This window comes from Corticium candelabrum, chromosome 5 (genome assembly GCF_963422355.1).
Source record: "Corticium candelabrum chromosome 5, ooCorCand1.1, whole genome shotgun sequence".
NCBI lineage: Eukaryota > Metazoa > Porifera > Homoscleromorpha > Homosclerophorida > Plakinidae > Corticium > Corticium candelabrum.
The window spans coordinates 6,801,607-6,919,676 of NC_085089.1; the positions used below are offsets into that span (position 1 = coordinate 6,801,607).

A 118,070-nucleotide genomic window follows, 5' to 3' on the forward strand; every position below is an offset into this window, starting at 1 on the left:
ATGCCAGCCAAGATCAGGTAGTTAGGCAATTAGTACTGACAGCTGAAACTTGTTGTGTAATTATGTAACACCAGTAACTGGTGATAAATTCTCAATCACCTTCAGTGTAAGTGGAAAAGTGTCGGGATTTACCATCAGATTAACCTTGACATAGTGTCACCCCAGTCTACTAAGAACTTGCCACACCATTGTTGCTGCCCCACCCTAACGCTACATATTTTAGTAAGTATTTTACTTTGGTAACTCCACGCATGCCCACTTATTCCTACCCGTGGGTATTTCCCAAAGTAAAGCGCCACTTCCGGTTAAATACTTCCGGCATTGATTACCTAACAACGCGCTTGACAACATCAACATGATACTCTCACCTACAACAGTCGGCTCGAGGTCGACAAAGACAGCCCTGGGAACGTGTTTCCCAGCTCCCGTTTCCGAGAAGAAAGTGTTGAACGAGTCGTCTCCCCCGCCGATCGTCTTGTCCGACGGCATTTGACCGTCCGGCTGAATTCCGTGCTCGAGACAGTAGAGTTCCCAGCACGCGTTGCCCATTTGAACGCCAGCTTGACCAACATGAACAGAGATGCACTCACGCTACAAAATAACACCAAGCAACAATCTACGAATTCGACAGGCGGCACGTGCGGCTTCGTAGAAACCGCCGATGTGAATCTGTTACCATTTTTGTTGCTTCTCGGATGAATCAAGACGAGAAATAAAGTAGTCTACAGACGATGCACACAACGACTGCAACGGTCGGCGCCTCGTATTCAAGTGGCTCTAGCCCGTATTTCCCGTATCTCGTTTGCATGGTGCCGGAAGTTGTCAGCAGCGCGCGTTACCTCACGGAAAGTTGTACAGTACTGTGCACGTGATACGCACACATGTGTAACGTGTACTTATAGTACTGTGGTGTACCTTACTACATGATGTATATGTATACGCCAAATGCGGTTAATGCAAGCTCTCAGGTGGTCTGAACTGCTTCTGTTAATTAATTATCAATATATGTAGATATTAATTTAGTCCTAAAAATGAGTCCAATAATAGCCTAGCTACTAGTCTAATAATGTAGTCCCAGACACGTATTTGCTAGAAGTACAATCCTGTTATGCAATTATTGATCTCCACTGATTTGAAGTAGACACTAGATCCTAGAGCTGTTTTGTATTAGTCAGAATGCTAATACAGTATGACATATGTTTGTGCTATTCTTGAATCTTCCAGTGTGAAAATATAGAAATACCTATGGCCACGTAGCTGATATGAGTGAACAACTGATAGACGTCTGTACTGTACTGTACTGTCAATAGCTACTAACACTCAATTAGTAGCATATCAGAACCATTAGGTTCAAGTTGGTCTACACACGTATACTAATATAGCTACATGCTTAAAATTCCCTCATCAAACACAGGACAATCATCAGACATTGGCAACATTAGAATCTGATATTGTGAGTGCATGATCATGACAGCAACAGTGGCAATACAAGCAAGTCTGCATGTATACAAGAGAGGAGATTCCAACACACATTTGAGTATTGAGACGCAAAGCCCTAAAAACTGACCACTCACGCTGTTGGTGTTCTAACTGCAATAGCATTTACGTACACTAATGCAACACAGCACAATAAATCAAGATGTTTTCAATTAGCAAATTCAAAGCAACTGAAACAGTAACTGTCCAAGCAGATGTCAAGACCAACACAACTTAGTATTCTTCTCCTTCTTCTCCACCCTCTTCATCAACAGAATCAGTGCCGACTTCTTCATAATCTTTCTCTAAAGCTGCAAGATCTTCACGAGCTTCAGAGAATTCTCCTTCTTCCATTCCTTCCCCCACATACCAGTGAACGAAGGCACGTTTGGCGTACATCAGATCAAATTTGTGATCCAGACGAGCCCAAGCTTCCGCAATGGCAGTTGTGTTGGATAACATGCAAACGGCACGCTGCACTTTGGCTAGATCACCACCGGGAACGACAGTAGGAGGCTGGTAGTTGATGCCGACTTTGAATCCGGTTGGACACCAGTCCACAAACTGGATGGTGCGCTTTGTCTTGATCGTAGCGATGGCTGCATTTACGTCTTTTGGTACCACATCTCCACGATACAGCAGACAGCAAGCCATGTACTTGCCATGACGAGGATCACATTTGACCATCTGATTGGCAGGCTCAAAGCAAGAGTTGGTGATCTCTGCCACACTCAGTTGCTCGTGATATGCTTTCTCAGCCGAGATCACTGGAGCATAGGTGACCAATGGAAAATGAATACGAGGATAGGGAACCAAATTGGTCTGGAACTCGGTCAGATCAACATTGAGTGCTCCATCAAATCGCAGAGATGCAGTAATAGATGACACAATCTGTCCAATCAACCGATTGAGATTAGTGTAGGTGGGTCGTTCGATATCAAGATTACGACGACAAATATCATAAATAGCTTCATTGTCGACCATGAATGCACAGTCAGAATGTTCCAGAGTCGTGTGAGTTGTTAAAATCGAGTTGTATGGCTCGACCACGGCTGTACTGATCTGTGGAGCAGGATAAATGGCAAACTCCAGTTTGGACTTCTTGCCATAGTCAACTGAGAGACGTTCCATGAGAAGAGAAGTGAAACCAGAGCCCGTACCACCACCAAATGAATGAAAAATAAGGAAACCCTGTAGTCCAGTGCATTGATCAGCCTAGACAGAACACAATACATGTAATTGAAGTGGCCAAAAATATGACAGTAACAATATTAAAGGGCTACTGCAGTGCAAAATCAAAAAAAAAGTTTTTGAGCTAAATTAAAAGATCTACATATGTGTACTTTAGAAAATATAAAATTTAGATATTTTGCGAATGTAAACTGAGAGAATGAGAGCACTTGAAAGTTACTTCCGCTTTCCCATTTCCGGAATGGAACGGATTAGCACGTTGACGACATTGGAGGCACCCTATCCATTGTTGTGATACTCGAGTATGCTGCTGCGTTGTGTTGCAGCAGGCTGCAACAACTCTAGTCAGTCTGGATTTAGCGTAGTTCGGTTTTCAAAAAACCAACAGCTTCATAATAGTTGGGAAAAACAAGTTCGACGAAGAAGAGACGGCCGGGAAGGTCCCAAAGAGCAAATGGAGTTTACAGCTGTCACTTCGAAGAACGCAGTTTTGCGATTTCGTGGCAACACACACACACACACACACACACACACACACACACACACACACACACACACACACACACACACACACTTGCATAATTTCGCAGTAACCGTAATCACACCTACAGACATCCCACAGCTGTCGGCAGCTTCTGCTGCTGCACGTGTTAGATGGTCGTTCACCGTGTTCATCAACATCGGCAAATGAGGGCAATTCATTATTAGATAAACTGTCAGCGAGTGGCTCGAACATATAGGGTTCCACAGATCCAAAGTCTTCTGTTGCATCTTCAGATGACGATGTCAACAGACTGACAGATTGCTCTCCCGCGTGCTCCAGCACTTCGCTCAACGAAGAATCCAAAAATGACAAGATCGTTCCAACGTGCTGTTTCTGAACCACTTGCCATACTAAGTAGTAGGTATGATGGTGTTACTGTGCCTCCACTGAGATCAGTGTGCTAACACCGCCCCATTCTGGAAATAGTATTGCGGAAGTAGCTTTCGACTGCTCTCATTCTCTCAAAATGCATGCTAAAAATCTAATTTTATTTCTTCACTTTCAATTTAACTCAAAAAAATAATTTTTGATTTTTGAACTGCAGTAGCCCTTGAAGATACTTACCAATTTCCTAATCCTATCCAACACTATGTCAATCAGCTCCTTGCCAACAGTGTAGTGACCACGAGCATAATTGTTAGCTGCATCCTCCTTCCCAGAGATCAACTGCTCAGGATGAAAGAGTTGACGATACGTTCCTGTTCGAACTTCATCTGCAACACAAATTCACACACCCAAAAATCCCAACTGATAGATTGTATTCCAGATGAGAAAACAAACACAGCTTTCATGTTACTTACTCAGATTAGATGCAAATACCAAACAACATTCTCTACTATACAAACATGCAAACAACATTCTCTAGTGTACTCTCTTCACTGGCAGAACCATTAAACTTGCATACAACCCCAACACTATCATAGCTGAGAAATGCCACACAACCTATCACCCCAAGTGTGAAACATTCCACATCACCTGACAAGTCACCCGCCATCTACCTCACAACTGCAAATTCTACCACTAAAACGCTCCGCAACCGGAAACGCTACTAATAACCGACTTCCGGTTCACTTCCGAATTTCAAACACTCACCCACAACGGTCGGCTCGAGATCGACGAAAACAGCCCTGGGAACGTGTTTCCCAGCTCCCGTTTCAGAGAAGAAAGTATTGAACGAGTCGTCACCCCCGCCAATCGTCTTGTCTGACGGCATTTGACCGTCCGGCTGAATTCCGTGCTCGAGACAGTAGAGTTCCCAGCACGCGTTGCCCATTTGAACGCCAGCTTGACCGATGTGGACTGAAATGCACTCACGCTACACAATTTCAAACAAAAATCTAGGTTTACTACAGTAGCGCAAAAGAAAGAAAATTCTAGAAACACTTGCTTCATGCACTAGAGCTACGAACTAGCGTCAATTTTTTGGTTCGTTGGCTAGACGCCTGTTAGACCTACCATTGTTGTTGCAAGTTCGTACAGTTTAGTACAGCAAATTCAGGAAGACCTGTCGACACGCGGGCGACCGCTAATCGTTTTCTAAGACCCGGATATAGTGAGATCTACTACCTAGGGAGCCACTCTTTCATTGAAACTATTGACTTTAATTAACACTAACTAGTTGTACGGTGTCCGTAGGTGCCTCGCGTTCGTGAGTAACACGTCCAACGGAGTTTTCAGACCGTCTACTGAAACGCCAAGTGCTAGCTACGTCTAGCTAGCCACAACACGTATTTGTTGAAACCCTAGCTGTCATGAAACATGCAAACTTCCTAAAGTCGTCGTTTTGCGATCGTGATCAAGACAATTGAAATGTACAGTCTAGGTATGCACTCAGTTCCGTTGTAACGACAGTGGTATGGTATTTACTGACATAGAAATCGATATCAGCAAACATTGACTATCAACAGTGTTAGATGCAGCACAGTGTAGTAAAGGATTGATCAAACTGTAAGCATGGGACGTGTGAATAGTTGACTATAGGTGGCATTCAACTCCTGAAGGTGTTTCTTGGTTATCGTACCCACAGTGCCTAGCTACAATACAAAAGGATGGGGCAACGGAACTTCATGAAGCATTTTCTTCGCCGTTTGGTCACTTGCACGAATCGTTCTTAGACTCATGTGTGGTCGGACACGGAAACGATTTTTTAATTAAGGTAGGTCCTATCATGAAATGTGGTCATGGGGAGGAGAAATTTGAGATTTGTGTACACACACACGCACGCACGCACGCACACACACACACGCGCACACACACACACACACACACACACACACACACACACACACACACACACACACATATACCAAAAGCTCGATGGAGAGCCATATAGGACCACGCCCATTTCTGTTGTGCGACCCGGATTAGAAGTCTAGCTACGCTCGGCAATTAAATTAAATTAGAAACTATTGACTTCATTTACAGTTATCAGTCGGCTTTCAAGTGTACGAGTTCTGCAAACTTTAGAAATGACGTAGACCTGCTTACGGTTACGGTCTACAAAGTATGTACCTACTCTCGTACTGCATACTCGAAGAAACAAACAACATCAGTGCACTCGTTTTACTCTAGCCACTATGACGGCATGCCATCCTGACAAAACTGTCGATAACGTATGGCTAGTCTCGCGCAGCCAGCTTCTCCCCCTTTTTGACTTCCGTTGGCGGGGAGACGGAAGTCAAAAGGGGGAGGGGCTGGCTGCGCGAGACACGTATGGGGGGGCTTTTCGACTCCAAACCACGAAAAACGCCGTTCCCGTTGCTAGATTGTGCTCAACGCCTCCGAGATTGCTCTCAATGTAGATGTATATGCAAATACAAGTATGACCAAAAAGTTAAGAGACAATAGGATTCCGAGGACAAAATTGCTCCATCGGGTTGACGCCACACTAAATTGCTCAGCGACATCACCTGCACGCAATCAGCAAAAACGTATACATACATTTAATATCTACTACACAGCTATTACATTGTATTTCAGAGATAACCTCGGCCTACCTTGCAAGCACTGCTAACTACGATAGCTGACAATACAACATTCATGCGCAAACTTGACAATTAGTGGATGTGTCATGTACTATACTAGATAAAAACAGAACTGCAGTGAACACTAGGGATTAAAAGATACGAGCGATAATGCTAAACAGCCTTTTCGTGAAGAGTCATATTCAACTGTTGTCTTCAGCAAACGTTAGAGTATCTGCTACAACACCTCTGGCTCCCCTCAGACTGTGTTGTGCTGTTTCTCTTGAAAATTGGGTGGCAGGAACAACGTCGTGTCTGTCCGGGTATCGAGTGTCCAGATAGTGACTGTCACTGACCATAGAAACAAACTCTTCCAGAGTGGGCGGACATCCTGGCAAACCTGCTGCTCCGAGAAAAAAGCGGAAATAGTGTTTATGTCGGTCTTCCTCCGGAATGCCGCGTTTGATATACAACAAACCTTTTAATGACTTCTCCACTGCTTCATGGCAGAGAAAGCAAACAGTAGCAAATCGTCTCTCATCGCTGTCTTCCGTGCGAAACAATGCTTCTGCTGCACTCAAATCCGCCTCTGCCTGTTGCACGAACAGAAAGCCTAAACGCTCGTTTCGAACTAAATGGCGATAGCTGGAGCAAGGTGGGGGATGGTAAGTGAAAGAAGAAGAGTTTCGGTAGCTTCTACTGTAACGTGTAGCATATGAGTCCCAATTCGAGTAGTAATTGCTGTAGGAACTACCTCCGGTGTATTGAGGTTCTCCTCTCTCCAAACGGTCAACCTCGATTTTTATAAACTTGAACACTTCCTCACCATCGCGATCATCTGTTTTATCGGGATGCCATCGTAGGTACAATCGTTTGATTGCTTTCCTCCTGTCTTCATTAGACAATTTCCATATCTCATTCAGTAGTTTTCGGACTGCATCCTTCTTGTTCTCCAGGGTTGCAGAAGCATCAATGTCGGAACTGGCATCGAGAAGGGAAGACGACTCCGTCAATACCAAGCTGCGTTCCTGTTGATGTTGAAATTCATCTTTATCTGTGAAAGCATATAATGACAGTATGCTGACTATCTTCGGTTCTTCTTCTCCTACATAAATTCCGTAACGTGTCGTCAACTCTGACCGTGCCTCATCCGGGTTGTATTCTCGATAGACAACGATGGCGTAGATAAAGCGGTTCTCTTCCACCTCGTACGCTACCCACTCGTCAATGTTGAATCTGTGATAAAAATCTGATTTGTGTAGAAGAGCTAAATGACTGGAAAGAAGTTCCATACCAGGGTAAAACTCAACGGTTTCAGTGGTGTTTAGAGCAAGGTCGTCTTCATCGACGAATGGAATATTGAGACTCTTCAAAACTTTGGGTATGGATGCCCAATATTTGCAGAGAACAATCATTATCAACGGAAATTCCAGCAATTTAGTACGCAAGAAAGACTGTAGTTCTCGTGCTATCAAACCATGAAATCTGGTATCAGCATCCGTCGTCTTTCCTTCGGCTGCACTATTTGATTCAACATAAAGCGTCACTTCTGATTCTGTTTGTTCAAGAAAACAACACTTCTGTACGCCTTCCAACTTTATCATATCTTCCCCACTTCGTGATTTAAGACATGTCCGAATTTCAGGAAGACAGCGGACACGAAAACAAGTTTGCAGCAAAGATAGACCAGTCTCTACCTCGTCTGGTATACGTCGAGTTCTAGCTTCGTAAATAAAAATGCTGCGAATTCCTGCCGCAAAAAAAGGAGCAGAAAAACGACGTTGATACATTGTAGCCAATTGCTCCTGCTCTTCTTCTTTGTTGTCAGTAACAAGAAGACAATCGGGATCTAAAACTTCCTCCGTCAAATGTGACAATTTTTGCGGTCTCAGACGGGATGGTAAGAGATCTATCGTCTCTTCTTCAAGGGATGAAAGACCGCATGTCACCAGATCAATTAAAAAGTTGTACTGGCCAAAATGAACAAGATGATTCTCCAAATGAATACGATCTAAATACACAAGATCTGCCGCAGGAAAAAGCACACCATCTCGGCTGGGCAAGTAAAGCGGGGTGAGAGCCATCTCGACAGCATCGGTTGAGAAACTGTCGTTCTGTACAGGAGACTGTTGTAGCGATGGACCCGTTACGGCGTTCAAAGTCTCAAACAGCAAACGAACAATAGAAACCATAACTGTCCAATCTGAAGCGGAATCTACTTTGTCATCTCGGTATCGTGTCTTGATAGTTTCTAAAATGCGAGCACAATGAAACGCTCTCGGTTTCTCGTCCACTCCAATACGTCTCAGCAGCAAATGGTGACATACAAAATCTCGTGGAAGTTGAAAAAGGTAAGGATAAAGCCTGTGCTCGAGAGAAAACACGACTTGTTGAGGTTTAACAAACACCTGCTTATCGGGAATGAAAATAGATGAATAAAATGAGAGAAATTCAACAACTCGGCAGCCGTCTGCAAACAGATCAGCCGATAGAGACTTCATATATCGCAAATCAGCAAACGGTGGCAGTTCCTGCAGAGGCTTGCCAGAAACAATGTTTGTAAAATGGCTGAAAATAGCAGACAAAACATTTGACAACAGCTTCACAACGTCATCATCAACTTGACATGAAGGATAAACGACAGTCTTTGCTTGTTCAACAAGAAGACGAAAGTGAATTACAACATCGTCAAGCTTCGGCTGCATGTTAATACGAAGCTCCGTTTGAAACTGTGCCCGCTGGCGTTGATTCTGTATATACTCCACATCGAGTAATGCTTGAGACGTCCAGCAAAGCATCTCGTTGTTGCGAGAGTACAATACGCCCTTACTGTAACTGGTTGCGTAACTGCTTGCTGTATTGCGCTCATAAAATGGAGCAGCTAGGTCTCTTAGTTGCTCGTTAACCTTCTTTGACGGTAGAAACCTGATCTCAGTTACAGCTGCCGTAAAATTTGGGTCACACCAAGATTTGTTCATACAGTGAATAAGGTGATATTGCATCTCCTTTGATCTTTCCTTCCAGTTCTTGTAGCCGGCAGGTTTGCGGCCTGACAAAGTCCACTTGGATGCTTCTAATTCCAGGCCCTTTGCCAATTCCAAAAATTTTAAATGCGGACACACTGTTTTCAGACCTAAACGTACAAGGAACGGTAGCCATTTATATTGTAAATCTGTTGAAAGAACAGACTCTAACGGTATGGGAGGAAATTCCTCTGATAGAAGCATTTTCCTAAACAGTGCCACACTTGGATCGTACAATTCACCAATTTTTTCAGGCCTGCCGTGTTTGTCAAAACAAGCAGTAGATTTCAATTTCTCAATCAATGTCTCACTATTCTCAAATCGCATCATTATAAACACGAGATGTACAATACGATCGTCTTGAGACATTCTAGGAAAGCATGGTAAAATGTACCGCATGTACACTTCCTCACTTGTCTTGCTGTTCAGTCCAAGTTTTTCATAAATTTTATCGAAAACGTCTTGCTGCCTGAGGAAGATACAGCGTGCTTCAGTCATCCATACTCTAGATCCACAACTGGGTAATTCTCTCGGTAGAGTGTACGCCCATTTAGACGACGCAATCTCCGTCAAAATGCCCTCCACTGTCTCAAACAAGGGCAGCCCTTTCAATCCAGCTGCATCTGACGAATTTATAGAACTATTCTGAAAGTACTTCAGAATAATGTTGACATTACCGATAGAGAGTAGTTGCGCCTGGCGACTTTTGTACAGATACTGAAGAACTTTAACAATTGAAACAGGATTGTCAATGTTAGCAAATACGTTTGAATGCGATTTCTTGCTGCTGAAACGACTAGGGAGCTCGATGTCAGCAGCTCTAAATAAAGACTCTGTCACAACGTCGTCTACTTCGACTGCTCCCAGTCCCAGCAAAACTTGACGCAAACCAGGAAACAAGTTAGAGTGCATTGGCAGAAGAACGGTGTGCGACAAAATGGGAGGAACCAACATTTTCCCACCATCTACTGAGATAATCGGTATTTTCTCTAAGGCTTTGAGGGCTACGTTGCAGTCGTATGTTTTCAAATAAGACCACAACCTTTTTATCCACTGTTTTGAAGGACCAACAGCAGAATCATTACCGACATCGCTAGAAACGCAGGTTCGGTTGCTAGCCGAGGAATCCCACCCCTTGTATTCATCGCTTACCAACCAGTCAAGAGGAAACACATCTTGCTCCGGTAGTTGACGAACAAGCTCGTCTGGGCTCAGTTCACGTAAAGCGAGATCTTCCAAATATTCCAACGTTCCGATGAGTTCTTTGTGCACAAACAGATGCGGTCCTTTGGGTAAAAGGTCACTGTAACGAGAAACATAAACAGTCCGAGACGTAGAAAACTCGCACAGTCGACAATCAGCAGTGATGAGAAGAGGAAGACCACTCAAGTAACTTGTACCTGACTTCGTATCGCACGTTGTATCAAACTCTTTGTCACACTTTGTAATAGATTCCTTAGTCTCTACCAAAACGTACTCAAGCACCAAATTTGCGGCCCTAATCGTCAAACTCGTCTTTTCTAGACTGTCACATTGAAGTCGACAACATGAACCAGCAGTCCGATAATTTCTCAAAAACAAATAGACTGCTCGAGGGCTTACAAAGTCCACATTCGCACCTTCGTTTGCTTTCAAAATGTCATAACGCAAACTGGGCGGTGACAAGACAACAGGAAACCCGATGCGCAATAGAACGACCTCAAGAGCGTAAGTATCTTGCCTGCCATCTGTGAACGGAGAAAAGTACCCAGTCAACGTACCGATATCCGTTTTCTTGCCGATTTGAAGCCACTTAACAGACGTGACTTCATCATCGCCAGATTCTACTGGAATAATGTCCTTCAGCAGTTTCTTCTGACTTTCAGATGTATCCTTCACATATTCGCAAACAGAAACGGCAGGCTGTCCAGTGTAAGCCAGAAGAGGCAAATTGTGTTCAACAATATAAATGTAGAATTCCTTAAGCAAAATTTCCAAATAGGCCAATTCGGTACGCTTACCAATATATCTGGGTAGCAAATGATAAAACCAATTTAAGCTTTCACGCAAAGAAGGTTTGCCGGTGCCACCACCACCACTGACGGTGACGTAGTCGCGAGCTTGAAGTACAAACAAAGCGTACGCTGGAACCAACACAAGTCTAATGAGCTCTTCGTTCCATTTATGCTTGACAGCCACATGCGACTGGTTTGAATCAACCCACAATCCGCGTCTCCGTGAATCGAGAGCAAAATGACCGTTAATCTGAACAGGAAGCTCCCAACACACTGGAAGAGGCAAAAAGTAGAATAAATTGCTTTGCTTAGGACGAAGGCGGCTTCTCAGAGGAGCAGCTATTCCTACGAGAGGCAGCAATGACATGCCACGACCTTCTACAGCAAACTTTGATTCGTTCCGGTGCAGTACACCGATGGACTGCTGAACTAACCATTTTCCTTCCATTGGTGCATTTTGCGTACGATCAGAGTTTTCCAATCTCTCGATCACACGAATATTGAGTTCATAAAATACATCAGCGTATTCTATTTCGGACGTTAGTCTGCTTTTATTGTCTGCAACTATCTTTGACATTTTCTGGCGTTCTTCTTCGGCCCTAGAAGAAAGATCGGCCTTCACCTCATAAGAGCTGATGACTTGAGAATTCTTAGAAATGGAAGTCAACTTGATACAACTAACGTTGCTGAGAAACAGTAACATGCTCGGTGCGCTTTGCTTGAACGTCTTCATCAGCGTCTGTACACGTTCGGTGTCAAACACGTTTTTGCTAACTTCTGAGATATCTGCCATTGCTTTTGTTCGTAACGGGAACCTAAAAAGAGTTCCACCTCCCAATGTTATTCCAACAATTGGTCTGTAGCAATCACGGATATCGCAAAATTTCTTCCAAAATGATTCGTCCGTATCAAACATTCTCCCCGGTTTCTCTTTAGTTGCTCCAAAAACGTAACGACAATGAGGATCCAACACACAAAGCGTCTTGTTGTCAGAAAGAAAAGATGGACAATCAGTCAAATGATAGACAGCATTGAAACCTATTCCATATCGCCCAGTAAGTGAAGGATCATCACCTTTACTGCCTCTTCCAAGATCCTGAATTCCTTTGATGTCTTCCTTTGTAAACGGTCGGTTGTTATAAACACAGATAGCAGGACCTTGTAATGACTCCCACTCATCAGAAAGAACACGCTGTGTCTTGTATTGTCGTTGATCGAAAATAACGTGTATTTCCGTCGCCTTGGCATCGTCAGCGTTTTGCACTAGTTCTTTCAGAATCCCTTCGTCAGCTGGATATTCGTCTAAAATGTTCTGAAGGCGCTTGGTAAGAGGCTCATGTTGACCAAATTCCATTCCAGGTATATCGCAAGCGTAACTGTCAAGCACCGTGTCTCTCACCAGTTTTACTCCAAGACGTTGTGCAGTAATTCGCGGTACACAAGAGTGCACGTACACGTGTTTTTCTATTAGATAACTATCCATCCACGGAGCATCATTGTACGCTAACCTGGAAGCTGGAATCAAACGCCCATCTTCAGATAATAGAGGGACTTCCAAGTTACCTCGAAATGTTATCAACTCGTTTTCAGTCAAACTAGCAAATTCAGGGATAATCAGCTGTTCAACATAACTAACAAGTGGTACTCTCAATCGTTCTCCATTTTCTGCTGCACAAATTTGTTGCAATGCAATAACAAAATCTAGAGGTTGAAATACCTTGTGTACCCCGGTACCTTCCAACAACCTCTTCATGTGTAAGAGTTCACTAGGAACGCTGGAAAGATAAGGTGGTGCACTTTTCCTCCACTCAAAAGCCAACTGATCAGACTTCATTGCATGATCTTCCACAACAATCCACGCCTTGCCATCAAGTGCAGTCACAATATCGCCTGCTTCATCTTCGTCGTATCTGCGCTGCAGATCTTTGTACAACATGTCAATGATTTCCATTAGAAACGATGTCTTCGTCCCAATTTCTTGAAAGGCTGCAATAACCAAGTCTAATTGCATAATCAACATTGTCAACGGAGGCGAGGAACTGAGACCTAGCAAATCAATCACGGCAGCTTGAAGAGAACTATCAATAATATATGCCTGAGAGCCAACTCCATATCTACATCTCCAAACGTAACCTTCGACAGGAGTAACAACTCTTTCATCGCAATGATCTGCGTACCACACAATTGGATAATCTCTTGGTCGGCTTTCTACCAATAGAAAAGGCGTATTTCTAAGCAACTCCAACTGATCAGTTGAACACCGCTCTGGCTTCTTACACAAACTATCAATGAGTTTTATTAGAGCTCTAATTCTCCTCTTTGCTCGTGCGTGATTGGCTTTCTCCAATGACCTCACAGTTGCACTTCTCTCTACTACGTCACTCCAAGTAAAACTCCCTGTAGATTTCATTCCCAATTTCTTTAAAGCAAGAACTAACTCATCTCTTTGACACAATTCCTCAACAGGAAATCTGCTTTCTTCTCTGTCAAATAGTTCAGCTTCATCACAATTGGGGTCAATCATATCTGATGCAGTACGTAGCATTTGTCCATCAGGACAGCATGGAAATATAGCTAAGTTGCTCAGACAGGAAATAAGATGACCAGTTGTAAGAACACGAGTCAACAAAATCTTCAACAAATCATCTCGAATCTCAAAGTTCATTTTCTGCACGTGAGGTGCAAACCATTTCAAAAGAAACTGCTCTTCCTCAACAGTCACATTTTCCATTATATTACTGTTAGCTCTGTGAAGACCATCCCACACATGTTTTGGCAATTCAACATAGCTTGGACAAACTTGTTTCATGATATGTTCTGCGTGTGGCAACATTTTCTTTACGGAATTAGATAAAATCGCACAATCGCGTAGTGAAATCCACTTGAAACCATCAGTACTCATGCTACAAACGAGTTTGTCACTTCCATTTATAACTTCCTTATAAAACTGAAAAGCTAAAGTTTCCCAAACTGCGTGAGAAAGATTCGCTTGCTTAGGCCACAAAGCGTAGTAATGGGATAAGAATTCAGGTTTGTCCCTGTAGTCTAATCGCTCAGACAAATGCTTCAATGTAGAAATGTATGACTGAACCAGACAATCATTGATCAGCTTCTCGTTCCATTCTGCTTCAACATCTGTTTTGCCTCCAATTCGTGTTTCTTCCGTTCCATGCCACCAGATACCACGACGGTTAGATAGCACAGCAAACGTACCATTTACGTGTAAAGGCAAACCCGTCTTTTCCGAGAGAGGAAGAAAACAAAATGTTTCTCCATCAATGGAATATGGTAAATAATTCTCTCGCAAAAGAACTGCAACCTGAGCAAACGGAACAAACCCTCGTTTCTGACCCCAGTGCTTGCTTGAAAACTGAAAAGCATCACCGTTGCTGCCCTGAGAGCACACCAGCCAGTTTGCAGTGTTCACTTCCTTATCTGTTAAGTCGTGCCATTTGATTTCACAATTTGATACAGAACCAGAAAGCCTTTGAAAATAACCTGTTTGCAGCTGACTGCAAGAGGACATCAGCATTTGCTGATGACTTCCGAACGACTCTGCTTCTGTTTGAGCGACAGAAAGAATTTGTTTCATCTCTGAAGGACTGACTGCGTCTGACTTCAATTCAAATACTTCAACAGATCGGACATGTTGAAGAAAGATAAGCAACTTGCCACACACCTCTTTCAAGGCTTGCAGTGATGTTTTAAGTTGGTCTTCATCATATGGTTCGTTCTTTATTTCATTTACAGCAGCTTGTTCCTTAGTTCGAAAAGGAAAACGAAACAGTGTCCCGTCAAAACTAACGCCTTCTACTAGCTTGCAGCCAAATACATCAGCATAAGGTTGAAACTGATCGGGAAATCGTTGACCAATTGGTCTTTGCACAAAATCAATTTTGATACCAGGCTGAGACGGGTTCCTAATGTGACTTCCAAGATGCCTCTTGTGAGGATCAAAAATAACCACAAATTGACGACTGACAAAACTAGGCACATCGGTCATATGATATACAGATGTGAAGCCCAAACCAAATCGCCCAATCTTTTCTAGCTTAGACTGCTTTGTGGCAGCAGCCAGTTTTGAGATATTGACAAAGTCCTCGTCAGAGAACACAGAGTCATTAAATGCCCACAAAGCAGGGCCCTGGCATTTGCTCATTTCTGGAGCAAGCAATGAAAATTTATCGTGTTCTCTCCAATCTATGAGAAACTTGACGCTCGTTGCTCCTGCGTCATCAGCATTTTGAAGCAGTTCTTTAAATATCCCAACGTCGTCCTTGTATTCCTTCAGGATGTTCTTGAGCCTTAACGTCAGGGACTCATGAGGTCCCAACTGTTCAAACGGTAGCTCTTCAGATGGAGCCAGACGATTGCTAAGAGATGGGACACCCAATTTGAAAGCGGTTTCAGAAGAGATCTGCTTGTGAATAAGGCGATACTGCGCAACTTCCAAGTCACCGCCGTGACGAAGCCATTCCGCATCGCAATACATCAAATCTGAGCAAGGGCACAATTCCAGAATATTGTCTTCCCTGTCCACAGGAACGAGAAGACGTTGCTGTAGGTTCTGTGAAAGGATTGCTTGATCTCTAGTCAACCAGTTGAGAATTGTAATTGTCAGTTCTAGATCACGTTCCATCTTCTTATGCTCCAATTTAGGCATCGCGCTATCATATAACACTTTCATTGCACTTAGAACAGACAGAATAATGTCTTCATCTTCAAAATTAGACTTCATCCCGCTCATCTGGAGAAGTTCAATACAGTTACTCAAATGACGATATTGATCAATTTTGTAAACCCATGGCTCTAACAAAACTGGAATAGCACTAGAAACAACGAGCTGTTTAGGCATTGTGAAGCCTTGTAAACCATCTAACCACACCCAGTCATCAGGTGCAGTCTTGAGGCCTTGTCTAATAACTTTTGCAAGCGAATTGCTGCTATTAAATGCAGATCCCAATGTACAGAACAGTTCTTGGAGCATTTTGTCAAACTTTGCATGACTGCTTTCTGCCACTGAATTCGCTTTCCACAACCTATGAGCTTCAGTGAGTTGTCTAATGACTGCCTCGTACACATTAGTCGAAGATGCGCATAAAAGAAGCTGAGCTACCTTTTGAGATACAGTTGATGTATGGTCTAGGATAGCCAACTGGCTTCCTACCAGCAACTGAAGTCTTCCTGAAGTTACATCATCAAAAGGTACAGCTACATTTCTGGGCAAAGCAATCGAACAAGAGCCAGTCCAAGGCATATCAATTGGGTAAAAAGAAGAGCAACATTCAATAACCGGCATCCAAGGCACATTCGCCAGTGCTTCACAACACTTCACTCGGCCGCTTTTTCTTTTACCTTCAAATTTTCTCTGCAACAGCTGTTGAGCCCATTCTTCTTTAGTCAGTAATTTCAATAGTATTTTTGCCATGGACTTACTCTTCGTTATAGCTACATGTTCAGCCAACTGACACAATTCATTTGCGGTAATATCACTCAGTTTTCGAAAACCAACATGCCGAGAAAGTAAATTACCATATCTGGTTTTCAAGGCAAAAGGGCCAGTAGGAAAAACACGCTGATCTCCATATAATTCTGAAACATAGCGTTCATTCGGATTGAAAACTGCATTAGGGGATTTTAGTTGGCCATCACCAGTTTGAATGAAAGCAAGAGAGGCCATTGTCTGACAAGCTTTAACGCTCATAAAGTGAACGTTGTCTAAAGCAAATTTGATTAGCTTCTCCTTGGCATCTGTCAAATACACTTGAAACTGACTGAAAACAAACTTCATAAAAACTTGTTCTAAAGTAAGCTGATAATAATTTGAGTTCCTAGAAAGAAACCTCAATATCTGGTTTGTCTCCAAATCAGGATTGGCAATCAGAGTTGCATTGATGATGGGTAAAGTCTCTTTGAGTTCTGCTGGAGCTATTTGATTGCAATGAGACAAGGATTCCAAGTTTTTTCCTCCCCATTCACGAAACACAGGAAGAAACTTTAAAACATTTATTTCCTCGTGAGCAGGACGACTGACTTGAACGGCTGAAGCCACAATAATGAGCAGTTCACACCTTTGTGCTTGACTCAACAAATGACACTTAGAGATAGCGTCGGAAACTCGAGAAATACACCTAAGTATCTGCACTGGCTGGCAAATGTAAGCACTCCACAGCTCACTGCAAGACACAAGGTATTTAGGTGAATTGTACAAAACTGTACAACCCAAACCTTCCAGTCCTTCTGCCAGATCTTTACTAATGCGTACATCAGAATGCCGAAGTTCAGCAAAGATTGCAGGAAGTCCGGAAACCAGCTTCATGAGCTTCTTCACCCCACTAGTTGAAGTTACTGGAACAATAAACATATACTCAAACTTTTTCAGAGAAACATTAGAGACGTTTTGATTAATCCATTTCCATAATTCTGCAATCCAGCAGTCAGTTGATCTACCTTCTATTTCTTCAGGCCTACAATTCATTGCTGAGCTCCAAGTGTTCTGTATGGGTGACAAAACTTCGGATACAAGAGATGGTACATCACTAGGTTGAATCTCCTTCAGTTGTGTACCATGTCCTGCTGCAACCTCTCTCAAGGCTTTATCAACAACAATGTCAGTCTTCTGGTGCAAAAACTTAGCATTTTGGCCAGGAAACAATGATCTTGGAGACTGCAAGGAATCAAGATATACTGGTCGTGAACTCGGATGTAAGAAGGTTGTAAACGTCCCATCAGCTAAAGGTAGCAAGCGTAAGCCAATCAAACTCTCATAAGTATATTTCTTTAGCATGTACTTCAGCAGTAGAATTTTGTCATGTGGATCCAACTTTTCATAACGATGCTTGCTTTCTCTCAGTTGTCTTCCCACCACACCAGGACAGATAACTGTACCACGAACACTATACTCTCTTTCTATTTGAGCCAAGCATGAAGCAACATTGGCAGTAGGAAATGCTACTTTATGACCAATTCTTTGCATTTCTTGTACTGCAACTAACTCATTCGGAGCCAATGCTTTTTCAACTTTGTCACAGATAAGCACACTTGTAACAGATTCCCAAGATTCTCCTAATTCACTGACACCATACAGCACTTTGTGCTCAGAAAGATATCTAAGGAGTGACTTTATTACATAGTTCAACCAGTGGTACTCAACATGGCTACTGTCAGGCCACATGGCATAAATATCTGCTACAGATACAATTCCACGATCAAGTTTAATGGCATGTTGAATCAGAGAAGCGTACGCTTGTGTTATCAGATGCTGAGCTAGCAGACAATTCCATTCTGCTTTCTCATCCTTCGCCCTGTCTTCCGCTGGCCACTTGAGACTTCTGCGATTATCAGCCACACTGAATGAGCCATGGACGTGAACAGGCAGACCAGTATTGCTGTCTGCATCATCACTGGGTGGCAATGGAAGAAAACAGAAAATCCTTCCCAAGTTTTTGCTATGCTCCGTTTTGTCACCAATTGGAACAGCAAGTCCGACCCATGGAATCTGGGCCACTTTCTCTGCCATTGAGTGAACTTGGGGATTTTTCGTGCTTATGTAATTTTCAACTAACCACCGTTGAGTGATAGGACGTCCTTTTCGTGATGTGCACATAATATCTGCCTCATAAAATTGAGCCAAAACAAATTCCTTTTTCAGTTTCCCAACTGTTGTTGCTGCTGATATATTACTCAAAAGACGTCTCCTTATCTTGATAGCATCTGTTTTTGTTGGTTCTGATAAACATACTTTAAAAACTTCATGAGCAGATGGTCTGTCTGGCAGCCACTCATATATGGATATCACTTCTACTGTCTTGAGAAATAGCAAGACAAGATGTGCATCAGCTTGAAATGACTTAAACAGGTCATGAATTCTTTGTGAATTGTACACACTAGATGAAAGATTTGGTGAAGGTTTCTGGCGTAATGGAAATCTGAATAAAGTACCATTGTACGACGATTTAGATAAGTCGCAATCAAGAACTTCAAATGGACTGAATTGATCAGTATATTTGGGCTTCCTGGCATGATCAAACGAAAAGTCTCCCAGTCTCACCTTGAAAATGCTTCTGATGAGGATCAAAGAATCCAATCTTCTTGCCACTCACAACACTAGGAAGATCTGCAAAACCAACAGATATCATTAATGAATCAACAGCCTATGTGACCACAAGAATCAAACTGCACAACTATCAACAACACGCAGATTTGTCAAAACACTAATTACTACTGTACTATTGTACTCCATGCAAACTCATAATTTAGTTGTGTAAAGTTAAACTATAACTTTACACTGCCATATCTATTAGTTTCAAAAACAATAGTCTTCTGTTACTCATTTAGTCAACTTGGCACAATTTTGCAGAAGGGACCAAATGGCCTTCCAGCCAGCCACACCTGTTTCTGACATTTGAGAAAGGCGAACCAAGTAAATATGTCTATCAAATTGAAACTCGTTTGCTTGCAAGATTAATTGACAACACCAAACACAATGCTAGACATCAGGCTAATGTGCCTAGCTATTGGGGCACAAATCATGCTACTGCAATAATATTGTAGAGTAACTCAGTCATACTAATTAGTGGTTTCTTGTTACCGTATGGACACACCTACTTTCTGACTAGTATATAGTGTACGGGCACAATAGAATCGTGGCCTTTTTGGGTTTCAACTGTTGCAAGTCGTATACTCGTTAAATTTTGGTGTCAGAAGTGAGTTCATGGCTCAGCAAGGTGCCGATCAGCCAGTTGTACAGCAACCTCAGGTTCAAGCCTATCGTCAGCCGTGCCTACCAGAACCTTTTGCTGATGGCGACATATCTACCTGGTTGCGTCGCTTTGATCTCTGCTGTTCTGCTAACCGCTGGGACGCCCACGACAAGGTCGTACGGTTGCCTACTCTGCTGCAAGGACGAGCCTCTGCAGTGTTTGAACGGCTGACCCAACAGCAAACGGATACGTACGACCACCTCATTGCCGCTCTGAAAACAGCATTTGAACCGCGTACAGAAGAACGTCGTCGCCTTGCAACGCGGCAGCTCAATAGTCGCACTCTGCAGACGGGTGAGGACCTTGATGTGTTTGTACGTGATCTAGAACATTTGCTAGACAGAGCACAGCCTGGGTTATCCGCAGAGTTGCGTCGGCAGCAGTTGATTGACCGGTTCATTGCCGGGTTACCGGAGGTCATCAGTGATCAGCTATACGTCTTAGCACCAGTGGGCCTTAACGAAACGGTGAGCAAAGCTAGAGAGCTGTGTCTCTTGCAGCGTCGCAAAGAGGACAGGCAAGGTACAAGACAAGGGAGGATAGCTGCCACAACAGGAGCACAGTCTGCTGATCAGGAATCATTAGCACAAACAATGGTGCGTTCTTTAGAAGCGTTGACCTCGCGTCTGGAACGACTGGAAGACCGCATTCAAGGTGGAGCTACTGGGAAGCAACAGTCCCGATCTCGAAAGATTAGTGGAGGATGCTTCAGATGTGGTAGTACAGGTCATTGGAAACGAGATTGTCCAGTGCCGGCTGGGAAACCTACCCACAAGGAAGCATGGAAGAAGACCAACAGTAACCCCAATAGCCTGACCAAAGAACCGCAGAAAAGTAATACTGTGGGTATTCTGACTGGTGGAGAAGCTAATCAATCATGCTCTCTCACAGTACAGGCGATTGTGGCAGGACAGATGACGCAGTGTCTGGTAGGCACTGGTGCATCTGCATCTCTGGTGCCCAGCAGGCTTTATCTGGGAAACCACGATTCATCTAGGAGTGGTGAGAATAGCCACAATTCACTGAAAGGAGTGGATGGAAATGATATCCATGTCTGTGGCAAGATGGACTTGCAAGTGGAAATTGGTCAGTGGAAGACTCATCATACATTTTTGGTAGCCAACATAGCTACAGGACCCATTCTTGGTGTAGACTTTCTTTTGAAGCACAACATTACTGTTGACTTGAGGCGAAGAAGGCTGACACTACCAGGAAGTGCAATTGGAAGGTTGACCACACCAGGAGTACAAAGCAATCATTGTTTTCTGATTCTCAACCACAGCATGCAGATTCCCACAATGACCAGACAGCTGGGAGAAGCTCACATAGTGGATGAGTATGGTAACAAGGTATGTCAAGAGGAGTGGCAATGTTAGAGCCAGACAATACTGTCATTAGCAAGACAGGTGTCATGATTGCCCACTCACTAATCAGTTTGGATCAGGATGTGGTGCCAGTGCAATTGATGGCACCTGGTGGACCAGTGCAGCTGTCACAAGGAACTGCATTAGGGCAACTGACCAGCATAGACCACAACGTCCCCATTGTAGGCGTGATTCAAGAACCAGATGCAGGAATTGACACTAGCCAAGATACAGTCCCTAGAAGTGATGTCATACCTACTAATGCATCAGTTAGTGAAAAGAACAATGAGCTAGTGCAATGAAGGAAAGCGAACGAAAACAATTGGAGGCACTGATCATCACGCATGCTAATCTGTTTGCATTCCAAGCAGGCGAAGTAGGCAGAACGAATCGTGTCCAACACAGAATCAAGACTGGGGACAGTCCCCCAATTAGACAGCACCCCAGACGACTTCCACACAGCTTGAGAGGCGTGGTCAAAGACCAAGTTCAAGAGATGCTGGAGAGGGACATTATTCGTCCATCAGCAGGTCCTTGGTCAAGTCCGATTGTTCTTGTAAAGAGAAGGGATGGCCAATTTAGATTCTGTGTAGACTACCGGAAGTTGAACGCTGTCACGACTAAAGATTCATACCCATTGCCTAGGATAGATGAGGCACTGGACAGCCTTTCAGGAGCGAAGTACTTTTCTACATTGGACTTAGCTTCTGGGTACTGGCAAGTAGAGGTGGCACCCGAGGATAGACCAAAGACGGCATTCACATCAATGCATGGGCTGTATGAATTTAATGTCATGCCTTTCGGTCTTACCAATGCGCCCAGTACTTTTCAGCGACTCATGGAAGCAGTGCTAGCTGGTTTATCATGGAAAGAATGTCTAATCTACTTGGATGACATCATAGTGTTTTCATCATCGTTCAAGGAACACATGTTGAGGCTAGAAAGGGTATTTGGGAGATTGAATGCAGCAGGTTTGAAGCTACAACCTGCTAAGTGTCACTTTGCGAGGAATTCCGTGAAGTACCTGGGACACATAGTATCTGCGAGAGGTATTCAACCAGATCCAGTAAAGCTTCAGGCAGTCAAGAATTTTCCAAGACCAACAGAAGTTAAAGAGCTGAAGGGATTCCTTGGCTTAGCGGGTTATTACCGGAGGTTCGTACCAGGATTTTCGCAGATTGCTGCCCCACTTTTTCAACTGCAGGAGAAAGGCACAGACTTCGTCTGGACTGAAGCCAGTGAAAGAGCTTTCACTGTCCTAAAAGAGAGACTGACGGAATCACCAGTCCTAGCTTTTCCACAGTTTGATAAACCGTTTCACCTAGCCACCGATGCTAGTGAGACAGGATTGGGGGCAGTGCTATCTCAAGTGATCGAGGGGAAAGAGAGAGTAGTTTCCTATGCTAGCAGGGTTTTGCGTAAAGCAGAACACAACTATTCAACAGTAGAGAAGGAAGCACTCGCAATTGTGTGGGCAGTTACAGCATTTCGTCCTTACTTGTACGGTCACAAGTTTACAGTAGCAACGGATCACTGTCCATTATCATGGCTGAAGTCAGTCAAGGAACCAACGGGACGACTGGCACGATGGATCTTGATGTTAGGGGAGTATGACATGGACGTTGTCTACCGGAGGGGCAAGGACAATACTAATGCAGATAGCTTATCGAGACGTCGACACCATGACACAGACAAAGAAGACCAGGAAATGCTATCCACTCACCACAATGAGACATCTGAATCATGTGCAGCAGTTGGATTCCTTCCCCAATGGTCAGCTGCTGACTTGCAGCACATGCAGAAAAGTGACACTGAAATAAAGGAAGTGCTTGAGCAGATGCCAGCAGGACGACCACAGTTTGCGGGAAAGTGGAAAAGTAATTCAAAGCTTAAACAGTTTGGTCGAGTGTGGCATCAGTTGAAAGTAACAGACGATGGACTACTGTACAGAATTCGGGACAGGAGAATGGCTACAGGAAGACAAACGCAAGAATTAGTAGTGGTTCCAACATCTTTAGTATCGGAGATCTTAACTCAATTGCATGACCAGAGTGGACACCTTGGATTGGAAAAGACTTTGGGAAGACTGGAGGATAGATTTTGGTGGCCAGGATACACTCAAGATATCAAAGACTGGATCAAGTGTTGTATACAGTGTAGTCAGAGGAAAAGACCACCACGTCACCCAAGAGCAGCACTACACAACATTACAGTTGGAGGTCCAATGGAAATGATCGCTATTGACTTTCTAGGTCCATTACCTCAGACAGAAAAGGAAAACAAGCATTTGCTTGTCATGGCTGATTATTACACCAAGTGGGTGGAAGCCTTTGCACTACCCAACCAGAAGGCATCAACAGTGGCACGAGTACTTGTTGATGAGGTCTTTTGCAGACTTGGAACACCAGCTATCCTCCATAGTGACCAGGGGAGAAATTTCGAGAGCAAGATACTGCAGGAGGTTTGCCAGATACTTGAGATAAAGAAAGTTAGAACTACTCCGTATCATCCCCAGAGTGATGGGTTAGTCGAGAGGGCAAATCGAACTCTGCTAGACCTGCTTGTTAAGCATGTCTCCCACAATCAGTGAGACTGGGATGTATGTCTACCTGTACTTCTGTTTTACTACAGAACATCAAAGCAATCAACGACACAAATGAGTCCATTTGAATTGATGTTAGGAAGAAGTGCACGCCTTCCTGTCGACGTTCAGACTGGAGCACCTCTTCCTGAACCAGAAGCAACAACGGATTTCGGACAACGATTGAAGGAGGACAGAGCTCTGACCAAGGAATTCGTAGAGACGCACATCGTGTCAGCACAACGTCGTCAGAAGGAGAACTACGACCAGAAGACATCTCCGCATCATCATTACACGGCAGGTGATCTAGTTTGGTTGTTTACTCCAGTTGTAAATATAGGAATGTCCAGCAAACTAGCCAAACCTTGGAAGGGTCCGTTCCGCGTATTGGCAGTGTACGACAATGGCACCATGGACGTCATTCCTGCGGAAGGTAGAAGACGACGACGGAGGCGAGTACACTATAACCGAGTGAAGCCATGTTACAGACATCCGGTACACGACAGCTGTCAGGAAGATCGAGAACAACAAGTGATGAAACCAACTGAAGAGAACGAGCAACAAGCAGAGGAGGCCAGTCCAAATATTCTACCGGCAGCAGTTCAGTACTTTGAGGAGGTAGTCGCGGAAGCCCAAGTCCCGGATGTACTAGACCAACCATTGGTCGTGGACTTACCGATTCGAAGACCTGCTAGAGAACATAATCGACCAAGATGGCTACAGGACTACGTAGTTAGTGACACGAAGTAGTGATTTTTTTGCAGTTGTGTCATTGTAACGTGAGGTCACGTTAGAATCGTAGGAGGGAGGAATGTAGAGTAACTCAGTCATACTAATTAGTGGTTTCTTGTTACCGTATGGACACACCTACTTTCTGACTAGTATATAGTGTACGGGCACAATAGAATCGTGGCCTTTTTGGGTTTCAACTGTTGCAAGTCGTATACTCGTTACAATATTATAACCACCTCATAACTCCTACACCCATCAACACCGAGTCAATCAATTATGTCATCTCTATCATCAGTCAGTAACTTTAAGCCTCATCTTTCGAGAACAGTCTGCTGCAAATGCTTCTACTACAGCTGGAATAGTCACAATAATGTCTCTGTGTATGAGTATCAGTGCCAAGCCATTCAATCTCTCCTCCCTCCTCCATTGTAGATCTGCAATAGCTCTTGAACCGTGTCAAGATAACTAAGTGGTCTCTTCTTGGCTTCACAACTTGTCAATGGCATGACCACCAGTATCCTATTGTAGAATTTCATGTATATTTGAGAACTGTCTGTCTTGCATGCAACCAAACTTGCCAGAGCTGTATTGGGAAGATCCTCTTTTGGCACGGTTGTCCAGAAAGTATGCCAGATCTAGTTCTTGTGCAAACTTTCAAGGACAAGCAGATCATCACACAAAACCTCGAAATGCTCTAGCTCTAGAAACGGTCACCAGCAAAGACGGTAATAAAAAGTGAAAGCTTTCAAAGTATGTTGGTAAATCTAGTCTCAAATCTTGGAGAAGGTAGCCTAGAAACAGAGCAGTCAAGTTTGCTCGATAGTAAGCTACAGCACTGTCTTCTAGACAGAGCATTTTGTTTATAGGTCTGTCACCCACAAAGTCGTGGCCTCTCAGGAATGACACCAACAGTCTCAGCCATATCACTCACTGTCCAGGCGACCTCTTCTCCTTCCTGCCGTAGACTCAAACGAACCTGAAGATTGACTGCACGGTTATCATTAAGACAAGATTCTGCCAGTTCACACTACGCTCTTGTAATGTGCTCAAACACAACTACAAAAGTACTGTCCTAGACAGCTCACAGACTGTCAGCACATTTTAAATTGGCTCTGCGCATGCGCCAAAATAAAAACTGACCACACCTCAAACAGGACATTTCTATTATCAAATTGACAATTATCTATTGATTGGTCACATAAATCCGCCTATGTCTTTACCAGTTCTTACTCTGAAATGTATTGCTTATTTATATAACTGATTCTTTCTCGCCTGTTATGTGGTAGATTGAATTAAATCCAATTCCAAACTTTCCAACTTTCATGGGATCGTCTTTCTTAATACTTTGATAGGGCTTCTGGATTCCCTTCCAGTCCCTGTCTTCAAAAACAGCGTTGTTCTGAGCGTACAAAGCGGGACCCTGATATTTTCGCAATGACTTCGTCACCAGAAGTTTTGTACCAAACGCATTCTCTCTTGCATCAAGCAAAAATTTCACTTCAGTGGCCTCAGCATCGTCTGCATTCTGTATCAACTCCTGAGATTATACAAACAAAGTGATACGTTATTCGATCAATACAGTACGAGCAAATATTAGTTAGCTAGCAAACCTTCAAAATCTGTCCTCCTTCAGGGTACCGTTCTAATATATCTTTCAGCAGATGAACCAGTGGCGGTACTTCTTGGCCAAATTTCTCTCCTACGGGCTCATCTAGTAGTCCAGAAGTAAACACAATACTCTACATTTTTTCGCGCCTGCACTAGACTTAGTCTCGCGTAGACAGACCCTTACCCGCTAACCGAAAGTATGACGCGGCGGAGAAAGTCTGGCTACGCGAGACTAGCTAATGCAAGACCCTAGACTCGACTTCCTCGCGCTTCTAAAGGTGTTGTTGTTACGCCAACGTATAGCAAAAAGCTATTCTATTTAAATAATTCCGCGGTACTTGCGTGTGCATGTCTAGACATGTAGTCTTCGTTTAGGATAAATCTAATAATTATTATTAAATTAATTAATGTGTGTACGTTTCTGACCTCTCTAGATTTAATTTTTTTAAATTTCTGTTGACCTGGTAGGTGCCTGCGTACATGAGTAAAGTTAGTCTGTTAGACATATATTACTACATAAATAATATGAGCTAGCTACTACCAGGGGCGTACGCAGAGGGGGTTCGAGGGGGTTCGGACGAACCCCCTCTAGGCGGTAGGTAATGGCGGAATTCGAATTAGGCAATGCCGCATGAGCGCAACTACACAGCACCATTACATATGGGGACAGCAGAAGACACAACGAGACTCCCGATTTTGGATACATTGAAATTATCTGTAAAAAATAATATAAATCTATAAAGTAGTACAGCACTTAACTTTTCGGCAACTTAGTTACGAACCCCCTCTAGAGAAATCCTGCGTACGCCCCTGACTACTATTGTCTACTAATTAGTATGGATTTTGCATGACGCACAGTCGATCTATATGACGAGTTCTAGTTCTGCACGGTTACGTACCTTCTGAATACAGCTTATAGCCTTAAGTTTCGAAATCTACCGGCCAACATTACAATCTGATGTAGTGGCTGGAGCAGGAAAATTATTGGGGGACCATGGTCCGTTTGCAGTGCATGGCCCACGGTAACATGCAAGTGAAATCTGACGTCACCCACCTAAATCTGAGTCACTCGAGCTCATTGTTTCGGTTTGTCTTCTTCCTCTTCTAGACTCTCTGAACGACAGCTACAGACGCAGCTGGAAGGTCTCTGTGTCTCCTTGTGTAGCAACGAGCACAACCTCAGACGTATCGTGCAACAGAACCCTCAAAAGCACAACTCCGCGCTCCTTAGAAGGTCTAGTTAGCAACAGTATACGCGCAGAAGGACGTACAGACAAGAGAACGCATGCGTTGCATATTACATGGTAATCGTTAGTAAAACAGGAGCCTAAGTACATGTAGGAGGGTCAACGGTCAAACAGTCGGGTTACGCCCTACAACGGAAAACGGTCACTGTTTCATCTAGACGTTGTACGTATCCACAGGATTATCAGCTGCTTGCCTATGATTACGAATCGACAGCTTTCTAGCAAACAGAAAGCATTGCTACTGCACTCAACTCAACTATCTGGCGCAAGACGTTCACGTGCACACTTGCGCATGCTAACAAACCACATTACTTTGGTGATATACGGACGTAGGGGCTTAGCGTGGCATGAGCTAGACCGGGCTATAGCCCCACATCATTTGTACGCGTGGTCATAAAAATTGTTGACTGTAGTAAATACGTATGAGGACCAAAGCTGTATGTAATATATATATATATATATATATATATATATATATATATATATATATATATATATATATATATATATATATATATAATATATATAATATATAATATATAATATATATACACCACCCTTTCTCCAGTCTAGCTGATTCTACAGTTTCAGAAGCCAATAAAAATGGGCGTGTCCATAAAATGGTCGTGCCCCGTAGCATTGTGAAGTTTCATTAGCCCCCATTTCTACACGTCACGCTACCCCTGATACGGGACATTTGTAATACCATACTAACAGCTAGCCATATACCATGTACTGGATACTAGAAATGTAGACTAGAGAATTGATTTCAGCAATCGCCATATTGTTATTGGAATGACGTACGTACCTTAGCAGCAATGTCAACCTATCAGAACTCTGTACAAGAAGCCACATATTAGTTCAAATTTGGTCTCTCTACAAGTTCCTCTAATAAATTTACTAACAGCTTATTAAGCATTTAATCTATATAGATCATCCAATTGCCCGGTTGATTTTTCAAGAATTTGATCAGAATTACAAACATAATCTCATGGCATAGATACCATTCAAATAATTATCTGACAATGCTTGCAGTAACTCGGCATTAGACAGTCCCTCATCTTGCACATGTGATCACCTCTCACCTAGCTATCTCTAGATTGACACTACATGAGCAGACAGCAAATTCATCTTTGAGAAACTGTCGGAACAACTTTTGGAGACATCTGTCGATACCTGACAGACACAGTTGGCGTCTCGAGCACACAGTAATCATTGTATACCCATCCAAATCAGGTCTGATATCTCTACTTGGATGATTTAGTTAAATGATGAGGCCAAAGGGCCCTTGGCCCTCTAGCGCGCTGTGATGACTTTAATTAACTGCAGTGAGATATATGCCAGTACAGAGTCAGTGCCGTACTGTATAGTGTGCCGACCCGTGTATAGAGACTCTGTAGTGTCAGTGTGTAGTGGCAGCTGTGTAGTGGGTGATTGCCTCGAATCTCCATAACTTGACTCGAACTGCGACAACTTGCTCCCCCTAGTGTGAGCAAATGTGCATGGCCATCAAATGACATTTGACTTACTAGAAGAGCCTGTCGATGTATACAATATTCTGAGACGCCAATTTAAGCTAGAGGTTTGAAAACACGATAATATCCGATGCATACACACTAGATGCATCTCTCTACATAATTCCACTCAATCACTGAACGGCTTACATTATTCACTTCTGGAAGGTGTCTCTGTAGACTGGCAACCCAAATACAAAAAGAACAGTTACAGTGATTCATTGCAATTATATAGTCAGCTATAGAATTGATGAAATGATCGATCAATAGAAAATGATATCTCCTCTCTTCACGCAGTCCAATCATAGCTGTCCCTTGAAGTAAATAATGTGTCTAGAGGAGACTGACAGACTTTACGCAGTTGTTTAACAAATGCACTATTAGCGAACTATCTCTCTCTGTCTGCACCAACCTGCAAGTTAATTAAGTAATACAAATTGCGAAGTCTTTAGTTAGATTCGTAATAAAAGACGGCACCACTAGTTTGGCACAGTCTAGTTGTGGTACTATTCAATTTGCTTTCAAAGTATTGGACTCCAATGTTTGGAAGCTTCCTATAGATGTATACGCCTATCCAGGCTATTACTACTACTACTACTACTATAATATACACTGCAGTGGAACTGGTAGATCAACAGAGATCGGTACTAACGTTGCAAGCCTCGTTTTCACATCAGAGACGATCATATTTAACTTAAGCGTCAAGGTATTCTCTCCAAGTGCTTAGAACGTATTCGTCATCTGTGAACATGGAAAACGTACGCGCGTAATGTGCGCCTTCCAGTCGGAAAAATTGTGACCGCGCCACTGTCAAATAGTAATATTGATTATAGAGAATAACCTATAATTAAAATTAAAGATATCAAATGCAGCAGACATACATTCAGTTTCACATTGACATGCATACATACCATGCAGTAGACCACCCAAAATACTAATTAAACAAACATACAATTACAACATATTTTAACAAAAAATACGCTGTAAAAACGCCAAACCTTGTACAGACATACGTTTTTCAATAATGAAGGTCTTCACCATATTGACATTAATCGTTGTCACCAAGAAAATTTCTGGTATCTTCTATCACTCCTCTTGCGCCATTCAAAGCATATTCCGCGTCTTGGCAAGAGTAGACGGTAGCAGGAACACGGTTTTCCCGATCTGGATAGCGAGTATCAAGGTAGTAACTGTCGCTAATCATTGAAGCATTCCACTTCAGAGTGCTCGGACATCCGGGCAAATCTCCCGCTCCAAGGAAAAAGCCAATGTTGTGCTTTATCCGACGATCCTCTGGAATGCCTCGAAATATAAACAAGAGTCCTTTCAAGGCTTTCTCTACAACCTCGTGGCAAAAGAAGCAGACGGCAGCGTACCTTCGTGAGTCGTCAGAACCGGCAGAAAACAATGCCTCCGCTGCGCCGAGATCTGCCTTTGCCTGCTCCACAAACATAAGACCTCGAATTCGATTGGGAAACAGCTGTGTCTCACTAGGACCAGAGGTGCCGCCCTGTCGACGATGACCAGAACTAGAATGACTGCTAGAGCTAGAGCTAGAATAATAGGTAGGAGGAGGTGGGAAACTGTACGACGACGACGATCGATGACGTCTGCGGTGCTGCTTAGCAAACGAGTTCCAGCTTGAGTAGTGCCTACTGTACGAGACATCATCTGACTGACTATCACCTCCTCTCTCGAAACGTTCGATCTCGTTTAGCAAAAACTTGAACACTTCTTCAGCATCAGGATCGTCCGTTTTATCGGGATGCCACTCCAAATACATTCGCCGAATTGCCCTTTTTCTGTCCAAAGCAGGAAGTTTCCATATCTCCTGCATTTGTCTCCTAACCAAATCCTTCTTGCCTTCTAATGTCGTCGGAGTATCAGCAGCTGCAGTGGAGCCACTGCTGGGTTGTGAATCATCTCTCAAGACCACACAACCTTCGGAGTCGACCTCTGTATTCCTAACGAAGGCATACAATAAAAGAACACTAACCACTACCGGTTCTTCGTCTCCCACATCAATACCGTAACGTGTCTCCAACTCCGACTCCATGTCGTCCTCGCAGCATGCTTGATAAAGAACGACGGCATAGATAAAACGGTTGCTGTCTACCTCGTACGCTACCCATTCGTCTACATTAAACCTGTACCCGAGAGGTGATTGACGGATAATCTCCAGATGGCTGGGAATAACTTCCATACCGGGACGGTAACGACGATTCTCTGTAACAGTGATTTCTTCAGGATCTTCATCATCATCATATTCGTAAGGAATGCCCAAGTCGCCGAGTATACTTGGTATTAGATGTGCATTCTCACATGATGCGATAGCAAGCAAACAACTTTCAGGAAGCTGAGTCTGGAGCAGCATTTGCAGCTCCCGCACGATCAAGACAAACAAATTGATGTGCGCCTTCCCTTTTATTGCCTTTGCCTCAACATACAAAGTTGACTCTAAACGTGATTGTTCAAGAAAACACCGTTTCCTGCTACCATTCAGCTCTAATAACTCACCTGCTACTGTTTGCAAGCAAGTCCGAATCTCTGGTAAACACTTGACATGAAATCGATTCCTGAGGATATCGAGACCGCGATGCAACGTTTCCGGAATGGTAGATTCCTTTCTGCTATTAATGTAAATACTTCGAATTCCTTTAACAAAGTAACTAGAAGTCAAATGATCCTCATACATTGCAGCTGCAGCACTCACGTCCTCCTCTTGTAAAACCACCTTATTCATACTTAAACGGCACTGAGGATCTAAAACTTCTACAGTCAACGTCGACAGTTTGCGCGGTCTTATGCTTTCAGGAAGAAGGTCAACGGTCTCTTCAGCAAGAGAAGAGAGACCACACCTTCTCAAATCTATCAGGAACTGATAGCGAAGACCTTCAACCTGTTTATCCAAATGAAACAAATCCAAATACACAAGCTCTTGTGATGATACCAGCATGTTGTCACGACTTGGCAAGAAGAGAGGCTTAAGAGCAATCTTTATGTCAACTTGAGAAAATCTAATCGGCTTTCCAGCCACAGATCTAATTTCAGATTTCAGTGTTTCAAACAACAGTTTCACAACAGGCTGCAACATGTTAGCATCTCCGGGTAACTCGTCCTCACCATAGCGGCACTGTTGTTGAATGGATTCCAAAATCCTGGCACAATGAAATGGACGTACTTCGTCTTCCACTCCAATTCGTTTCAGCAGGCGATGATATGGTGCCAAATAAGAAGGACAGCGAAAGAGATAAGGATGAAATTCATTACGAATAACAACAACACATTGATGAGGTTTAACAAACATCTGTTTGTCCTTTAGAAAGATACATTGACGTGATGTCAAGAAATCGACTACTCGTCCACAGTCAGCTGAAAGGCCTTTCGTGAAACACTTGTTGTTACGTAAATCAGCAAATGGCGAAAGCTCTGGTAAGGTGGAATCAGAGAAAATTTTACTTAGATGGCCAAATACAAAAGACAGACTGTCTACCAAACGGTTAACAATATTCTTTGGTGCCTCTTTCTCGGGCTGAATGTTTTGTTTGGCTGCGTCAATTAAGTAGCAAAAATGAGAGAGCACTGACGTAAGACTAGGAATCATTTGAATACTAAGACCACGACGAAGAACTTCTGTTCTCTGATATTGCGACCATGGTTCCTTTACCAACGCTTGAGAAGTCCAACAGAGATTTTCGTTGTCTCTAGAAAACTTTACTCCTTCACTATAACTGGTAGCGTAGTTGACTGCCTTATCGCGTTTGTAAAACGGCAAAGCCAGTTGCTCCAATTCCCTGCTAACCGTCACTACCGGAAGGAACCGAATTTCCCGGACTGTTGATATAAATTTACGATCGTTCCAAAACGTCTGCATACAGTCCGCAAGATGAGACACCATTGCAGTCGATGTTTTATTCCAAACCTCGTAGCCGTCCGGTTCTCGCCCCTCTTGTTTCCAAGTCAACGCCTCGTCCTCCAATACCACAGCAAAATCAAGAAATTCCGAAGTAGAGCACACCATCTTTAATCCTAATTTTATAAGAAATAACAACCACTTTGGTGTTTCATTGGAAGGTAGAACAGATTCAGGAGGTGTGGGAGGAAACTTCTCATTCGGTAGCATCAAAGCAAAAACTTGAACTCCAGGATGGTAAAAGTCTGAAACTCTTCTGATTTCACTTCCGTAGTCAAAGCAAGGCGTACAGCGTAAACGGACAGTGAACGGGGTTAATTTGTTCGCTTCAATAACATCGAGGTTCATCAAGAAAACTAGATGTACAACACGATCACTTTGAGACATACGATTAAAACACGGTAAAATGTAGTTTAAGTATACATCAGTTGTTGACTTGTCATGTAAACCGAGTCTTTTGTATAAATCGTCAAATAGAATCTTGCGGTGGAGAAAAATGCAAGGTGCAATTGACATCCATTTATCTCTTCCAGAGTCGGGCAAATCCAACAACGTGCACGCATTACTAACTGTTGGTACAGCCACTAGCTTCCTATCCACGGTCTCAAACAATGGCAGTTGTCGTAAGATGTTGACGGTTAATAAATCCATAGTACTGTTTTGAAAATACTTAAGAATTTTCTCTGCATCGCTGACTGACGTTACTTCCGGACAACGGCTAGTATATAAATACTGAAGTGCTTTCACTACCGAGAGAACGTTGTCAATAACTGCAAATTTTAAAACTCGCTCTAAATGATGTTCTTGAAGTTGAGAAGTAATAAACGAGTCCACATAGACAACACCAAGGTTTAGCAATGCTTGACACACGTATGCAAACGGTGATTGCGATGTCGTTGGTAATGACCAAAATACAGTGTATGACAAATAAGGCGGAACCAACATACTACCATCACCAACCGAAATGATCGGTAAAGCTTTCAAACACTCAATAGAGTTGCTCAACTTTGTGCATTTCATCAAATACGACCACAGTTTAGTGATCCACTCCTTACTTGGACCGACGTCTGGGTCCCACTTCCTGTAGTGATGACTCACTAACCAGTCAGGAGGAAATATATCTTGATCCGGCAAGTAATGAACCAAATCACTAGGACTCAGTTTCTTCCAGACGGGATCTGTAAAACTTCGTACCGTACTGCGAAGCTCACGGTGCACAAACAAGTGCCGACCTTTAGGTAAAAGACTACTGTACCCAGAAACAAATACAGTTGAAGATGTAGAAAACTGGCATAGTCGACCATCAGCAGTAACAAGAAGAGGAAGACCACTCAAGTAACTTGTATCACACTTCGCATCACTAGTCGTATCACGCTTAATTTTAATACTTGCTTTCAACACATACTCGAGCAACAATTTGACCGCTTCACAACTCTTCAAAATGGTGTCTTCTACGCTACCAAGTTGAAGCCGACAGGAAGACCCAGCCGTTTGATAATTTTTCAAAAACATATGTACTGCTTCAGGATTTACACACTCAACAATTGCATCCTTTTTTGCATTTAAAATGGCAGCATGTAGAGTAGGCGGCGACAGTACAATAGGAAATCCGCATCGCAATAGAAATACGTTAAGAGCATAGCCATCTCCATCTTCGTTATCAAAACCAGAAAAGTACGCCGTCAACATACCAGTATCTGTTTTCTTTCCAATTTCAAGCCACTCAAGTGATGCGAATTTGATATCACCAGATTCTGCTGGAAGCAGCTTCTTCATTACCTTCTGCTGCTCTTCAGTAGACTTTCTGATATATTCATGAAGAGGAACAGCTGGCTCTCCTGTGTAAGGCAATAAACGGTAATTGTGTTCGATGATGTATACGTACAATTCCTGCACGAGCAAATCCAAATACGCCAATCCACTACCCTTACCAATATTCAAAGGTAGCAAGTGATGAAACCATTCCAGATTCTTACGTAAACAGGCATGTGTGTCAATCCCTTCTTGATAAATAGTCACGAAACGGCGAGCTTCTATAAGAAATCTGGCGTACGCTGGTGCCACTACAAACTTGATGAGACATTCATTCCATCTCTGCTTGACCGACCGATGTGACTCTTTTGAATCATACCACAATGCACGTCTCGTTGAATCCAAAGCAAAATGACCGTTTATTTGAACAGGGAGCTTCCACTTCACTGGAAGAGGCAGAAAACAGAACAAGTTAGTTTGTGCAGGACGAAGACGGCGCCTTATAGGAGCAGCTATTCCTACACGAGGTAGCAAAGACATCCTACAGCCTTCTTCGACACACACTGAGTCATGACGATGCGGTATCCCTATAGAATGATGAACTAGCCATTGTCCTTCTTCAATCGGTGCATGTCCTGACATGCACACTTTCCCTAAGTCTTCAGACTCGTGTATGTCAAGTTCATAAAACGCAGTAGCGTACTCAATGTCGGCTGTTGGTTTGCACTTACTGTCTGCAACTATCTTTGACATTCTCTGACGTTCTTCTTCAGCCCTAGAAGAAAGAGTGGCCTTCACTTCATAACACTTAATGCCTAAAGAATCCTTGGAGATGGAAGTCAACTTAATACATTTAATGTTGTTGAGAAACAGTAACATGCTCGGTGCGCTTTCCTTGAACATGGTCATCAGCCCCTCTACACGTTTAGTGTCGAACACGTTTTCGCTAACTTCTGAGATATCTGCCATTTCTTTCGTTCGTAACGGAAGTCTAAACAGAGTTCCACCTTCCAATGTTATTCCATCAATGGATGTGTAGCAATCCCAGATATCACAAAACTGATTCCAAAATTTTTCGTCTGTATCAAACAACCTTCCCGGTCTCTCTTTAGTAGCTCCACGTACGTAACGACAATGAGGATCCAACACACAAAGTTTTTTGTTGTCAGAAAGAAAAGATGGACAATCAGTCAAATGATAGACAGCATTGAAACCGATTCCATATTGTCCAGTAAGTGAAGGATCATCACTTTTACTACCTCTTCCAAGATTCTGAATTCCTTCGATGTCTTTATCAGTAAACGGTCGGTTGTTGTACACACAAATGGCAGGCCCTTGTAACGACTTCCAACGATCAGAAAATACACGTGTTCTCTTGTACTGCCGTTGATCTAAGATAACGTGTATTTCCGTCGCCTTGGCATCATCAGCGTTTTGCAGTAGTTCTTTCAGAATCCCTTCGTCAGCTGGATAGCCCTCTAAAATGTTCTTAAGGCGCTTCGTAAGAGACTCATGCTGACCAAATTCTATGCCAGGTATATCACGAGCGTAACTGTCAAGCACCGTGTCTCTCACTAGTTTTACTCCAAGACGCTCTGCAGTAACTCGCGGTACACAAGAATGCACGTACACGTGTTCTCCTGTTAGCAAACTATCCATCCACGGAGCATCATTGTACGCTAACTCGGAAGCTGCAATCAAACGCCCATCTTCCGATAACAAAGGAACTTCCAAGTTACCTCGAAATATTTTCAAGTCACTCTTAGTCAAACTAGCAAACTCAGGAATAATTAGATGCTCAACATAACTAACAAGTGGTTCTCTCAGTCGTTTTCCATTTGCTGCTGCACAAATTTGCTGCAATGCAATAACGAAATGTTCAGGTTGAAATACCTTTTGCACTCCGGTATCTTCCAACAACCTCTTCATGTGTGAGAGTTCACTCGGAACGCTGGAAAGATACGGTGGTGCACTTTTCCTCCACTCAAAAGCCAACTGGTTAGACTTCATTGCATGACCTTCCACAACAATCCACGTCTTGCCATAAAGTTGAGTCACAATATCGTCTGCTTCATCTTCGTCGTATCTGCGCTGCAGATCTTTGTACAACATGTCAATGATTTCCATAAGAGATGATGTGTTCGTTCCAACTTCTTGAAAGGCTGCAATTACCAAGTCTAATTGCATAATCAACATTGACAAAGGAGGTAAGGAACTGAGACCTAGCAAATCAATCACGGCAGAAAACCTAACACCATGAAGAGAACTATCAATAATATATGCCTGAGAGCCAACTGCGTATCTAAATTTCCAAGTGTAACCTTCAACAGGAGTAACAACCCTTCGATCGCGCTGTTGATCCGCGTACCACACAATTGGGTAATCTTTTGGACAGCTTTCTACCAATAGAAAAGGCGTATTTCTAAGCAGCTCCAAGTGATCAACTGAACACTGCTCTGGTTTCTTACACAAACTATCAATAAGCTTTACTAGAGCTCCAATTCTCCGGTTCGCTTGCGTGTGACTGACTTTCTCCAATGTCTCCACAGTTGCACTTCTCTCTACTACGTTCTCCCAAGTAAAGGAACCTGTAGATTTCATTCCCAATTTTCTAAAAGCAAGAACTAACTCGTCGCTGACACACAATGATTCAACAGGAAACTTCTTTTCTTCCTCTTCAAATAGTTCAGCTTCATCACAATTGGGGTCAATCATATCTGATGCAGCGCGTAGCATTTGTCCATCAGGACAACATGGAAATATAGCTAAGTTGCTCAGACAGAAAATAAGATGATCAGTCGTAAGAACACGAGTCAACAATTTCTTCAACAAATCATCCCGAATCTCAAAGTTCATTTTCTGCACGTGAGGTGCAAACCATTTCAAAATAAACTTCTCTTCCCCAACAGTTACAGTTTCCATTATATTACTGTTAGCTTTGTGAAGACCATTCCACACATGTTTTGGCAATTCAACATAGCTTGGACAAACTTGTTTCATGATCTGTTGTGCGTGTGGCAACATTTCCCTTACAGAATTAGATAAAATCACACAATCACGTAGTGAAATCAACTTGAAGTCATCATTGCTCATGCTGGGAAAGAGCGTCTCAGTTCCGTTTACAACGTTTTTATAAAACTGAGAAACGAAAGTCGCCCAAGCTGCATGATGAAGATTCGTTTCATTGGGCCACAAAGCGTAATAATGCGATGAATCAATGTGAACTTCCTCTCTGTAGTCTAAACGGTCAGACGAATGCTTCAACAACAAGATGTACGACTCAACCAAACAATCACTGATCAAATTCTCGTTCCATTCTGCTTCAACATCTGTTTTGCCTCCAATTCGTGTTTCGTCTGTTCCGTGCCACCAGATACCACGACGATTAGATAGAACGGCAAACATACCATTTACGTGCAAAGGCAAACCCGTTCTTTCTGAGAGCGGAAGAAAACAAAACGTTTCTCCATCAACAGCACAAGGTACACCATTCTCGCTCAATTCAACGGCGACACTGGCAAACGGAACAAATCTACGCTCATGACCACCATGTTCGCGCGAAAATTGAAAAGCATCGCCTTTGCCTCCATCTGAAGAAACCAACCAGTTTGCAATACGCACCTCGTTTGTATGAAAGTTACGCCATTTGATTGCACAAGTTGACGAACAACCAGCAGTATTTTCGAAACGTCCTCGTTCTACTTGACTACATATGGACGTCAACAATTCCTGATGAGACAAAAGACTGCTAGATGCCTCTGCTCCTGCTTGGACAGACAAAATCTGTCTCATGTCTGAAGGACTGACTGCATCTGACTTCAATTCGAACACTTCAACCGACTTGACATGTTGAAGAAAAATTAGCAGCTTTCCGCACACTTCTTGCAATGCTCGCAATGACGCTTTAACTCGATCTTCATCATAGGCTTCATTCTTTATCTCATTCACAGCAGCTTGTTCGTTAGTTCGAAAAGGAAAGCGAAATAGAGTTCCATTAAACTCAGCGCAATTTACTAAGTTGCATCCAAAGACATCACCATAAGGTTGAAACTGATCAGGAAATCGCTGGCCAATGGGTCTTTGCACAAAGTCAATTTTGATACCAGGCTGAGATGGGTTTCTGATGTGATTTCCGAGATGACTCTTGTGAGGATCAAATATCACCACATATCGACGACTAACAAAACTAGGCACATCAGTTATATGATAGACAGATGTGAAACCCAATCCAAATCGTCCAATTTTTTCTAGTTTTGATTGTTTCGTAGCAGCAGCCAGCTTTGAGATATTGACGAAATCATCGTCAGAGAACACAGAGTCATTGAAAGCCCACAAGGCAGGTCCCTGGCATTTGCTCATTCCTGGAGCAAGCAATGAACTTTTAAATTGATCGTGTTGTCTCCAATCTACAAGGAACTTGACGCTCGTTGCTTCAGCATCATCAGCATTTTGAAGCAATTCTTTGAATATTCCAGCATCGTCTTTGTATTCTTTCAAAATATTCTTCAGTCTTAGAGTCAGTGACTCGTGGGGTCCCAACTGTTCGAAAGGTAGCTCCTCGGATGGGGCCAGACGATTGCTAAGAGATGGCACACCTAATTTGTACGCAGTATCAGAAGATACCTGCTTGTGAATAAGGCGATAATCTGCAACTTCTAAGTCATCACTACGACGAAGCCACTCAGCATCACAATACATCAATTCTGAGCAAGGACACAATTCTAGAACATTGTCTTCCCTGTCCACAGGAACAAGTAAGTTTTGTTGAAGGCTTCGTGGAAGGATTGGTCGATCTCTAGTCAACAAGTTGAGAATTGTAATTGTCAGTTCTAAGTCACGTTCCATCTTCTTGTGCTCCAATTGGAAAGTAGAGCTATCATAGAATGCTTTCATTGAAGGTAAAACAGACAGAATGTCTTCTTCTTCAAACTTTGATTTCATTCCACTTGTCTTGAGAAGTGTACTACAATCATTCAAATGAGAATAATGCCCAATTTCATAAAGCCATGGCTCTAGTGATCCGGGAAAGGCGCTGGAAACAGCCAATTGTTCAGGACGTATAAAACCTTGTGATCCATTCAACCACACCCAGTCAGCAGGTGCAGACTTGAGACCGTCTAAAATAACTGTTGCAAACGAACTACAGAAAGCAGATCCCAGTGTACTGAAGACTTCTTGAAGCATTCTGTCAAACTTTTCTCGCCCACTTTCTTCGATTGATTTGGTTTTCCATAGATTGTGAGCTACAATAAGTTGTTTGATTGCTGCCTCATAAACAATAGTCAAGGAAGCACACGAAAGAAAGTTGACTACACTTGGAGATATAACTGATGTATAGTCAAGGATAGCCAACTGAGTTCCAACTGCCAACTGAAGCCTTTCCGAGCTGAGGTCAACAGATGGTACAACAACACAACTAGGCAAGCAAGTTGGACTAGAGCAAGTCCACGGCATACCAAATGCAATAATAGAAGAACTGTGTTCAATGACGGGTATCCAAGCTACAGAAGCCAATGCCTGCCAACATATCGTCTGATTACTTCTATACGTTTGTAAGAGTTGTTGAGCCCAATCCTCTTTATTCAGTACTTTCAGTAGAGTTTTCGCCATGGGCTTACTCTTCTTTGCAGCAATACGTTCGGCCAAAAAATACAATTCATCTGCAGTAATATCACTCAGTTTTCGAAGACCAACATGTTGATAGAGTAAATCACCATATTTGCTGTTCAAGGCAAAAGAGCCAACAGGAAAGACACACTGATCTTCATATAACTCTGAAACATAGCGTTCATTTGGACTAAAAACTTCATTAGGAGCTCTTAGTTGATCATCACTAGTTTTAATAAAAGCAAGAGATGTCATACTCTGACAAGCATCACTGCTCATTAAGTGAATGTTGTCCAGAGCAAACATAATTAGCTTCTCTTTGACATCACTGGTATACATTTGAAACTGACTAAAAACAAACTCGTCAAAAACTTCTTCTAGAGTAAGTTGATCATAGGCACCACAAACAAACCCCATTATCTGACTTGTCTCTGAACTAGGACTTGCAATTAGAGTTGCTTGAATGGGTAGAGTCTCCTCGAGTTCTGCTGGTGCTACTTGATTGCAGGATTCTGAGGAAGACAAGGATTCAAGATTTTCCTTTCCCCATTGACGAAAAATAGGAAGAACTGTTAGAACGTTTATTTCATCATCTGAAGGATGCCTGATTCGAACAGCTGCAGCCACAACACGAAGCAGTTCATTTCTTTGTGCTTGAGTTAACACATGACACATAGAGATAAAGTTAGTTGCTCGAGAGATGCAAGTAAGTATGTGTACTGGCTGACAAACATATGTATTCCACAAGTCACTGCAAGACACAAGATACTCAGGTGAATTGTACAAAACTGTACAGCCCAAATTTTCAAGTCCTCTTGCCAAGTCTTCATTAATCCATAAATCAAAATGTGGAAGTTTAGCAAAGATTGCAGAAAACCCAGACACCAGCTTCATGAGCTTCTTCACCCCATGAGTTGAGGTAACTGGAACAATAAACAAATTCTCAAACTCCTTCAGTGAAACATTAGAGATGTTTTGATTAATCCATAACCATAATTCAGCAATCCAGTTGTCAGTTAACCTATCTCCTATTTTCTCAGGACTACAATTTACAGCTAAGCCCCCAAGCTCTTGTACTGGTGACAGCACTTCGGATACAAGAGATGGTACGTCACTAGACTGAATTGCTTTCAGTTGTGTAAACCCTGTAGCAGCAACTTTGCTCAAAGTAGCATAAACACCCTTATCAATCTTCTCATCCAAAAACTTTGCATCTTGACCAGGAAACAGTGACCTTGGACATGATGAAGATTCAAGATACACTGTTGAACAACCTGAGAGTGAGAATGTTGTAAATGTCCCATCACCTAGTGGTAGCAAACATAAGCCAACTAATCTGTCAAAATGGTAATCCCTTAGTACATATTTCAACAATTGGATTTTGTTGTGCGGTTGCATCTTTTCATAACGGTTACTTTTTCTCAGTTCATCTCTCACATAATCAGGACATATTTGCCTGCCACCCACACCATCCTCATTTTCTATTCTAGTCAAACAAGATGCAACATTGGCAGTAGGAAATGCAACTTTGTGACCAATTCTCTTCATTTCTTGTATTGCAACTGATTCATCTAAACGTAGTGATTTCTCAGCATTGTCGCTGACAAGTACACTTTCAACTGATTCCCATACACCTTCCGACACACCAAGACCATACAGTACTTTACACTGAGATAAAGAGGTCAGAAGAGGCGGTATCACATACTGTGACCAATGATACTGTACACGGTCAATGTCAGGCCACATGGCATAAATATCTGCCACAGAAACCAATGCACGATCAAGTTCAATGGAACAACGAATCAGAGAAATGTACGCTTGTGGTATGAGCTGCTGAGCTAGCAAACAATTCCATTCTGCCTTCTCATCTTTCGTTCTGTCTTTTGCTGGCCATTTGAGACTTCTGCGATTATCAGCCACACTAAATGAACCATGAACATGAACAGGTAGGCCACTATTACTATCTGCATCATCACTGGGTGGCAATGGAAGAAAACAAAAGATCCTTCCCAACTTTGTTCCATGTTCTGTTTTTTTACCAATTGGAACAGCAAGTCCCACCCATGGAATTTGTGCCAATTTACTTGCCATTGAATGAACTTGAGGGTCAGCTGTACTAATATAATTTTCAACTAACCACTCTTGAGTGACTGCATGATTTCTATGAGATGTGCATGTAATACTTACCCGAAAAGGGCTAGACAAGACAAATCCTGCTTCAAGTTTTCCTGTTGATATTTTGCCCACAATATCTTTCCTTTCTTTTCGAATAACTGTCTTTGTTACTTCTGAAAAACCGACTTTAAAAACTTCTTGAGCAGCTATCTTATCTGGTAGCCACTCATAGACAGATATCACCTCTACTGTCTTGAGAAAGAGCAAAACAAGATGAGCATCAACTTGAAATGACTGGAACAGCTCACGCATTCTTTGTAAAGTGCAAATGTTAGATGAAAGATCTGGTGATGGTGTTTGGCGCAATGGAAATCTAAATAGGGTACCATTGTACTCATTTTGCGATATGCAACAATCAAGAACTTCAAATGGTCGAAACTGATCAGCATATTCCTGCCTTCTTGCCTCCTCAAATAGAAACAGTCTCCCAGTTGTGCCTCCAAAATGCTCCTGGAGAGGATCAAAGAATGCAATCTTGTTCCCACTAACAACACTAGGAAGATCTACAAAACAATCAAATATACTCATAGCAGCAGCCCTGTGACCAAAGATGGACACACCAAAATTCCACTAACTTCTACCCTACTCTTACACTTCAGAAAGTCCTGCCTCTGTTGAATTCTCTTTACTCTTTACAGTTTAATTGGTGTATTTATGAATTACAAACTCATCATAATTTGAAAGTTAATTGCTCAATCAATAATAACTGTAACAGTCAACCTTATCACTTCTACTTCATAGAAGTGAATGCATAAATCGTTTTGCTTTGTGAATACAGAACTAAAATAGTATCAGACGTTGAAAACTTTTAATGATACAACAGTTTGGTTGTAAAGATACCTTGTTTACTAAAGTATCAATCATTAAATTTTCACTCCATCAGCTTTCAGTAGCATAATTAGTATAACCATTAAACTATAAAAATCTGAACTCCAGCAACGTAATCTAGTTGTCACAACTTCTCATAATGACAACCACTGAAAAGTGGTGTAATCTAAGCAACCTATTACTGCTATACATCATATGCACATTTCTTCTGCTTCAACATAAGTTGAGAATAGTTTCAAAATTAGAAAAGCAGCTACCCCACATCAATTTGCACCTACACAACAATGTAGGTATTGTCAAGTTACAGTAAAATTTAATTTTGACATATACCCATAACATATACTCCAATACCTCCATACAATTAGTAATGGAACTAAAGCAAAACCTACATTTAAGTTATAAAAATTTATATCATGGATTACTCTTTATAGGCTTCTTTGCCCATATTCTGAATATGGCAGTACAGTAGGACACCACTTATCCGTCGGGCATGGGACCAAAAGGGCTGAAAGGATAACTGAAAACGTCGGATAACTGACGCATTTTAAAAAGAGCGACTGCAGAATACTTGAAGAAGCTCAACATCTAATTGTACATGTAACAACTAATACAGTACAACTTCTTTGACTACGAAAACACTAACAGGAACTGGCAAGACTTAAAGTAACCACTAATCTTAGTCTGGATCAATGCTTTCGCTCTTCTTGTTGTAGTACAGTTGCTGTAGTACTGTACGCACAGGAATCGTATATCCCAGCGTGCGCACAGCCTCGCAGTTCAGACAAGCCAAGCACCATCGGATAATCTGTGCTGTCGGATAAGTGGTGTCCTACTGTTTTGGCTAGAGCAAGGCACCCAATAAGACAGTAGAGTTCCTTCTCAATATCATCCAGAAGCGTTAACTTTATCCAAAGCAATACAAAACTATTCCGATCAGCAGTACAGTGCGGGACAGCATAAATCCCCCCAATGCGCATGTCATTCGTAAACGCGCACAGTTTAAATTTGGTTTGGTCTACCTATTTCAAATTTGGTCCAGTGGTGTACAAGTTTATTTGCTACAACGAGCCAGCTTAATTTGATAAACGAAAGAGTTTCGTTCTCTCACGGCGAGAATAATGGAGACGCCTCCTCAAGTTCCCGTATTGTCCTACGAAAAATAGGAATATTGCCGTAGATGATTGAGAACTCGATGAAAGATTGTCACCATGATGTGCAAAAAAACTGCAGAAATGGATTTTCGAGATTGTTTATTAATTCTGAGTTTAACCGCAAGAGGGGCCCCACTAAGGGTCTCACTTCGCGCCCTATCGTTTTTCATGCACGCGCTATTCGAATTCAGAAGTGTACCAAACGCTATTAGACAAACAGGGTTAAATATCCACAGAAGCACATTTTTTAATTTTTCTCTAGATGCAGTGTGAATGACACTCAAAGATAGGCATGATAATAAAAATATACAATTGGTCACGTGATCTAGTTTACATAATACAAGACGCGACTGAAACATTATTTTAACATGTCTAAAGTTGTTCCGCCAATCTCTGATGGTGCCCTCATTTTTGTGTACTATCTGCGACACAACATCTGCGGCCCTTTTGACGGTCTGCGATGTCTCCCTACGGTGAAACTCGAAAAGCAACAACGACAGCATCTTTAGATCTACGATTCCCAAAGCTCTTACCCATTCATCCAGACAACTCCAAACATCATCATCGCTAAAAGACTGCACCGAATCGCTGTCCCCGTCTAGTGTTTCAGCGTCTGCCTCTGCCGTACATGCTGGTTCCGAAGGGGCCCCCTCCTCTTCAGATGGTCTAAGCTTCAGCCTTTTCTCATTCATAGCTTCAACCCTTTCTAGTTGTTTCTTTCTTTTACTCCAACGCATGGCGTCCATGATGATGGCAGTGAGGGGACTAAGAGAATACGGTATCCATGGCAATAATGTGCCATCAACCAATCGCAATGCAGCCACAGCTGTTAGACAGCCAATCAACACTCGCTAATCTAAATTCGTTATCTTGCAAACCACGTGGTCAAAACCGACGTCATTCTGTAGGGCTTCTCACGGCGATCACGTGCATATGTAAGAACGTCTATAAATACGCAGGGCGAATTTTCTAACGTGCGCTACGTTTGGGGGGATTTATGCTGTCCCGCACTGTACAAACCGTGTTTCCACTAGCATTTGAGCCAGTTTAACAACTGGTTTAATTTAATCTAATCTAGCCAGTTTAAGAATTGACCTGTTTCCACCTGCACTAAACCATATGTGTAGGAAGAAGGGGGCTGGAAGGGCACGTGGCCAAGATGTATTCAACTTTAGCCGTGTACCTGTCGAGTAACCTGCTAATATTTTTTAGGGATGACAGACATAAAACTGATAACATTGACATGACATGCATACATATGAATAATTAATAATAAATTTAGCCTTGTTTGCCAAGCCCCCCCCCCCCGGGAATATGTGTGCCCCTCAACCAAACTAGTTTCCTACGCCGCTGTAAACCAGTTATATTCTACACCTAGACCGTGTTTCCACTAGCTGTACCTTAAACTAGTTTAGCTTAAACAGTCTATAAACTAAACCTGTTCAAGAAGGCGACTGTTTCCACTAGGAACTTGCACATCCAAAACAAACTGTCTGGGACCGCCATAGTACTCCTCGAGTGAGTCTTGTTTGAAGTATTACACTGCTCTGTCACAGAATCAGAGCAACTGTTTGTTGTCACTGATTCAGCATCTACTACCAAGAATTTCCATGACGATGACCAAGGACAGTGTCTTCTCTCTGTGTGTAGCTACTAATTTCTCTCTTTTAGTTAACAACCCTTACATCTTTCAAGGCAATCCTATACCAGGAAACTAGTCAATATCTATTACCATCACAACTGCGTTGTCGGAAGCCATCTAAGCGTGCTACTGTCACGTGATAGTTAAACCTAAACCACTTTGCTAAACCTACTACAAAACGGGTTAAAGTTTCGAATATAACTGGTTTAGTGCAGGTGGAAACAAGTCAATCCTTAAACCAGTTTAGCTTAAACCACTTGTTAAACGGGGGAGGGCAGCGCTAGTGGAAACGCGCCCCTAACCCGCATTTCCTAAACCTGGTTGGTTTATCAAGTGGTTTAGGTTAACTGTCACATAAGTGACAGTAGTGTGGGTGCTTGAACATGGCATCTGACAACACCGTTTGATGGTATCTACAACTATTTGCTGATATGGGATTGTCTCGTAATGGAAGAAATTAGCAGCTATTGCATGCCATGTAGCTAGATGCTGAATTCAAAGTCTCAGTAACAACCAACTGTAGCTCTGACTGAATGTCAGAGCAGCCCAATGTATCACAGCAAGTGTCTTGCCACGTACACTGCACCATGACAAAACGGATTTGTCCAGACCTCACACAACTCGTATGCACAAGTGTATCAAGTAGAACAGTTGCCTTCTTGAACTGCTTTACTGAGTAGTTTACAAACAGTGTAACTGGTTTAAGCTTAACTAGTTTTAACATGTAGCTAGTGGGAACATGGTGGCCACTAATTGTAGCTTAACCATTTGAGTCACAAACATAATGTACACAAACACCAACTCATAATTTACTAAAGCCAAAGTACACAACTCTACTGAAATTTTCATTAGTACATTAATATACAAGAATCAAGTGTCATCCCATAATAAGCACTTGTTACTAAAAGCGATAAAACAACCCCATTGTATTGTTGTGCTGCAGTTCACATTAAGTGAGTAACCGCCGTAGCAATACTTACCTAAGTAACACCCAAAGCACGCATGTGCTAAGATTACAGTAGTGGTGCTGTAGTTAGACAGACCAAATGACAGACAGAAGGACTGACAATTAGAATGCAGGTGTTGGTGTTATTAGCGCGCCAGTCGCTGGCGTTAATTAGCAGCTCACTGTACACCTGTCAGTCTAAAAAATTTTACATGTGCGTGACGTTTCTTAATAATTCAGAGTCAGATTGGGTGTGACCTGTAGTGTGGGGTGCTGCTACTTGAGAAAAGACAAGCAGTCTTTGTATCTGTTCAGTTAAGACTTGTTTAGGTAAAAACACAAAGACATGACTCACAATATAATTATGCATGATCATGCACCAGTGGTGGATCCAGAGGAGGGCTCCAGGGGTCCAGGCCTCTTCTTTCATGACCTTGGCAGAAGTCGGAGGAAGAGGAACTGGCACTTCCAAAGTCCGTATCTAAAACTCTCCATGTCACTAACAGTAGTCTCTATCCAAATGTGTCACATATTTTGTATCTGCTTCTTGTCGGTCCTGTTACATCTTCCTCTGTTGAGTGGGCTAATTCAGCTCTAAGTTATATGAAGACAAAGCTACGAAGCACAATGCATCAAGACTAACTTAATAACCTAATTTTACCATATTGCGGTCCACAAGGATAAACAGTTAGATTACAATAAACTCATAGACCATTTTGCATTGAGTCCCCTATGTGTATATATGTTACTGACAGACTGAATGAAGTCCAGATAACGACTCAGGACTCGTCGAGGACTACTCCTGAGTAGACTGCTAGAAGCACTGTTGTCTGGTAACAGATAAGCAGTTTCATTTGAATTAAAGCACTGGATCACATACTCATCAAGTGACACCAATGCTAAAGAGTGTTTAACGTCATTAAACAGGCAGATCCAGAGACTTGCTGAAGAAGGGTCTCGACATGCGGATAGATATATTAATATTATGACATACATATGGTACTTACTGTTTTATTGCAAGTTAACACAAATTATTTTGAGCAAAGAAACTAAATGACATGATTTTATGTCACTACAGTACCATCATGCTTCTCTTGAACGTGAATTAGTTATATCAAATTAGACACTGCCTAGAAACATAATTAGGAATGAGACTGCAGTGCATGTGTTTCCTGTAATTTAGTTGGATAGCAGCTTGTTGAGAAACAGCAAATGAGCATGACGTCTGCAATTTTCACTCCTAATTATGTCTAAGCAGTACATAGGAAGAAGTCAGCAAAAGGCATTAGGCTTACTAGCTACTATGTCTCGTAGAGAACAATATTCAGTTCTTTCATTTCGTCACACCAATTCTCTAGCCAAATAACGTCACTTTTCATCTAGGGTATCAACAAGCAGCATTCATCTCGGATTCCTCCGAGCAAACGAGTCAATCACCACAGCGTAGTACCAATGGAACGTCCTTTGCATGAAACGAATAAGCAAGTCGTTGAGCTTTCTTCGCTCATAGTGCTGCGAGGCTTAGTCTTGCTATATACGCCAGGGCAGAGTTACTTCTTTCCACTGTGGCCGTATAGTCACAGGAGCCAAAAATATTTACAATAGCATGTACCCTATTCCTCAAAAGAACGCCACGGCGTTCATGTATTTAAGGTCCATGTATTTAAGAGAGGCGTTCTTTCAATGTCATTTCCATGTACACTACCACACGTCTGCATGGCCCAAGGCTGATCTTTCTTCTTCCTCCCTTTGCCTTTTTCCGTGTACCAAGATTGTCTTTGAGGCTAATTGTCTTTTTTCTCCACTCGAGGTTCATCTACATACCCTCTACTCTCATTCTGCTTGTCTGCTCCAGAAGCGCCGAGTACTGTACTACTTTGAGTTTAGAGGCAGCCTCGTATGAGAGCTTCTCTTCAGCCGTGCAATTCAGACGATTTAGGCACGTGTCAAGCATGCGCGAGGTATGTATAATGAATATCAATTACCTGTTCTGCAGCGTTTATTCAAGGGTGGTGTTCTTTCGAGGAAAACGGTATGTATGGGTAATGCTCTGCTTGGTGGCTTTTAGTATGAATATCTGATAGTTTCTTTGGCAGCTTCCTTTCACTGTTTTAGTATGTATCACTACCAAGGCTAAACTCTGCGATTGCAGACAGAAATATTATACTTCGGCAGAGCAATTGAGGGCGCTTCTGAAGGGGCATGTGCCAATTGTGCCTATTCTTGGACCCACCACTGTTAATTTAATACAAGCAGGTGTAATCTCTCCATACAGAGTTCAATTCTTTGATGATTACATATTCTTAAAGACATGGCACTATTTTATTAGGCTGAGTCTCCCCTTCTACGGAATCCTGGAAACGCTATTGATGTACCTACCTCATGTCATCAGTTAGTACAGTCAAACCTCCCTTATCCGGACACTTCGGGACCGGTAGCTGTCCGGATATTAGAATTGTCCGTAACTGAGAATTCTATTCTGCGCATGCTCAAATACGTAATAAACTTAAGTGTCATAGAACGAATTCCATGTCTTCTGCAAAACTTTTGCAGCCAACCAGAGCTAGCTTTAAAACTGGTCCATTCTTCGTCAGGATAAAGCAAAGGGAACAGGGCCAAGGCTTTCTCTTGCAATAAAGGTCCTGACACCAAGGCTCCCTTCGCTCTCTGTTGCGCAAACCACATGTAGCATGCCTCGTCGATCTTCTCAAACTGTGGCTCCTTTACAACTCGACGCTTCTTTGCAACGTCTGGAATTTCACTACCTGACACATGGTGTGAAATCTTGTCTCTCTTTTTCCAGATGTCAGCCAACGTTGACTTCGGAATGTTATAATGCTGAGAGACTAGTCGAAATGATTGCCCCTTTTCCAATTCACTAATTAACTCCAACTTCTTCTCTAGAGTAATAACTGACCGTTTCCGTGATTGCTTGGACGCCATAGAGCACGTGTTGGTCACTGCGCATGCGTTCGGTTTTAGCTCAGTGTCCGGTATACGGAGGTGTCCGTAAGTGAGAGGTCCGGATAAGGGAGGTTTGACTGTACTTGACTTACTTAGTCTACAGCCCAGGGTTTAGCATTTAGTGCTTTTTCATTATATGAGTCGACTCATTACCCAACTCAGTTTATTGTGTCAAAATGTTTAGCTTTCTCTATCTCCCTCACCTGTTATGTGATAAATTGAATTAAATCCAATTCCAAATTTGCCAACTTTCATGGGATCATCTTTCTTCACACTGTCATAAGGCCTCTGGATGCCATCCCAGTCCTCGGGTTCAAACACAGCATTGTTTTGAGCGTACAGAGCAGGACCTTGGTATTTTCCCAGTGTCTCATTCACCAGACGTTTCGAACCGTATGCATTCTCTCTTGCATCAAGCAAAAATTTCACTTCAGTGGCTCCGGCATCGTCTGCATTCTGTATCAACTCCTGAAGTCAGAGAGACCAAACGCGTTCTAATTTAAGTACGACTTGAACAAACAAATACAAACCTTCAAAATTTGTCCCCCTTCGGGATACCGTGCTAGTATGTCTTTCAGCAAAAGAGCCAGTGGCGGGACCTTCTGACCAAAATCACGTCCTACCACCTTCCCTACTCAAGACAAGACAAGTACAGTTTAGAGAGCGGCTGGTGGCTAAAGCAGCGCGCGTTTTACCGTAAACCAGAGCCGTACGCGGTGGCCAGACTGTGGTCTCGCATAGCCAGACCCGTATTACGCGCGAGACTAGAGTCGTCCGGAATATGATGGTGTCCGAGGAATGAGGCCGCGCTCTACTAGGAACGGACTCTCTAGATAGAGCATTAGTCTGAGCATTTAGATACATACAAGGCTGTCTTCGTAAAGCGCAAACAGTACAAACAACGGTACTGCATATCTAACAGTAAACATTTCTACACCCTTCTGCAAAGAGTGGTAAAGAGTGGTGTGATAGACTCGAGCCGGTCCTCGGATTGTCACGCTGAGGATTGACAAACCGGGAGAATGACGAAGGAGCAACTGGTGTGATCAAATGACCTACTCTAGATCTAACCTAGATGGAATTATTTCGAGTATCCGTAAGCCTAATTAGTCTTGAAACATGAAGCTAGCAATTACTAACATTCTACATCTAGTCAAACTATACGAATCACATAGAGACTAATACTAAACAAGCTTTTAGAACTAAAACAACATTCATGCCTGTCTGTCTGTCTGTCTGTCTGTCTGTCTCAATGTAAATATATTTTCCAGTTAAATCAAACGTTTACATTCTAGACAACCTAACACGGTCTTGAAGCATACAAAATTACACTACGCAAGATACATTTCGACATTTTTGTCTGTCTGTCTGTCTGTCTGTCTGTCAATACATATATTTCAAACATCAAACTATAATACATAATTATGCTACTCTGTCTGTCTGTCTGTCTGTCTGCCTGCCTGCTGTCCGTCCGTCCGTCTGTCTGCTACAACAAGAACTGCAAATCTCGAAATGTCTACAAATATTTACGCGTCTGCGAGTTGCAGGTGTCCACAAATTGTTGCTGTAGCCGAGAGTCTACACCACTCTAGCTAAAGATCTAGTTTTGAACTGCATGCTGTTGTGTACTCTCTAGAATTCTTCGCAGTGTTTTCATGCGTTCTAAGCACTTACGGCGTCCAAACTAAAATTTGGTCAGGCACTTTGAACGTACAGTACGTCTCCTTACTATACATGTCTGCGCACGTAAGCCCAGCATTTCTAAACAGGCACGTGAGTTACTTTGTTTGAGTAAATGTAAATATGTAATGTCCGTGCAACAAATGCACATGCGACGATGCGTTTAGCTAGAATTAGCTAAGAAGTTTCCGTAAGTGAGCACACTTGAATATGTGGTTGCGCAACGGCTTTCGTCCTAGAGTTACCCTCTCTCTTCACTAGCTAAGAAGCTTGCAATTGATAAATCTACCTAACTAGACATCCAGGAGGTTTCTGAGTGAACATTGAGTACTACCTTTAGCTGCAGGTCGCTAGACCTACAGTCTACAAATCCAATCTAGGTTAGGCATGCGCACCTACCTGCATCTACGTTAGCCATCCTGTTCTGCTCACTCTGCACTGTCTAGAGACGACACGAATCTCTAGTCGTCGCTGCTGACGTGTACGTAGCAATGAGTATACACTCACAGTTACAAAAAACGACTGCGTAGAAACGCTACATGTACACACGTATCTATACGAGGCATGCAAGTGTTGAGCAACGCATATCAATTAGTATGGTCAACGGTCACGGGTTACGCCCTGTAGCGGAAAACAGCACCCTCTCATCTAGCTAGCTAGACGCAGCACGAATTCACAAGGTTATCAGCTACTTGATAATGCACAGCTTACAAATTGCTGGTAGGCAAACAATCAAAAGACACTAACAATTTCTACTCAACTGAACTGGACACGGGTGACATGCATTGCACTCGTGCACATACTAATTAAGAATGCATAAAGATGCCGGAAAACAACTGGAGTTTAGTGATACAGGAGAGTTTCATAATTTCTATAAATACACAATACTAACTGCAATCTTGTGTGCAGACTGAGGGATGTACTAGAAACAAAAACTACAACAATGATATCAATAATTGTCATCTCACCGGAAAAGGTATCTCAACAGCAACACCTATCAATACTCTATGAGAGATTACTTATTTAGTTCAACTGTCGATCTATCTACAGGCTATTTCAACTAACAGCTTTGCCTAATCTCATCATGATTATTATCCGGGCAACTGTCTAATTTTTCAAAAAGCTCACCATCCCAATGATGGCCGATCACCTCGGTATTCGATCGTTAGTTATCCATATGGCTGCCTTGCCAACACGACCACCTCCCACATAAAAACATCAACAGTCAAACATTATTTTCCTTCATAAACGCGTCGCTGAGAACAGCTTCTGGAGACATCTACTATACCTCCAAGGCCGATATTGGCCAGACACAGCCAGCATTTCAAGCACAGTCATCCCTGTACCCATCCAATAGATGTCTGCTCACTGAACAATTCCTAGCCACTATATCTTTGTCCATATGATCATCATACTCAGACAAGTACTGAAGACCAGAAGTTGCCTAAGATGTCCTTTGACATGTGAATTCCTGTCACAGACTTTCTCAAATCACCTCTGCTAAATTAACAACACCGAATACTACACAAGTCATCAAACGAGAACTGTCCGACAATTATTAGTTTCTTTTAAAAAGATAACTATGAAACACCTGAAGAGCACAATAACAAAAGCAGTTTGCTTTTATCCACCATGATCAAACCATATACACCGGTTGCTTAATTCTAAAAGAAGACAATTAGGCAGACAACAAAGTATCACTGTCAAACAATTGATTACCAAGTGGGGATACAACAGCTGTAGAAATGAAACTCAATCCCTCATCAAAGTCAGCTCAACAGGTCAGCTATCCATCATCATCTCTTTGGCAGCATTGATAACCAAAGGTCCATTGGGATAAGCCTGAAACGACTGGAAATATTGTTGCTGTCTGTACAACTTCCATGCAGCCATACACACGAGTCACAAAATTGAGATTTAAATGGATCTGAAAATCTTAGTTGATCACATCAAACAATTCCACAGTAACAAAATAAAGCTTAGAGCCCAACAAACTAAGAACTACAATTGCCACTCTGTCAAATTATGCTATCTGAACGGTATTACTTTCAATTGCTGTAGCCAAAAAGGTTGGGTTTTCAGTAATGCCATAAAGTAAGCTCTCGAAATCAAATGTTTCTGACCATCACTACCACCAAACAAGATGACTCTGTTCGTATTCACACTGTGCAACTATCAGAGTTTGAGCAGATTGTAGAGATGGTTTAATTATAAAACCAGTGGCACAACACTGGAGACCAACAACCTGACAACCTGACACACACACACACACACACACACACACACACACACACACACACACACACACACACACACACACACACACACACACACACACACACACAGACACAGACACACACACACACACACACACCTCAAACCTTGAACCCGCCCATCGTAAAAGTAATGATGGAGGTGTCCTTGAGCAGAGCCCTGGACAAATGACTACAGCGTTTCATTAACTGTTACAGAATTGGCTATGCCTGATGAGGTCATGCCTTCTCTAGTCATTATCTCATGCAATAATATCAAATAATTTCGATTTGCAAGATTGAAATTAACTTCACCGTCACAACAATCACACACACACATACACACACACACACACACACACACACACACACACACACACACACACACACACACACACATACACACACACAAACGCGCACACACACACACACACACACACACACACACACACACACACACACACACACACACACACACACACACACACACACACATATGCACACACATACACACACACAAACACACACACACACACACACACACACACACACATATGCACACACACACACACACACACACACACACACACACACACACACACACACACACACACACACACACACACACACACACACATATGCACACACACACACACACACACACACACACACACACACACACACACACACACACACACACACACACACACACACACACACACACACACACACACACACACACACACACACACGACTTGACTACAGCTGCCAGTATCTGGCCACACAGCTCCATATATGGGGAGAGCTGAAAGTTGAGGTAGTTACTGTCTGTGCTTATGTCTCTGTATGTCCTTGAGCCACCGGAGACGTCTTCCATATGTGCAAGACAGGGGAAGTTGACTGCTGTCTTTTCTGAACAGCATTTGCCACGATGACAGTTATACCATTGGAATTGGCTACAATGGCAGCAACAGCATGTCCTGTCAGGCTCTGGTATCCGACTTGAAGTACAGTCAGTGGAGGCAAGTGATGATGACCGAATAGATGATGATGACAGTCAAAGAGAAAGAATAAGACACATCTAAACATTTATGTACTGCCAGTCCACCCCTACTTCTCAGCCACCGATGACACTTGGCACATTGCACACACACACACACACACACACACACACACACACACACACACACACACACACACACACACACACACACACACACACACACACACACACACACACACACACACACACACACACACACACACACACACACCTGGAACCTGGAATTCCACCATACCCACTATGGGCTTCGGCATCGCAGAAGTATTCGCCAAGAAGAGCGGTCATTGGCTTGTGACAGGTCAATATTCAGTGACACCAGGTATCGTTGAATGGTATCAATCCACCTGTTCTTTGGACCATGCTGAGGGCATTTCACATTATGTAACTTGCTTCTCAGCAACAACTTTTGTGGACAAGAGATGTTCATTCGTTGTAAATGTTCAAGCCACTGCAATCTTTGATGTTGAATTTGACGCTCAATTGGATCTTCCTTAGCAGATTTCAAATTGAAAGAATTTCTTATCTTGTTTAGTCTTGATACACCCAAGATAGATCTAATACAGCGCATATGAAAAGTGTTCAATCTTCGAATATCTACTTGAGTGATTGCCCAAGTCTCACAACCATACAGTAAAACTGGCATCACTAGTGACCTAAAGACTCTCAGTTTTGTGTTCTTGCTAAATCCTCGGTTTGTGAACACTCTACGTTTCCAAGAACAGAATGTCCTGCTAGCTTTCTGAATGCGTTCAACAACCTCTAAGTGACAATCCCCTGACTTAGTCACAATGCTGCCCAAATAGCAGAATTCAGAAACATTCTCCAGAACACGGCCAGCAATCGAGATGTTTGCTTCTTCAGCAACGATACTCAGGATCTTAGTTTTGTCAGTGTTGATCCGCATACCCCATTTCATACATGTATCATGGAAAGCATTCACCATCTGTTGCAACTCACTACTTGACGTACCTAGTAGGGAAAAATCATCGGCATACATGGGAGCTTTGATCTTATGTGTCCCATCAGGTTTTACACGATAATTCATGAACAGGCCACCATCTGTTCTGTAAGCAATCTCAATGCCACCACCCTCAAACTTGTCGAGAGTCTCACACATAATTCTGTCCATAAACAGACTGAACAAGACTGGAGACATCACACACCCTTGACGGACACCTGTGGTTACTTCAAACCTTGAAGAGATTTCCTCCCAATTTCGCACAACACCATCGTGCAGGTCAACAATCAATCTAACCACTTCATCTTCTGTGCGAGAATCTTTGAGAATTTTGGTGAGGGCATGTCTTGGTACAGAGTCAAATGCTTTTGAGAGGTCAATAAAACAAATATGTAAGTTTGCTCTGTGCTCTACGGCCTTCTCAATGACTTGTCAAAGTACCCAAATCTGGTCAATTGTTCCCCTCTGAGGACAAAACCGCATTGCTCTTCTAAAAGAGAAGGTTCTATCACTGGTTTCAGCCGACCTAACAGAATATTGGCAAGGACTTTCCCGGGAATACTGAGCAATGATATCCCATGATAGTCACACACACACACACACACACACACACACACACACACACACACACACACACACACACACACACACACACACACACACACACACACACACACACACACACACACACACACACACACACCACCACCACCACCACCACCACCACCACCACCACCACCACCACCACCACCACCACCACCACCACCACTATCTATCAAAGATACTTGTTTCTTTGATAGATAGCACAATCTATAAACATTGCTAAGAAGGGCTTACTGGCGATCAAAGTTGAAGGGCAACGAAAAAGTCTACATCACTTGAGATCGGCTCCAGTGCACATGTCCGAACCTAATTAGAGCAAACTGCAAGTGTCGTGGACCTGCCCATCCCGCCACGCTCCCAAAAATCTTTAGCGAAAACCCTGAAAGGGACAGTTAGAATGCAGGGTTGGTGTTAATTACCATGCCAGTTGATGTAATTATATCATATCGCTGGTGTTAATTAGCAGCCCACTGTACACCTGTCAGTCTAAAAGAATTTTTAAACGTAGCAGGGTTGTCCCAGCATACAAAAATGCAAGGGGCGGTCACTCCGCTGTGCCTTGTCTTCCACTTGGTAAAAGTCCACCATGCTTTGCTGCATGAGTAAGTAGCAATTAGCTATGAAGACCATGGATTCGTATTTTGATAAATGGAAAGTTGTTTTAGTGGTACATAAATTCGTCACTGTAGTCGTAAGTAACAGGTGAGTGTGTGTGTGTGTGTGTGTGTGTGTGTGTGTGTGTGTGTGTGTGTGTGTGTGTGTGTGCGCGCGCGCGCGCGCGCGCATGTCAAAAGAACTAGCTCAGCCAGTAATTTGTCAAACATCAATTTCCATCCTTCAACTCTAAATATCTCTAGTCAAAGAGGTTTGTGCGCTGTGCAACATATGCAGGAACATTGCTTGTCATGCACGTGACTTAACTAAAGGTATCAACTACTAGTAGAACACAACTACCAATTCGTTTCCCTGTTGTTGACGTATATGCAAGATGTTGCTTGCTAGATCTTGCTTTCGTCTACATGTTGCCAACACTATGATAATTAAGATAGAAAGAACAGGTTTGTTTTAATTTTAACCCTTTCTAGACACAGTTGTCCATAGTGTATACCAAACCGTGCAAACTTCTAGCGCTGCAAAGGAGCGTACGTACTCACAGACAAGAACACTAGGCAAACTTTTACGACTCAACATTGTTTCTAGAATGCAACTTTACTGTCTATTAGCAGTTCTTCCTCGAGTGTCTGTATTGATTGCACTAGTGATCACTAATCAGTTTTACGGTCCTGTCAATGTGTCTGACACAAGAAAAGCAGCTTTGACTTACAGCCTGCATGCTTTTAAGTATATTTGATACTGAATTAAAATGCACCAAATAATACTGTCATTTCCATCCTGCAACGCACACTGTTAGCCTAGATCTCTGGTGTTTGTCTTTCGGTTATATTCAGTAGCAAACATAGACATACAACGATTATCATGCAATAACTTCATAGACAATAAGTCCTACCAGAAGAAGAATCGTATGCTTCATCAGTTAGATTTAATGGTACCGGTAATGAAACCAACGCTCTTTCTTGTACTGGACCACTATAGAGATCGTGTTGTTTCGCTGCAATAGAGAGAACCTTGATTTAGAATATGATATGCACTAGAGTTGCAGAAATTGATCATACCTAGACAAGTCTGTAAAGTGTACAAGTGTTTAGACTTTAGTTATCGATGCAGCAGATGATAATTTTAGTTGGCGACCTAACCTTTCGTTTCCTGAGTCACAGCAAGTGAAATTGGAACATCAATACTTTTCCTGCCAACAAAAAGTCTCAAAGTCTAGAAAAGAGACAGAAACGTTGGTCACCAAAAAGACAAAAATCTGCAATTTAATTAAGACAAGACAGTACTTCCTCACTTATGAACAAGTCAATAGGTGGAAGAGCACCAATTCTAAAATCAGCTGACTCTAGGTTTGGACAATTCTCGTAACAGAGTACCAAGCATTGTGTACATTACGCCGTACCACCCAGTGCACAAACAAACTGAAGGTATATCTCAAACCTGAAACGAAAGACAATAACTGAAGATCCAGGATGAACGTCTAGTTTCCGGATCCCTTTCCTACTATCATCAGCTTCAAGTAATGCGACGATACAACCAATCATCCTAGATCAATATCTCTCAACTAAGTCTGGTTCAACGCCTGTGAGAATCAAACTAGTAAGTTTTGTCCTTACGTTGCTGTAGCATAGAGAGGATTCGTCTTCTTCCACACCAAAAAATCTACGACACATTACTACGTAATACAGACTCGCGGGGCCTCTCTAAAGCAGAATGTCGACATCGCCAACTTTGAATCGTTTCTGAATCGCTCGGCAACATTTGAAGGACTTCGTCGTCTTTTCACGGATCTGCGCCTGCTTGCTGCCTGCGCGCCTGATCGATTACCCTGAATTAGTTCAGCAACATGTTCTTGTCCTTCATTTTCCGGAGTGTCACAGAACTTTTCAAGCGTTTGCAATTGGTCCCTTCCGTGGTAGGAATTCGTTTAGCAACTTTCTTGAACGTGATCAGTTTGCTCAAACCCTAATTCAGACATTTCTTCTTGACTAACTAGTCTAGCTGCTCGTAGATGATCCAAAAGCAATGATCGATGGCTGCAACAGTCTCACCAGGTCAGCAAAATTAGGAACAACATACTTCTCCCAGTCACCTGACATTTTCTTAACAAATTATCGTTACACTGCACAGCAAAACCGTCACATTAGATATTTCCTCTCTTACTTCGTAAAATATCTACTCACCTGTAAGATATCTACTCGCCTAAACTTAGTTATTGATATCAAAGACTTCTTTGCATGCCAAAACACGTACTTCAACATACGTTCTCGGTCTGGTGATACTTCTAGTCTTTAGGCAGTCTGGTTAATATAAACTCCGTTTCGTCAATTGCTTCCTTTACGTTATTATGTATGCATTTCAATGTGTCGTGCTCAACCAGATCAGTCTGGTTTGTAAAGTCTATTACAAGTACCGAAAGCAAACCCTGCTTCACAAGTACTTAGACCATAACGGCTGTCTACAATGAAGACATGGCTTTACGAAGGATCCGAGTAGATCACAGAAGCACTGTTTTCTGTAAGTGCTGCAGGTTGTGATGACCTGGAATAATGTCCAGCCACCGTGCAATCTAGATACCTGTGTGCACTGTGCCCAAAGCTCCCAAGACCACCGGAACCACCAGTGTTCGACAATGCCACATGCGCCTTATCTCCACTCGCAAGTCGCTGTTCTTCGCCAACTTCTCAGCATGTTTCTTGCCAATGTTGCCATCAGCAGGACAGCTGATATCAATAAGAAGACAACAGCTTGTCTTCTTATTTCTGAGACAGATGTCTGGACGATTGGCTTTTATCTTCCTGGCAGTGGGGATGGTGGTATTCCACATCATAGCAATGTCATCCGTCTCCACAGCCTATCAGGATGATGCCGGTACCATCTGCTCTCCACTGAAACCCCAAAATGGCGACAAACATCCCAGTGAATGATGGAGGCCACCTGATTGTATCGATCAGTGTTGTCCGTCGGTGCAAAAGCACTACAGCCTGCCACATTGTAGTCGACTGTTTCCAGGCCTACACTGCACATGCGGCAAGTAGGACTGACATCACGTATCTATAATTAACTTAATTAATGTTGGTTAATTAATTAGCATACTAACAAGACATATACATGTAAAATAGATATCTGCATTTGACTACTTATTTGCCTGCCAGCCTGTGTGCTTTGTTTTGTGATGTGTCTATGCGTGTGTGTACATGTGCCTGTACTAGGAAGGTGACGTTCCTAACAAACAAGCTGTAAATACTAACGCTTTACAAGAAATTGACTGATAATCCGTGACGGCGTTTCCGCGAGACGACCAACGATGAGTGTACCGATCATTTGTCAGAAATATTTTACAAGAATAATCCAGTAAAACACTCGCGTGCTGTTTTCTAAATGTCTGAACAAATGCAATCAAGAAGAGGATGTAGAGTTGTAATATACATTACATGATTTCCAACATGCAGCCTATCTATTTGAAGATTTTGCGCGACCTGCGACCTAGATTACGTACCAGTTGTAAATGTGAACGGGATCACTGCACGTGTGCTTCGCCGTCTCTAGAAAATATAAATCAGGTCTTTAGCTAGTGTAGAAAATGCTACAACAAAGAATGATCTTCCTGGGTCTGAAGTACGTTCATACAAAAGACGTCAATTAACTTAACATTAAGGTTCTGCTAGTGTTGGTCAATTCGGCATGAGCCGAAACAGAAGATGAAACAGAGAAGGGAGACGTTAGAACCTAGTATCAACTGCATAAACTCTACCAGAAATTCTGCACTAAATGCGAACTGGTGTTTTAGCTAATGAAATACATAGAATAATGTTTTTAATCCGAAGTGTCATTATACCAAAAGTTGTTAGATTCGAAGAATCACATGCACGTGTCTAACATAGAAAACATAAACTGTTGTCTGACGAAACTGGACCATCAATGCTTTCTCCCTGGCAAGAGCACTTCTGGATCCGTCTCTGAATCAATACCAAGCACCGATGTGTTTCCGGTAATGGTGGCGGCGGAGTTGAGGTCTGAGAGGAAAATTCCCACAACTTGACGATCAACAACTGCGAAGAAAATTTTTGGGAAAAATTATTTGAATTTTCGTTACTCCATGCAGTGAGACGCCATCGCTGGTAAAATCGGAAGACTAGCAAAACGAACGACTACTTGATTTATCGTGGTATTAAACAATCTAAGATGATCTGCAAGTCATGTATGTAGTGGAAATTTGTTTAGGTGTATCTAGTTGTGGTTGCCGACCTTTGGTCATCATTGTGGGTGTTGCCAGGACATACTCGGAAGCAATATCACTGAACACTCAGGATTCTCTGGCGTCTGCTTAGATGTGTGGGTTCTGCAGACTGCATACAGCAGGACTATAGCATGAAACTGATTCTCAGCGAGAAACAATTTAATTTTACCAACAATGCTGCAGCTGACTTCAACGATGCATTTCTGTGCTGCACAGGAGCTAGACAGATATACTTCTTACCATCAATTAGCAAGATGGTGTAAACTGGCTGTTATGCCTCTTGTCAGCAGATTCTGTACACCATAGATAAATTGTTCAGTGGCTCGTTGTTTTAATCAATTTAATTAATTCATCACTATATGTACACTTCTCTAAAGTCTAAATACAACCTGCTATCTTTCTTTCACGTTTTTTGTATGCCAATCTCATCTTTGTTGGTGTTTCTAACTGCCCAGTTTTCCGAGACTAGACACTGTCTCATGATCAATCAGTATGCACGGCATTCGGCTCAATTTTGGCTCCCGGTAGCCCAAAATAAATTGCCCGCACAATTCTGGCTCATCTTCAAAGCTGTCTGCTCCAAAATAACGAGTACACAAGACGGAAAAAACCACTTGGGGCTTCCCAGCGATCTTGACTTGTTCTGCCCACTCTCGTCTTTGTTCGTGGTCTTTGGAAACCGGACAAGCCTCACACCTTCTTTCAGGGTATTATAGCACCCAGCTGCCACACAGCTTCTGACCATTATCGCCGTAGCATACGCTCGAATATTGCGCGTTACCTATTTCCTTTAGGTTTTGCGCTAACGCGATATCAGTTCTCACTTTTACGTCACGCCCCAAATCACTGCTAGAAACCGGATGCGATCAACCGGAAGCACATTATGGCGCAATTTTCTTATAGAAACCTTGCTATTAAAAATATAAAAATATTTTTCCCGGTATATGTACACCTTTAGAACTACCACATAAAAATTTAAAATATAATTTTCGATTTTTGCGTGTCAGTGGCCCTGTAAAACAACGCTTCCCGACAGGAATGCCTATATTAAAAGCTCACTATGGTTCATGTACTCTAATGTCCTTTCATACCTCCCCCAAACTTGCGTGTCGCTCCGCCGCTCCGTGTAAACAAGTCAATTTTAGAGTGTAGGTCGTCATACAAAACAGATCTTACCTAAGTACCCTCTCTAAACTGTATGCATGCCATACACACCGCGCGCGCACGCTTTCACGCATCTGCTATAAACAAACATTACTTAAACTGTCCCAGATGAGCGAGCAAATCAAAGCTACAGTACTCCTTTCACTTATAGCATTGTGAATAGCAAAGTTGTAATACAACATCCAAGAAATCACAGCATAAACAGAATGTAAGGACGCAAACATGCCAAAATCCAATCGAGAGCAACAACCAGCAGCATGTCTGCAGTCAAGTTCGATAGATATACGCACATTTAACACTAACGCGTCTACTCGTAACAAACACTCAAACCTGACCGACGCACTGTGTACGTATATAAGAATCACTAAAAATACTAAACTTGTAGAAACATTTGCTACTCCAAAGGTCTCCACCAGGTTCGAATTGACGCGTTACCAACGGCTAACGCATGTTCTCGTATCTTTCATTACTCCTCTGGCTCCCTCTAGAGCATGTTCCGCGTCTTGGCGAGAGTAGGCGCTAGCGGGAACACAATTTTTCGAGTCTGGATAGCGGGTGTCAACGTAGTAATTGTCGTCAACCATTACAGCATACCGTTTCAGACTACTAGGACATCCGGGTAAGTCGCCGGCTCCCAAAAAGAAGCCAATATTGTTTTTTCGCCGACGATCCGCTGGAATGCCCTGACGGATATACAGCAGTCCTTTCAAGGCTTTTTCTACCACTTCGTGGCAGAAAAAGCAAACGGCAGCGTACCTACGTGCGTCGTCGGACCACGAAGAAATCAATGTCTCCGCGACGCTGAGATCTGCCTCGGCTTGTTCCACAAACATGACACCTACATGTCTGTTAGGAGATAAATCTGTCTCACTATAACCAAAGTTGTTGAAACTCTGACGATGACTAGAGTTAGGATGATAGCTTGGAAATGTTTGGTTGCGGCTGCGTGAACGAGACGACCGGAAACGTCTGCGGTGTCTTCTGGCGTAGGAGTTCCAAGTTGGGTAGTGCGCACGATACGAACCACCCCAGAAAGGAGAGCCACCTTCAGAAGAAATATCGCCTCCTCTCTCAAGACGTTCGATTTCGTTCAACAAAAACTTGAACACCTCTTCCGCATCCGGATCGTCCGTCTTGTCAGGATGCCACTCTAGGTACATTCGTCGAATTGCCCTTTTTCTATCAGACTCGGAAAGTTTCCATATCTCTTCCAATTGTCGACGGACCAAATCCTTCTTGTCTTGCAGCGTTTGTGGAATTTCAGAATCCACAGCGGAGTCATTACTTGGTTGAGAATCGTCCCTCAAAACCATACTAACTCCGTCATTTAACTTTGTCTCTAAGACAATGGCATACAGTGAAAGCACGCTAACCACAACGGGTTCTTCTTTTCCCATATCAATGCCATAGTGAGTAAGCAGCTCCGACTCCGTCTCGTCGTCGCTGCATGCTCTATAAAGAATGACGGCATAAACAAAACGGTCGTCGTCTAGCTCGTACGCTACCCACTCGTCTATGTTGAACCTGTAACCGAGAGGTGATTGACGGAGAAGTGCAAGATGGTCGGGAATGACTTCCATACCGGGGTGAAACGAAAAACAGAGTGGACTATCTTCAAAATCTTCAAGATTACATTCGTAAGGAATGCCGACATCCGTCAGGAAGTCTGGTATTAAATGTGGATGTTGGCAAGATACAATAACGAGCAACTTCATTTCAGGGAGTTCAGTTTGAAGTAATATCTGCAGCTCAGAAACAATCAAGGCAACCAGTTTAATGCTCCCTTTCTCCATTAATGAATTTGCTTCAACATACAAAGTGGCTTCTGAACGCGATCGTTCAAGAAAGCAGCACTTCCGGCTACCCTCCAGCTTTATTACCTTGCCGTCTGTTGTACGTAAGCAAGTCCGAATCTCTGGCACACACTTAACATGAAAATGATTCTTAAGTAAATCGAGACCGCGTTCCAACGTTTCCGGAATCGTCGGCTCATTTCTGGACCAAATGTAAATACTGCGAACTCCATGAACAAAGTAGCTAGAAGTCAAATGAGCTTCATACCGGGCGGCCACAGCGCTTACGTCCTCTTCTGCGCACTCGTCTAGAACACTCAAACAGCACTCGGGATCCAAAATTTCTTCAGTCAACTGTGACAGATTGCGCAGTCTTAGTGTTTCTGGAAGAAGATCGACAGTCTCTTTAGAGAGAGACGAGAGACCACAAAGTCTAAGGTCTATCAAGAACAGAAAGGGAAGACCATCAACATGTTTCTCCAGATGAAAGAGATCCAAATATACAAGCCTTTCGGATAACGTTAGTACCATCTCACGACTTGGCAAAAAAAGCGGTTGAAGAGCCTTCTCAATGTCGACTGGAGAAATCGTCTTAAGAGACACTTCGGACTTTAGCGTCGTAAACAACAGTTTTACAAGAGGCTTCAACATCTGTACATCTCCGGGTAAGTTGACCTCACTGTCTTGATACCGTTCATGAATTGCCTCCAAAATCCTAGCACAATGAAATACCCGTACTTCTTCATCCACTCCAATTCGTTTCAGCAAATGCTCGTAAGCTACCAAATAACGAGGACAGCGAAAAAGATAAGGATGAAATGTGCTACCAGTAGAAATAACCACTTGATAAGGTTTGACAAACAACTGTTGATCAGGCAAGAAGATACATTGACTTGCAGTTAAGAGCTCGACTATGTTTCGAGCGTCAGTGTTAAGATTGTTTGTAAAACATTCACTATTACGCAGATCAGTGAAAGGCAACAGCTGTGTTCCAGAAGTGGGAATAAACTTAGCCAGATGACGGAATATCGACGACAAAATGTCTACCATACATAAAACAGTTTCCTTTCGTGTCTCTTTCTCGGGTTGAATGTTTCGTCTTACTGTCTCAATCAGACAGCTCAAATGAGTGAGCACCGATGTAACACTGGGAGCCTTTCGAATACCAAGATCTAGGCAAAGAACGTCAAAATTTTTGACATGATACACCAAACGAGGTTTGCTCACCAAAGCCTCTGCAGTCCAACAAAGTTTTTCATTGTCTAAAGTAAATTTGACTCCTTCCCTATAGCTGGTTGCGTAGTTAGATACCTTGTCACGTTTGTAGAACGGCAAAGCAAGTTCTTCCAGCTTCCTGTTAACTGCAACCGACGAAATAAACCGAATCTTGGCGACATTTGCCAAGAATTTGTCTTTCCAAAACTTCTCCATACTGTCAGCAAGATGAGCCACCATCACATCAGATTTCATCCTCCATTTCTGGTAGTTGATCGGTTCCTTTCCTGTAAATTTCCAAGTTAACGTTTCGTTCTCTAATAACTCTGCAAACTGTAAGAATTCTGCAGTAGAACAAACAGTCCTCAGTCCTAATTTGACAAGAAACTGTAACCATTGCCAGACATCCTCTAAAGAAAGAATAGACTCTGGAGGTGTAGGAGGAAACTTCTCTTTCGGTATCATCATAACAAAAACTTGAACAGAAGGATGATAAAAGTCTGCAACTTTGCTAGGTACACCTTGTAGGTCAAAGCAAGGTGTATCGCGTAAAGTTATAATAAGATCAGTATTTTTATCGCCAGATAGCTTCATCAGTGAAACAAGATGTTCTACACGAACGCTTTGAGACATAAGATAAAAGCAAGGTAAAATGTAATCAACGTAGATATCAACTGCTTCCTTTCTGTGCAAACCGATTTTGCTGTAGAGATAGTTAAGTACAATCTTGTACTTGAGGAAAGTACATGATGCTTTTGACATCCATATATCACTTCCAGCAGAGATCAAATCTATTGGCAAAGTGCACGCATCACGGTCTGTTGGTACGGACACCAGGTTACCTTCTAACGTCTCAAACAAAGGCGTCTTTCTTAGTTCATCAAAACCGAACGAGTTCATAGAGTTGATATTGCTCTGAAAATACTTGAGGATTGTCTCTGCATCAATCACTGAAGTTGCTTCACGACATCGATTATTAAACAGATATCGGACAGCTTTCACAACAGAGTCGACATTGTCAATATCTGCAAATTGTTGTACTAGTTTCTCTGATTGCTCTGATGCAAATCTGTATGTCTCTCTAATAAAATCGCCCACTTCGACAGCACCAACTTTCAACAAAGATTGACACACGTCTGTAAACGGTCTAGGCGGTTTCCTTTGCAGTGACCAAAATACAGTGTTTGACAAACAGAACGGAACCAAGAGACTACCATTGCCCGCCGAAATAATCGGTAAATCTTTCAAACACTCAATGAAGTCGCTCAAATTTGTCCCTTCCATTAAATAAGACCACAACGTACTGATCCACTTCTTATCTGGACCAACGGCTTGATTCCACTCTTTGTATTGATCACTAACCAACCAGTCAGGAGGAAACACGCCTTGAGTTGGCAAATACTCAGCCAAATCACTTGGGCTTAGTTTCTTCAAAACGGGATCTTGCAAACTTTGTAACGTACTGATGAGTTGACCATGCACAAACAGATCAAGCGACCTAGGTAACAGATCACTATAACGAGAGACAAGTACAGGCGAAGACGTTGAAAACTCTCGCAATTTCCCATCAGCAGTAACAAGAAGAGGAAGACCACTCAGATCTAGATATCTTTTCTCACAATTCGCATCACTAGTCGCGTCAGGCTCAGTCGGTTTCACCACATAATAAAGTAACAATTCCGCAGCACTGTAACTCTTCAAAATTGTTTCTTCTAGACTTCCAAGTTGAAGGAGACAGCAGGAACCAGCAGTTCCGTGACTTTTCAAAAACAGACGAACTGCTTCACAGTTCACAAACTCAACACTTGCGTCCTCCTTAGCATTCAGAATGGCACCATGCAAAAAATACGGTGAAAGGACGAGAGGAAACCCACATCGCAATAAAATTAATTCAAGTGCATAATCATATTCAGTTTTGAACATCCAACGGGAAAAGTACCCTGTCAACAAACCAACGTCCGTTTTCTTACCAATTTCAAGCCACTTGACAAACATGATTTTATCATCGTTAGCCTCTGTTGGAAAAATCTCCTTCAAACTCTTCTTCTCATCTTCAACCGCTATCGTCATATATTCACAAAAAGAATATGCAGGCTGTCCGGTGTAAGGTAGAAGAGGGCAATTGTGTTCGAAAAGGTACACGCACAATTCCTTACGTAGCAAATCCACATAGGAACCTTCAGTACAATTACCAAGATTCATGGGTAGCAAGTGATGGAACCATTCCAGATCCTTGCGCAAACATGCGTATGTGTAGGCGTCACCTTCATTCAAAGCCACGTAGTCTCGAGCTTTTAACAAAAATCGAGCGTATGCTGGAGCCAACACAAATTTAATAAGATCTTTGTTCCATTTCTGCCTAGGCGACCCAACCGAGCGTCCAGAATCAGACCACAAATCACGTCTCGTTGAATCCAAAGCAAAATGACCGTTTATCTGAACAGGAAGATTCCAGCACACCGGAAGAGGTAAAAAACAAAACAAATTTGTCTGTGAAAGTGCAAGATTCTGTCCTATAGGAGCAGCTATTCCTACACGAGGCAGCAATGCCATCCTACTGCCTTCTCCAATAGCCTTGAAGTCGTCATGATGTGGTACTCCAATGGAATGATGAACTAACCACCGGACTTCCATTGCTGCGTTTCGTTTAGAAAAAACGTGGGGATCCTTCACAGACGTGTGTATATTGATTTCGTAAAACGCAGCATCGTGGGAGATGTCGGCTGTTGCCTTATCTTTACTCTCTGCTATTACCGTCGACATTCTCCGACGTTCGTCTTCAGCCTCAGAAGAAAGATTAGCTTTTACCTCACATAACCTAGTGACTTTAGAAGTTGCAGAGATGGAAGTCATCTTGATACAAGTAACATTATTGAGAAACAGTAACATGCTCGGTGCGCTTTGCATAAACACGTCCATCATCGTCTCTACACGTTTACCGTCGCATACGTATTGACTAATAAGCGACTGTTCTGCCACTTCCTTTGTTCGTAACGGCAACCTAAACAGAGTGCCACCTTCCAATGTTATTTCATCAAATGATTTGTAGCAATCCCAAATATCACAAAACTGACTCCAAAATGTCTCATTTGTATCATACAATCTTCCAGGTTTCTCTTTAGTTGCTCCAAGAGCATAACGACAATGAGGATCCAACACACAAAATGTCTTGTTGTCAGAAAGAAAAGATGGGCAATCAGTCAAATGATAGACAGCATTGAAACCTATTCCATATTGCCCAGTAAGTGATGGATCATCACCTTTACTACCTCTCCCAAGATTCTGAATTCCTTCGATGTCTGCATCCGTAAACGGTCGATTGTTATACACACAGATGGCAGGACCTTGTAATGTCTTCCACTTATCCGTAAATATACGTTTCGTCTTGTGTTGCCTTTGATCGAAAATAATATGTATTTCAGTCGCCTTGGCATCGTCAGCGTTTTGCACAAGTTCTTTCAGTATCCCGTCGTCAGCTGGATAGCCTTCTAAAATGTTTTGAAGACGCTTGGTAAGAGGCTCACTCTGACCAAATGGCCTGCCGGGTATATCTCGAGCAAAACCGTCAAGCAATTTCTCTCTCACTAATTTTACTCCGAGCCCTTCTGCGGTGGCGCGAGGCACACACTTGTGCACGTACACGTGCATTTCTGTTAGCGCATGATCCATCCAAGGAGCATCATTGTATGCCAACCGAGAAGCTGGAATTAAACGCTCGTCTTTAGATAAGAGAGGAACCTCCAAACTTCCTCTAAATGTCTCCAACTCACTCATGTCACTAAACTCAGGAATAAAAAGCTGTTTAACGTACTTGACGAGTGACAGCGGCAACCGTTCTCCTCTCACTTTTTCATAAATTTGCTGCAATGCAACAACAAAATCTCTGGGTTGAAACGTTGTTCGCACTCCAGTAGCTTCCAGCAATTTCTTCATATATGAAAGTTCACTAGGAACCTTAGAAAGGTAAGGTGGCGCGCTTTTACTCCACTGAAAAGCCAACTGACACGACTTCATTGCGTAACCTCCAACAACAATCCACGCCTTGTCCTGCAGTGCACGCACAATCGCCTCTGCTTCGTTATCCTTGTGTCTGCGCTGCAATTCTTTATACAATTTGTCAATGGCTTTTATGAACTCCGACGAATCATGTAGATCGCTAATGAGCATATCCAATTGTTTGACCAACATTGACAAAGGAGGTAAAGACCTGATACCTAGCACAGTCCCCACTGCAGAAGAAGAAATTTGAAGAAAATCGTCAATAATAAATGCTTGAGAGCCGACTATGTATCTGCACTTCCAACTATAACCTTCTGTAGGAGTAACTAGTTTCTGATTAGGATGTTGATCCGCGTACCAGGCTATTGGGTAATCACTCGGACATCCCTCTACGAACAGAAATCGTGTATTTCTAACATGGGTCAATTGCGTATCTGAACACGTCTCCTGATTCCCACACAACTTAGTCATAAGCTTGATCAGAGCTCCGATTCTCCGCTTCGCTCGTTCATGATTATCTCTCTCTAATGATTCCACAGTTGCACTTCTCTCTACGACGTCATTCCAAGTAAAACATCCGGTAGATCTCATTCCTAATTTCCTTAAACCACCAGTTAACTCGTCTCTCTCACACAATCCCTTCACTGGAAACCTACGTTCATCTTCCTCAAATAACTCGGATTCCACACACTTGGGATCAATCATAGCTGATGCAACACGTAGCACTTGCCCATCCGGACTACAAGGAAACAAAGCTAAGCTTCTCAAACATGGAATAAGATGATCACTGATGAAGACACGGGTCAACAGAGTCTTCAACAAATCGTCCCTAATCTGAAAATCCAATTCTTGTAAGTGAGGTGCAAACCATTGTGAAACAAAATTCTCTTCATCAACAGTTAGACTTTGCATTGTCCTATAGTTTGCTTTGTGAAGACCTTCCAACACATGATTTGGCAACTCTACGTACCTTGGACAAACTTGTTTCATAATTGGCTGTGCGTGTGGCAAAACTTTCCACACAGAATTGGACAAAATCACACAATCACGCAAAGAAATCCACTTAAAACCATTATTGCTTGTGCTACAAAATATTCTCTCACTTCCTTTCACAACTTCCTCATAGAACTGATCAGCTAAAGTGTGCCAGGCAGCATGACGACGATTCGCTTGATTGGGCCACAAATTGTAATAACGAAATGAATTAACATCAGACTCCTCTCTGCATTCTAGTAACTCAGACAAAGACTTCAACATGGAGATGTAAGACTGAATCAGACAATCATTGATCAGCTTCTCGTTCCACGCTGCTTCGACATCTGTTTTGCCTCCGACTCGTGTTTCCTCTGTGCCGTGCCACCAGATACCCCGACGGTTAGATAGTACAGCAAACGTGCCATTTACGTGTAAAGACAAACCCGTTCTTTCTGAAAGAGGGAGAAAACAGAACGTTTCTCCATCTATAGCACAAGGTAGACAATCCGCCTGCAATTCAACTGCAACGCCAGCAAACGGAACAAATCCACGTTCACGACCACCATGTTTCATCGAAAATTGAAATGCATCACCTTTGCCGCCTTCTGAGCACACCAACCAGTTTGCACTATGCACCTCGTCTGTATGAAAGTTACGCCATTTGATTGCACAAGTTGACGAACAACCAGCAGTATTTTCAAAACGTCCTCGTTCTACTTGTCTACATACGGACGTCAACAATTCCTGATGAGACAAAAGACTGCTAGATGCCTCTGCTCCTGCTTGGACAGACAAAATCTGTCTCATGTCTGAAGGACTGATTGCGTCTGACTTCAATTCGAACACTTCAACCGACTTGACATGTTGAAGGAAAATTAGCAGCTTTCCGCACACTTCTTGCAATGCTCGCAATGACGCTTTAACTCGATCTTCATCATAGGCTTCATTCTTTATTTCATTCACAGCAGCTTGCTCGTTAGTCCGAAAAGGAAAACGAAATAGAGTTCCATTAAACTCAGCGCGTTCTACCAAGTTGCACCCAAAGACGTCAACATAAGGCTGAAATTGATCTTTAAAGCGCTGGCCAATGGGTCTTTGTACAAAGTCAATTTTGATACCAGGTTGAGACGGGTTTCTGATGTGATTTCCGAGATGACTCTTGTGAGGATCAAATATAACCACATATCGACGACTGACAAAACTAGGCACGTCAGTTATATGATAGACAGATGTAAAACCCAATCCAAATCGTCCAATCTTTTCTAGTTTGGACTGTTTTGTAGCAGCAGCCAACTTTGAGATATTGACGAAATCCTCGTCAGAGAACACAGAGTCGTTGAAAGCCCACAAGGCAGGTCCCTGGCATTTGCTCATTCCTGGAGCAAGCAATGAACTTCTAAATTGATCGTGTTCTCTCCAATCTACAAGAAACTTGACGCTCGTTGCTTCAGCGTCATCAGCATTTTGAAGCAATTCTTTGAATATTCCAGCGTCGTCTTTGTATTCTTTCAAAATATTCTTCAGTCTTAGAGTCAGTGACTCGTGGGGTCCCAACTGTTCGAAAGGTAGCTCTTCGGATGGAGCCAGACGATTGCTAAGAGATGGCACACCTAATTTGTAAGCAGTATCAGAAGATACCTGCTTGTGAATAAGACGATAATCTGCAACTTCTAAGTCATCACTACGACGAAGACATTCAGCATCACAATACATCAATTCTGAGCAAGGACACAATTCTAGAACATTGTCTTCCCTGTCCACGGGAACAAGCAGGTTTTGTTGCAGGTTCCGCGAAAGGATTGATCCATCTCTAGTCAACCAGTTGAGAATTGCTATTGTCAGTTCTAAGTCGCGTCCCATCTTCTTGGGCTCCACTTGGATGGTAGAACTATCATAAAACGCTTTCATTGAAGGTAAAACACACAGAATGTCTTCTTTTTCAAACTTTGATTTCATTCCACTTTTCTTGAGAAGTGTACTACAAGCATTCAAATGAGGATAATGCCCAATTTCACAAAGCCATGGCTCTAGTGGAACAGGAAAAGTGCTGGAAACAGCCAATTGTTCAGAACGTACAAAACCTTGTGATCCATTCAACCACACCCAGTCGGCGGGTGCAGACTTGAGACCGTCTAAAATAACTGTTGCAAACGAGCTACTGAAAGCACATCCCAGTGTACTGAAGACTTCTTGAAGCATTCTATCAAACTCTTCTCGCCCACTTTCTTTAATTGATTTTGCTTTCCACAGCTTGTGAGCTACAATTAGTTGTTTGATTACTGCCTCATACATGGTACTCAAAGAAGCGCATGAAAGAAACTTGACTATACTTGGAGATATAACCGATGCATAATCAAGGATAGCCAACTGAGTTCCAACTGTTAACTGAAGCCTTTCTGAGCTGAGGTCATCAGAAGGCACAACAACACGACAAGGCAAGCAAGTTGGACTAGAACTAGCCCACGGCATACCAAATGGCATAATAGAAGAACTGTGTTCAATGACTGGCATCCAGTCTACAGCAGCCAACGCCTGCCAACACGTCACCCAACCATGTCTGTATGTTTGTGCCAATAAGAGTCGCTGAGCCCAATCCTCTGTATGCAGTACTTCCAGTAGTGTTTTTCCCATCGACTTACTTTTCTTTGCAGCAATACGTTCAGCCAAAACGTACAGTTCGTTTGCACTAATATCGCTCAATTTTCGAAGACCAATACATTGATGCAGCAATTTACCATATTTGCTGTTCGTGGCAAAAGAGCCAACAGCAAAGACACACTGATCTCCATATAACTCTGAAACATGGCGCTCACTTGGGTTGAAAACTGCATTAGGAGCTTTCAGTTGACCATCACCAGTTCGAACAAAAGGAAGAGATGCTATAGTCCGACGAGCGTCACTGCTCATAATGTAAATGTTGTCCAAACAAAACTTGATTAGATTCTCTTTGGCATCCACAGAATATGTATTAAACTGATTAAACACAAACTTGATCATAACTTCTTCGAGGGTAAGCTCAAAGTAGTTGAAGTTCTTGGAAAAGTACTGTAGTATCTGCCTTGACGCCAAATTAGGGCTGGCAACCAGATTTGCAACAATGGGAAGAGTCTCCTCAAGGTTAACCGGAGCCACTTGACTGCAATGAGACAAAGATACAAGATTCTGTCCACCCCATACACGAAACACAGGAAGAGATTTTAGAACATTGATTTCAGCACGTGAAGGATGGCAAACTTGAAGAGCAGAAGAAACAACACTCAGCAGTTCACGCTTCTGCGCAAGAGCCAACGATTGGTACTTGGAAGAAGAAACGCCTGCTCGAGAGATGCATGTAAGTATTTGCACTGGCATGCAGATGTAGTTATATACATGACTGCAAGACACAAGGTAGCTAGACGGTTGGTACAAAACTGTACAACCCAAACTTTCCAATCCTTTTGCCAACTCCTTGCTAATCCGTACGTCGACACCAGGTACTTCAGCAAAAAGTGCAGGAAGAGGTGCAAGCTGCATGAGATTCTTCACCCCACTTGTTGAAGTAACTGGAACAAGGTACATGTGCTCAAACTTACTTAGTGGAATGTTGAACGTGTTTCGATTGATCCAACCCCACAATTCTTCTAGCCAGCCATCAGTTAATCTTCTATTTACAGTATGAGGTCTTGGAATCACAGCTCCACACCCATGCCTCCACACTGATGACAACACTTCTGATATGAGAGGTGGAACGTCACTACGTTGGATGTTCTTCAGTTGTGTATGACTTGTGGTAGCAACCTCTTTCAAGATGGTACAAACACCCCTATCAATATCCTGATCCAAGAACTTTCCATCTTGACCAGGAAACAATGACCTCGGACATGATGACGATTCAAGATATACTGCTGCTGAATAACCTTGATATGAGAATGATGTGAATGTCCTATCAGCTAATGGTAGTAGATGTAAGCCAACCAAACTGTTAAACCTACGATCACTCAATACATACTTCAACAGTTGGATTTTATTGCGTGGTTGCATATTCTGATAACGATTGCTTTTTTTCAGTTCAACTCTGATGACCTCAGGACATATTCGCTTGCAACTCACTCCATAGTCACTTTCTATTCTAGCTAAGCAAGATGCAACATTGGTAGCAGGAAATGTAACTTTGTGACCGATTCTCTTCATTTCTTCAATTGCAACTGATTCAGCTAGACTCAGTGTGTTTCCAGAATTGTTGCAAACTAACACATCTCCAACACGTTCCCAAAAGTTCCCTGATGCACTCTCACCATGCAATACTTTCAGCTTTGAAAGAGAGCTTAGAAGAGATGGCACAACATACAGTGACCAATGATACTGGACATGCTCGATGTCAGGCCACATGGCATAAATGTCTGTCACAGAAACAACTTCGCGATCGAGTTCAATGGCATGTTGAATCAGAGAGGTGTAAGCCAATGCTATCAACTGCTCAACTAGCAGACGATTCCATTCTGCCTTCTCATCTTTTGTTCTGTCTTCTGCTGGCCATTTGAGGCTTCTGCGATTATCAGCCACACTGAATGAACCATGAACATGTACAGGTAGACCACTATTACTATCTGCATCATCACTGGGTGGCAATGGAAGAAAACAGAAGATCCTTCCCAAGTTTTCTCCATGTTTGGTTTTGCGACCAATTGGGACAGCAAGTCCCACCCAGGGAATTTGTGCCAATTTGGCTGCCATCGAATGCACTTCAGGATTCGTTGTGCTGATGTAATTTTCAACTAACCATTGCTGAGTGATAGTAACTTGTTGCAACGTGCACGTAATACTTGCCTGGTAACATCTAGACAAAACAAATCCTGATTTCACTCTTCCATCAGCTCTAGTTGCTGCTGATATACTGCTCAAAATACTTTCCCTTTCCCTATGAACAACTGCTCTTGCTGCTTCTGACAAACACACTTTAAAAACTTCGCAAGCAGCTGGTTTGCCAGGCAGCCACTCATAGATGGATATCATTTCCACTGTCTTGAGAAACAGCAAGACAAGATGAGCATCAGCTTGAAATGACTCAAACAGATCACGAATTCTTTGTGAAGAAACGACATTGGCTGACAGATCTGGTGACGGTTCTTGACGTAAAGGGAATCTGAATAACGTACCATTGTACTCAGATTGTGACAAATCACAACCAAGAACTTTATATGGACCAAACTGTTCAGCATATTTGGGATTTCTGGCATCACTGAATGAAAATTTTCTCCCAGTTTTACCTTGAAAATGCTTCTGATGAGGATCAAAGAATCCAACAGTGTTACCACTAACAACACTAGGAAGGTCTACAAAACAAAGATGCTATTACTGAAATTTGTCAGCCACACTGTTACTACAAGTAAGTCAACACACTAAAATTCCAGGTACTTATACTTCACCTTCTCAGAATGTACACTATATTAGTGTCAAATTACACACTTGCCATCCTGAAACAATTAATCTTATCATTCTTAGTCTCGCGTAGCCAGACCCTAACCCCGCCCTCAACATTCTGGCAGAGACCATATCATTCTATGCTTGATGACAACCATCCAATGAATAACAAAAAAGCAGTTGCAAAAACCTCGTTTGCAAAATATCAGTCACAAACTTCATCACACCAGTTTCATTATCAGGAGTAGCACTAAGGCCGTGTTTCCACTAGCTACACTTTAACTAGTTTAGCTTAAACATGTTTATAAACTAAACCAGTTCAAGAAAGCGACTGTTCCCACTAAAAACTTGCACATCCTGGACGTGCAAGACAAACAGTCTTGGACCACTGTAGTATTCAGCGAGCAAAGCTCGTTTTAAAGTACTGGGCTGCTCTGTCGACGAATCAGAGCAACTGTTTCTTGCCACTGATTCAGCATCTACTACTAAGAATTTGCACGAGTGACCAAGAACACCGTCTTCTCTCTGTCTGTAGCTGCTGATTCTCTCCTTTAGTTAATGACCACTACATCTTTCAAGGCAATCCTATACCAGCAAAATAGTCAATATCATCAAAACGATGTTGTCAGAAGCCATCTAAGCAAGCGTGCTACTGTCACATGATAGTTAAACGTAAAACACTTGGCTAAACCTACTACAAACTAATAAGAAATCGGTTTAGGTTTAGAATATACTGTATTTCTTCGAATAGTGGCCACCCTCGTTTAGAAGCCGCAGCTGAAGAGATTTGTTGAAAATAAAGGTTACTCTCGAATTGAGGCCGCACTAGTCTGCAAAGTTACTCACCACGCCCTATCACTTCCTCTGGTGCTCCGCTTCAATCTCATCCTATTACATGCACACCTCTATCAATTATAACATAATATTCGTGGCATTTACAGCTAAACTACCGTGGTTGACACCTTCCAAAGTGTCCAATTATGTCAACAGAAACAAATGTGACGTTCAGGTACTAACATGTAGAGACTTAAAAATAAAGGACGCCCTCAAATACAAGCCGCCCTCGTTTAGAGGCCTCAGTTCCGTAACCTTGTTAAAATTAGAGGCCGTGGCCACAATTCGAAGAAATACGGTAACTGGTTTAGTGCAGATGGAAAGGGTCAATTCTTAAACCAGCTTAAGCACTAGTGGAAACGTGCCCTAGGTGTTAGCTTCCCATGATATGGCAACCAATGAAGAGACTGTAAGCAGCACAACAAGCTTCTGACACCACTGAACCCAACTGAATTGAATCAAAGAGCATACTAATAGAAGCTGATCTGTACAAGAATCTCCATAAGATAGTGTCAACTGTACATACTGATACAGCACATACGTACTGACAATGAGGTACTGTAAATCAACAAAATTTCATAAACATCTAACTTTTGTAAGTTTCGTAAGCAATCTCAGGTTTACTAAAGTTAACTGCTTACTGTGGTGTATTGTGTATACTGATTAGTTAGAGGCGGAGTTATGATGACATGTATGTGATAACCGTAGGGCAATCGCTTTGTTAGATCGCGTTCCGCGTTCAGAGTCAGTGTTCGGTGTGTCCATAGCAATAGAGCGTCAGTCTTCCATGGTGTAGAATTAGTGCGTGCGTGTAAGTACAAATACAGTACAATTGGCGATGAGGATGGCCACAGGAAGACATGGTAAGCTGGAAAAATTTAATGCAGGAGTTGATAACGTAGAAGATTACAAAGAGCGTTTTCTCCTGTTCTGCGCTGCGAATGGGTTGGAGGACGCAGACAAGCTGAAAGCAGTCTTCTTGACTTGCGTTGGCACTGCGACTTACACGCTCTTGAAGAATCTGGTCAGGCCAGAGAAGCCACAACACAAGTCACTGGATGAGTTGTTTAAGCTGTTAAAGAGCCATTTTCAGCCACGTATCGTTGTGATCGCGGAGAGATTCCGTTTTTATCATAGTCTTCAGACAGAAGGTGAGACGATCGCGAATTATATGACTGAACTACGCAGGCTATCGAAGCACTGCGATTTCGGAGACTACCTGGATACAGTGCTCAGGGATCAACTGGTGTGCGGATTGTATCACGAGGATGTGCAGAGAAAGATCCTTGCCAAATCAGAGCTGACCTTGACAAAGGCAGTCCACATTGCACAAGCCGCTGAAACTGCGAGAGACGAAACGCATGCTTTACGTGGGAATGCCATACGGCGACCACCTGCAAAGCAAGTCGAGACGGCGTTTAGCGTACAACGTGACACAACAGATGGCGCTTACAAGGCAATGCAATTAGACAGCAGAGAATGCTATAGATGTGGTGGGCGTGGACATCACCCTAGTACATGCAAATTCAAGTCTCAGAAGTGTCATTTCTGCAGGAGACAAGGGCATATCAGAGTATGCCGCAAACGATCTCAACAAGATGAGCTCAAGAAGGACACCGCAGCCGTACGTACCACAGCGAAAGGCAAGCCACAACCCACTCATGAAATTGATGAAGATACTGTCAGTGTGGTGTTTGCTCAATCTGGAAAGGGCGGAGTCAAGATCACACTGGAAGTAGGCGGCAGTCAGATACCGATGGAGGTGGACACAGGAGCCACAGTGACGGTAATACCCATCAGTGTATATGAGCAGTATCTGACCCATGTCCAGCTACATGCAAGTACGGTGTCAATGAAGACGTACAGCGGTGGAAGCCTCAAGGTGAAAGGAGAGGCAACTGTACCAGTGAGATACGGTGAGCAGCATGCTACTCCCAAAATTATAGTAGTAGATGTACGGGGTAAACCAACCATTCTGAGGAGAAACTGGTTAAGTAAGATCCGGCTCGATTGGGGATCTCTGTTCAGTGTTGAGGCACGCCAAATGTTTGACCCCAAGGAGAATTTTTCAAAATTATTTGGTTCCGGCGTGGGTACTGTACAAGGGCATGAGGCAAGAATTACACTGACAGCGAAGGCTAAACCGAGATTCCACAGGCCTCGACCGGTGCCACATGCTCTACAAGAAAAGGTCAATCAGAAACTACATCGCATGCAACGCGAGGGAGTAATACGACCAGTAGAGAAGAGCGGCTGGGCAACTCCAGTAGTTGTAATTCGAAAAGGGGACGGTACAGTGAGACTGTGTGGTGACTACAAGGTCACGCTAAACCCCTATTTAGATATGGGAGGTTATCCAATGCCGAACCCCAGAGTTTGTTGGCAACCTTGGCTGGAGGAAGACGATTCTCGCGAATGGATCTGAAACAGGCGTACCAGCAGATGTGTGTTGCCCCTGATAGCCAACATTATTTGACGATTAGTATCAACAAGAGTTTATTCACATTCAATCGAATGCCTTTCGGAATATGTTCAGCGCCTGGAATTTGGCAGCGAACTATGGACAACCTCTTGTCAGGAGTTCCTGGTGTCATCTGCTATTTGAACGACATATTAGTAGTTGGCGAAATGAAGAACAACATGAGCAGAGGTTGTTAGCAGTGCTGAGACGATTGGATAAGGCTGGTATGAGATTGAAACAGGAAAAATGCGAATTCAATCAGCCGCAAGTGGAATACCTGGGTCATATTATCAGTGAGCAAGGCATCTCGCCCTCGGAGACTAAGGTCCAGGCTATTAGAGATGCGCCGGAACCGACGAACGTGACAGAGCTTAAGGCTTTTCTCGGCTTACTCAATTACTATGGGCGGTTTTTGCCAAAATTTTCAGCGACCTTGCGTCCTTTGTATGCGTTATTAGGCAAGAATCGACCGTGGAAGTGGGGATCTAAGGAAAGAGATGCATTCCAAAAAGAGAAACAGAAGCTTCTGGAATCAAAATTTCTGACACATTACGACCTGCAAAGGCCAGTGGGGTAGGTGCCTGTCTGGCACACATAATGCCAGATGGCGAGGAGAGACCGATAGCCTTTGCATCCAGAACACTGTCGACAGCGGAGAAAAAGGACGCCCAACTGAAAAAGAGGCATTAGCATTGGTATACGGAGTGAAGCAATTTCACAAGTACCTAGTGGGCAGAGAATAGACAACAAGGAAGCAGATTTGTTGTCTAGATTGCCGATACCTACGCAAGTGATTGACCCAAATGAGAGAGATTTACCACGTGGACTACTGCGATCAGTTGCCAGTGACAGCAACCGAAATAGCCAGAGAAACCCAGAGAGATCCGATACTGAGAAAGGCTTATGAATATACCCGAAGTGGATGAAGAACTGCAGTGGATCCGTGTTTAGAGCATTACGCCAGACGATCCACAGAGTTGTCAATCGATAATGGATGCCTACTCTGGGGAAGTAGAGTGATTATACCAAGGGCATTACGTACGGTGGTGGCAGAAGAAATTCATGATGAACATCTTGGAGTCGTCAGGATGAAGGCTTTAGCAAGGAGCTTCATCTGGTGGCCCAATCTTGATAGAGATTTGGAAGACTTGGCTAAGAGATGTGAGAGATGTCAGAGTCAAAAAGGAAGACCAGCACGAGTCTTACCACCTCACCCATGGATCTAACCAGCGATGCCTTGGGAGAGGGTGCATGCAGACTTCGCGGAACTATCCCGAAGACAGTATTTGCTGATGATCGACGCTTTCTCGAAGTGGCTAGAAGTACACGAGTTGGGCACTCATGCCACCACAGAGCAGACCATAAATACGATGAGACGGACCTTCAGTTATCACGGCTTACCCCGGAGGTTGGTGATGGATAATGGGCCCCAATTTAGGTCACATGAATTTCAGATGTTTATGAAGGTCAATGGAATTCGACATCAGTTAACACCGCCTTATCATCCATCATCCAATGGACAGGCTGAAAGATTGGTCCAAGAACTCAAGAAAAGTTTGAAGAGTCGGCCAACCGGGAGATCCATCAGTCATCAGGTATCATCATTCTTACTGCGGTATCGAATGACACCAAACACGACAACAGGGAAGGCCCCGGCGGAGCTGATGTTGAAGAGAGAATTGCGAACTAGACTAACTTTTTACGACCTGAAGCAGGGAGCAAGATCCGAGATCTGCAGACTAATCAATATGAAGATGCTACTTTTCGAGCAAGAGACCTCGAACCAGGATCGACTGTAAGTGTCTGGAACCCGAGACAGGACAGTAGAGGGAAGTGGTTAGGTGGTACTATAGTTCAGAAACTGGGTCCTACAAACTACTTGGTCAATGTCGGAGGAAGTACTAGATATGTACATGTGGACCAACTAAGATCCAGAGATGAGAGGAGTATGCCACAAGTGGCAGAGACAGAAGAAACACCAATTTCAGTGGCCCGAATCAAGGCACACACCGAGATAAGGCAGCAGTTGAAGAGAACACAACAGCTGAACTAGGTGAATCAAGCCAGAAGACACCAATGACAGCATCAGCTGAGTTATCACCCGGAGCAGAAAGAAGATATCCGGCGAGATCCAACAGGAGACCTCCTGCTAGATACAGACAAGACTGAGGAGGAAGGACTGTAGTGTATTGTGTGCACTGATTAGTTAGAGGGGGAGTTATGATGACATGTATGTGATAGCCGTAGGGCAATCGCTTTGTTAGAGCATAGATACTAGAGCGGGGAAAGGGATTGGAAACGCCTAATAGATGACGTCATCGTTCAATACAAAACGATCCGGGTCGGCGGTTGCCCTTGATGCTCGTGCGCGTTACGCCATTCTGCGCGCAAAAAAGTGGACCTTTACGTTTACAGCAAGTTGCAGCAGACTAGCCCAGGTCAATTTTCACCCAGTGCCATTGGTACAGCAATGAAACGGACAACTTTGGTGTCTCTCGTTGTTCGCTGTCTTTCAGAGTTACTGGCAAACGTGTGAGCACTCACTAGTGAAGGAAGCCAGTGAAGGTACCCATATCAATGCTATCATAATCTAGGGAGACGGAAGAAATACACAGAGAAACGATGAATGGGTCTTCTTCCGGTACTAAAATGGCGGTGAGAAAACCTGACGTCGTCAAGTTTGTGTACCTCTAGCAGTGGGCTACGAGCTCACATAACCGGGGAGAGTGCATGAACTAAGCAGGCGGTATTACGTCAGTGGAACCAGGTATAATAGATGCTGAGAAAGGTACGTAGTTCAGTACACTATAGCTAGTATTCTAAAGGAGAAAAGGTCACATTTTCTGCTCTGCGCTTTGTGTACCTTCAGCGCGACCTTGATAGTTCACGAGTAGTAATAGGTTCCAAATTCTGTTCTGGGTGCCTTTCAAGAGTGGAAATGGGTACTTGAGAGGCTGAGGACATTGAATTGAACCAATTTAATAAAGATTTCTATCAGGTATTGTGCAAGTGCAACCATAGCTATATTAGTATTAGAGCGTACAGCAAGTATGGTTCCTCGTTGAAGAAATATGTTCCAATGTGTTAGACGGGACGAAAGATGTATCTGACTTCCAAAAAGAACAGGGAGAGAAGGAAGTCTGCTGCCAGGGAGAAACTTGAAGTCGAATCGTGCAAGTCTAGCCTTGACAAGGTTTGATGGTATTGTCCTAGCCTTTCCATTGATGGCATCAACAGTACCCAAGATAATGTGACTAATATTGGCTTAATTACAGGATACTCAGACACCTCTGAATCCAAGCATAACCTGTGTAACTCAAACAGAGGTATAAGACTGTGGATTGTAATTGTAATTAATGTACTAAAGTGTGACAGGAACACTGTGTTTTCTCGTAGTGTGAGGATGTCTCCATTGTTGAGAATCGACCTTCCCAAACTTCTGGCCCACTTGATTTTGATGACATAATGAGTTCATTAGCTTTACCAAAGGGATGGTTCACTGTCTCTACAAATGCAGTCTCTTTGCTGTGTTATTGTCCACATTGTTGCCAACTCAACATTTCAGCCTGCTGAAGCAGATGTTGCTTTGAAGATTTTGGACGACCATTCCTGGGTTGTTTTCATGCGTGGACGAAGAGTGAGTGAAAGAGGTGGTACCCGGTTGTCATCACCCCTGGTTGCCACCGATGGTGCTTCTATTAGAACCATTATAGATAATTTGGAGAGGTCTCAGATTTGCATCGGCAATCCTGATGAATGTTGGCGTCCTCTATCACAAAAAAGGAAAGGACAGTTCAAGAAATCTGGAGGAGATGAAGTCATTGCATTTATGGACCAGAAAGAGGCCGCGTTCAAAGGAAAGTGTTTTACAAGAACCATTCGTCACGTCAGTTGTGACATGGTGGCATGTGGCAAGGACGGTCGATGTAGAACATGTAGGCAGTATAGAGCAACACTTAGAGCAAGGAATCATCGTGAAAAGAAACTGTCGGTGCAAACAAAGAGGGCAGTTGTAACTCGAACAAACAATCGTTATACGACAACACCAGACAGAGTTTTACAAGAATTCTGTCAAGTCAGCCATGCAAAGGATGGCTAGAATGAAGTTACTTTTAGTTGCAAATGAAGAGATGAATGGTATGGAGCTAGATTCTAAAACACACAATGACCTACTACAGATAATGAAAGAGCTGTCATCTGAAATTGCTTCAAAATTTCCCAAGAACTCTTTTCGTCAGCTATTTTGGAAACAGCAGATGGAAGCTGCATTATTAAAAAAATCCAAAGCAGATGAGATGGCATCCATTGATGGTCCGATGGTGCCTGTCTGTCAAGCAAACGTCATCCACTGCCTATGAGACACTTTATAATTCTGGTCTGGTCACACTTCCATCCAAACGAACACTGAGAGATTACACCCACACTTGTACCGTGTTTTCTGGATTTTGTAACAGCATAGATGAGAGGCTTATTCAAGATGCCAGTTTTGATGGTGCTGCGACTGGCAAAAGCACGTTGTGTTGATTTTTGATGAGATGCACATTAAGGAAGATTTGGTGTTCAACAAAACAACAGGACTGCTGAAAGGTTTCATCAATGTTTGTGATATCAACAATCATCTGATGAAATTTGAACAGTTATTGGCAACCAAGAAATCATTGCCAGCCCTTGCAAATTCAATGCTCATGCTAATGGTGAGAGGAATATTTACATCCTTGAGATTTCCATATGTACAGTTTCCTTGCAAGACTCTTTCTGGTGATACCTTATATCCTATTGTTTGGAAAGCCATTCAACAACTGGAACTACTTGGATGTAAGGTGCTGGCAATAATCTGTGATGGAGCTAGTAGTAATTGTAGCTTCTTTTGTATTCATTCAACAAAGAATTCTTCAGAGGCTCAGGAGCAGCTAGCTTATAGAACTAGAAACCCTTTCAGCTGTGATCGTGACCGCAAATTTCTCTGGTTTGTGTCTGATGCTCCCCATTTGATGAAGACGACACAAAACTGTTGGGCTAGCCCTAAGCGAAGTCTCTGGGTTGGTTATAGCATATTGTATGACAGATATTGCACCTCTGCTATCAGTGTTTGTGTTTAGAATTGTGGTAAAGATATAGGTTGGAATCATCTTCGACGACGGTACTACCAAGATTCTGGGGCACAGAGATGTGCTGGAGGGTTGAGTCTTGTCCCTAAGCTGAAGTTTGAGCACCTCAAGTTATCCTCGTTTTCTAAAATGAGAGTGGACTTAGCAGTTCAGGTAAGAATGTATGTACGTCTCCTTGCTACAGTAGAAATCATTGCGACTGCTTTTACCTCTTTCCTCTGAACAGGAATATACTGGATGTATCATACACATGTTTATGTGTGTCTACAGGTACTGAGTGAGTCAGTGTGTCATGCTCTGCTGGAGATCGGGGAAAACGCTTTTTCGGGAACAGCAACATTTTATCAAATGATAGATTGATTCTTTGACTGCCTGAATGTTACCAATTATTCTGAGTGCTACAAAAAATTGAAGCCCTTCAGAATGCCTTATCGGTCTGTCAACGATTTTCGTTTCAAGTTAATATTTATGGCACTTATTGATGATATGGTAAACTAAAGTGACTTCACTTACTATACAAGCTATACATACATATAAAACACATGACAATATACATTTTTTACTTGTATATTTTATTTAATATAATATATACATATATATTTTACTTTTGCATTTTATTTAATATAATATATACACACAAACATATATATATATATAATTTTATTTAATACATTATATATAGATTGTTAATAAATAGAGTACAACTCAAATACAGAGTCTTGTTTTCACAGTGGTTGCAAAATTAATTTCTTCCGTATCTGGACAAATGGAAGAGCAGTGTAGCAGAAAGAGAGGATTTGTCTGCCTCTGTAAAAAAGACCATGCTGTTGAGTATTGAGTAGAGAGACTCTAGAAGGGATCAAGATAACTGGTAAACCTTCAGTTGTCAAATTACTTGATTATGTAGAATATCCTGTGCAATATTTAGTGAAATCATTCTGTGAAATGGGCATTTACTGAGCATTCCAGAAGTGAACAGCCTGCTATCCAATCGAATCTGTTGCCAAGATATACTTGAACAATTTTTTGGCAAACAACGTCAGCAGAGAGGAACCAATGACAATCCGAATGTAGAACAGTTTGAGTACAACACATTTTCTATTCGAGTAATGAGCTCAGTGGCCTTTGCTCCTGTCCATGAAAACACTGGGAGATTTTTGAGAGGAAGGAGACCAGGTGATCTGGCTGTAGACAAAGAGAACACTCCATTGCATAAGCGACCAAGGCTATGTGCAAAAGAATTGTTCTAAGGGCACTGTGAGATTTCAGCAACAAAGTACCTAAGATTTCAAAGTTTTACAAAGAGGCTTAGCTTTAGAAGTACCTACTGCATGAGCTTGTTTGTACTGTTCCATAAATGATCTCACAAATGAAAATCCACGTATTGTAATCCAAAAGTCTACAATCATTCCAAGTAGCTGATGACTACCATCATCATCAAGATCTGAAGACAACTGTGACCAATAGAACTGAATGTCATCTGATCCCACAACTGCCTCTCTGACTTCATCACGGGAACATAACGAGGATGAAGTGTCAAGTGCTGACAAATTGTATAGCTTATGAATATTGAGTTCAAGCTGCTCAAACAGGAGATAGGACAGATCACTGACTATAAACAGACCTCCACGGTTTACTCGATCCACCCAGTGTCTAGTGTAGGCGAGGAAATCTTCACAATCCGTCTCATCCTCACACATCCCCCAGAGGCACAGAATAAATTCCTCTTTTTGGTGATGGGAAGATCGTTCTAGCTTCTTTCTTAGTGACACAAGAATGTAACCTGCCATGTATGGTATCACCTTTTGCTCCTCTGTTGACGTGGCCAATTGCTCAGACTGATGAGTCAACGACGTAACCTCAACAGGGTAATGGACTTTATGAAGTGCTCCATGATAGCAGTGACCAACATTTGACAAAGCATCGAATCACCTGAACACACCTCAGTGGGTTGCGACTTCCGCAGTATTGTCAAGTCATTGGAGACACGAACCGCATGGAAGTTGCACCAAATTGTCTCCTTCCACGATCTCCTGGGCTTCTTTCCCACGTCCTTCAAACACGAAAGACGCAACCGCAACAGTGACTTAGCGAAGCTCTCGAATGCTTGCCTGTTCTGAGCACTCCAGACAAGTAGCGATTCTGCTAAAACTGAAATACTTCTACTTCTTTCACTCAGGGAATCGTCTACCTTAGTCAACACAACTGCCACAGCGTCGCGTAAAACCTCAGAATCATTGCAAGGGACAGCTGCCATATAAGCCGTCATGACGTCACGTGTAACGCAGATGGTCTCGGACGTAAGCGGGCGTTGCCAATCCCTCCCTCCCGCTCTAGTATCTATGGTTAGAGTGTGTTCCGCGTTCAGAGCTAGTGTTTGGTGTGCCTATAGCAATAGAGCGTCAGTCTTCCGTGGTATAGAATTAGTGCATGTGTGTAAGTACAAATACAGTACACTTACCAATCTTTGTCGCTCACATCACTTTGCATAGTAACAGTGGGTTTTCCAACATACTCATAATCATCACGTGTCACCAGTGCCAGACAGATGGACACTGGCAAGATAGGACACATTCATATGGGCTTAGCGGATATCTATGCGTGCCAGCGTGGTGCTGTGGTTTTGATTTCCTGTTGATGTTCTACACAAAGTGCAGAAAAGTGGCTATGTCTAACAAACTCACATTGCCAATTACTTTCTCAAGACTGTCCATGCACTGTAAATGTACACTACAGGTTCCACAACTTCGGATTTAGTGACATCCTTATGAGCCCCCAAGAGGTGTTGTTGTATCCAATGTCAACCGTGCACGAGGGAAAGCAAGTGACCCCGCCGTGAGCTGGGTGTAGTATAGTGTAGTACATTCCTTGAGTACGACTCGGGGTCACGCCGTGACCATCAACTGTGACTTGCACCGTGAGCACATTGCCACAATTTTGTACTTCATCATGATCAACGCGTACGAAAGTTTGCTGTTTACAAAATGACATTTGTTCACTTACAAAAGTTTTACACTTACAAAATTTGTTGATTTACAGTAATTAGGTTTGCTTATAAGACTTCTTTTTGACACAAAATTTAGTTCCTGCCAAAATACGGGTACTAATAATTTTTTCTAGTTTTACAATTTACAGTTACATAACTAAATTTTCATACTTTTTTATGTTCACACACGCCACTTATAGTACATATACCCATACACGTACTCTATTTACAATTGGTTAAACTGATATTACACTGTTGTAGTGTTGCACCGATAAGGGTATTTGGCCGATATACCAATAACCAATATCCAAGCAAAAAGAGTCGATACCAATAACCGATATCTGATACAATTATATTTTATAGATAATCATTGATGCTCACGTCTTACATGCCTTGCAGTGCATGAATTTGTGTCCCCACTGTTGTGCTAAATTTAATATCCGAGTGAGTGACAGACTCAAACAATTCTTACCCTATACATGTATACATGTAGCTTAATCAATTAGCAGACCTATGGAATATCTGTTAATATGTCTGTGTTTTAGACCCCACGCATTTCGTTGTGTCAAAATGTTTAGTTTTCTCAACATGATTTATCTCCATCCTAACCTGTTATGTGATAGATTGAATTGAATCCAATTCCAAACTTGCCAACTTTCATGGGATCATCTTTCTTCACACTGCGATATGGTTTCTGAATGCCATCCCAGTCCTCACGTTGAAACACAGCGTTGTTCTGAGCGTATAGAGCAGGACCTTGATATTTCCTCAGTGATTTCTTCACCAGACGTTCCGTACCGTAAACATTCTCCCTTGCATCAAGCAAAAATTTCACTTCAGTGGCTCCGGCATCGTCTGCATTCTGTATCAACTCCTGAAATCAGACAGAACAAAGTTAATCTGTACGCAGAACGATTTGAACGAGAAGAACAAACCTTCAAAATCTGTCCTCCTTCGGGATAGCGTTCCAATATATCTTTCAGCAGATGGACCAGCGGCGGCACCTCCTGACCAAAACTTTCTCCTGCCTCTCCATCTATTCAAGAAAACCAAACTAAAACATGTAAAATATATTTGCACATGCGCAGTAGACTATACGGCTGACGGGGTGGGCGCGGTCAATAATTTGGCCGACCTGTTCGCCACGAGCATGACCCTATTCAAAACGTCTGCGATGCGAGGTGTTGTATAATGTGTTATGCTCTAGCCACAGGATTAGAATAGTTTACGTCTTGACATGCACGTGACTTGAGTTGCGTCATCATGTAAACTAATCTAATTAATTCATACGAGTCGCGCATAAGATATGAACGTGGTTTCAAACACCACTCTTAGATTTAGCAATCATGGTACTGCACAAATAGAACCGGAAACGATCGCCACGATAAGAATTCTCGGATAAGGTAAAGCAGCCAGCCCCTCCCCCTTTTTTGACTTCCGTTGTGTGAGACTAAGGTAGTGCATGCAATACAGTACACCGTGCTTTCCTTCTCTGATTGTAATTACGTACGTACTACTCTCTCTTTGCTTCTGCGTAGATACAAAACGTAGTTCATCTGGGGTCTCCAAACAAACAGCGTGCGTTCGCATGATTTCCAAATACAGATATAATATTATTTGTCTGTAGTTACGTATTAATTTCTACTCGACTCTACAACTGCTATATGTTTGTCTCGTGACACATTTGTCTAGTAACGCGATTAATTAATTAGACTACTGTAGTCTAATAGCAAACCATCTAGACAATGTCATACAGCTCTGTCTGCCTTCTGGAGAATGCGGCAATTTGAAAGTAAGTCCAGCTACCACAGTCGCATACGTATACTAGAGGTAAATACTGCACAAGAATGGCGCTTTGAGTCTTTCAATGGCAGATGTAGACTCATGCATGAGGCTCTAATTGCATTCCACTAGCCTTGTTTCTGCACTAATATAGAGCTTTATCTCTACGAAATGTGATGCAAGAATTTCTTGCATAGCTAGATACGATCACGCGGATGACTGCCCTCGATATGTCCTTGTTTGAGCAAACCTTTTTTCTAGACACAAACGCAACATGCTAGCAGAATACACGTGTGTACTGGCATTTTCCGCACCCCAAACTAGTGGGTCGTGTATGCTAAATTGACAAACGTTTGAGTCTACGCAGAGCTAACAGCCGTAAAAACGTAGCATGCATGCAGCTACAGTATCTAGACGTCCTACATACAACGTCACCCACCTGAACCTGAGTCAGACATTCTGCCTCTCCGTCGCCGTATCTAGTACGTACACCCGTCTGGACGACAGTTGACTCAGCTGCCAAGTGGGTCTTCTTGAAACAATTGGACACACTAGAAGACAAGAAAAGCACAACTGTAGACGCCTGACTCGAAGACACTACACGTGGGACGACGTGTAAGTACAGTTATGAACAACGCATGTGCTAATATCCGTTGTCTGCTTGTAGTTATCGAGATGTCTGAGGTCATGGTCACGTGCACGTGGGGTACGCCCTGACACGGAAAATGGACATTCTCTCATCTAGACACGGCGCCTATCCACAAGATTTCCCACAAATCAACTAGCCGATTGCTGCAGGTCTCGAGAATTGCCGGCAAACAAACAAACAGAAACTGTACTAGAAGTCCTACTCACTCAAGCAAGATGCACATTACAAGACACACGTGCGCGTACTAATTACAAATTTGCTCCTACAGATGTAGGAAAACAATTGCACTTTCGTCACTCTAGTCATAAACGAGAGTTTCGTAATTTGTATAAATGATATAATACTAACAGTCATCAGACTGAGCGATCTAGACTAGAATGTAAGCTACAGTATCAATCAACTGTCATGGGCAAGGCAAGGCAATCTGACAGCAACCCCATCCTATCAATATCACTATTCTATTCTATTCTATAAGAGACCACATATTAGTTCAAACGTTGGTCTATCTACCGGCCCCTTTAGCCAACAACTTTGCATAATCTCATACAGATCATCCGGGCAACTGTCCAATTTTCAAGAGCCCGACCATTTCTGATGGCTGTGATGACCTCAGCATTTGTCAGTCCTTCGTATGGCTGTCTTGCCAACACAGTGACCTCCACATGAATACACCAAACAACCAGACATCATTTTCCTTTGCGAATTCATCTCTAAAAACGGCTTCTGGAGACATCCACCACAACGGGCAATACTGGCCAGACACAGCAGGCGTCTCGAGCACGTAGTCGTCCTCATACCCATCGACACAAAGACACGAGTCCAATATCTTTATCAATAGATGTCTGCTCAACAAACAATTCCTAGTGGCTCCGTCCTTGTGAATATGATTGCAATCAGACAAGTACTGGAAACCAGCGGCTGTCTGCGTAGAAGCAAACTTTGATCAGACATCGTGACAAGCGTATTTCTGTCAAGTACTTCTTCAAGTCACCTAAACAAAAAACAAGAAGTCAAGTAACCACTCACTACTCTGAAGGTCACCAAACAAAAAACCACTAGCAATTATCTTCTTTTAATTAAAGGTACACCTATGTCATTCCTTCAGTATATGTACAGTGTACCCTGATTCGCCTCTAAACTGAAGGGTTGATTGCAAGGACAGATATTTCGACAAAATTTGGGTGCCAGCTGGTGTCTGTGCTCTAATTCTATGATATTCGGTTCTTTGTAAACATTGACCTGTGCTTATCTTGGCTCAAGTTGCCATACACATCGTGCATGCCACATTGCAAGTTTTGCTTACAGTTGATACACAAAGCAGCATACTGCACGTCTCACTATTCTATAGTTTCCACATACTGAGTGCAACAGCACAGACTCAGTTAGTGTAAGACTCCACATTGTGCCACACTCGGCTTGATTACTGTGACAGAATTCAAATTCCTTGACAACAAAACGCTTCATCATAAGAATAAAGCATCTCCGTGTAAACTGCAACAATCAACCCATACAATCCAGCTGACTAAAGTCTTCACGCTTTTATGCGCTTAGGCCACGTCAACTTGATTCAGTGTTTCATAGACCAACTGTAGGCTGTTTTAGGGTCGATCAGTTGGCTTGTAAGAAAAGGAAAAGAACCGCCCAAGTACATTCCATGTAACAAACGAAGCTTTCCATTGAATGATTCACACTTGACTGACTACCTTGCATGACACTAAAACTTTCCCATTTTGTTTGATGGCGACACTCAGCCAAGCAAACATGGAAAAAGTCATGTACTAGAGAAATACGCATGCCTAACTTAAGCCTAGTGACTTAATTCAAGTTGTCCTTCCAGTATTGCTTTCTGCGATGTTGGGTTTCCCAGTCATGATGGTAACTTGTTGTAGTGAAATTGCTGTAAGAAGAAGTGATTCTAAAGACGGATACCTTGCATAATCTCGTTGGTCAAATCTTGTTTCAATGCAATTAATTATTACATCAACGGCCTCATTGTATATTTGCAAGTAGTAAGACTTGACATCACCGTGAAAAATGGTTCAGCAGCACCTTCCTCCAACCTCTGAGGGCGTTTTCTCTGGCGAGGTAATTCAAGTTCTGGAATATTGAGAGTTTCAGCCTTCTTGTTTACTTCAAACCAGAACAGATCATAGGCTTGTTCACTGCGCAGCATTTTCAACGTCCTTACAGTCATCTGTGCCAGTTGTTGACCTTCTGCTGCAGATATTTGATTATGTTGCAGTGTCTTGCTGAGGTTGTCAGTGTGTCTCAACAATTTCTCCCCAAGAACAGCTCTGTAAAAAACTGAAATGTCTTCATCTGTGCCTGCACACCATGTATTCTGGGCTTCATTGCGGTATCATGAAAATTTTCTAAGGATTCCTGCCACGTGCTAAGTAGAACCACATAATTATCAATTATCCTGGCAAGAGAATCAGCTCTTACAGTCCATCTTGTAGGACAAAGAACTGTTATCCCAGTCTTTGAGTAGCTTGGAAGATTCTCTTTCAATCTTTGGAATATTCCCTCCCGACGTGGAGAATACTTGATGAGTTTTGTTATCTCATGGGTAACTCCTAGTGAGTCCTTCAACAACTTCACCTGCTTTATCATGTCACTAGCAGCAAGGCTGAGAGAATGGCCATGACAATGGGTAAAGAGTGATCTAGGCTCTATTTTGCGTATTCGCTCAGCTATGCCACTTTTAATACCACTCATCGCACTTGCCCCATCATAGCATTGGCCTCGCAATTTCTTGAAAGTCAAGTTCATTCTTGTAAAAACATCACTGATTACTGCTGTAAGAGTCTCAGCATCAGTACATGGTACCTGATACATGCCTACAAACTCCTCATGAACTTCAAAGCATTCAGTAACCTTACGGATCACCAAAACCACCTGTTCTATGTTAGATGCATCTCTAGTTTCATCTGCCATTACGATCACGAACGAAGATTTACGAAACTCTGCAGCAAGTTTCCTCAGCAGGTTCAATCCCATTACTTTGAGAATTTCTTTCTGAACGGTGGGCTCATGTATGTGTTATCCTTCCTCTCCAACCATGCAGATAAATGCCGATCAGTTTCATCTTTCATCTTGAGTAACTGTGTCAGGTTGCCATCAGCGTCATCTCCGTGTCCTCTCAAAGCTAGGCCTTGCCTACTCAAATACTTGACCGATCGTAAAATGTGATAGAAAGCCTCTCTGTTTCTAGTCTTTGCTACAGCGTGTTGTTGTGATAGGTGCTCACCAATATCCTTAGTTGCAGCCGGAAGTGTCAGCATGACTTCAACAGCAGCCCAATGAGCAGCAGAGATTTCATGGTTCTTCAATGAAGTAGTGGCATTTATTCACTTTGCAAATCCTCGTGTTACCTAGAAGCAACAACTATATCTAGAAATCTCGTTCTGTTTTCAATACAATATTCATTTTTCAACTATCAGTAATTAAGTTCAGATTTAAATAATATAATCATTAATTAGAAAGAATTACAGTCAGACAAACCGTGCACTAAATAAATAATATATATACAGTACCACAGATTTTCTAGAATGCTTACAAAAGATCCGTCAGCAACAGCAGGAACACGACGACGCGTACAGTCTCCCAGCAAGCAGGTGTGACAGTACACCCCGTCTTCAGTCTCGTTATAGTGAAAAAACCGAAACCTAGCAAACCAGCTAGGTTGAAAACTACGGTTTGTCACTCCAAAGGATCTTTTTGGAAACCTGAACGTCGTTGGTTGATGAGGTTGCTCTGGTACAGCTACGTCCTTCACGGAAGAAGTGAGACCAGACATGGTTACACGCATGCGCACAGTAGGAATGGCCTCGCTGCCCCAATGTACAGTGTTGATTTATTAAAACAATACAGTATTGTCAAATTGTTGTAAAATTGTTGATTACATAGACTAAGGAGCAAACGATCATGTTTACTAACAAAGCAGATAAATCATCTACAAATATATTACTTATTTAATCGTCTATACCTAAACCGGAAGTAGTGCCAATCGTCGACTGGTGAAAGTCAATGTTTCAAAATCTGGTCGGGCTATAGCCCGACCTGCCCAATCCGCTCCTACGCCTATGTGAGTACTGTACTGTACACCTTGTACCGACCTGTTGTTACGGAAATAACTCTCAAATGTTCGCGCGTCAACTTGGTAACGCGCGTATGACTTGAACCTGCCCTAGAGGGAGCGCACGCTAGAAGTCCAGGGCGACGTTTACCGGGCACCATCTAGAATAGACGCTCAAGATTGGTCGAGTGTCATGTGTCCATGGTAATGTTGAATACACGTAAACATGTGTTATCTAGATATGTTGAGCAGCCTAGCTAGGAAACTCTGGCATCTAGCGTGTACAGAAAATGGCAATGTCACTTCCAAGGGGTTCTCTAGAAAGATCACTCTCCTGTACACACACACACACACACACACACAGACACACACACACAGACACACACACACACACACACACACACACACACACACACACACACACACTCACACACACGTACACATACACACACACGCACGCACGCACGAACGCATGCACGCACGAACGCACGCACGCGCACACACGCGAGCACGCACACGCACACGCGTATGCGCACGCGCGCGCACACACACACACACACACACACGCACGCGCAAGCACGCACGCACACACGCACGCACACACACGCGCACGTGCGTAGAGGTTTAGACGTTTGACGGTGATTTTCTTCGATAATTCATTAATTAAATTACAGTAATAAAGTTACAACAATTTACCTTCGTCTGTTGAGAGTAAATATTTTGGTAAAACTATTCTTTTGACGATATTTCCTTCGACAGTAACCCTAAACCACCAGTCGCAAGCATTGCTGCAATTCCACGTTGAGTACTTCAACATGATCTCAATAAGTCCACAGTCATATCTAATCGGCTTACAACCACGCAGCTGAGCTACCAGCAAACTGCAAATATATCATTGGTTTTGTATTTGCCAAGAGTATACACATATAGATAGTTGCAGAAATAGATTAACATATTGATGTCAAGCATTACAAAGATACGCAGAATGATAAACGACGTTACTGAACTTACTCTATTAAATTTTTAAAAGTAAGGTTGGGTTCAGTACTATTGTTGACGGAAAGTAAAGCTGCACAATATCTATGCAAAACGACTTTGCTCAGCAATATCAGCACACAATCACAATGGTACGTCACACAGCCTATTTTGACGGTAAATGGTATGCATATATACATACGTATTTACTACACAGACGTTTAGGCCAAGTACTCATACTGCTATAGTAGACTAGAGCGCGTGCAAAATAAAGCATCGATCCATTCACAAACTCGAAAGCGTAATCTGCTAATCAACACAAAATATTATACGATCTGATGAATCAGATACAGACAGTACCGACTTCGTCGAGCAGTCGTATTCAACTATTGTCTTCAGCAAACTTTAGAGTGTCTTTAATGACACCTCTGGCTCCCGTCAGACTGCGATTTGCTGTGTCCCTAGAGAACTGGTCGGCAGGAACAACGTAGTGTTTGTTTGGGTATCGAGTGTCCAAGTAGTGATCGTCACTGACCATATAAACAAACCCTTTAAGAGTGGAAGGACATCCTGGTAAATCTGCTGCTCCGAGAAAGAAGCGGAAATAGTGTTTATGTCGGTCTTCGTCCGGAATGCCGCGTTTCATATACAACAAACCTTTCAAAGCTTTCTCCACTGCTTCATGGCAAAGAAAGCACACAGTGGCGAATCGTTGATCATCGCTGTTATCCGTGCCAAACAATGCTTCTGCTACTTTAAAATCAGCCTCAGCTTGTCGCACGAACAGAAGGCCTAAACGTTGGTCACGAACTAAATGGAGATAGCTGTAACAAGGTGGTCTACGGTAAGTGTAAGAAGAAGCTCGGTAGCTTCTACCATAACTTCTGGCGAATGAGTCCCAATTCGAATAACAACCGCTGTACGAACTAACTCCGCCGTATTGAGGGTCTCCTCTCTCCAAACGGGCAATTTCGATTTTCATGAACTTGAACACTTCCGCGGCATCAGGATCATCTGTTTTATCAGGATGCCACTTTAGATACAATCGTCTGATTGCTTTTTTCCTGTCTTCAATAGAGAGTTTCCATATCTCATTCAGTTGTTTTTGAACTGCATCCTTCTTATTCTCCAGGGTAGCGGAAGAATCGATGTCGGAGTTTGCATCGACAGAGGAAGACGAATCGGCCAATACCAAGCTGCGTTCTAGTTGATGATGAAATTCATCTTTATCTGTAAAAGCGTACAACGACAGTACGCTGACTATCTTCGGTTCTTCTTCTCCTATATTAATTCCGTAACGTGTCATCAACTCTGATTCGGCCGCATGAGGGTCGTATTCTCGATGGATAACGATGGCGTAGATAAAACGGTCCTCTTCGACCTCGTACGCTACCCACTCGTCAATGTTGAATCTGTGAACGAGATCTGATTTGTGAAGATGTGCCAAATGACTAGGAAGAAGTTGCATGCCAGGGTAGTAAATCTCACTGTTATCGTCTAGAACAAGGTCACCATCATTCACGAATGGAATATTGTGACTCTTCAAAACTTCTGGTATCGAAGCCGAATGTTTGCAGTAAACAATCCTTATCAAAGGAAATTCCGAAGACAATTGAGTACCCAAGAACGTCTGCAGTTCTTCTGCTATAAAGCCATGAAGCCGCATGTCAGAATCCGCCGTTGTACTATTTGATTCAATATAAAGTGTTACTTCTGATGGCGTTTGTTCATGAAAACAAAACTTTTGTACGCCTTCCAATTTGATCAGATCTCTCCCATCTTGTGGTTTGAGACAAATCCGAATTTCAGGAAGACAGCGAACACGCAAACAGCTTTGCAACAGAGACAGGCGGGTTTCTAGCTCGACTGGTAGACGCGGACTCCTAGCTTGATGAATAAAAATGCTACGAATCCCTTGCAAAAAAATCGGAGAAGACAGTCGACGTTGATATATCGTAGCCAATCGTTCCCGCTCTCGTTCATCATCTTCAACAACGAGACAAAGGCAATCAGGATCTAAAACTTCCTCTGTCAAATGTGAAAACTTTTGCGGTCGTAGACGAGACGGCAAGAGATCTATCGTCTCTTCTTCAAGCGACGAAAGACCGCATTTCATCAAATCGATCAAAAACTTGTACTTACTAAAATGACCTAACTGATTTTCTAAATGAACCCGATCCAAATACACAAGGTCCTTTGCGACAACAAGTGTCTCGTCTCGACTGAGCAAGTATAGTGGTGTGAGGGAGGTCTCCATCTCATTAACTGACGAGGAAGTGTTCTGTGTAGGAAACTTCTCTACCAGTTGTTTCGTCCTAGCCCTCAATATTTGAAAGAGCAAAGCAACGGCATCAAGAGAAACATTCCAGTCTCCTGGAGATACGACTTTGTCGTCTCCGTATCGCGTTCTGATGGATTCTAAAATGCGAGCACAATGAAACGCTTTTGGTTTCTCGTCCACTCCAATGCGTCTCAGCAGCAAATGGTAAGACGCTAAATCTCGTGGAAGTTGGAAAAGATAAGGATAAAATTTGTGCTCGAGAGAAAACACAACTTGTTGAGGTTTAACAAACATCTGCTTATCGGGAATGAAAATAGATGGATAAGATGAGAGAAATTCGACAATTCGATATCCGTCTGAAGACAGATCGGATGATAGAGACTTCACATTCCGTAAATCAGCAAACGGTGGCAGTTCGTCCAACGGCTTGCTAGAAACAAGTTTTGTAAAATAACTGAAAAGTGTCGACAAAACAGTTAACAGCAGTTCGACGACGTCACCTGCAATTTCAAATGAAGGAGAAACGACAGTCTGCGCTTGCTCAACAAGAAGACTAAAGTGAGTCAGAACGTCATCAAGTTTCGGATGCACACTAATCCCGGCTGACGATATAAAATTCGACCGGACTCCTCGAACTGTTGCATTTTCCACATCAATTAAAGCTATAGATGTCCAGCAAAGCCTCTCGTTGTCTTCAGAGTACAACACCCCATTACTAAAGTTGGTTGCGTAATTGCTTGTTCTATTTCGTTTATAGAAAGGAGTAGCAAGATTTTCTAATTTCCGTCTAACCTGTTTTGACGGCAGAAAGCTGATTGTGGACATCCTTGCCATGAATTGTTTGTCGGACCAAGCATTTCTCATTTTCACAGTAAGATGATCTTCCATCAACTTTGACCTTTTCTTCCAGTCCTCGTAGTTGTCAGGTTCTCGTCCTGACAGTGTCCAGTTTAGCGTTTCTACCTCTAATCTCTTCGCCAATTCCAGAAATTTTGATGTCGGACACACCGTCTTCAAACCTAGACGTCTGAGAAAAGGCAGCCATTTGGGTTGTTGACGTTCCGCTAGAAGAGGCGCTGTAGGCATAGGAGGAATTTCATCTGAAGATAACATCTTAGAAAACAGTGGTACGGTTGGATCGTAAAACTCGTCAGTTGTGACAGGCTTACCATTTTTGTCAAAACAAGGGGTGACTGTCACTTTCTCTATCAACCTCTCACAATCTTCATATTGTGTCATTATGAATACAAGATGTGCGATACGATCGTCTTGAGACATGTTAGAAAAGCATGGTAGAATGTAATCCATGTACACTTCGATACCTGTCTTTTTACTCAATCCCAATTTTTTGTAGATTCTAGCATAAGCTTGCTGCTCCTTAAGAAATATGCACTTCGCTCTATTCATCCATACCTTAGATCCACAATCGGGCAGTTCCTTAGGTAAAGTGTAGGCACTTTGAAGCGGTAAAATTTCTGTAAAAATCCCTTCCACTGTCTCAAACAAAGGTAATGCCTTTAATTCATCTGTGTACAGTCGCCCTGACGCGTCCAAACTACTCAAATTGCTCTGAAAATACTCTAAAATAATTTTGGCCTCATCAAGGGAAGGTTTGGGCGCGTCCCGGTCCTTGTAAAGATACTGCAGAACTTTCAAGATTGACGAAGGATTGTCTATGCTAGCAAATCGGTTTAAGTAAGTTTGTGACGACGATGAACTCGTAGCAGATACAGTAGGGGAATATCTTAATTCGGAAAGAGAAAGAGCTTTTACGACAACCCCGTCTACTTCGACGGCTCCTAATCGCATTAAAACTTGACGCAAACGAGCAAACAATTCAGAAGATTTCGGCAGAAGAACGGTCTGTGACAGTGATGGGGGCACTAGCGTTTTCTTGCCCACTGTGATGATAGGAAAATTCGCTAACGTTTTTAAGGCTTCATCACAGTCCACCGTTCGTAGGTATGACCATAACCTGTCAATCCACTGTTTGGAGGGACCGACATCAGGATTCCAGTCGTCATAATATCGGCTAGCGTTCAGCCAATTACTTGGAAACACGCCTTGATCAGGTAAATAACGAGCCAAGTCACTTGCGCTCAGTTCCTTCAACACAGAATCTTTGGAATGTTGTAAAGTTCTCACAAGTTGACTGTGCACAAACAGGTGCAGCTCCTTGGGCAACAAGTCGCTGTATAAAGACACAAATGCAGTCGAAGATGTGGAAAACTCTCGCAGTTTCCCATCAGCCGTGATAAGAAGAGGAAGACCATTCAAGTAACTTGTATCCGATTCTGTTTCACTCTCACTATTTGTACCAGACTTGGTTCTATGTTCTACCAAATATCGCAAAATCAAATTTGCGGCTTCGCAGCTCCTCAAAACCGTGTTTTCAAAGCTTTCAAGTCGAAGCCGACAGCAAGAACTGGAAGCCTGATAATTCTTCAAAAACAAGTAAACAGCTTCACGGTTTATCATTTCAACTTTTGCCTTTTCGGTTGACTTTTCCTTCTCTTTTTCGTTTGCTTTCAAAATGTTGGTATACAGCATACGCGGTGACAGCACAATTGGAAATCCAAGACGCAATAAAACTACTTCAAGGGCATATATTTCATACTTACTAGGAAAAGAAGAAAAATACCCTGTCAAAATACCGGCTTCAGTTTCATTGCCAATTTCACGCCACTCGAGTGGCGCGGCTTCAAAATCATCGGTTTCTACCAAAATAGCTTTTATTTGCGACTGCTCCGTCTCATTCAGCCTCTTCATATATTGATGAACAGAAACAGCAGGCTGTCCCGTATAAGCCAATAAAGGACAATTGTGTTTGACGAAATAAACGTACAATTCTTTCACTAACATTGGCGGATATAATTCAGTATGAGAAAATGTATATTTGGGTAGCAAATCATAAAACCAGTACAACCTTTTACCGAAAGATTGTCTAGCGGTGTCATCATCTTCATTCACAGTCACATACTCCCGAGCTTTTACTAAGAATTTAGCATAGGCTGGCGCCAACACAAACTTGATAAGATCTTCGTTCCATTCTTGCTCGTTCGACTTAGCCGGACGCGACGATTTAGAATCACGCCACAATCCACGTCTTGTGGAATTCAAAGCAAAATGACCGTTTACCTGAACAGGAAGATTCCACTGCAACGGAAGAGGCAAAAAGCAGAACACATTCGCACGTTCAGTCTTAAGAGTCCGTCTTATGAGAGCAGCTATTCCTACGCGAGGCAGCAATGCCATGTCACATCCCTCTGCGCTAAATCCTGATTCGTCCAAATGCGGTACTCCGATAGAATGATGAACTAGCCATTGGCCTTCAATTTCGGTATCTCGTTTACGATCAAACTTCGACAATTCTTCGGATACTTGTATCTCGAGTTCATAAAATGCAGCACTGTATTCAATATCGCCTGTCCGTTTGCCTTTGCTCTCTGCAACTGCCTCTGACATTCTCCGACGTTCTTCTGTAGCTTCAGTAGAAAGATGGGCTTTCACTTCATATGAACTAGTGACTTTCGAAGTCTCAGAGATGAAAGTCAACTTGATACAACGAACATTGTTGAGAAACAGTAACATGCTCGGTGCGCTTTCCTTGAACGTGTTCATTAGCGTCTGTATGTGTTCATTGTCAAACACTTTTTCGCTTACATCAGATTCCTTTGCCATTTCTACCGTCCGTAACGGAAGCCTAAACAAAGTTCCACCTTCCAATGTTATTCCATCGATGGACTTGTAGCAATCCCAGATATCACAAAACTGATTCCAAAATTTTTCGTCCGTATCATACAACCTTCCCGGTCTCTCTTTAGTAGCTCCACGTACATAACGACATTGAGGATCCAACACACAAAGCGTCTTGTTGTCAGAAAGAAAAGATGGACAATCAGTCAAATGATAGACAGCATTGAAACCTATACCATATTGTCCAGTCAGTGATGGATCATCACTTTTACTACCTCTTCCAAGATTCTGAATTCCTTCGATGTCTTTATCAGTGAATGGTCGGTTGTTGTACACACAAATGGCAGGGCCTTGTAATGACTTCCACTCATCCGTAAATATCCGTTCCTTCTTGTACTGGCGTTGATCTAAGATAATATGTATTTCCGTCGCCTTGGCATCGTCAGCGTTTTGCACTAATTCTTTCAGAATCCCTTCGTCGGCTGGATACTCTTTTAATATGTTCTGAAGACGTTGCGTAAGAGGCTCGTGCTGACCAAATTCCCTGCCAGGTATATCACGAGCGTAGCTGTCAAGTACTTTGTCTCTCACCAGTTTCACTCCAAGATCATTTGCTATCTCTCGAGGCACACACCGATGTACATAAACATGTTTGTCTGTGAGCGAACGATCCATCCACGGTGCATCATTGTATGCCAACTTGGAGGCTTCCATCAAACGCTCATCTTCAGACAGAAGAGGAACCTCAAGGACACCTCGAAAAGTCTTCAACTCACTCGGTGGCAAACTATTGAACTCAGGAAGAATCAGTTGTTCAACATACTTAAGTAGCCAATGTGGTAGTTGCTCGCCTCCCATTTCTTCAAAAATTTGTTTCAATGCTCCAATAATAGTTTGAGATCCAAATACCCTTTCTACTCCAGTAGCTTCCAGCAAAGTCCTTATGTGCAAGAGTTCACTAGGAATGTTAGAGAGATAAGGCGGTGCACTTTTTCCCCAATCGAAAGCCAACTGGCTAGTCTTCATTGCATAACAGTTGAGTGTCCTCCCGCGGTCTTTGTCACGTCCCAATCCAGCACTTTGAACAACAACCCACGCCTTGTCCGTCAGACTAGCTACAACAATGTCTGGTTCACTGCCGTTGTATCTACGCTGCAGTTCTTTGTACAACGTGTCAATGATTTTCATTAAAGATTCCCTGTTGCTCCCAACTTGTTGTAAAGCGTTAATAACCAAGTCCAATTGTATAAGCAACATTGACAGAGGCGGAGAACGATTAAAACCTAGCAGGTCGATTACCGCAGGAGACCAGCGAACGTGATAGAAATAATCAACAATAAGTGCCAAAGATCCGATCATGTTTCTGTATTGTGAAGAGTAACCTTTGGCAGGAGAGACAACCTTCTCATCTGGATGCTGATCCCCGTACCATACCACTGGGTAATTATTTGGACGCCTCTCTACCAACAGAAATGGCGTATTTCTAAGCAATTCCCTGGACGTAGCTGAACAAGTATCCTTCTCACACAATCTATTCATGAGTTTAATTAGAGCTCCGATCCTCCGCTTCGCTCCTTCATAACTTCCTTTCGCCAATGCTTCCACCGTTGCACTCCTTTCTGTAACGTCATCCCAAGTAAAACATCCTGTAGATCTCATTCCCAATTTTCGTAGAGCAAGAACTAGCTCCTCTCGTTCACACAGAAACTCGACCGGAAACCTGCCTTCGTCTACTTCAAACAGTTCGGATTCTTCACACTTGAAATCAATCATATCTGATGCAGCACGTAGCACTTGGCCATCCGGACAACAAGGAAATATACTGAAGCTTCTCAAACACGAAATAAGATTTACCGTAGTGAGAACACGAGTCAACAGAGACTTCAATAAGGCGTCTCGAAGCTCAGATTTCACTTCTTGTACGTGAGGAGCAAACCATTGTGACACAAACTTCTCTTCGTTAACCGTTAGACCTTTCACTGTAGTGTCGTCAGCTTTGCTCAGACCATCCAATACATGATTGGGCAATTCAACAAAATATGGACAGAATTGCTTCATAATCTGTTGTGCTTGTGGCAGAACTTCCAACACAGAATGAGATAGAATCACACAGTCAGACAGTGGTATCCAATTATAACCATCATTGCTTATGCTACAAAAGATGGTGTCACTTCCCTGCACAACTTCCTTATAAAACTGAGCAACTAATGTGTACCAGACAGCATGACGACAGTTTCTTTGATTGGGCCACAGAGAATAATAATGCAATAAATTGCCATCAGTCTTTTCTCTGCACTCTAGTAGCTTAGACAAACGCTTCAGCATAGAGAGGTACGACTGAACCAGACAGTCGGTAATCAACTGCTCATTCCATTCTGCTTCAAAATCTATTTTTCCATCAGTTCCATGCCACCAGATACCACGACGGTTAGATAGTACAGCAAAATAACCATTCACGTGCAAAGGTAAACCCGTTCTCTCTGACAGAGGAAGGAAACAAAATGTTTCTCCATCAATAACGCAAGGTACACACTCATCACGCAATTCAACTGCAACGCTGGCAAATGGAACAAATCCACTTTCATGACCACCGTGTTTAATTGAAAATTGAAAAGCAGTGCCTTTGCTGCCCTCAGAGCACACCAACCACTTTGCAGTATGCACCTCATCTCTACCAAAGTCACGCCATTTGATCACGCACGTCGAGTCACAGCCGGCAGTTCTTTGGAAATTGCCTTGTTCCACTTGACTACATAAAGACGTCAAAAGTCCGTGATGAGACAAAGGACTTCCAGATACCTCTAGATCTATTCCTGCTTGGACGGAAAAAATCTGTCTCATGTCTGAGGGACTGACTGCATCTGACTTCAATTCAAACACTTCGATTGACTTGACATGTTGAAGGAAGATTAGCAGCTTTCCGCACACTTCTTGCAATGCTCGCAACGACGTTTTAACTCGATCTTCATCATAGGCTTCCTTCTTTATTTCATTCACAGCAGCTTGTTCATTAGTGCGAAAAGGAAAGCGAAATAGAGTTCCATTAAACTCAGCGCGTTCTACCAAGTTGCACCCAAAGACATCAGCATAAGGTTGAAATTGATCAGGAAATCGCTGGCCAATGGGACTTTGCACAAAGTCAATTTTGATACCAGGCTGAGACGGGTTTCTGATGTGATTTCCGAGATGACTCTCGTGAGGATCAAATATAACCACATATCGACGACTGACAAAACTAGGCACATCAGTTATATGATAGACAGATGTGAAACCCAATCCAAATCGTCCAATCTTTTCTAGTTTTGATTGTTTCGTAGCAGCAGCCAGCTTTGAGATATTGACGAAATCCTCGTCTGAGAACACAGAGTCATTGAAAGCCCATAAAGCAGGTCCCTGGCATTTGCTCATTCCTGGAGCAAGCAATGAACTTTTGAATTTATCATGTTGTCTCCAATCTACAAGAAACTTGACGCTCGTTGCTTCAGCGTCATCTGCATTTTGAAGCAATTCTTTGAATATTCCAGCGTCGTCTTTGTATTCTTTCAAAATATTCTTCAGTCTTAGAGTCAGTGACTCGTGGGGTCCCAACTGTTCGAAAGGTAGCTCCTCGGATGGGGCCAGACGATTGCTAAGAGATGGCACACCTAATTTGTAAGCAGTATCAGAAGATACCTGCTTGTGAATGAGGCGATAATCTGCAACTTCTAAGTCATCACTACGACGAAGCCACTCTGCGTCACAATACATCAATTCTGAGCAAGGACACAATTCTAGAACATTGTTTTCCCTGTCCACGGGAACAAGCAGGTTTTGTTGAAGAGTCCGAGAAAGGATTGATCCATCTCTAGTCAACCAGTTAAGAATTGCTATAGTCAGTTCTAAGTCACGTCCCATCTTCTTGGGCTCCACTTGGATAGTAGAACTATCATAAAACGCTTTCATTGAAGGTAAAACACACAAAATGTCTTCTTTTTCAAACTTTGATTTCATTCCACTTGTCTTGAGAAGTGGACTACAATCATTCAAATGAGGATAATGCCCAATCTCATAAAGCCATGGCTCAAGTGATCCGGGAAAGGCGCTGGAAACAGCCAATTGTTCAGGACGTATAAAACCTTGTGATCCATTCAACCACACCCAGTCGGCGGGTGCAGACTTGAGACCGTCTAAAATAACTGTTGCAAACGAGCTACTGAAAGCACATCCCAGTGTACTGAAGATTTCTTGAAGCATTCTATCAAACTCTTCTCGCCCACTTTCTTTAATTGATTTTGCTTTCCACAGCTTGTGAGCTACAATAAGTTGTTTCATTACTGCCTCATACATGGTACTCAAGGAAGCGCATGAAAGAAACTTGACTATACTTGGAGATATAACCGATGCATAATCAAGGATAGCCAACTGAGATCCAACTGTTAACTGAAGCCTTTCTGAGCTGAGGTCATCAGATGGCACAACAACAACACCAGGCAAGCAAGTTGGACTAGAACTAGCCCATGGCATACCAAAATGCATAATAGAAGAACTGTGTTCAATGACTGGCATCCACTCTACAGTAGCCAACGCCTGCGAACACATCACCCAACCATGTCTGTATGTTTGTGTCGATAAGAGTCGTTGAGCCCAAGTCTGTGTATGCAGTACTTCCAGTAGTGTTTTTCCCATCGACTTACTTTTCTTTGCAGCAATACGTTCAGCCAAAACATACAGTTCGTTTGCACTAATATCACTCAGTTTTCGAAGACCAACATATTGATGCAGTAATTCACCATATTTGCTGTTCATGGCAAAAGAGCCAACAGCAAAGACACACTGATCTCCATATAATTCTAAAACATGGCGCTCACTTGGGTTGAAAACTGCATTAGGAGCTTTCAGTTGACCATCACCAGTTCGAACAAAAGCAAGCGATGCCATAGTCTGACGAGCGTTACTGCTCATAGAGTAAATGTTGTCCAAACAAAACTTGATTAGATTCTCTTTGGCATCCATTGAATACCTCTGAAACTGATTAAAGACAAACTTGATCATAACTTCTTCGAGAGTAAGCTCAAAGTAGTTGATGTTCTTGGAAAAGTACTGTAGTATCAGCCTTGACGCCAAATTAGGGCTGGCAACCAGATTTGCAACAATGGGAAGAGTCTCCTCAAGGTTAACCGGAGCCACTTGACTGCAATGAGACAAAGATACAAGATTCTGTCCACCCCATACACGAAACACAGGAAGAGATTTTAGAACATCAATTTCAGGACGTGAAGGATGGCAAACTTGAAGAGCAGAAGAAACAACACTCATCAGTTCACGCTTCTGCGCAAGAGCCAACGATTGGTACTTGGAAGAAGAAACGCCTGCTCGAGAGATGCATGTAAGTATTTGCACTGGCTTGCAGATGTAGTTATATACATGACTGCAAGACACAAGATAGCTAGACGGTTGGTACAAAACTGTACAACCCAAACTTTCCAATCCTTTTGCCAAATCCTTGCTAATCCGTACGTCGACACCAGGTACTTCAGCAAAAAGCGCAGGAAGAGGTGCAAGCTTCATGAGATTCTTCACCCCACTTGTTGAAGTAACTGGAATAATATACCCGTACATGTGCTCAAACTTACTTAGTGGAATGTTGAATGTGTTTCGATTGATCCAACCCCACAGTTCTTCTAGCCAGCCATCAGTTAATCTTCCATTTACTGTATGAGGTCTTGGAATCACAGCTCCACACCCATGCCTCCACACGGATGACAACACTTCTGATATGAGAGGTGGAACGTCACTAAGTTGGATGTTCTTCAGTTGTGTATGACTTGTGGTAGCAACCTCTTTCAAGGTGGTACAAACACCCCTATCGATATCCTGATCCAAGAACTTTCCATCTTGACCAGGAAACAATGACCTCGGACATGATGACGATTCAAGATATACTGCTGAATACCCTCGATATGAGAATGATGTAAATGTTCTATCAGCTAATGGTAGTAGATGTAAGCCAACCAAACTGTCAAACCTACGATCACTCAATACATACTTCAACAATTGGATTTTATTGCATGGTTGCATATTCTGATAACGATTGCTTTTTTTCAGTTCAACTCTGACCACCTCAGGACATATTCGCTTGCAACTCACTCCATGGTAACTCTCTATTCTAGCTAAGCAAGATGCAATATTGGTAGCAGGAAACGTAACTTTGTGACCGATTCTCTTCATTTCTTCAATTGCAACTGATTCAGCTAGACTCAGTGTGTTTCCGGCATTGTTGCAGACTAACACATCTCCAACACGTTCCCAAGAGATCCCTGATGTACTCTCACCATGCAATACTTTCAGCTTTGAAAGAGAGCTTAGAAGAGATGGCACAACATACAGTGACCAATGATACTGGACATGCTCGATGTCAGGCCACATGGCATAAATATCTGTCACAGAAACAACTTTGCGATCGAGTTCAATGGCATGTTGAATCAGAGAGGTGTAAGCCAGTGCTATCAACTGCTCAACTAGCAGACGATTCCATTCTGCCTTCTCATCTTTTGTTCTGTCTTCTGCTGGCCATTTGAGGCTTCTGCGATTATCAGCCACACTGAATGAACCATGAACATGCACAGGCAGACCACTATTACTATCTGCATCATCACTGGGAGGCAATGGAAGAAAACAGAAGATTCTTCCCAAGTTTTCTCCATGTTTGGTTTTGCCACCAATTGGAACAGCAAGTCCCACCCAGGGAATTTGTGCCAATTTGGCTGCCATCGAATGCACTTCAGGATTTGTTGTGCTGATGTAATTTTCAACTAACCACTGTTGAGTGATAGTAACTTGTCGCAATGTGCACGTAATACTTGCCTGATAACATCTGGACAAAACAAATCCTGATTTCACTCTTCCATCAGCTCTAGTTGCTGCTGATATACTGCTCAAAATACTTTCCCTTTCCCTATGAACGACTGCTCTTGCTGGTTCTGACAAACACACTCTAAAAACTTCGAAAGCAGCCGGTTTGCCAGGCAGCCACTCATAGATGGATATCATTTCCACTGTCTTGAGAAACAGCAAGACAAGATGCGCATCAGCTTGAAATGACTCAAACAGATCATGAATCCTTTGTGAAGAAACGACATTGGATGACAGGGCTGGTGACGGTTCTTGACGTAAAGGGAATCTGAATAAGGTACCATTGTACTCAGATTGTGACAAATCACAACCAAGAACTTTATATGGACCAAACTGTTCAGCATATTTGGGATTTCTGGCATCACTGAATGAAAATTTTCTCCCAGTTTTACCTTGAAAATGCTTCTGATGAGGATCAAAGAATCCAACAGTGTTACCACTAACAACACTAGGAAGGTCTACAAAACAAAGATATTATTACTGAAATTTGTCAGCCACACTGTTACTACAAGCAAGTCAACACACTAAAATTCCAGGTACTTATACTTCACCCTCTCAGAATGTACAATATATTAGTGACAAATTACACACTTGCCATCCTGAAATAATTAATCTTATCATTCTTAGTCTCGCGTAGCCAGACCCTAACCCCGCCCTCAACATTCTGGCAGAGACTATATCATTCTATGCTTGATGACAAACATCCAATGAATAACAAAAAAGCAGTTGCAAAAACCTCGTTTGCAAAATATCAGTCACAAACTTCATCACACCGAGTTTTGTTATTAGGAGTAGCATTAGGGTGGTGTTTCCACTAGCTGCACCTTAAACTAGTTTAGCTTAAACATGTTTATAAACTAAACCAGTTCAAGAAAGCGACTGTTTCCACTAGAAACTTGCACATCCAGGACGTGCAAGACAAACCGTCTTGGATCACTGTAGTATTCAGTGAGCAAGGCTCGTTTCAAAGTACTGGGCTGCTCTGTCGCCGAATCAGAGCAACTGTTTGTTGTCAGCATCTACTACTAAGAATTTGCACAAGTGACCAAGGACACCGTCTTCTCTCTGTGTGTAGCTGCTGATTCTCTCCTTTAGTTAATAACCGTTACATCTTTCAAGGCAATCCTATACCAGCAAAATAGTCAATATCATCAAAACGATGTTGTCAGAATCCATCTAAGCAAGCGTGCTACTGTCACACGATAGTTAAACGTAAAACACTTGGCTAAACCTACTACAAACTAGTAAGAAATCGGTTTGGGTTTAGAATATACCATATTTCTTCAAATAGTGGCCGCCCTCGTTCAGAAGCCGCAGCTGAAGAGATTTGTTAAAAATAGAGGTTGCTCTCGAATTGAGGCCGCACTAGTCTGCAAAGTTACTCACCACGCCCTATCACTTCCTTTGATGCTCTGCTTCAATTTCATCCTATTACATGCACACCTCTATCAATTATAACATAATAGTCGTGGCATTTACAGCTAAACTACCGTAGTTGACGCCTTACAAAGTGTCCAATTATGTCAACAGAAAGAAATGTGACGTCCAGGTACCAACATGTAGAGACTTAATTAAAAACAAAGGCCGCCCTCAAATACAAGCCGCCCTCGTTTAGAGGCCTCAGTTCCGTAACCTTGCTAAAAATAGAGGCCGTGGCCACAATTCGAAGAAATACGGTAACTGGTTTAGTGCAGAAGGAAAGGGGCAATCCTTAAACCAGTTTAAGCACTAGTGGAAAAGTGCCTAGGTGTTACCTTCCCATGATATGACAAGCAATGAAGAGACTGTAAGCAGCACAACAAGCTTCTGACACCACTGAACCCAACTGAATTGAATCAAAGAGCGTACTAATAGAAGCTGATCTGTACAAGAATCTCCATAAGATAGTGTCAACTGTACATACTGATACAGCAGATAAGTACTGACAATGAGGTACTGTAAATCAACAAATTTCGTAAGCATCCAACTTTTGTAAATTTCATAAGCGATCTCAGGTTTACTAAAGTTAAATGCTTACTATAACAGTGGGTTTTCCAATGTACTCATAATTATCACGTGTCACCAGTGCCAGTCAGACAAACACTGACGAGATAGGACACATTCATATGAGATTAGCAGATATTTATGCGTGCCAGCGTGGTGCTGTGGTTTTGATTTTCTGTTGATTTCCTGTTGATGTTCTACACAGAAGTGCAGAAAAGCGGCTATGTCTAACAAACCCACATTGCCAATTAGCTTCTCAACACTGTCCATGCACTGTAAATGTACACTAAAGGTCCCACAACTTCGGATTTAGTGACATGTTTATGAGCCCCCAAGAGGTGATGTCGTATCCAATGTCTACTGTGCACGAGGGAAAGCAAGTGAGCCCGCCGTGAGCTGGGTGTAGTATAGTGTAGCCACAATTTTGTACTTCATTATGATCAACGCTTACGAAAATTTGCTGTTTACAAATGGCAAATTTGTTCACTTACACAAGTTTTACACTTACAAAATTCTGTTGATTTACAGCAATTAGGTTTGCTTATAAAACTTCTCTTTGACACAAAATTTAGTTCCTGCCAAAATACCAGTACTAAAAAATTTTTCCTAGTTTTACATTTTACAGTTTCATAACTAAATTTTCATAGTTTTTTATGTTCACACACTCCACTTATAGTACATATACCCATACACATGCTCTAATTTACAATTGGTTAAAGAGACATTTTGGAGATTTGCATTAACGCAACATTTCAGAGACGCGTGCTAATGTACATTTGCAGCAAAAAAGGAATGGCTGCATGCGCTGATGGAAGTGACAAGAACTGCAACGCAAAGTTACAGTTGAGTCCAGTTTTACGACAGGGCCCCTTCGGTGTGCGGTGAAACAGCTGTTCATACGTGGTCTGTCGCACATGAACACAACTAAAAGGATAAAGAGGCAAGCGGTATTTGGCGTCCGGATCTGTTTCAGCGTCCACCGCGCTTCACCGACTGCTGTCGATGTCACGTGATGCAAACGCGTCAAATGTCTTAATTTGATTGTTGGCAACCAACAATCAAAGGTGTATGCTGGGCACAATTTACTAGCCCATATGGCCGAAATGTTCCTTTAAGCTACCATTACAGTGTTGCACCGATAAGGGTATTCGGCCAATATACCAATAACCGATATCCAAGCAAAAAGAGCCGATAACAATAACCGATATCTGATATAATTATATTTTATAGATAATCATTGATGTTCATATCTTACATGCCTTGCAGTGCATGAATTTGTGTCCCCACTGTTGTGCTATATTAATATCCTAGTGAGTGACAGATCCAAGCAATTCTTACCATATACATGTATACATGTAGATATCCGTTAATATATCTGTTAATATACGGGATATCTGTTAATATGTCTGTGTTTTAGGGTGCGTTCAAATACCAGTTCCAGTTCTAGAACTGGAACTGCCAGAACTGTCAGAACTGTTGGAACTCCTGCTAGCATACGAACACTTAGAACTGTCAGCAAGTTGAGCATGCGCAAAGGCTCATACCTCCAGTAAGCGCAATAAGTAGAGTGGCGTTTCTACTCCACTAACTTGTTGTAGTCTGTTCAAACATCAGCAGGGCTTTCGCTTTCAGTTTTTTGGAGCTGCTCGCCAAGAAGGTCACTGTAATCAGTTCCAAATGTCGTTCCTTCTGCTGTTTGCCAAGCCGATGGTCGCCACAGTGTATTCATTAGAACCAACAAGAAGGTCCACAACGACCTCAGCAGCTGTTCCCACCATTTCACTTCAGCAGCCTCCGGAAATTCCATTTAGGGCGTGACAGTTCCAACAATTCCAGCTCGCTAGGCAGAACTGCTAGAACTGTACTGACAGTTCTAGAACTGTCAGAACTACCAATTGAACGCTATAGAACTTTGCTCCCTCCCCCCAATTCCAGTTCTAGAACTAGTATTCGAACGCACCCCTAAATTAGACTCCACACATTTCGTTGTATCAAAAAGTTTAGTTTTCTCAACATGATTTATCTCCATCCTAACCTGTTAGATGATAGATTGAATTGAATCCAATTCCAAACTTGCCAACTTTCATGGGATCATCTTTCTTCACACTGCGGTATGGTTTCTGGATGCCATCCCAGTCCTCGCGTTGAAACACAGCGTTGTTCTGAGCGTATAGAGCAGGACCTTGATATTTCCTCAGTGATTTCTTCACCAGACGTTCTGTACCGTAGACGTTCTCCCTTGCATCAAGCAAAAATTTCACTTCAGTGGCTCCAGCATCGTCTGCATTCTGTATCAACTCCTGAAATCAGACAGAACAAAGTTAATCTGTACGCAGAACGATTTGAACGAGAAGAACAAACCTTCAAAATCTGTCCTCCTTCGGGATAGCGTTCCAATATATCTTTCAGCAGATGGACCAGCGGCGGCACCTCCTGACCAAAATTTTCTCCTGCATCCTCATCTACTCAAGGAAACCAAACTCAAACATGTCAAATATATTTGCACATGCGCAGTAGACTCTACGGCTGACTGCGGTGGGCGCGGTCAATTATTTGGCCGACCTGTTCGTGGCGAACATGACAGACGCTATTCGAAACGTCTGCGATGCGAGGTATCTTATTACGAGTTATACTCTAGCCACAGGATTGGAATAGTTTGCCTAAGTCTTGACATGCACTTGACCTATGTTGTCATCATGTAAACTAATCTAATTAATTAATTAATACGAGTCGCGTATAAATGTGAACGTGGTTTCAAAACATTCTCTTAGCTTGGTACCAAATTACTAGCAATTATGGTACAAACAAAACCGAAAACGATCGCCACGATTATAATTCCGGATAAGATGCTGCTTTGCGCAGCCAGCCCCTCCCCTTTCTTGACTTCCGTTTAGAAGATGGTGCATGCAGTACAGTACACCGTACTTTCCTTCTCCGATTGTAATTACGTAGATCAAAGAGAAGATCTTCTCTCTTTATATGCTCATGCGTAGATACAAAACGTAGTTCATCTGGGGTTCCGAGCAAACAGCATGCGTTCGCATGATTTCCAAATACAGTTACAATATTTATTTGTAGGTAATTACGTATTAATTTCTACTTGACTCTACAACTGCTATATTTATATAAGTTTGTCTCGAGACACGCTTGTCTATAGTAATGCGATTTACTAATGAAACTACTGTAGTTAATTAAGAAAACCATCTAGGCAATGTCATACATGTACAGCTCTGTCTACCTTTTGGAGAATGCGGCAATTTGAAGGTAAGTATAGCTACCACAGTGGCATACGTGTATATACTAGAGGTAGACACTGCACAAGAATGACGCTTTGAGTCTTTCCATGGCAGATGCTGACTCGTGCATGAGGCTCTAATTGCATTCCACTAGCCTTGTTTCTGCACTAATAAAGCGCTTTATCTCTAGGAATGTGATGCAAGAATTTCTTGCTTACGATCACGCAGATGACTTCCCTTGATAAATGTCCTTGTTTGAACAAACCTTTTTCTAGACACACACGCGACATGCTAGCAAAATACACGTGCTAGCAATATTTTTCCGCACCCCACACCAGTAGGTCGTGTGTGCTAAATTGAAAACGTTTCACTCTACGCAGAACCAACTTGCGCAACATTCTCCGTAAACTGCATAATCGCAAGATGTTCACACTTTCTAGACGTTTTTATATAAACGGCCTTTGTTCTTCACTGTTGAGTATCAGGACACGCAGACCTGCAGAAATCTAAAATCTTTACATCCTTGTTTCCAGTAAACGTGCAGCATCTATTGTTTTAGCTAACAGCCGTAAAAAAAGTAGCATGCAGCTACACTATCTAGACATCCTACATCCAACGTTACCCACCTGAACCTGAGTCAGACATTCTGCCTCTCCGCCGCTGTATGTAGTACGTACTCCCGTCTGGATGACAGTAAACTCAGCTGCCAACCGGGTCTTCTTGAAACAATTGAACACACTAGAATACAAGAAAAGCACAACTGTAGACACCTGAATCGAAGGCACCAACACGTGGCACGACGTGTAAGTACAGTTATGAACAACGCATGTGCTAATATTTGTTGTCTACTGATAGTTATCGATATCTGAGGTCAACGGTCATGCGGGGTACGCCCTGAGACGGAAAACGGGCATTCTCTCAGTTAGACGCGGCGCCTAACCACAAGATTTTCCACAAATCAACTAGCCGATTGCTGCAGGTCTTGCGAATTGCCAGCAAACAAACAAACAAAAACTGTACTAAAAGTGCTACTCACTCAAGCAAGACGCACATGACAAGACACACGTGCACGTACTAATTACAAAGTTGCTCCGACACATGCCGGAAGACAATTGCACTTTCGTCACTCTAGTCATAAACGAGACTTTCATAATTTGTATAAATGATATAATACTAACAGTCATCAGACTGAGCGATATATCCTAAAAATGTAAGCTACAGTATCAATCAACTGTCATGGGCAAGGCAAGGCAATCTGACAGCAACGCCAACCTATCAATATCACTATTCTATTCTATTCTATAAGAGACCACATATTAGTTCAAACGTTGGTCTATCTACCGGCTCCTTGAGCCAACAACTTTGCATAATCTCATACAGATCATCCGGGCAACTGTCCAATTCTTCAAGAGCCCGACTATTCCCGATGGCTGTGATCACCTCAGCATTTGTCAGTCCTTCGTATGGCTGTCTTGCCAACACAGTGACCTCCCACATGAATACATCAAACGACCAGACATCATTTTCCTTTGTGAATTCATCTCTAAAAATGGCTTCTGGAGACATCCACTGCAATGGGCGATACTGGCCAGACACAGCAGGCGTCTCGAGCACATAGTCGTCCTCGTATCCATCGACACAAAGACACAAGTCTGATATTTTTATCAATAGATGTCTGCTCACCAAACAATTCCTAGTGGCTACGTCCTTATGAATACGATTGCGATCAGACAAGTACTGAAAACCAGCGGTTGCCTGCCGTAGAAGCGAACTTTGATCAGACATCATGAGATGCCCCTCTGACAAACGTATTTCTGTCAAGTACTTCTTCAAGTCACCCTGGAACAAAGAACAATGATAATATCAAGTAACCACACTCACTACTCTGAAGGTCACCAAACAAAAAACCAACTAGCAATTATTTTCTTTTTGAGGCACACCTATGTCATTCCTTCAGTATACGTACAGTGTACACTGATTCGCCTCAAACTGAGGGGTGATTGCAAGGGCACAATTTTCAACAAAATTTGGGTGCCAACTGGTGTCTGCGCTCTAATTCTACGATATTCGGTTCTTTCTAAACATTGACCTGTGCTTATCTTGGCTCAAGTTACCATACACACCATGCATGCCACATTGCAAGTTTTGCTTACAGTTGATACACAAAGCAGCATACTGCACGTCTCATTATTCTTAGTTTCCACTGTAAGTGCAACAGCACAGACTTGGTTAGTGTAACACTCCACATTGTGCCACACTCGGCTTGGTTCTGTGACAAAATTCAAATTCCTCGACAACGAAACACGCTTCATCACAAGAATAAAGAATCTCCGTGTAAACTGCGACAATCAACCCGTACAAGCCAGCTGACTTCAGTCTTCACGTTTTCATGCGCTTACGCCACGTCAACTTGATTCAGTGTTTCATAGACCAACTGTACAGTAGGCTGTTTTAGAATTGGTCAGTTGGCTTGTAAAAAAAAAGGAAAAAAACCGCCCAAGTACATTCTATGTGACAAACAAAGCTTTCCATTGACTGATTCACACTTGACTACCTTGCACGACACTAAAACTTTCCCACCCTGTTTGATGGCGACACTTCGCCAAGCAAACACAGAAGAAATTGTGTACTAGAAAACTATGCATGCCTAAATTAATTAAGCCAAGTGACTTAATAATGTAATTCTATTTTTTGTCAGCAACAAGATTCTAGGTCCATCAGGCCCGTGAAACCACAAATCATGTTGACGTGGCCTTATCTCCTCCATAATGTTACAAATACGTTTGCCTAGGACTACACATAGTGCTACATTCAAGTTTCTCGACAATGAAACATGCCCTCTGCGCACGCACATCGGATACGTTCACCTCAGACATCACACCACACACGCTCATCCTGATAGAATCCAAGTTTCTCAACAACAAAGCTCACTCTCATAATTAAGAATACTCAAACGAATTTAGGTGCTACAGTGCAAGCAGTACATGAGATCCATTCAGGGCGTAAATAGTAGGGGAGGGGTATTGTATTGTGTTGTATGCACAAGTCAGTGGTCAGTCTATGATTTTTTCTCACTTGATGCTCATCAAACCGCATTCAATCAACTTTGCAGATGTGAATTGGATGCGCATTGACCCAATTCATACTACGAAAATGAGGTGTGTGTGTGTGTGTGTGTGTGTGTGTGTGTGTGTGTGTGTGTGTGTGTGTGTGTGTGTGTGTGTGTGTGTAACGTGCATTAGAACTCATCATGGCTGTCAGTCTCTTCATGAAGAGACTTCTCTATCTTTGGTTACACTACGTCCATCTATGCAATAAGCACATGAAACGGAGATATACTGCTGCCTATACCAACATGAAAAGCTGCGTGGGTATAGGCAGTGCCACTTGCAGCAGCCAATGCGTGTTGAATCCACTTCAAACCACCTCGGTATATGGCATAACAATGCCAATTCGAATTAGGTGTGAAAACGCCAATGGGCATTATGTGCATTCAATGGGCTTCGGAGTCTAGTGTGAAAAGGCCTTTTACCACGTAGTGTGGCTTGACTACACAGCACTAATAATCCTACAAAGTACTCGTCTACGTCACTCACCTGATCTAAATTCTCTGTCACCGTCAAATACGGCTGATGCCTGGAAGTACAAACGTCGACAAGCCTCGCCACGCTCGCAAGCTGCAGACTCTTTATTGCCATCACATCACATCGGCCATAAATTTCTCTCGACTGAACCCCTTCTCATGGAACTCCTTCACTAACACACTAACGGCCACAGAATCGGCGCCGAAAGTCTTCTGTCTCTTCAACTCGGCCTTGCACACCGTCCAATACCGACCGGAACCGACCAAGCTGTTACTCCTCCTTTCCAACTGACTCCCCTATTTCGAATTCATTGAGCGGCACGTCGTCCAGTGTAGCCACCGGTTTCGTGTCCTCTTTGCGTTGGCATCTTCGATAACACCACACGCCGAGAGCCACCATCAGTACTATAGACAAGACCCCACACACTGCAACAACGACCACAATCGGTACCAAGTCGGGACCACCACCGCCGACTTCGTTTGCTACACAGCAAACATGAGATACAACCTTTGTGTACATAACACTCTCTACATATTAGAACAGCTCACTCACATTCGTTATCGACTCTGTTGACAGTCACATTAACCGACCTCGTGGTGTCTCCGCCCGCGTTTGCTGCGACACACCCGTATGTATTGGTATCAAACGTCTTGGCATTTTTTATCAACAGGTGCCATTACCATAGTCAACAAAGCTACGAGCAGCAGACTGAGGGAGACCGGGCCACCCAGTCGCACGCCAAGTCCACGTAACGACATCCTCTGCTGATGTCACTTCGCACGTGTGTGTGTGTGTGTGTGTGTGTGTGTGTGTGTGTGTGCGTGCGTGCGTGCGTGCGTGTGTGTGTGTGTGTGTGTGTGTGTGTGCGTGCGTGTGTGTGCGTCTGTGTGTGTGCATGTGAGTGCGTGTGCGTGTGTGTGTGTGTGTGTGTGTGTGTGCGTGTGTGTGTGTGTGTGTGTGTGTGTGTGTGTGTGTGTGCATGTGAGTGCGTGTGCGTGTGTGTGTGTGTGTGTGTGTGTGTGTGTGCGCGCGCGCGCTTGCGTAAGGAACACTCACCGAAAACAGTTAGACTTGTTCGACTGTAAATCGTCGAATTCGTACTACCTCAAACCTCACAGACATATTATTTGAGTACATATGATTATGAAATCCAGTATAAGCCAGGCGTTGAGAATAAGGAAGCTGATTTGCTATCCCGATTGCCCATCCCAGTAGAAGTCATTGACCCAAATGAACAGATGTTTCATGTGGATTACTGTGGGGCATTACCAGTCACTGCAGCAGAGATTGCAAAAGAAAAACAGAGAGATCAAATCCTAAGGAGAGTTTATCAGTATACAAAATGTGGTTGGGGACCCGATGGCGAACTAGTCATAGAACAATACAGGAGACGAGCGACCGAGCTTTCAATTGAGAACGGTTGCTTACTATGGGCAAACCGTGTCATCATTCCAAGCAAGTTGAGATCATTGATTCTGTCTGAGTTACACGAAGGACACTTAGGAATGAGTCGAATGAAATCATTGGCCCGCAGCTATGTATGGTGGCCAAGCCTAGATAAAGAGATTGAGGAAGTAGTGAAGCAGTGTGAAGCT

The 118,070-nt window shown here is 42.7% G+C and overlaps 9 protein-coding genes across 9 annotated transcripts in view; 1 reads left to right on the forward strand and 8 right to left on the reverse strand.

The window, feature by feature from the left end:
• The window catches only part of LOC134179809 (tubulin alpha-1A chain-like), a 7,407-nt gene extending 6,631 nt beyond the window's left edge, over positions 1-776 (reverse strand). The window contains exons 1-2 of the mRNA XM_062646773.1: positions 677-776; positions 369-591 (exon numbers count right to left, since the gene is read on the reverse strand). Of these exons, the coding sequence (XP_062502757.1) occupies positions 369-591; positions 677-679 (226 nt within the window). The 5' untranslated portion in view covers positions 680-776. The remainder of the gene's footprint in view (positions 1-368; positions 592-676) is intronic.
• Positions 777-1,520: 744 nt separating this feature from the next.
• On the reverse strand, positions 1,521-4,873 carry LOC134179380 (tubulin alpha-1A chain-like). The gene is made up of 4 exons (XM_062646259.1): positions 4,667-4,873; positions 4,304-4,526; positions 3,776-3,924; positions 1,521-2,691 (listed from the first exon to the last, which is right to left on the reverse strand). The coding sequence occupies exons 1-4, from the start codon at positions 4,667-4,669 to the stop codon at positions 1,711-1,713; spliced, it is 1,356 nt and encodes a 451-aa protein (XP_062502243.1). The 5' UTR covers positions 4,670-4,873; the 3' UTR covers positions 1,521-1,710.
• Positions 4,874-6,125: 1,252 nt separating this feature from the next.
• Positions 6,126-19,595, reverse strand: LOC134179648 (sacsin-like). The gene is made up of 3 exons (XM_062646584.1): positions 19,583-19,595; positions 19,242-19,307; positions 6,126-19,168 (listed from the first exon to the last, which is right to left on the reverse strand). Exons 1-3 carry the CDS (start codon positions 19,593-19,595, stop codon positions 6,378-6,380), a joined length of 12,870 nt encoding a protein of 4,289 aa, XP_062502568.1. The 3' UTR covers positions 6,126-6,377.
• Positions 19,596-29,804: 10,209 nt separating this feature from the next.
• Positions 29,805-52,075, reverse strand: LOC134179650 (sacsin-like). The gene is made up of 4 exons (XM_062646585.1): positions 52,057-52,075; positions 50,508-50,608; positions 50,181-50,445; positions 29,805-42,949 (listed from the first exon to the last, which is right to left on the reverse strand). The coding sequence occupies exons 1-4, from the start codon at positions 52,073-52,075 to the stop codon at positions 30,048-30,050; spliced, it is 13,287 nt and encodes a 4,428-aa protein (XP_062502569.1). The 3' UTR covers positions 29,805-30,047.
• Positions 52,076-62,628: 10,553 nt separating this feature from the next.
• On the reverse strand, positions 62,629-75,983 carry LOC134179651 (sacsin-like). The gene is made up of 2 exons (XM_062646586.1): positions 75,977-75,983; positions 62,629-75,843 (listed from the first exon to the last, which is right to left on the reverse strand). Exons 1-2 carry the CDS (start codon positions 75,981-75,983, stop codon positions 62,981-62,983), a joined length of 12,870 nt encoding a protein of 4,289 aa, XP_062502570.1. The 3' UTR covers positions 62,629-62,980.
• Positions 75,984-77,609: 1,626 nt separating this feature from the next.
• LOC134179652 (uncharacterized) lies at positions 77,610-79,190 on the forward strand. The gene has a single exon (XM_062646588.1). The coding sequence runs from the start codon at positions 77,610-77,612 to the stop codon at positions 79,188-79,190; it is 1,581 nt and encodes a 526-aa protein (XP_062502572.1).
• An 8,734-nt stretch (positions 79,191-87,924) lies between these two features.
• LOC134179653 (sacsin-like) lies at positions 87,925-89,673 on the reverse strand. Its single transcript, XM_062646589.1, has 3 exons — positions 89,542-89,673; positions 88,256-88,356; positions 87,925-88,194 (listed from the first exon to the last, which is right to left on the reverse strand). The coding sequence occupies exons 1-3, from the start codon at positions 89,558-89,560 to the stop codon at positions 87,925-87,927; spliced, it is 390 nt and encodes a 129-aa protein (XP_062502573.1). The 5' UTR covers positions 89,561-89,673.
• A 5,118-nt stretch (positions 89,674-94,791) lies between these two features.
• LOC134179654 (sacsin-like) lies at positions 94,792-113,650 on the reverse strand. Its single transcript, XM_062646590.1, has 4 exons — positions 113,518-113,650; positions 112,017-112,117; positions 111,691-111,955; positions 94,792-108,130 (listed from the first exon to the last, which is right to left on the reverse strand). Exons 1-4 carry the CDS (start codon positions 113,534-113,536, stop codon positions 95,187-95,189), a joined length of 13,329 nt encoding a protein of 4,442 aa, XP_062502574.1. The 5' UTR covers positions 113,537-113,650; the 3' UTR covers positions 94,792-95,186.
• A 372-nt stretch (positions 113,651-114,022) lies between these two features.
• LOC134180119 (insulin-like growth factor 1 receptor) lies at positions 114,023-117,112 on the reverse strand. Its single transcript, XM_062647205.1, has 3 exons — positions 117,028-117,112; positions 116,488-116,957; positions 114,023-114,730 (listed from the first exon to the last, which is right to left on the reverse strand). Exons 2-3 carry the CDS (start codon positions 116,587-116,589, stop codon positions 114,191-114,193), a joined length of 642 nt encoding a protein of 213 aa, XP_062503189.1. The 5' UTR covers positions 116,590-116,957; positions 117,028-117,112; the 3' UTR covers positions 114,023-114,190.
• Between the last annotated feature and the right edge of the window lie 958 nt (positions 117,113-118,070).

Coding starts and splice junctions, on each gene's coding strand:
- LOC134179380 (XM_062646259.1), bottom strand. Junction 3,925..4,303: donor TCTCGAGCCGACCGTTGTGG/GTGAGTGTTTGA, acceptor TTTGTGTTGCAG/ATGAAGTTCGAACAGGAACG. Junction 2,692..3,775: donor TGGATAGGATTAGGAAATTG/GTAAGTATCTTC, acceptor TGTTCTGTCTAG/GCTGATCAATGCACTGGACT.
- LOC134179648 (XM_062646584.1), bottom strand. Junction 19,169..19,241: donor TCATCAGAAGCATTTTCAAG/GTGAGACTGGGA, acceptor GTCCATTTGAAG/TTCTTGATTGCGACTTATCT.
- LOC134179650 (XM_062646585.1), bottom strand. Junction 50,446..50,507: donor AAGGGGGACAAATTTTGAAG/GTTTGTATTTGT, acceptor CTCTGACTTCAG/GAGTTGATACAGAATGCAGA. Junction 42,950..50,180: donor TTCAATTTATCACATAACAG/GTGAGGGAGATA, acceptor ATTGTTTTGTAG/ATCTTCCTAGTGTTGTTAGT.
- LOC134179652 (XM_062646588.1), top strand. CDS start 77,610: ATGGCCACAGGAAGACATGGTAAGCTGGAAAAATTTAATGCAGGAGTT.
- LOC134179653 (XM_062646589.1), bottom strand. Junction 88,195..88,255: donor AAGGAGGACAGATTTTGAAG/GTTTGTTCTTCT, acceptor GTCTGATTTCAG/GAGTTGATACAGAATGCAGA.
- LOC134179654 (XM_062646590.1), bottom strand. Junction 111,956..112,016: donor AAGGAGGACAGATTTTGAAG/GTTTGTTCTTCT, acceptor GTCTGATTTCAG/GAGTTGATACAGAATGCAGA. Junction 108,131..111,690: donor TTCAATCTATCATCTAACAG/GTTAGGATGGAG, acceptor TTTGTTTTGTAG/ACCTTCCTAGTGTTGTTAGT.
- LOC134180119 (XM_062647205.1), bottom strand. CDS start 116,589: ATGGCAATAAAGAGTCTGCAGCTTGCGAGCGTGGCGAGGCTTGTCGAC. Junction 114,731..116,487: donor TGACAGAGAATTTAGATCAG/GTGAGTGACGTA, acceptor TCTTTGTTCCAG/GGTGACTTGAAGAAGTACTT.